At 40.2% G+C, this 144,179-nt stretch overlaps 3 protein-coding genes and 1 long non-coding RNA gene across 24 annotated transcripts; 2 read left to right on the top strand and 2 right to left on the bottom strand.

Moving 5' to 3' along the window:
- Positions 1–23,585: 23,585 nt before the first annotated feature.
- On the bottom strand, positions 23,586–31,387 carry CUNH4orf33 (chromosome unknown C4orf33 homolog). 7 transcript variants are annotated; one of them, XM_039710791.1, is made up of 7 exons: positions 31,320–31,381; positions 31,003–31,085; positions 30,372–30,564; positions 28,979–29,039; positions 28,735–28,786; positions 28,435–28,634; positions 23,586–27,418 (listed from the first exon to the last, which is right to left on the bottom strand). In XM_039710791.1, the coding sequence occupies exons 3-7, from the start codon at positions 30,550–30,552 to the stop codon at positions 27,319–27,321; spliced, it is 594 nt and encodes a 197-aa protein (XP_039566725.1). In that variant the 5' UTR covers positions 30,553–30,564; positions 31,003–31,085; positions 31,320–31,381; the 3' UTR covers positions 23,586–27,318. The 7 variants fall into 7 exon arrangements, with proteins under 7 accessions (XP_039566725.1, XP_039566726.1, XP_039566724.1 ...); XM_039710792.1 differs by having other exon boundaries at positions 31,245–31,375; XM_039710790.1 differs by lacking the exon at positions 31,003–31,085 and having other exon boundaries at positions 30,372–30,561; positions 31,245–31,385.
- Positions 31,388–31,427: 40 nt separating this feature from the next.
- On the top strand, positions 31,428–59,945 carry SCLT1 (sodium channel and clathrin linker 1). 3 transcript variants are annotated; one of them, XM_039710785.1, is made up of 21 exons: positions 31,869–31,992; positions 32,851–32,918; positions 33,562–33,614; positions 34,474–34,543; positions 35,358–35,413; positions 35,759–35,891; positions 36,565–36,687; positions 38,408–38,452; positions 39,883–39,953; positions 42,365–42,455; positions 42,621–42,712; positions 43,313–43,490; positions 44,433–44,531; positions 45,018–45,089; positions 45,841–45,915; positions 46,382–46,527; positions 46,808–47,000; positions 48,336–48,532; positions 56,559–56,637; positions 57,731–57,826; positions 59,705–59,945. In XM_039710785.1, exons 1-21 carry the CDS (start codon positions 31,884–31,886, stop codon positions 59,765–59,767), a joined length of 2,109 nt encoding a protein of 702 aa, XP_039566719.1. In that variant the 5' UTR covers positions 31,869–31,883; the 3' UTR covers positions 59,768–59,945. The 3 variants fall into 3 exon arrangements, with proteins under 3 accessions (XP_039566720.1, XP_039566719.1, XP_039566718.1); XM_039710786.1 differs by lacking the exons at positions 31,869–31,992; positions 59,705–59,945 and adding an exon at positions 31,428–31,735 and having other exon boundaries at positions 57,731–59,693; XM_039710784.1 differs by lacking the exon at positions 59,705–59,945 and having other exon boundaries at positions 57,731–59,693.
- JADE1 (jade family PHD finger 1) lies at positions 59,946–105,744 on the bottom strand. 13 transcript variants are annotated; one of them, XR_005627605.1, is made up of 13 exons: positions 104,925–105,303; positions 96,618–96,695; positions 92,015–92,080; positions 83,367–83,449; positions 79,856–80,013; positions 76,672–76,859; positions 73,365–73,576; positions 72,523–72,690; positions 71,177–71,293; positions 67,965–68,495; positions 66,287–66,404; positions 64,354–65,772; positions 59,946–61,786 (listed from the first exon to the last, which is right to left on the bottom strand). XR_005627605.1 is itself a non-coding variant. In XM_039710772.1 (12 exons), the coding sequence occupies exons 1-12, from the start codon at positions 104,926–104,928 to the stop codon at positions 64,871–64,873; spliced, it is 2,625 nt and encodes an 874-aa protein (XP_039566706.1). In that variant the 5' UTR covers positions 104,929–105,303; the 3' UTR covers positions 62,215–64,870. The 13 variants fall into 13 exon arrangements, 11 of the variants coding, with proteins under 11 accessions (XP_039566706.1, XP_039566716.1, XP_039566707.1 ...); XR_005627606.1 differs by having other exon boundaries at positions 59,946–61,783; XM_039710772.1 differs by lacking the exon at positions 59,946–61,786 and having other exon boundaries at positions 62,215–65,772.
- A 129-nt stretch (positions 105,745–105,873) lies between these two features.
- LOC120502855 lies at positions 105,874–138,700 on the top strand. Its single transcript, XR_005627608.1, has 3 exons — positions 105,874–106,058; positions 134,890–135,016; positions 138,547–138,700. It is a non-coding gene; the product is annotated as an uncharacterized LOC120502855 (long non-coding RNA).
- Positions 138,701–144,179: the final 5,479 nt, after the last annotated feature.

Below are 144,179 nucleotides of genomic sequence, written 5' to 3'. Positions count from 1 at the left end.
TAGATAAAAACAACATTCCTCTCTCAGCATCAAATATATCAGGGGATCAAATATAACAACCTTACCCAGCTAACTGACACCATTTGCACGTAAAAGAGCTATGACCTCTGCAACAGCCAACAACTGTTTATCCTAACCTTGTTTTGAGCTCCCATTCCCTTTGCACACCTGATCATAACAGTTATAAAACTGTTATATTATACAATTGTTCCTAACTTCATTTAAATACCTGCATCTGGATATAAAGGCCCAGCAGTAAAAAGGCCCTCTAGGCTTCCCTTTGCCCATGGTACTTGCATGTAAAAGGAGGAATGACTTTGCCCAGGTGTTTATTCAGGAACACGCTGAAAAAGATGAAATGCAGTTAATTGTAATTAAACCATTACAATCATTAATGCCACTTGATGTTCATAGTAAAGTGGACTCATCAAGAAGAAAAAGTGGTGGTGTGTCCACACCCTTGTAAGGAAATAGTGATTACTCTAAATCCACCAAGCTTTGTTAGCAAAACAGCAGCATTAGTGGCTCAGAGCAGCACACTAGCCTATTTGATCCTGTTTTAAATTCCCTTCCTTTAAAACTTCAACTACTAATTCCAACTATTTAAACTGCTTACTGTAACACAAAATCACCTTCCTCAATGTATAATTGAAGCATTCAATAAATGAGGCAAGTAATGGAAAACCGAGCACTGTATACAACAGTAAATATTTGACTGGTTCTTCAAAAGCAAATTGCAGCATTTCAATATTTACTTGCACTCAGAATTGCTGATGGTTTCCCTGCTGTGCAGTAAAAGAGAAAAATTATAAGTGCATTCATAATCACTTGACCTGCCTTCTAAAAAATTATATTTGCCAAAATATTCTTTATATTCCCATTGTTTGGGAAATAGAAAATGTAAATTGCAAACACATTTGGAAGAGCTACTGGTTTGAAACAGCGTATCAAACTTTGATTTTCCTATCTGCCTTATGCCCTAGAGCCAACAGCAATTTCTCACTGTGACAAGACAGATCTGGAGTACTCAAACTGTAGCAGCATGAACTATCATCAGCACTTGCTGAGCATCCATCTCATGTTAGACACAGTTCCTAGCATGTTTATGCTGCAATGGAATCACAAGAGTAACAGGGGCTGTGCCGATGGCTCTTGGATTTGTAACAAAAATGAGTCCTCTTGTTTCTTACTTTTACTGGGGTAAAATCCATGGAAGACAGATAACAGGTATCTGATCTCTTTAATTATGTGGTCTCTTTGGTGCCTTGTGAAGGCTGACCTAGAACAGAGACTAGAGAGAGTTAAAGAATAAAGTATTTATTAGAAATAAAGAATAAATTAGGTATTTATTAGAAGGCTTCAACAGATCTACCTTGGGCAGCACAAGAGCCCAGTCAGGGCTGCACCCTAGCTGAACCCAAAATGGTCACAAAATGGACAATTGGTCACAGGGTCTCACACTTTTATAAGTTGTGGTCCGTTTGCATATTGGAGTTAATTGTCCAGTTACAGCTTTAGCCCATGAAGTCCCATCCTTCTTGTTTTTCTCTTCAGTTCACATTGTTTATGCTCTTAGGCATGAGATTTGGATCAGCTGTCCTTGGTTCCCAGCTAGAGAAGGAATTGTTTTTTCTACGTGATCTGTGCAGAGAGCTTACTCTCCATTCATCTGAAGCTCAGAACACTAAACTAGTACAGATTCTGAAAAATATAAAAGCTAAAACCTGAGGCATCATCTTGATAGCAACCCCTCATCATACACAGTGATAAAGATACTGCAAAATATCAGTCCATTTTTATCATTTAAAATATTTGGAAGAAATCTCATCTAAAATAGTAATGATAGCCTGCCTGCACAAACCTTTCTACAGAATTAAATATCTACTTAATTCAACCGGGTGATAAAAAAATTCACCTCATTTTCTGCCCCCTACCTCTCACGCATACAACTGGTACCAAATTATGAATCTCATCTTCATCTTAACCAGGGAAATTACTGAACTAGGCAATGCACTGTTCCTATGATTGGTAGTATGTTAGAATTTATTTTCTTTTAAAGGTTCAAGCTGGCTCTTATTCTGAAATACTTACTCTATAAATGAGGGGCCAACTCCTTGGTTATGCCTGAAAGCATCTCTTCATCATTATCTGTATTTTTTCACATCAAACCTTGAGTTTTTCATGGTGAAAAGTGAAAAGCGAGGGCTGATTTTTTTCCTCACTTGGAGTGCCAGAAGTTAGACCAAGTGGCTAAGCAAGACTTCTAGGCTGTCCTTGGAGCCAGTATTGAGAAAAACATCCATCTCCAGAGGGCACTCCATCCCATTCCACAACAAAAGTCACAATACAGAATTGCAGTCACCTGTCTGCACACCACTGAATAAATGAAAGAGATGCTGTTTGTAAGATAACTGAAGATGAGGAAATCATCTCAGAGAGTGCCTCTGACCAAAGCAAACCATGCAATACATCAATAAAAGCAAACCTCGACCTGCATTTGCGGAATGGTGGCCACAGCAATTCCTGGCCTAATTGTATATCAACAGTTAGAGTGCTTTAGAGAAAAATAAAGAATATATTATGATTAAGCAGAAGTATGTTAGAGATATTGACCTTCTGCTAAAGATAAAATGCTATACAAATGTAACAGTATTTTTTCTCTATGATCAGAGTACTCTTTCAAAAGCTTTATGAAGGAAAATGTGTTCTTTTTCAAAAGCTTGGCTGAAACCCTTGGCTGAAAAGCATTAGCCCATCACTTACCTGAGAGACTGGGTTTTATGGATGACTATAAAAAGAAAAAAAATTTGTCAAGCCTAATTTTATATTTTCTACCTTTGTCAGCTTGCATGAGTAACTTCCATCCCCTTTTGCACAGCTTTCAATATATTAAAAATAATGAATAAAGGAGGCTCTAATGGGAGAAGTCAAATATGACAAAATAATTAAATTACTAAACATCCAGAAATCTCTTGCTTTCCAGATCTATGAGTTAAATATATGGCAATTCAATTTCCTTAAACACTTGACAGGACCTATTTTGTACGAGATTTATTTGCTAACAGGCTTTCAGTCACATTAAGTGCTCACCAAGTGCATAGAAGCTGTATTTTACTGCACAGCCCTAATTGAGCTGTCTGGGCTAAAGTAGCTGAATGTTACAGAAATGTTTATTATACAAATCCATTTACTCTCAAACTAGAAAAGGACATTCCTGTACATTTGAGTGCAATTTATCCTAGTAAAAAGAAAGCAGAAGACCTTTTATCACTCTCTCAGATCAGTGAATTATGCTTATGGACTTCTTTTACAACTCAAAATCTGATTTCACTTCAAACTGCAAAAGAGCAAAGTCTCAAATGCCTCTCCGTTATTTTTCAATTATATTTAATATATCTTTCTCAACAAGAAGTATAACTTAGTGAATTGCAGCAATCCATAGCTACCTCAGCAGCACTCCCTGAATGAAGAAATAATATATTTTTGTTTTCAGTAAACATCTTGTTGTCCATTTTTGCTGCTTTCTTATAATTCCATTTAGTATTTGTTTTTCCAATTCAGTTGAGCATCTAACCATCCCATTTAAGTTAAATATTCAGACACCCAAAAGTTACACAGAAAACAAAAATCCTAAAACCTGCATGTGAAACACAACTGTGGCTGAAATGCCACACATCCCCAGAATCCACATCTATGTATCCCATAGGTTTTCCTCAAGGCAGCAAAGGAGGTAGATGATGGAAATCAACTTCTCTCAAACAGGACATTAAAATCCAACTCTGTTACAGAGTAGGGATGTCTTGCAGGACCCAGTTCAAGGGGTAAAAGCTGTAGCAAAGGTATTTTAGATGCAAGAAACTGAAATAAAAACTTGACCTGTTGTCCTCATTTCCAAAAACTTCTCTAATTCCTTATTAAATAAATGAAGGGGCTGAAAAAGAAAAACAACACAAAGCAAAACAAAACCACAACACAAAAAAATTATATTTTTGTTGAAACTCAGCTTTTGCCTCAGTGTGGTCCTACTTAGGCAACCCATGGTACTTCAACCTGAAAAGACAAGAGGGCAAAAAACACTAATGGAAAGCAGAGTCTGAGAACTGTGTTCATTTGTAACTAAAAGGATCCAAAAAAAAGTAACCTAAAATACATTTTTTTCGTAGGTCTCCTTCCCAACACACCAACACTGTAATTACAGGCATGGATATTAGACCAGAAGGTGGAAAGGAGCTTGCTTGCACACAGGACCATAAAGTAGTCTCTGCTCTCCTCTCAAATCCTCTTTCCCACCTTTGCTTTTCTAACTAAATGATTTTATTTTATGTCCTGTAATCTTCTCAAATGTCCTTTGATTACAGTTCAGTGTCTACACCAGAACTTGACTGATTTTTCTCTCTGTCCATGCTTAGCAAGCATTTAACACTAATTAAAAATTCCTCTATTCAGATATTCCTCTACACAGATAATCAAGAGGCAGTGACTTTGATTGATAGTCACTGTCACAGAAACTGGAGGATGAAATTTTTTGAGTTTCCTTGAAGCTGGATAGATAATATGTTCCAAACTATCACTGAGACATATTTTTGCCACATGCCACGCTGCTTAGAAAGATGGTACAAACACCAGTGATTGGCACAAGGAAAGAGGTTTGCTGCAGCCATCTGAATTCCTTATGCATCTCATTTACTCTGGGACATATCATCTCCTCCATATTCCTTGACCGTCCTAGGTGCATGATGTATCAACAGAATGAGCAATAAAACTACAGTGAAGCAACTTGCATTGCTGAGAAATTAAGAGAGGAACTGAATCTGATGGAATTCAAGATAATGATGAGATGTGTCAGCAAGGAACAGTGTCACAGGATCTTCACAGGATGCAGACGTATGTGAAACAGAAAAAAATCATGGGCTGCATCTCAAATCCCAGCATGGAAATCATTAAGATAATTCTGACACATACTGGTGCCAGCAAAAGTTTCAAAAGGGAGAAAACATGAAAGCTGTCTTCCTCAAATATTAAGGAAGAAGAACTCAGTGGATTTGAAAGCATTTGAAGCTGAAATCTACCATTAAGTTCCCTTTTTAAACAAATGGGGGAAAAAAACTGAATACAAGATTAGTCTCTAGTAAAAAAGATAAATCCTGCACAAAAAAATTCTACTTTGTTGAACACATTTCTCAGTTCTGTTTATTAATAATGTTAAACAGCATGACTTTCCATCTGAGACAAATTTGGTAATTTTGTCCTTCTCTCTTTTCAAGGCTGGACAGGAAATACCTCTTAATCTTCAGTAAAATATTGTTTGGCATTAATTTAAATCTTACTTCCAAGTGGGTTTAGCAAAAGTGATGTGAACCACTTAATAGAAAAGCTCTAGGTGATCTTAAACATCACATAAGCTAAACTACATGGTAGTTATAAATAACACTTTTAAGGACTTCAGATCTCCCTGAGATGAACAATTTAGTTGAAGTACATATTTCAGGAAAAATTGTAGTGTTGGTTTGTTTTTTTTTAAACACAGATTAACAGTTTATTATGAAGAAAATAGCATAATCAAGATGTATTCCACGAAACAGAGTGTGGCGAGATACAGCAAAACCTCTACTTAGTGTTTCTTTTGCTAACTTTATAATATTCTTACTTTAAGTTTATTGCTTTCATAAAGTGTCCTCTGCCATTTTATGTTATAGTGGCTTTAGCTTTTATGCTGTGTAGCAAGTAATTCTGATTAAGATCTTCTGTCTGCTCACTTACCATGAGAAGTAATTCATCTTTTATAAATACATCTGACTTGTCACCACTAAAACTTGAGAGACAAAGCTGCAAACTTAAACCTTAGGCAACCTTAAACCCCTTAAGCAGGGGGGACTTCTCAGCACTTCATGACTCAGCAGCAGGACTTCTTTATAAAATCTGTCTGAAGCTGCCACTCCACCCATGACATCACCTAAACAATAAAAATTAAAATCTTCTAAGGAGATCTAGAATACTTTCCAAATGGCTTTACCTTGGTATTTTAAAATACAGGGATTTCTTTCTGCTCATGAATACTAGCTACAATGTTTTCACATGTTATATTATGGTAGTTATTCTATTATTATTATTCCATTCTATGTAAAAACAGTATTAATAATGTTTGTGATTCCTCTATTTCACAAAAAGCTTTTTTGCACGAAACACTGGGTGGATAAAATAGGAAATAGTGCAAGAAGCTGTTTGTGGGGAAAGAGTAGCAGAGAGATGCCACTTCAGTGACACCTGCCACAAAAGGGACAGTTTAGAATCCCACTGTCATTGCTGCTGCCACACACGCTGGGCAAGAAAGAAAGAGTAGAGATAAAATTCAACTTTGTTGCACTTTCTTTAACTCAGCTGGAAAGAAACACTGCCTGGCAAAAAACCTCCAGAACTGCTCAGCTTTTCCATTACACATGCCTACTAACAAAACAAAGCAAAAAAAACCAAAACAAACAAAAAAAAAAAAAAAAAGAAAAAAAAAAAAGAAAAGAAAAAAAATGCTGCCAGGCTTCCTGCTTCCTTCCTCTTCAAACAAGTGTTAGGAATACCTTTGAATACCCAGGAATGTCTAAAGGTATTCCTTTAGGACATTTCCCAATGCCCTAAAATGGACATTGGGAAAGGCCAGTGAACTCCTACATTGCAGGGAATAGACTCTGCATACTGATTTTCATGGAAGCTCCAGCACAGAGGTCACAGTTGTAGGGCACATCCCCTTTCCATGCCACACACACCTGTGCTGGCTCTGCTCCCATGAAGTTGTTATTCCAGCATTCCCATCACTGAAATGAAAGGAGGGAAGCAAAACCTCAAAGCTTTTTTTTTTCTTGTTAGGCAGATCCCTCTTTCCTCTCCCAGTAAGCACTTAATATGACATTTTAGTGTGCTTACTGTTTCACAGAGACCAAACATCAAATTTCTCCTGAATGTGACATCTTCTGATCCCCTGAAGCATTTCACACAAGCTGGAATTTACACACACAGGTGAGGTGGGAACTGAGAAGTTGCTCCAGCTCTGCCTATACTGTGTCTATGAATAAAATTAATAAATGGCTCCATACTGCCAGGCCTTTTCTTTAAACCCACACCCCCACCCCCCCCCAAAAAAAAAAAAAAACAAAAAAAAAAAAAAAAACACCAAACAAAAAAACCCCAGAACATTTGCAAAAAATTGCACCATTTTCTTTCATAAAAAAAAAAAAACCTAAACATTTAGACAGATCTAAAATGAACTTTCCTGCTTTGGGCTGCTACCCTGTAGAACATTCTGTCCACGCCTTTTATCAATTCCACAAACCAGTATTTTGACAAACAAGCTGGACATTGAAACCAACAGCTGCAATTTGGCAGCCACGGGTTTTCTGCCTTTCATTTTAATAATGTTTCTGCCCAGCACTCCCAGCTCTTGTTATTCCAGCTGCAGCAGCCATAACTCATGTCTCTGGGGCGTTTTTGTGTGTATGCTTCGGAGTAAAGAGACCTCTCAGGACGTCTAATATGATGTCCTTTGCAATCCATTATTAGAGTATGAATCACCTTGCCAGTTAATCACACCTTTATGAATGCTGAAGGCATAAAAAAACCAAGAGGGATTGAAATACCTATATTTCCAGATTAAGGAAAGCTCTTTAAAAAAAAATGCAGGCAGACTAGTGAATATAGGTTTTTGAACGGTGCCAGATTGGCACACAAAAGTGAAAAATTTTAATCAAAAGGGCTTTTTGTCTTAGTTGCTTGAAATTATACTGGAAAAGGGGAAAATATGCAAACTTCCATCTTCTGCTAAAAATGGATGTGCTGAAGTGGAATTTCAGTGCACTTGGAGTAAACCCAAGATAATTTCAGACAATAATAGATAAATACATCAACCCCCTATTTACCTGCACTGTCATTTGAAGCTAGCAGAGGCTGCTGCAGTTAGTCAAAGCCATCAGCAGCACTGCAGAGCAGCATTAATCTCGCACTTGTTTCTGCATTAGTGGCCTCCTCCCTTCCCTTGCATGTACTTTGCTGCCACCTCCAGGATACACCGGATTTAACCTCGAAGTTTGAAAAACCTTCTCACCAGCCAGAAGTTATTTTGCTCTGAGGTGCAGTATTTCAAATTGTAAGCATGGTTTTGGTTTCATTTAAAATGGAAAGCCCCAAAACTCCGTTTGCAGACACCATTCACAAGCACGGGTGCTCAGGAGAGCTTACAGGTGCTTCTTCCTTAGAAAAGTAAGATGGTGCTTTAAAATAATAGCCTCTTGAGCATCATGCTAAATCACAAACCAAACCCTATAAGAAAGAAATTTATGGCATACACTCATTGCGGAATCTTTTGTCACTATTATTGCCCCTAATTCCAGGAGAAGAAAAAGTAAACAGACAATTCCTAGCTGGAAGTATTTTATAAAGTTAGGATTTTTTTTCTTTTTTAAAGCTGTGTTAGGTCATTCAAGGCACACTCCTACACCCTCACAAGCAGGCAATAATTGTAATTTTAAGAAGTTCCAAATCCTCTACAATGAGAAGGAAGTAGCCTTATCTTTCTCCTCTTTTATTAACGAGAGGATCAGGTTCAAGTGGATGGAGTATCAGGCATCATTAAAAAATTCATTCTTCCAAAAGCCATAATGAGGTGTCACAGAGCAGGGCTGTACACTATGGACTATGGAAAATTTGTCCTAAAATTAAGACTAATGTTAGACTAGAGGAAATCTTTATAAGATGCTATACAATTAGTAATATCTGCTTAACATAAACAACACAAAAGGATTCAGAAGTTGCTAAGGCAAATGGTATGGACTGGTTCCAGAAATAGTATCTTTATTATTTTATTACTTTATCTTTTGGTCTCTTCAAAAACATAAGATTTTGAAGTAATCATTTACAATCCTGAAGGAAAGCTCACCAAAGTGATTAATTTCTATATAAAAATAAGATTCAGTGAAAGCTAGGTCATATCCTACTAGGGCTTTCAATATTATGAAGAACCTTTCTATCTCAAAACTACAGGATGTATTCCACTGTTTAACACCTATATTCCAGGTTTTTTTGTTCCTGATTAAAGATACAAAGGGGAAATGAACGTATCACACACCTTGGCAGAAAAGGGCTGTGCCACTCACTGGATTCTTTCTCTGCAGACAAATCAGCACAGGTACTGCACATCATAGAAGTTATTAAACAAATTTAGTGACATTTAAGCAGGGTCTGTAATTCATTAGACTTCTGCAGAATTTACCTTTCCAGCTCAAACCACAATTTGCCTGGCTTTTGCCAAAGCCTGTGGAGATGGAAGCTGCAAAACAAACACAAACATCTTTCCGTGGTGTAGCTCTAGCACTTTGCCAAGCATCATTAAAAATTATGTATTTAGGGTAAACTGTCTCCATTTTTACTTTATTCTTACACTTATTAAATAAAGACTTCTATTGCTTAAAATGAGGTGTGTGTTCACTGGGTTCTTCTAAAATTGCATTGCAATAATTCTGCCAGAAAAAAGGTATTTAATATGATTTCCATCGATTTCCTGTACCAATCATTACAAATTTATCAGAGCATAAAAATGTGTAGAATAGACTCTCACTGGCTTTACAACAATGCTGAACTACACTTACCTTTTGGAAGTCAAAAGGCTCAATTACTTTTCCTCTATTTTAGATAGAATTCACTTGCTTTCCAATGTGACCAGAATTTGAAGTAGCTATTAATTTGTACACAATAAATGTAATATTCCTTTATAGCTGAGGAGAGCAGCTTGAGAGGAAGAACAGATAAAAAATTCAGTGGCATATATGTATATAACCTGAGGAAATTAGACCCTCAATCCAGAAAACAGTCCATTATATGTCAGTATTTCAGAATATTTCAGAGCTACTACAGAAATTATCACAAAATAAAAGAACTGCACTCAGAATAAGGACTGCAAAATCAATCCATATGGAAATACTGCTCTGGGAGCTTGGACTAACATGATCATTTCCTGAAAATCCCTTTAAAAAGACTTAACACTTTGAAGATACTAAAATTTAACATTTATTTATTTTACTCAAAAGAAAAACCTGTGCTAATTCACAGCATATCAGCACCTCATCAACATGGCACATTGGGAAAAGGGTGTGTCTGCTAAAAGAAGTTCAAACCATGAAGTAACAAGGATTTTTGGGATCATTTTCCTTTTGGTTGGCTTTTTTGGTTTTTTTTGTTTGCCTTTTACATGCTCTGTAAATAACAGAATTCACTCCCAAAAAAACCCTGTCAATCGAGAAAAGGTATCAATTAAAATGAAAATAGTAAATAAACTGAGACTTCCCAAGAAAAGACAATTTTTTGTTATTGACATCAACTTCTTTTTCCTGTACAGAACAGATAAGGTTATCAAGATGCTTTTGCCATCCTGATTAAAGGCCAAAGGCTTTCTGGAATATATGGCCCTAACAGAATTTATACACTCCATTACCATGTAGTATCATCAATTTAATCTTTTTCAGGTAAGCTTTGTCTCATTTGTCAAAATACAAAAATGCAAGTTTTTTTTAAACTTTATTTTATGGTTTACACTACTGTTGTGACAGGACTGCTAATTACACTGCTAATGTTGATAAGAGTTCCAGTCTCCTGTGTGGAGAATTAATCCCAGTTTCTGACACATTTAAACTTTGTCCTCATCACATGAGGTTGAGTGGAAGCAGTATTGCTTGGTGCTACAAGGAGGAGTTAATCTTTCCTTTGCTTTATAAATAATATTCATAACAGTATAGCAACTCCAAAAAACCCAAGGGGATAGAATTTATTATTTCACACCACTGCAGCAAAAGGTGGTCAGAGTCTCTAAATTCTCTGAACACAGGCATAAAATTCATGATGTCAAAGAACATGCGAAAAAAATCCTCATCAAGATAAACCACAAAGGAAAAAATTAAATTAGTGACCACTGTGGGCATAGTGCAACTCCTATTTCAGGCTAAATCTCATTGAGATGAGAGTCCCAAGACAGTCCTATTTAAACTAATTTAGCATAAAACACCACTCAATACAATGGTGGCAATATCTGGTCTCAACTGTCTCCTGCAATTTACTTTTAATCTGTAATGTTCCCCACCTTCTGTGCAATTTCATGGCAGAAAAAATAATAGTTATAAAGGCTACTTTAAAATAGCATTTCCAGTTACAGACAATTAGTTGTGAAGACATTGAGGTACCCTCGTGCTTCTATTGAAATGTAAATATTTGTGATTTTAACAGCTTACTATTCAAAGCAAGACAAGCTACTCATTTACCACACTTCCTTTATTCAGAACACTTTGAATAATATTTGCAGTAGAACACTTCAAATAACATTTACAGTCAACATTTTATTTTTTTCAAGGAAAGTAATTTTTTCCCATTAGTTCCAAATTCATTGTCTTTCAAATGTTCTTATCATTATTGCTACTAAATACTATGGTATCTTTTTCAGAAATTTTAACAACTGCAGGAAAAGAGAAAATATTTCAACCTCAAAAGAACATTGTGAACAATAAATTGTCCAATTCGGAACTGCTGTGCCTGAAACAACTGGAAGATTTCCTTGCTACATTTTTGCCTCAAGATCTTTATCAGTGACATGTTCTTCCCATTTGCTACCCCTTACTGATGCCCAGCCTACCCAGTATGACTTAGAAAGGCCAGTATAACAAAACCTAAATTTTAAGTGTTATTTCCCATTTCTCCCAACTCACCTCACCCAGAAAAAGCAACAGACACAAGAGACAGCAGGAACAGGCAGCTGAGGAAAAAGAATCACACAGGAGAATGCCCTGAAGATCCCTTACTCCCTGGGATCTGGCCCTCAGCACCCATGGAAGTCGGTGTTGATTATTCCAATAAGATCACACTGTTTGAGAAAGAAGTTTTTGTGGAACCTGTGCTTCAGCTGAGAGAAAATGATGCAATATTCTGTCATTTATAATGGCAAGTAATTTATTGGCATGCTTTTTATTCTCCAGAACTTGTTTGGGTGTTACACTTCTCCACAACTGAACTAAGTTTCTTATTCTGTGCAATTCTGTGTTTGAATACTACCTTTTTTGTTAGTGTTGTATTAGAACAGTCCATTTTCTCCCCAATATGTGCTTCCTTAGGAGTATTTTTACAGCTACTCTCCAAGTCTTGAATTTCATTTTTTATAGCAGGTGTTCTACTTGTGTCTTGTTTCCCCTTCAAGATGGCACACAATCAAATGAGACTGGAATACTTCCCTATCAATATTTTTCAGATTAGCATATAAAACAGGCTAAACCATTTCAGATGGCCTCTAGGACACTTTCTAGCTGAATATAAGTAAACAAGTTTAGAGATTCAAGATTATTCCAACAGATTTCCCAGTCATCTTTGAAGGTATCAACATTTTTTTCAAAAGTTCTTAGCAATTATCATCCCATGGTAGTCCAGAAATTCTAATGATTTGCACAGAAATAATTGGTAGTGGGGCAAATGTTTTACATCCAAATATTGTTAACGCACTAGGCAAGTTACACTGACTGGTATAGCTCTGTTCTCACAGATACTGAAAAGGCATTTTTACTGCCTTAACCACAGTTAAATAATAATCTGATGTGTAATTAAAAAAAAACAAAAAAAAAAACCAACAACAACAAAAAAAAAACCAAAAAAAACCCCTAAAAAAAACAAAACAAAACAAACAAAAAAAACCCACCACCCAACTCTAAATTAATTACAAAATAGAATGCAAGAACCGAACTGCTTTAATGGGAAGGGAGAGGAAGAAAAAGTAAAAATGTTCCCCAGAAGTCCCAGGTTGCATAGTTACTCCTTATGCCTCCGCCTTCTAATTCTTTTCTGCTCTTTTCCTTTCATCTTCGGGGGAAAAAAAACAGACTTTGGACAGCCCCTTTTCCAGTCCAACCTGCTAGGTATCAGCCATTCAAGCCAAGTTGCTCCCAAAAATGGGAATGAACAATAAACAGTATTCTGGTTTCAAGCATGTTTATTATTTAAAGATAAGAAGATGCAAGGTAACACCAAAAAGTTAAATAACCATCAAGCACAATTCTCTTTTAAAAAAAAAAAACAAAACAAACAAAAAAAAAACCAAAACACCAAACCAAAAAATAAAAAAAAATCAAAAAAAAAAAACAAACAGGTAATCTCTGGAAAGCTTCTAAATGCAAGTTTTGATATTTCAAAATATTTCAGCTCTTAAGGGCTGTTATTAAAGGAAACTGCTAAACCTGTCCTCCTGCTGGGTGTGGAAATATGCACATCCAAAAAAAATGTTGCCAGAGAGAGTGAAGAGCTCAGAAAAGTTCTGTTTTCATTTTCTAATGTGTTCTGCCTTTTAAAACTAAAGGGATATTAATGGAATGACAAATTTTCAAAAAAAGCAGCAAGATCAAAATTTGTTAATGGTATGGTCATAGTTATGTATGAACCATATATATAGTTATATATGAACCATTTTTCAGGCCAGAAATCAGTCATGGGTGCATTTATACTTCAAAACAACGGGTTTTGGGTAATCATTCTCACAAGTTTCACAAAACCACATTGTTTCAAACTCAGTGGGAAGGTAATAAGATCTCCCTTCTGTTCTAATTTAACAGAAGGGAAAGAGATGAAATTAAGAGATGCATGATGATACCCAGAGTCTCCCTAAGGAAAAGCAAGTTATTTTGTTGCTGGGGCCACAGCAGCATGCCAAACAGCGTTTGTGAACTTGGATACCCTTCCTAAAATTGCAGCAGTGCACTTAATGAGCCATACTTCAGAGGTGCATAAAATTAGGACTGAGGTAGACTGCAGACCTAATAAATCTTTCATTAGAACTTGTTCAGGTATCACTTTCCCCAATGTCACAATGAAACTATGACCGTGGGAAGGCCATTGATTCCAAGGAAGAATCCCACTCCATTCCACAGTGACCCTACTGCTGGAGAGATGCTACTAAAGGCTTAGTTGAAGTTCTGCTTTTGACAACAACCTGTTTAATTCAGGCTGAACCTGATACACAATCATTGATTCACCCTCCCACGCCTGAGATACAGAATGCTCCTCAGAAACCCACAGGAATTAGCAATAAACATGCTTGGCAGATATTTCCAAGGATATTATGTAAGCATTTTTCACAAGCACCAAATTCAGTGAAATGGAATGGGGTTTACTAAAAAGAACTGGCAATTATGAAATTAGCAGTGTTGATAGTACCTGGGAGTCTTGCCTTCAAGACCCTCTCTAAGCAGCAACAAAGGGTTTAACTAGAATCTAGTTTAGTGTGAGCTTGCAATCAAAATAAATATATTCATAACAGAATAAGCCCCAAGAGCACTCAAGACTCCTTTCACCTGCTGTCCTGTGGACCTTTTTCACCAGTATAGGAACAATTGGTAGATGGCAGAAACCTGCCAAGGAGCTATGGAGCTGGTCTAGGAGTTTAAGACATACCACCATATCTTATTTTCTCACTTGAGAAAGACCAGCCATGAATCAAAGCTCCATAATTTTGAGTCATTAGAAAGACATTTCATTCCATCATCATTATTTACTGTGACTTGACAAATATGGTGAACTGCTAAGAATAATGGCATCTATTTTCTTCTAATTTTTCTGGGAAAGAAGGAAGAAATGTACAGCCCTACTAAAGGGCATGTGTCATATCAAGGTATATGCTACACATGAAAACTCAGAAGAAAACAAATAATTTCAAAGTGAGAGTTTTGGAACACTTTAAAGGTCTTATTGTAGTGTCTTCTATGCCACTCAGGTTGAAGTAATTTAATAAATTCACCAGCTTAAAGCTTAAACTATTTAAGTAAGGACACGTAGTAGGAAAAGACACATTAAAAGTAAAAGCCATATTCAGATGTAGCCATGTTAAAAAATAGAAAAATTGCAATGAGCCCTATGCTTAGGAGAGAGTATTGTGCAGTTAATGTAAGTAATGAACCTTTCATGTGAAATGATGTAGTGTCACAACTCATTTGCATCCCACTTAAAGTGTAATTAAGTTTCCCTGACAGCATGGCTTATGGCTGAAAGAACAGACCTGGCTGCTAAATTAATCCAGAATCCCTCTAGTTAAATAACACTCTGCAAAGAAAACTTAACACACTTTCATTTAAAGTTCCTAAACTTACATTTAAAGTGGCACTACACAGAATTTCAGAGAATGTTTTCAAAGACTTCAAGATGCCCTCAGTCACACAGCTGACTTGAAAACAGGTGTGCTGAACCCACACCAAGGTTTGGGCCAAACCACAGTGCACAAGACAATGCAGTAACCTGCCTAAATGCTACCATTTTGGGGTTTTCTTGGAAGTGACCTACAACATTGCAGGAACTCCATTACCAGGACAGGGTTTTCAAAGGCAGAGAAAGATCAAAAACACAGTGAAAACTAAACTACAGCGAAAGAGATAACCATCAGTTGGGTCATTATCTGTAACGATACCAATGTCTGATTTTCGGATAAGTAACATCCACCAATAATAACTTCAATATCATACAGGTTTTTTTGGTTCTAATTGAAAGAAGCCTCTTAACCACTCTTTTCAGCCACCTACAAAAATCATTCCCTAAAACCAAGTTACTAAAAATATTATAGGAGTGAGGGGCTTGTGGTCTGGAGAGTCTCAGAGGGAGAATTAAATTGTAGACTAGTATTCCTAAACCTCAACAGGGAGTAGCATCTTATGGTTTATGACTTGGTTTATTCTCTACTGATTTTCATCCTAAAGGTTCTATTTAGAGCAAAGAAAGTTGAAACACTCCAGAATATATAATCCTGTGAAGTCCATAAGGATCTAAGAAAAGTTAACTTATTACCATGAACTATAAGTATGGACTGTCCAGAATAAACACTGTCATCCTACTTTCCATTATATTCCTACCTGCGTGTTACAAACAGTGCAGTCTCTCCATGGTTCTGAAAATCATGTCAGAGGGAATTCCATTTTGGCCACTGGAAATAATCCAATTTTAGCATCATCACAAGGTCACTCCCAAGAGCCACCCTGAAACACACTACATGAAAATCTGCAAAGTCAAAATCTGTATCAAAAAGGAACAGGTACATCATGACTATAATTAAACTGTAGCTCTTACACAGCTCTGAGTCCTTTCCTACAAGGGGGGAAGTTGCAGCAGCTTTTTTGACTAGTGAAAAACAAAACTCGTGTTTGGCAAAATGATCTGATGTTCTGGAAAATTATTTTACTCCATAAAATTATTTTACTCCAGTTAAAGGGTAAGCTGGTAGCAGTTATTTTATACATAAAGAAATGTTCAAAATAGACACAAATCATGGTTTTAGAAATGGTAGTAACAGAACATGAACAACCACGTCTCTGAATTTCACAGATTAAGCTACAGCTTTTTAATACAAATACCATCACTACTTAGAAGATTGGGAAAAATAATTTCAAGTATTTTCCATTAAGGGATTGTTTCAGGAAAGTTTCTTGTGCCCAAGAAGAGAAGTTTAAAGCCCTGCTTATCCCTCCACAGCCAGAATTTATAACAATCAACACAAAACTCCAGAAGCATTCAAATGTAGCCCCTTAGAACTTGAACATTTGCCTGACTGTGATTTTCAGCACAAGACAACACAGTTTAACAAGCTGGATCAGATGTTTATTTTCATGTAGTTTCAGTCATTACTTGACAGTAGGAACTGATTTATCTGCATCCACAACAGTAAGGCAGTTGGGTCCCAGATTCCATTTTGCACTTAACATTTTCAAATACACCAAATGGCAACTAGTGGTAAAAACAAGGAACAGGAAAACAGTCTGCAAGTAAATGCTATGAGTTCCACTAACAATTTCTACTTACAAATTAAATTCTCTTAGGTGTAATGAAACCACAATTTAGTCTCTGGCTTTCATATGAAGCCACTTGGAAGCCTACCACAGTACTCCAGGCCTTATATGCATCTTGCCAAATATTGCTGTGTGTTGGACACACATTTCAGGGCAGCAAAATTCAATTTTGCTTCAAATGCAATGAGGTTTTAAGTTAATGTAGCAAGTAATCATAATGAGCTAATTGGCATTAACCAAACCAGAGTTGTAGAATAACAATTGTATAGTAATATTGTATAACATTACAAATGTAAATGCAAATGTGAGTAGCTACACATCAAAATACTAATTTTTTTTAGCAGCATAAATATGGTTTTTTGACTGGGACTGAGCAGGAAATCGTGTTCTAATAGAGTTAACCAGAGACCACCTAGGGTCCTTCAGGGAGCCAGAAAATTCTGAGGTTCTATGGAATCACCAAACCTAAAATTAAGGAAAAGCTCCCACAGTAGTTTGTCTCCAACAGTATTGTGCTCAAGTTCTGAAATCAGGGCCACTGCACACTATAAATCAGTCCTGGACCTTTAAAGTCAATGAGTTACCACATGTAAGGAAAGCAGCTAAATATATTCTCTGCCAGTTGTTCGTATATACATTCTGTATTTCCTCTAAAACATTCATTCCTTGTAACTGTATGCAAATAATAACTTACACAGGATGCTGTATATTCTCATTAGATGAAAGGTCCTATTGCAGATGATATTCCATTTTGAATTTAACCCAAAACACATTCAAGTCAAAAGCAAAAAAAAAAAATTAGGTTGGCCTTAAAGCCCAATCTTGCTTTTTTTGACAAAAAGAAACTGTTCCTACTCAAAAATCAGGTCCCTGAATCAGTTTCACCTCTTCTTTTGGTATTGGATGAAATGGTTATATATTCTTCCACTCACATTAAATAGTGTAGAATTCATTCTTCTTAGGTGGCAAAAGCTTGCAATGAATAAATGAAAAGAGAATCACAGAATAATTTGGGTTGTGAGGGATCTTAAAGACCATCTCATTCCAACACCTCTGGAACAGACAGGTTGCTCAAAGCCCAATCCCACATGGCCTTGAACACTTCTAGGGCTGGGCCACCCAGAACTTCTCTGGGCAACCTATTCCAGTGCCTCACCACTTCTCAGTGAAGAATTTCTTCTTTCCATTTAATCCACATCTGCCCTGTCTATACATAAACTGAGAAGTGCAGGCCTTCTGTCAAAGCACTAAGTGGTACCATCATATTTTCCATTTTAAATTTCCATTTGAACTTTTCGAAGTAAAAACCACTGATTTTTCAATCAAACATTGATGCAAGGGTACAAATTAGTTTCTATGTTTTAAACTTACAAAATTGTGTGTGCGTGGACATTTTGGGTCAAGACCATCATGTCTAAACCACTATCACCCTGAAAGATAACTGCTTTTAAGTGTTTAATTCATTCTTACTGTGGACAGTGCTCATAAAGGTAATGCCTTTTTTCTTCTCCAGCTCTTTCAAAGTCTCATTAAAAACAAAGGACAATAATGAATTTGTCCAACCGTGTTCTCTAACCACAGACAAATATAAAACATTAAGATAATCATGAATATTATTTCCTTCTTTAGCCTTGGTTACTGCATGGTTAGGTGTTACAATACCTCCAACAACATAGGTGCTACCCATTAGGACAGAAAGTGGTGGATGACAAAGAATATTTATGTGCTTATAAGAGCAGTGGGCTTCATTTTTACTCACTTCATGTGCTTGCACAGACACAAAATGCTGCAGACATGCATAAAAGTACCTCCACATAAATCTAGGGTTAAAGGATACTTTAAAATTTTTTTTAAAAATTTTACATGATATTAAGTACTTTGTTGGAAAAGACATCCTATTACTCTAAAAACATTAGCCTAAGTGTGCAGTTAACTGAAAGTCTGAGCTACTGAAAAAAAACATGTTTGCATTCTGCACAGGGTGCCACAGTGGGGTTGGACTTTCTGACAATCAATAGGGGAAAATCAGCTCTGTATTTCACGGAGCTTAAGTGTAAACTTGAATATAAAGAGATACTCAGGATAACCTGAGCCAATTTACAAGGGGTGCAGATGTATCCTGTTATTACTCAAATTGAATTATTTCAGTGCTTAATTTTAGCACAGTAGAACAAATTAAATGAAATTTACAGGTTTTAGAAACCAGAGGGAAATAAAGATCACATAGGAGAAGATGGTGAAAAGAACAATGGTCAATTGGAAAATCTCTCTGTACATGAAAAACTAGGAAAAACATTAAAAGGAGAGGTACTAGAGAAATTAATTTTACCAGTATGGTTCTCACCTATTTTTACATAATTAAAAAATCCACAGTTATTAGAATACCAGATTGCACTCTTACTGATCACAGAATGATCCAGATGATGTCCAGCAAATCTCAGAATTTGGCCCAAATTTGATTCAGTCTATATGCTTGTAGACTAAATCCAACCAATATGCAAATCATTATAGCGAGGTAATTCCAACAGAGTTTTCTGGGAACAGAGCTGATTTAACAAAGCCAGAGTGGACATCTGAAATTACAATCTCATCATCTACCACAGATTCCCTCCCGTGCCCCTTGCAGAATTTGGTGTGACTTTTCTGGTTCCAGTTTTCAAATTCAAACTTGCTTCCAAAGGGGGGCTCCCTGCAACTTAGGGCCTGACATAGCCAATCACAAGCAGCAGCTTTCCAGATTGGGTAACAGGTGGCATCATTTGTTTCCTCAAAATTAGAGCTCTTCCAGTGTGCAATGGCTTTTAACACCCAGCCTTTCAGATCCACACATCACCTGAGACTCTGCCAAACTTTCACCAGGAGATATGGAAACAGCCTTCAATACCAGTGCTAATGGAGCTTAAGCAAATGTGAAAAGCTCCAGACTGCTTCAGAAAACCTGCTAAGATATCAAATGCAAGCATGTAAAGCATACTAAAAGGTGAAAATAGGCACACAAGCAAAGAAAGTTATCCTTAAAAAAAAAAACCTCAATGTACTCCTATTGTCTCCTTTTGTGTGAAGCTGGTGATGGACACTCAGCAAAATCAGTCTGACAGCAGTTACAAACTCTTCTAACGAGACCTGAGAGTCTTAGGTGATTTCTAATGCAGTAGAAGGGCTCAGGGAACATGGAACACAAATCCAATGGAAAGCAGGCTTCACAAAACAGCTTTTAATTAGGATCTTCTAATTAGGTGCTGAAGAGAGACACAATCACCCACAATTAATTCTACTCTTGATATGGCTTAGGGAACATCACAGCTAAGTCAGAAAAGACACAGGCAGTTTAGCACTTTAACTTTCAAACCTGAATTTCCAAGAGGCAACGGGAAAACATTCCTTAGTTTTTACTTGTTCTCTCAACTGTCTCCCACTGTGTGGCCTACTGAAAACAAAAAAACTCATTTTGCATAATACCTGCAATTTATTTTTAAACAATCCAGTCCTTATGACCATAATTAGATTAATCCCATCTGCTGAAAAACTAGGCAATTAGTAGTTCTAATAAACTAGCCATTAACTTGTACTGAGAAATTACTGATTTTAATAGCAGTATATTTAACAGTTTAAAGGAATCATCACATTTGTCAATTAGCACCATTAATTTTTAATTAAATGATCTTTCCACAAGTGGAGGAAAAAAAAACCCCAACCCAGATGTTTAATTAAGTTTATATGGAGTAGAGAATTCTTCTGACTAAAATGCAATTTTTAAGGGCTGTATTGGCTAAACCAACATTTTGAGATGTAAATGTTGATGCACAAGCTAAAGACAGAAAGGAGAAAAGTTGCACAGATCTTCAGACAAAGGGCTTCTCCACTGAGGTTTTTGTGGTCTTGCTAATCAGGAAAAAAACAGATTTCATCAGAAAAAAATCCCAGACATTGTTGAAAACTACAGAGGACTTTCAGAATGAAATGAATCATAGAGGGAGAAGGTGTTAATAACCAAAGAGGTTATTTACTCAGCATATCACATTACAGTGAGCACAAAGCAGTCAGTCAGTGCAGGTGATACAGAATCTGTGCAACAGCCCTCATTTTAACAGATAAATTGCACATCTTATAAGCAAGGCCATCAGGATTTGAAGCACTTCAGGCATTACAGACTCAAGAGGATGAAAGCAAAGACTTGGCACTCTGAAGCTAACACATGCAGAATGTGATTAGTCTTTCCTGTATCATTTACTAAACCTGCTAATTAATCTGGAGGGCCTCACACAAGCATCAAATACACAGACTAACTGATATGGAAAGCAGTCCATTTACTTCTCTATTATACCTAAACAGGTGCAAAAATAAAAAGAAAAAAAATCCACTTCTCATTAGCTCAGACATTCTTTTCCAATCCTATATGTTAAAACTCAATAAGTCTTGACACTTCAAAGGCGTAGCATGTGGAAATGGACTCAAGTCTGAAGGATATTCCAGTATATAAAAAAAATTCCCCTTGCCTGTAACAACTTACTTTGAGACTTTAAAAATTCTGCTGTGAGCACAAAAGGACATGTCAAGCCAAAAGCACTGGCAAGATAAAGATGTCTCCTTTTAGGCAGCAGCCTGCACTTAAAACCCAAAACCATTTTTCATGCCAAAGACTTCTCTAATGACCTTCTCATCAATAATATCTGAACAGATAAAATATAGTCCCCACTTCCTACTCAAAGAACAATATTAACAATAATCTGACAGAGCTTGATGTATGAGATCCCTCCAAGGAAAACTTGACTGTTGGTTTGTACACAGATTTGATCAACAATTTAAAAATACAAATAAGATAGTCAGACCTGTTTAAGAATGTAAGGAAATACGATTGATGTTAGTTTGAACAGTGATTTGTGATATACAGCCTGGTGGCACTTCACCTATTGCCTTCAGCACAAAAGAGCCTGCAGAGGTGATTGAAGGGATCTATCCAAGAATATAAAGGAGCACAGAAAGGCATTGTTGCATCAACTACTCAAGAATTCAGAGGTGATCAAGTGCTCTGCAGCCTTATACATTTTATATTTAATTTCTAGCCTATGACTGTACGATCCTACACTCCACTGAACAACACATATCATGTGAACTTCACTGAGAGGGTGATCAGACAGGAACCAGAACTGTCTGCCCAGTTCAAGAAACTGGAACAGGCTGTCCAGGAAAGTGGTGAAATCACCACAGTCCCTGGAAGTGTTCAAAAAATGTGTGATTATGGCAGCTGGGGACACAGGATAGTGGTGAACACAGCAGTGTTAGGTTAACAGCTGGACTCAATCTCAGAGGTCTTTTCCAACCTTAACAATTCTGATTTATGCTGTACTCTTATTTCACCCTACAGAGAGCATGAAGAGAATGAAACTGTTACCAGCAAGACATGTGGAGATTTCCCATTCCCTCTTCATGTATGGTTGGCATTTAGCCCACAACAGCAAAGTCTGAGCTTCCCAATTCCCTGAATTCTGGCAGCTTTCTTCTTCCACTTCTCACTACCTTCACTCAGCAAGAGAGTTTTGAGAACATCAGCAAGGAGCTCTGCTTTGCCCCCAGCTATTAGCACACAGTTCTAGTATAGCTTGTAAGTAATGAGAAACCACTGCAGGGAATCACAAAACAATTCCTTCAGTTGGGTTTCCAGCTACAAGAATAGCTGCAGTCTTTCCAGCCAACAATCCATCCAGCACAGTGACCTTTTTACATAGGTAGATGCCTAAAAAAAAGTAAGAAAGAGAGCACATGCTTATCCTATCACACTCCCAAACTCAAATTATTTTATGTTGAGAGGATCTCTTTAATCTGATTTTATATACTTTAAACCCACCACTTCATCTTTCTGCCATGTAGCTTTACCAGTCAGCCTCCCACTGAGTCCACAGAACCTTCCCAAGCACACAGTGGCAGCAGAGTGTAAAGGGAAATATCACCTTCCTCTGCTCCCAGCATGGCTGATGACAGCCCCAGCCTGAACAGCAGGTGCTCACAATCAAAGGCATTCCCCATCACATAACCTGCCCCTGCTAGGCAGAAAGAACACTTCCCACTGACAGAGTCAAACCCTGGCAATTCTACCTGCCAGGGGTGGATTCCTGCTCCCAGCAGATTCTGCAGAGAATTCACCTCTCAAGCTGCACTCTTCTGAAGCTTCTGTAAAGCTGTTACACAGAAATCACAAAAATTGACAATATGGACTTCTCACCAAGTCTCAACATTTCGTTCTAGAAGTCACAGGAATTTAAGGAAGTACAAGACCACAGTTCTGTCTTCTGACATCATGAACTACCCTTCCTTTGAAACCATTAAATATTTTGCTGAAATTAAAAAGGTTTAAAGCAGATACTTGGCATAAGAGGTTACAGCCCACTCTGTTAACATTTAGGAAACTAACATGCAATTTTAAAACAAGAACCAGTTCTTTAAAGTGCCAGACATGATCAAATATAAATGCCATGGCTTGTATAAGCTATAAAGCACTGAGAAAGTACCAGTTTCCAAACACTTTCATTTGCAGAAGGAAGCAAACTGAGCAGTAAGAAGTGAACCAATTACATTGCCTAGAATTAGAGAAGAATAATTTTATCACAGCTACTAGTGGCACCAAGATATAAATTTCACTGCCTGCAGAGACTGAGTTCAAGAGAAATAACTCACGAAATGAAAGGCGAGATTAAATTGGCAACAAATGTGCTCTACAGAGGGAATTTCTGTATTATAAAAAGGTAACATCTGAAAACTACTTTCTTTTTCCCTGACAAGAATCTGTACCACAGTCCAAGAAAGCCACTGGACTAGTCTGGCTAGGCTGGTTTTAAAACAACAGTGAGGACACAGTAATTTAGTTTTACTTCAGTAATGTTTACTTCAGCTATTTTAACACGATTTAGTCAGTTCTGGTCTACTACATTTAAAAATACATTTGTATTTGCAAATACACTACATAACTGGCAGACAGTATTTACACACATACTTCATGAGAGTCTACAGAATAATTTCTGAAAATGAAACAGGAAAATATTTTGGTATGTTCATAGCCAGCACAGATACAAACAGTGCCTCCTGATCCATCCCTGGAAAGCCTCCCAAAGACCCCCTGCAGCCAAGGCTTTTACTTGTTTAGAAACAGAATAATGAAAACAAGCTTGGACAGAACAGAATTCTCCTGACAATACCAATTTCAACAGACAGACAAGGAGATGGAAAAAGGCCTAACAGTTTATGATGAGTGTTGTATTGATCTCACTGAGGCTGTTTATATGTTTATACACAGCTGTTTATACAACCTGTGCAAATAAATCAGGCTTAACACACTTCCCTGTACTTTTGCTGAAGCACTGCTCAGAGACACTGCAGCAAACTAAAGCACTCAATAAAAGAAAAAAGAAGGGAATCACCAACTAAATAAATGCAGGTTAACTATCAAATTTCAGCACCATTATTCTAAATGTACCATAATTAAATGCAATGAATTCCACTTTAGAGATTGCCCTAGTACCAGGGAAGAATACTTTTAAATTTTACATGCAGCAAATTATGCACTGTGCCATTCACATTTCGAAAGGATTTTTACATGGTCAGAATTTAAAACACAACAAAACGTTTTGTGTTGTGCCTCTCAGAGGCACAAAACAGCCTTGAAAAAAGGAACTGCAAGCAGTATAGTACTCAACATCACATTCAGCATTAACTTATCATCAATGGTACTGGGCAGTACAAATATTAACTCACTTATGTATCTAGTAACTAGAACAGATAATGCAGTAGCTGTATCAGCCATAACAGTCAAAATGTATATAGTCCTGAATTAAATTTGAGCTTCCTAGCTCTAATATCTGACCTGGCATACCAGAAAAAATATTTAAAAGTATACAAAGACATAAGCAAAATTTTACTCCTGTTAAGAGCTTTTGCATCCAAAAAAAGCCCCAATGCGCAGGACCACTACAAGAAATATGAGGTGTTACCTGAAAGCCTAAGTTGCTCCAGCTTTGTATTTAAGGTACAAATGACTTCTACCAGTAGCACACGCTACCATTCAAGTTTTCTTTACATTTTTTTTTTTCATTTTTGTATTGAGACAAAGAATTTTCTGTCCCCCTCAAACCAGTTTTCACGTTGTTTCACTGCAGGTTGTTCTAACCACCTTGAAGGGGTGAACCACCTCTCACAAATCAGCCTGTATTAAAAGAAATAAATTCCTTCAGAATTCAAAACAGCCTTTTTGGAAAGTCTGCCAGAGACTATCCAAGACATTTGCAAAAAAATTAATCCAGAATAACACTGAAGTAATTTGAACACCACAAAACTACTTTTACACTACAGATTGACTGACACCTCATGGAATTTATCTTCTGTTGGTTTTATTTCAAAAATTATTTCTGAAAATAGCCTTCCAGGAAAGCAAACATTACAACTGTAACTGCCCAGCATGACAGCTGTTTCTTACGACAAAGATGTCTCAAATAAACCAAAATAAGCCACCATCAGCTTGACTGAAATATCCTTTTCTAAAATCAATGATACAGGACGAAGGAATGGATCTGGTTAAGGATAACAGGCTGGCAGCACCAAGGCACAGTTTAGACAACCTTCTTCTCCCACCTAGTGGCAAGAAGCAAAAAGAACAAGGTCTCTGGGAGTGCAAAAATAATTTCAATTTCCTGGAGCACCTAGACAATGTTTTTAATTTAAATTACTTATTTGGGAAAAATAATCTATTTCCCTCCAAGTTCATCATTTACATCCAAAGTCAAATCCAAATCAGTCAGTTTGAAGTAGGAATAAACAAGAGATAAATAAAAATTTTTATTTACTGTCTTTACATACAAAGTATCATTCCTCAGATGAAAACAACCTTTGTGAGAAAAGCAGTACACCTATTTTTAATCTTTGCACATATTTTTTTGACAAACTTTTTAAAATAAAGTCCAAAAGTTTTGCACAATAGCATTTTGGTTTTGACTAAAATTTTTTAAGAAGCTTTGAGATGTCAATGTCTAGATGATACTTTTATCAGCATTTATTGAGGTATTCAGTATTTCAGACTGATGTAATTCTTTAGAAAACTGTACATAGATAGAAGGTAGAAAAGAAGCCAAACAACTGGCGGTACAATACTTACAATTTTCAACAGATGCCACTTTACAGCAAGGAACCTATATTGTCTAATTGAAACAGAGCAAAAGCAGTTGGATAGCTGAGTGCACTGACATGCCAAAGTCTGCCACAGGGGAAAAAAAAACCAGTATCTTCAAATTTGAAAGCACAGTTCTATAAAACTGGAGGTACAAAGAGGGAATCTAAAGCTTAGCAAAAACTGTGAACTAACATGCTATCTCAGATATTAACCAGACTGAGATGCTCTTCACAAAGGTGGGATATTCCCACCCTCTTTGCTTCTCAGGCAGAACTTACAGCTAGAATGAAGCTGAAAGACAGCAAAGAAAATAGGACCATCAGAATGTGTTTGTTACTGCATACTGAGCAAGCTTCACATTTTTTAAGATAACTTATATAAGATTAAATCAGCAGCCACAGTCAAGCAGCAACTGCTATGCTAGACAAAAAAAAGGAACACATGATTTGTAAATCTTGTGAGGGTTTACAGATTAGATGTTGGCACCTAACAACGTTCACTATTGTTAAAATTACTCATGCCCATACACAGAAAATATACACCTGGAGTATCTCCAGCCCTCAGTGGCATGCAAAAAAAATTCTCAGACATCTGAGATGAATTCTTAAAGTGATGTGACAAGTCTTAGGAAAAAAACCCACTTTTGCATACACATAACTATATCAAAAGATTTCACTAAGCATTATTTGTCCCAGAAACTTCATCTGAAATAGAAAAAACCTTTTGTAAATCTATCCTCTGCACCTAAACACCATTAGGAACTCCACAGAGAGGTCTGTGAGATAGATTAAGTTCCCCCTTTGGCATTAAGCAAGGGAAAACTTCAGGCACAGGAACATACAGGAAAGAGCAGCGTTATGCTTCTTGCAGGGCAAGTACTAAGCCTCCAAAATCCATGATAGCTACATTCTTCCTCCTGATTGTAAGCAAAAAATCTAGGCATATAAGGATCTCCTTCAGCAATCAACAAACAAATGAGCAGCAGTGAAAACACAGCAGAAATGCAGCAACTATAGGAAACCAAAAGATTCAATCCAGGTATTGGCCTTGTCACTTCAGAGCTCTCACAAAAGCACAGCTGCAATTTCAGCACATTCTTCCTTCATTGATAGGAGAAAATTCATCTGTTGCACAGATGAAAAACTCCAAGCCATTCATACATTTAGAATCAACAGATCCACGTGCTTTGCAGTTGATTTTCGGACTGATACATAATTTTGGTGCCAAGGAAAGCCTTGCTAATCTGTTATCTACAACCTCTGCTCAGAATGAGGAAGTTGTTTCCACACAGCTCCAGCCAACTTCAACATTATAAAAATTTATGCTTCAATCCATTCACTTGGTGAGACATTTCCATATATCTGATTCAGGCTGCTTCCAGTCTTCTCCTGTTAGTTCTTTCAGGTTCAAGTCTTTGAAAAATTCCAAACGATGACTACAAACAAAAGAGAAATAAGCAAAGTCCTAACTTTTGCAGTAATGTGTAAGAGCAAAGACAAACAGAGTAACGAAATCAGCAAGGAACAGATTCTTCACATAATTTCATCTGCTACCAACATCTGAAAAAGACAAGATTTTTTTTGGAAGGTGTACTATAGAAAGAATTATAAATACCTTCTTGAAAGGTAAGACAGCCATTCTCCAGTGCAATACAATAAATAAGAATAAAATAAAAATTTCCCTTTGTCACAGAATACTGATGTGTTTTATTAGAAATAGCTCTGATTTTTTTTTTAATATACAGTTGCAAAAGCTAAATTTTTCTTAAATAAAGGGTAATTTACCCAAAATTTACCCTACCTCACCATCACTGTATGTTGTGTGACAAGTTTTTTAAGAGCTATAGTATGGCTTCCAGAGCTGGGTCATTTATACAAAATGCCCAAGAGTAACAGGTTTTACCAGATCATCTCAGCCTCACAGGCAAGGAAGAAAATAAACAGGCCCGAAGCACAATTTAAAAATCCAAATTTGCTGGTTTTTCTATGGATACAGGGTATCCTTTAATTTTATTTTTTTAATTTAGTCTGCCTTTTCAATTTTTTCCACAGCATGGAACCATCTGTAGAGGTGAAAGCTTTTAGAACAGTATGGGAGGAGCAGAAGAGATTTACTGGAAACGTACCTGGTGAAATTATCATTAAATGGCACTTCAGGAGGAGCTGAAGTCAAGAAGGAAAAGTAGAACAACCCACCCATGATTTAGATGAGGAAGATGATAAAAGCAGATACCAATGTGTAATACTGTATATGTAATTTTCTATGCACCTAGCATGCACCTAGCACTAATTACAGTGCCACAGTGCTTTACACAAGTACAGCACCAGTGGACCCAGAGCTAAGTCCTGTAACAAAAATACTAGGGGCACTCAATCCAAAAACCATATCAGCTTTTTAAAGTATTCCAACAATAGTGCAACCATTTCACAGAAGAGCTCATTTTATGCTTACAAATCTGGTTCCTGTCCTTCCTGCAGCTGGTGTGGAGGCACAGGATAAAGTGCTTCATATTTTCTCTCGTCTCCCGAGCCATGAATTGCAAAGGCATTGAACTTGCCAGTGCATGGTGGAAAATAACTCCAAGGAAGAAGAGCTTTACCCTCCCATTCGGTTTTCCTTCTGGTCACCTCAAATTCCAAAGGAAGCTCTTCCTGTTAAAGGAGGGGGAAAAATTTTAAATAAGAGGTATTGGCCATCTTTTGATCAGAAAGAGGTACATAAAAATCATTATGAATGTACTTGAGCACTTACTTTCCATGCTCTTCTTCTGCCAGAAAGCAGCAGCAGCAAGTACTGCCCATGGCTGTCAAAGAATCAGAGCACAGTTCTCCTAAAATTATGTCAAGTTATTAGTGCATTATACCACCACAAATATGTACATTCCCCACACTGACCCAGTTTCTGTGTCTAGTCCCCCTCATACATGCGTCCAACATGCAGCATTACAACTGCAAGAATAAATTAACTTTTGGGACTTGTTCAGTGCTGTACTTACGGACAAAGCTCAACTTCCAAATACTGCTCAGTTCTGTCACTCAGAAAGAATGCTTCTACAACTGGAAAAACCAAACCAAACAAAAAAATTAAAACAAAAAAACCCCCACCAAAACAAGCTGTCAGTATTTTATATTAACTATTCTGTAATATCCTGAGATCTTCATATCCCATTAATACAACTCAATTTTCACATGTTTTGACCTGTGCTATGCCAGAGCCTGACTTGCTACTGACATGAACACAGTAACTACAGCCCAAATATTCAAAATGCTGTGCCACAATTCCGACTTCAGGAGCTCTTATTTTAATTGCTGTGATCACAAAAAGCTTTATAAAGTACTGTACTGACTTTATTAGCTTTGCCAATTCCAGTTTTGAAAACACTCACCCTGATGCAGCAGGAAAATAAGGGAAAGAGGATCACACATTTAGATGAGGGGGCACACCCCATAAGTAAAACTGCTAAATCTCAGAAATCATAAAAAGGCACTTAGCTCTTAAATGATTTTTCCCTGCAGAGGGATATTTTGGACAGGGGATTACTGTTCCAGGTCTCTTGAAAGCTGCATATGACATTTGAATCACATTTCAGGAACAGAAAGTTGAACTACAATGGTGTTTCTCATGTAAAATTACAACAGTGCTTCTCACAGCAATGACACTATTAGAAAACTTCAGCTAGAATTATGATGTGATTAATACCTTTATTTACTTTTACTTAAGCATATTTATTATAGTAACACCAAAGAGGTGCTAATACCATTTTAGTAGAACTTGAATCAGAATAGCTCAATAATCAGGAAATAAGGAACTGCTAGAAACATTCAATTCTTGCATTACTCAAAGCAACAGGTAAAAGTGACAGTACGGACAGGAAAGGAGAAAATACCCAGCACTACTAGGAGAGTTTTGCCCATTTAGTTTGGTTACAGTTTTGAACTGCACTTCATGAGGTGTAATTTCTGTGTTTCACACCTTCCTACTCCTCAAAGGAACTTTGGAAAAATGACTAAAACACACAATTTCTTAAAGCAAAACTGAAATGAGTCTTTATGATTTCACTTCTCCTTCCACAAGGGCATTTAAATATATAAAAGCCACAAAATTATTTTGCTACTCAAATATGTAAAGCCTCTGATAGTTCACAAGTTGCACCAGTAACCCAAAACCTAAGTTTGAATGCATATACTATTGACAGGATCAGGAAGTCAACTTCAAAATTATTGAAATCAACACAGACCACTGAACTCCAGTTTTGGGATTTTTTTTGAAAAAAAACCCCAACTATCACAGATTTAAAAGTTTCTTTAAAAAAAGACCAAGCATATCAAATACAGAGGAACATCAGTGTCTACAGAAAACAGATACATCTGCGGAAGAGTTACACTTACCCTCATAGTCCCACAGCCCACCAAAAGGTTTCCCTGGCTCTCCGGGAGGTGCTGGAGGGTCATTGAAGAAAGGAGCTCGAACTTCCATCAGCAGTCCTGCATTATTCGGCCTCAGCCCAATTGCAACGGGCTCGTGGCTTACAGGCAAACCATCCCAGGTGTGTTCAATTCGAAATTCCATCTTCAGGCACTACATAAGAAAAAGGAAAGTTCTATCAAAGAAGATCTCAGATTCCAGCTCTGCATGAATTGTCGTTTGGTTGCGCAGGGGAAAAAAAAATAAACACACACTTTGATACAAAGTCAATTACCAAATCACGTTTATAGACATCAGAACTGAAACAAACTAGGTTTGTAACAAAAACCTAACTAAACAGTTACATAAATGCTGCTTCTCATAGTTTTTATACCCGTAGGGTTACGAATGTCTCTGAAGCCTTAATTAGCTTAAGGCTTTTCACACGTACATCTAAAAAAATACCTTCCCAAACCACCAGAAACATTTATCAAGAGGACAGATAAACAAAACAGTCTCCACTACATGAATTTAGAGGATTTGGTAACATCAGAAAAACAGACTGAGGGGAAACCTTTTAATGCTTGAGACATAAGAAAATGAAGCAACTAGCTAGTTTCGTTTGCAGTCATTGCAGATCAGCCTTTCCTTAAACACCTCCAGGGACGGCGGGCAGCTCGTTCCAAAGCCGAATCACCCTTTGTATAAAGAAATTACTCCTGAAGTCCAAGCTGTCCCTCCCCAGATGCAGTTCCGGGCTGTGTCCTCTCCCGCTGCCGCCGCCTCCCCGGCAGAAGCGCCCGGTCCCCGCCTGCCCACAGCCTCCGACGGGCAGCCCCTCCCGGAGCGCTCCGCACCGGGTTCCTCGCTCCGCTGCTCCGGCCGCAACCCGACTGTTTTCCCGAAGGGAACTTTAAGCGCCTACCCCTAACCCACAACCCGCAGCAAAGTTTAGCGAGGCAATCTCTCCCAGCGCCGCCTCAGCGCCGCGCCATGGCCGCTCCCCACGTGACGGGGGCGGCGCTGGCGGCCGGGCCGGGCCCGCCCGGGCCCTCGGCGGTTGTGAGGCTGCTCAGCGGGGCCCTGCGGCGGCCGTGGCTCCGCGGGCACCGGGGCTGCCTCCTTGCCAAGCGGAGGAGCGGAGCGGAGGGGCGGCTCTCCCCGCTGCCCCCGCCCCGGGGCACCGGCGGCTGAGGGGAGCGCGTCCCGCCCTGGCGGGTCCTGCCGCCCTCCCTGCTCCGGTGCGACTCCGGCTTTCCTTCCCTCCCCTCCGGCCGGACAAGCGGCTTTTCCCCCCGGGGCTTCGTGGTGTTTTGCGTGGGGAAGGCTGGGAGCGAGGCACGGCCAGGTGGGTGTTGGCGGTGGGGGTTTAAATTGGGTGGCGGTGAAGGTTTGTGTTCCGTAGGTTTCCCTGCGAGGAACAGCACGGGTGGCGCTTTCAGCTAGCTAAACACCAGGAATTGAAAGCTGCTAATGAGGGTGATGGCAAAAAACTCATGCGTTTTTGTATGAACGGCTTTTTAGTTATGAAACCACGGCGTTTCCTACGCTTTAGAAAGCTCTCTTTCCAGTCATTAATTAAATTTGCTTTACGGACCAAAACCGGTATTTTTAATTTTGTGTTCCTTGATGGATTTAATATAACTTAACATTACTTAATTGGAGTCTGTCTCAGTTACCAACAACATAACTGGCCGAACAGATTTGCTTCTGCTGAGTTTATGTTCCTGGGAGTTGGAGATGGGGCAGGCGCGTTGTCCCGGGAATGTCGCTGTCCCCGGTTAGCGCTGCAGGAAAACCTGGCAGCAGGAGCAGCTCCATCACTCAGACCTCCGAATTTCACTGGGTACGAAGTTCCGTGTGGTGGCAAAACTGAAAAAAAACTTCTGATTCCAAGGATTTCAGTAGCAGAAAAGCTTCTGTCTGAGATAACACAATCATTCTGGTTCAAAAATCTGTATATTTCTTGCACTTTGCAAGAGTATTTATTATTCCGTGGCTTGAAAATATTGGAATGCTGCCTTCTCGTATGTATTTCTTTTAGCTGTAGCTTATTTTGTAAGTCTTTAGAATCTAAGTAGAACTCAGACTAAATTCACTGTGAAATGGTGATTTCCCTTTCCTATCAAAGAGTTTAATCCTTTTTTTAAAACAAATATTTATACATTTTCACAGGACAAGATTTGCAATTGACTTCTATGCCAGCTGAGCCGCAAGTTGTTTTAGGCCTACTCTGGACCCGATACATGAATTAATGTTTCTCTTCCTTCATAAATGTGAAATCAACATTTCAAGTCCTGAGTTTTTTTTAAACAGTTGTGCTAAATATAAGAATTTCAGAAGCTTTTTTTTTTCTTTTCCCTTGAAGCATTATGTTGTTAAACATATTTCTGACTGCCAGTCCCGTTTACGTAGATAGAGGCCTGTGTTATAGCCATGATTCTCACACATGTTCTTTTTCAGATCAGAGGTTAAAAATGGCACTTGGACACTCTGAAACCAGTGAGGTTCTGAGAATTACTGCTGAGCAGGTATGTGAACTCGGACATGGGAGTAGAAAACTTTTTTTTTTATTATGTTTGTGATAAACAACTTTCCAAACATGGAGCACAGCTCACTTCAGCGTTGTCTGGCCCTTTTTTGAGTCCATCATACAATGCAGCAACAGCAGAAAAAAACTGCCCTAACAGTGAATTATGATATTTTTAGTGAATTTCTGAGAGTTTTATCCCTGAAAGAGCACTTGATTTGTAATTCAAACACTTTTTCACTTTTCTAAAAGATTAGTCTCGTGTTGAGGTAGCTTTCTGTACTGGGTACCATAAGCCTGTCTGAAAGCTTGTGCAGAAGCTAGGGCTTCAGTGTTTTCTTGACGCTGCGATGCATGGAAATGAACCAAGCACTTACACAAACCTGTGATTGTTCTTTTAAGATGGAGTTAAGTTTCCCTCAGATGTATTTATGCTTTAGATCAGAGCATGACTAGGAAAAAAAAAATCATTATTTTTTCATATTGAGCCAGCACTCAAGGGTTTTTGAACATAAATCTGAAAGTGATTCTGTGGCATTTTGTGTACAGATTACAGTACAGACAGTTTTTGGTCTCATGTAAAAGTTTAAAACTACATACATTTATGTGCAATTACTAATGATTAAATTATTATTCCATTACAGGAATATGCCCTTGGTGGTGATGGCACATCAGGATCCAGGATGATGGACCAAAGGTAACTGATCCCAAGTGATAAGTGGGAATGCTACAGTGTATTTGAAGGAAATTGTCATGTGCTCACAGGAGTGTAAATATCCAGGTGAACTGGGTCTTGTATTTGTGTGTCTGTATAGCTGTTAGGTGGTACTGTGTTTATTCAGTAAATTAAATTACTGACTTTGCTGCCACAAGCTATAAAATAAAGGATGAGAGATGAATGAAGGAATTGTCTAGTCTAAGTTCTGAGAGAATAAACAAAAGTTCTGGTAAGATTGCACTGATCTAGGTAACACAGGTACCTGCTGTCTGTTGAGATTGGGAGATGTTTTTAAAAGTGTTTTTTGACACTCTTCAGCTAACAGTTGTCTATCAGTAAATGGCTTCATGATCACTGTAATTTTCTTTTACAAAAATAACCTGGCTTTTCTTGTTAGCTTTTAATATAGAATTTTCAGGGAATTGCTAGCAGTTGTGAAAATATTAGGAGAGAGAATATATAGAAGTAGAACTACAGTGTTCTGCATTGACTTTTAGGCCACTTTACTATTGTATGTGACAGCAGCAATGAAGTCTAGTATTTTAATATTTGGGATTGTGTGTGAATCAATGAAATATTAATATTGTATTTATGGTCATTTATTATTTCCCATTATATGTTCTGTTTCTGTTATGTAGCACCCTTGCTGTTAACGATCATTATTTAAAAGTAGTGATTAAATTTGTTCATTTGATTCTGGGGAATGTTGAGCTTGGAACTCAAGAAAAGTGACTGCTCTGTTCTGGCCTCTAGATTAAGAATTCTTTAAAACTACTTAATTATCAGAGCATTTCAGCATTTATGAAACTCATTCTGATAGTGTTTTTCAACTTCTTAGCTTGTCAGCTCTAGTCACAGAGTATGGAAAACAGGTGGAGAAAATGAGAGAACAGCTGCAGCTTTATCAGGTATGGGCATCCCCTACATTTCAGACTGGATTTTCTTTTAGGGGTGTGAATATGTAGGGCACTAGTTTTTGTCATGCTTCACAAAGCTGCTGGACTGCAGGCTGCCTCAAGGGGATGAATGGAGAGCTTCTGTGAAAAGGTTGGGAGATTGTCCAAATTGCAACAGTGTAATCCTGGGGGTTGAGTTGGAAGGGTTCCATCTTCCTTTCACGACTGGAAACATAAACGATATTAAAACTTATGGCATACAGAAAGCAATTTTTGCTTGTGATCTTCATGTAGAAGTTATACACTGCTTTTGGTTTAATGCACTTAATTGGTTTGATCTGTCCATCATAAAGATTTTGCAAATAGTCTTGCAGCTTGATCAATTTCAAGAGGCAACAGAAGCACTATGGCTTCCTTGCACTAGTGAACAAAAACAGCCAGTTTGGTTCATATAACTGGAGTTTCTCCTCAGTTAATTGCTAAACCTTCATCAAATACGTGCAGTATAAAAGATGAGTTATCCACTCTATCCCTAAAAATGTGAGTTAATTAAAAATCAATCTGTAAGGGCCATAGGAATTTCAAAAGGTTAATTTTAATGTCCATAATAACTTGCAAATGCTGAGGTGTAACAGGACTTGGCAGCTATTAAATTCAAGTGGCATCCTGTGACTTGCCTTAAAAAAGCAATTGACTTTCATTTACTGTATTATGCTGGATACAGTTGTCCATCTTTTGCAGTGTCAGTCAGAAATACAGGATTGACAGTGTTACCAGAGTTTATGTAAATTAAATGAGTGCTGACTCTTGCATGTCTTTCTGTCAGGTACAAATGGGTGAGATGAAGCTAAAATTGGAAGAAGTCACCAAGGAAAATGAAAGGTAAATGATTGCACTGCCATGTTGCTACTACTGTTTCTCATGATTTCTTAAACATTAAAAAGCTTCTTTTTCCTGGACCTTGAAATCTTCTACTAAGTAAACTCAGGATCATAATGTTAGAGTCTTGAAGTGCTTAATACAGATTACAGCACCAGGTAAAGATTTTACCATGTCACTAAAGAACTGGATGTGACACTATCTCAAACTGTAAATTTTGTTTATAGAACATAACTGAATAGATTTAAATTTTACTTGGAGGGAAGTAGTATGTACAGGTGGAAGGCACAGTATATTTCAGTTGTTTAAAAAATCCCTTTTAAAGAAATACCTTGCTTTGAATTTTAGGCTGCATGCAGAGTTGAAAGAGCCTCTTGAGAAGCAACTGGAGGCTCTTCCTTTTGTGCATCCTGAAACTGATATTCCTGCAGATGAAGGCACAGTGAGAGCCCTTCAAGAAGAACTACAGCTGGCAAAGCAAGTGTGTGAGATGAAACAGTTATATTGTTTTATTTCTCTTGTTGTGCCTTGGCAGACTGGGGGAGGCTGTTTTATTTCTTGATGCAGAAATTATTTGGTCAGAATTCCTTAAAGCTGTTTTGAGCCCCTCTTGAACTCAAAGAATGAAGAAACTAGTTTCCTAGATTCATAAAATATTTTTTTAATAATAATTTGTGTCAGTAATTTTACCTAGTTGACTTGATCTGTATGTCAAATTCATGATCAGCAACTCCATGAAATATTTTGAGCTTTTTGTAGTAACTTGTCATTTTAAAAGTATTGTAATGTGATATGATGAGGGAAGTGTGGGATATAGAAAGTAGTATCTGAATCTGAAAATACAAGTGAATTTTGTTCAGTTTCTAACAATGTATCAACTGAATTTTGGTATTTGAATAGTATCTATACTGTAGGCCTACCTTAAAGACCTGTGAAAGTTTGAGCTCTTCAAAAAAAAAAAGGCAAAAAACTGGAAGTGGAATTTGAACTTCCAAGCATCTGTTTTCTACACTTGAATTAAAATTTTTAAAAAATATGTGCAGAGAAAAGTATAGCTAATGGCATTTCTTCAGAATAGAAGTTAAGACCTGTCATTTTAAACAATGATAGATGAAGACAAATGTGCTGTAATTGAATATTGTTCTGTAAATTAGGAGAAAGACCAAGCAGTTGAGCGCTGGCAGACGCTGTCACAGGAGCACGACCGACTTCAGCAGCAGTACCAGGAGCGCCTGACTAGAACACACGTTCTCATAGCTGAAAGGAAAAAACAGAATGTAATTTTCATTTGTTTTTGTTCTTTTTTGTTTTCATACACACATATATATACACATAGACACACAAAATATGCATGTCCATATGTATATAATCCTGTGTTTGAATTGCACGGTCGGAAATCTTCAGGACATTAAAACATCTGGAAAAGTCACTTATGATTTCTGAATTCTGAGGTGGAAGTCTTTCTTTATCTGTTCTCCTGTGTTTGAAATAGTTGGAAAAGTAGTCATCATTTCTTACTGTTATTCAGTAAAGAAGTAAACAGGTGAAAAATCAAGTTCACTAGTCTTTGTCTAATGCTAGCTTGTGTTTAGCAGCCTGTTTCTCTTCTGCTGAGTCTGGGGAACACCTTTCAGGAAATTCTTAGAAAATCTGTTCTGCTCTGATGAGCTATGTAAAGATGCTCAGTGTGTAATAGAAACTTTTATGGACTTTGCTACATGTATTTCTAGGAAACAACCTACAAATTATTTTAATATTTCCTCTCTATTTTCAGACACACTTGCCTTGTGGGCACAGCTACAGCTCACCCCAGAAATATTTTTTTACTGATTTTTAGGGTTTTGTAGTATTAAGTTCACCTTGGCAATGTGATTGTTTCTGACAAACAGGATAATTGTCTGTGCAGCTGTTGTACTGTCAAGTTTCATAATTATTTCAAGGAATAGTTAAGGGGACTCTTAACTTTGTGTAGGTCCAACTTTCTGCTCCTGTTTCTTCTGTTAGATTATTCCTTGTGTTGTATTGTCAGTTTCTAATAACATACTCACACAGCAGAGTATAACGAGTCATTGGTAGCTGTTGTAGGGCTTCCAGATTCCATTTCTTATTAGTACCTCAATTTTTGGTGCATTTCAATGCCACTGTGACAAGAACAATGCTAAACAGCCTTTTATTCTTAAATGCTACTTGTCTCCCAGAGAAAATAGCTCTCCAGTTAAATAAAATTTTATTTCAGGTTTAGCTTTCAATGAAGGAGCAGCAAATAGCTGTCAGAGATAAATAAAAATAGGTCAGATCAAGTAGAATTAGAATTGACAGAAGGCAAGGAGGAGAGGGGCCATCATAAGGACTGGATGTAGGAGGTAAGGGAGTGGCAGGAGCTGGTTCCTAGCATATCCTTGGCCTTGGGACTGTTAGATAACACAATTAGAAGACAATTCAGTCCTCTCTCTGGTCTGAAGGCACCTGGCATGCTGCACATGGTTTTTCTGAGCTATACTAGTTCTCCTATAATGATGGAGTTCACATTCAGAGACTCAAGAACTTAACTGAGTTGGGTTTTTTTGGGAACACAAGACATCCTGTATGGCAAAGAACAAACTAAAATGTCCATAACAGGCGTTTTTAAATTAACAGGTGCATGTCTATTACTTTGCTTAGCAAAAATGCTTGTAGTAGCACCACAGTCTGTGTGACTCTTAAAAAGCACTGTTCATGTCTCTTTTCATGTTTTCATAGTAAGTGCATGTGAGCTTTGGAAGGAGGCATTTTGTGACCCAGGAAAAATAAGATAAATTGTTCAGTAATAAATCTAATCTTATGGGCTACGAGGTCAACAGCTAAAAACAATCTAGCTGAAATCTGTGAAGACACACTGAATTTTCTGCTACGTGTATAGTTGGTTTTTTAAAATGTTTTCAGCTGACTATGAAGATTTCTAATTATTCACTCTTTCTGACTGTAATGATTATAAGAAACTCTGAATTCTCTTTTTAGGATCAACTGAGTAGCATTCAGCAGCTGACTCGCCAACTGCACATGGTGAGTAAAACCTGAACAGTGAATTAGTAATTTCTTTATTTTCCTACTAGACCCTCAAAGTACAAAACCAAGGCAAAAAGGCCTTCACATATACCTGGTGCCACTCAAATTTGAAAATTTCTCCAGCAATCAGGAAGCAGTGATGGCTTTATTCCTGAACTCCAAACACCAGGTCAAGGTGGTTGAGAGGTCAGCTTTTAATTTCATGTGAGCTCTTTCTTTTACACTTCAGGGGTAAGCTTACACTCAGAATTACAGTAGTAATTCTGTACAGTAGCTAGTGTACTTCATGCATGTCTTCAAAAGGGAAACATTTCTTTAAATTATGCCCTCTTTCGTATGCTAGCTCTGGCACATTTTTATCCATTCCTGTTTTGGTACTGCTGTCTTCAGTGTCTTTGTCACCTTTATGCACATTTTGCTGAGCTCTGATAACCTTCCAGTGCTTTATCCACATCCTTAGACTGTGAGACTTCTTGGTTAATAAGCTTTAGCCTAGGCCTTCCAAAATTGACAAGCAGTTTTAATATAATCTCTCAAGTAGTTTTTTGTTGAAAAATTGAGGTGAAAGAGGGGGTGAGGTTTTTGGCTGAGCAGCTTGGTTTTGATTCCTGTATGAATTTTTTGAGTGTTTGTTTTGAATACTGGCAGTGCATAAAGAGTCCTAACCTACTCTAACAGTCTACAATTGTTTTTATCACTAAGATCTTTTTTCCTCACATCAGAGAAAATAATTAAGACAATATTTAAGATAAAGATAATCCATTTGTTTGCATTATCCATAAAACATTTGGTACCATCTGTTACCAAAGGCATAAAGATGTCATGGGATAAAGCATGAAGCCCTTTTTTTGAACTAACAAACTGAAAAATAGGAAGTGAGGAGACATGTTAATTAGTCATATTTTTTATTGTGGTAAAACAGCTGTGCTTCCTAGATGTGCTCAGGTTGGAATTGTTCAGCATATTTATGCATGCTCTGGAAATGAGATTCAGTATTGAGGCAAGAGTGTTCACTGCTGATGTTAAAATACTTATGGTAGTAAAAACTGAAGTAAACTGCAGAAATTTGCAGAAGGATCTCATTGATTATCTGAGTTCATTTCATCTGATATTTTGTTGTTATTAGTGAGACCAAAATAATAGATCTGGACAAGATGGGGTTTTTACTTTGGGTACTCTGTGGAGGTCTTGAAATGAACTGTTAGCACTCAGAATAGATATTTTAGAAGTAGGAAGTGCCTGAAAACAATTCTGAGCAACAGTCCAAAAAGCAAGAAGAACATTAGCAATTAATAGGAGAGAGGGAAGAAAAGGAGAATATTGTGCATTTTGAGTGCTACCTGCTATTGTGGTCCTCTTTACTATCTCAGTGTAAGGCATTTTCAATACTATAATGAACATGTTACAAATATCTCTTTATTTTGCAGACCAATCAGCAGTTTCTGAAAACTGTGACAGAGCAAGATGTGGAACTAGAGCAGCTACGAAAACAACTGAGGTATATACCAGGCAGATTTAAAAAATAATTAACATATTTTCTATAGCTTTTCCTAACCTGCTGCTGTGTCATGGCCCTTGTTTGTACTGCAATATAATTTAATCCTCAGAATTAAAATGGTTTCAATAACTGTCTCTGAAGGTTGTTAGACATCTTTAGTGTTATGGTAACATATTTCCAGTCAGTGTTGTTTGATTCAGCTTTTCCCTGAAATAGTGAACATTTGATCTCTGATTTAAAAGGAAAAAAATTATCAGTATCACATCACAAGTGATTCTGAAGATAGGCTTTCATTAGAATACAGTTTGCTCAAAAGCCAGTTACATGGTTACTCATTACAGTTCTGAAGTGTGAATGTTCAAACAAGCTTCCAAGTTCTAATTTTTTTAAATAAAATTTGCTTTCACCCCTTATCAATAAAGCGCTCTAAACTGTATGTTCTGTGGAAGTTAAGGTAAAAGAAGTGTTAATTACATTTCTGAAGTATATCAAGGGAAAGGAGAAATAATATCTGTGACAAAATTTCATGATTACTTGTGTTTAGAGCTCAGGTCTATTCAATGCCAGTTTATTCTGTCTGTTGTCTCTTTTAACTAGTGATGGTTGATGTCAAATTAAAATTTTATTTCATTCAACAGTGGATATATGAACTGAGTAAAATAAGAAATTCTGTCATTATCCATCTCTAGTTACAGGCACTGATTATGCTCACCTTCCTCTCAGATCAGCCTAAAGTCCTTGCACCCCTCAAAACAGTGTTTTACTCCCAAAGTTAATGGCAGCAGCTCTGTCTGGCCCTAAAAGGTGCTGCAGTGTTTCTTCAAGAAGCCTGGACTATTTTCACCAGTTGCTTCTATAACATGAAGATGTAGTCTGCATGGATTATATAGCATGTGGTGCAGACAATTCTAATCCTTTGGGATGTTTTCCATAGTTTTACATGATTTATGGTAAAAGAGTACTGAGTCAGGAATGCAGAAGTAGATTTGAAAAAAGCAACTTGAGGTTTAAATTAGGTTTGTATGGCCTGGGTGAAACACATAAATTAAGAAACTTGGCATAGCCAGGGCATGGATCTGCATTTTGGAATCTTAAAGCTCTTATGCAGAGATAAATTGCCAAGATTAGGTTAAAGATGTGTTGTACAGTAAAGAATAAAAGCTGTATCTTTAGAATCAGTTTGTTGCCTGTAAAATGCAGACCTCTGAATTTGATCTGAATCTGAACCTGTTTGTTAAAATACATTATTAATACTTAAGGTGTTCTGATTTTTATTACAATTTTTCTTCTTTTTCCCTTTTTATGCTGCCTTTTCAGATTATATTTTGTTTTACAACACTTAATATTTTGCAGGAGGCAATTTTACGTTCTCCTGAATTTACAGTACTTGTTGTAGGAGAAAGATGCAATGTTTCAGATGGACTAAGGTCAAAATTTTGAGCCCACACTGAAGACCATGTGTTTAGTAATAATGTTTTTGTTGTAGTTTTTGCATTTTAAAGAAATTGTAACCAAATTAACTTTTCCAATTAATTGGGCTGAAATGAAGTGTTTGCTGTAAAATTCCTTGGATTATGTATATTTTGTTTAAGATTTTCATGTGGGTACAGTATGCTTGGCTTTTATTCCCTTAATTCAAAATCAGTATTTCTAGAAGAAATATTTACTTAAAGTGGATTGTTAGAAATATGAAATATTTTATAGCTTCTTTCATGACTATTGGTGCTGCAGTTTGCATGAGCTAATCTATTGCATGTTTGCTCTCTTTTATCTTTACGATAGTCAGTCTTTGGTTTTTTAATTTAGCCTAATATGCAGCCTGAATAACTGGGTTACACCCCAGGTGAAGGCTCTCTGTGTCTTTCTGTTCCCAAGTCAGGGGAGTGGGAGGGTTGCATTTTTCAACAGACTTTTCTACCGAGGATGAAGAGCCACTAGTCATTAACATGATTCACTATTCCTTTTTTTTGCCTCTTCTCCTTCAGCCCACAAAAACTATTCAGATTACAAAGCACATCAGCTGAATTCTTTAAAAGTGTATAATGATTGTTTTAATTCCTAGTCCTGTTGCTTTAAAAAGTGAAATCTAATTCTGCAATAGATTTCTCTATTACATATCTGTGACTAATTATACCTGAGTTATTGAATCTCTTGAAGTTTTTGATTTCCTAGTCCTTCTTTAATCAATGCATACACCTTCCTTACAATCTCTGAAGTAATTTCCACAGGGCTTTTGGAATTTGGTATTCCTCTCTCTCTGTGCCACATAGGGAGAAGGGGGAAACCTCTTCTGCCCTGTGAAAACAGTATTGGGGAATTTTTCTGCTCTTCCCAGCTATTGTGACAAAGTTTTAATTGAGCCACTTTTTTCCCCTCTATAATAACTTTTTTTTTTTTTTTTTAATATACAGGCAAGCCAAAATAGATGGGCAGGCAGCAAATGTTAAGCTTGAAGAAATGATGGCATTGAAAGAGAAGCTTCAGAGCCAGTTGGAGAGAAAGGTATTCTAGGGAAGGGAGTAATTTCTGTTGCATCTGAGTGGGCAGTCATATTCTGAATGCTGGCATTAAATGAACTGCAAGTTGTTGTCTAGCTTGTTTTATATGACTGTATCTTTATTTTGTTCAGCTCAGATCAGGTCTGGATAATATTTTCATTCTTTCCAGGAAGAAGACAGGATGTCTGCCCAGGAGAGAGAAACAGCATCTGACAAACGCTTGCAGCAAATGCAGTCTAACATAAAACAGTTAGAAGTAAGGTAAAGAGAGCTCCCTGTGCATTACTAACAGGACACATGCAAAAATTTATACCCTGGCTCTACAAAAATAGAGGGGTTGTCTGTCCTTGCATGTTTTATGGCAAAGAAGTAACAAAGAAATATTTTTGATGATCCCTCTGAGGCTCTCTTGTCATTTCCCATGCCTGCCAATACTGACAATCGTAATTAAACAATAAGAATTCCTGAGCTGTTGTGGATTACCAGTGGTTTTCTTTCTCTAAAACTATAGCTGCAACTTCATTGCCCACATCCAATTATTTAGTTTCCTCCACAGAGGAAAACTTTATTTCTTCTGGGGCTGTTCTGTTCTGGTTTAATATAGAACATTTTCAGTGATGTATCGCAGGATATCACTGGGATTCTTCTAAGGATCTTCTGAGGTTAGATATCTGAGTTAACTCCTAAAATTCTCTTTCTTTCTAGGACTTGATTGATCATCAAACTCAAAACACTCTGTCCAAAAAAAAGCAGAAAACTGCAATTTGGGCAATTTATGAATAGATCCTTACTGATAGCTCAGTTTGAATGGATCAGTGTCCTAATTGACCATCACATTGTCTAATTTCTACTGCCTTGTAGATTGTGTGTGACTATTCAAGATGCTGAACAACTGAGAACAGAAAAAGTAGCCCTGGAGGAACAGATCAGAGAGCTTCAGGCCAAGTCTGCCAATCTGGAAAGTGAGACATACGATGCTGTTGCAAAAGTCCAAGATTGCATACAGCTCTTGGAAGAAGCCAACCTGCAAAAAAGTCAGGTAAGTCATTGGATGAAGGATATTTAGGATACACAAGCTAGCTTCTTTTGTGTCAGTTGTGCTAAAATTAGTCTTGCACAGAGCGCAAACTGGGATGTGACCACTCATCACTCAGATTTGCCATACAGTATAAACTTCAAAGCAAATGTTGAGTACCTGGATCAAGGTCATCTAAGTGATAATACTGTACCTAAGCATGAATCTTCCTGAGTTTTTGACAGGAGTTCAGAGTTTCCTACCAAATGTTGGTGTCTGGGATAAAAAGGTTCTGTTATGAATTTATAAATACAAGACATAGAAAATAAGGAAGGTGCAGAGTCATCAACAAAGGAACCTAGACATGTGGAGGGTTTCTTAAAAGAAATTTTTATATACAGTGTGTGATTGAACTGTCATAGAGTAACATTTATGCCAAAAATATTGATATGAAAACATGGCTCACGGAGCCAAAACAAAGCAGACAATTCTTAATTTACTGCTCTGGCTTCAACATCCTGAGTTTTTCAAACTGGGAAGAAAATTCAATGAACATAAGAAAAAAAAAGTTCAGTTAATCAACAAAATAAAAACAAATATATATATTAATGTGCATATTTAACACTTTATGTTTTTAAATTGTTTTCTCCCTGCTCTGCAGAAGATTGAGGTGGAAATTTTGCTCTGGATTCCTATCCTTTCTTCTTTATAATTCCATGCTCAGCCAAAATCTCCAAGTCCCAATAGAAAAAGGCATCTACTGACACTAACACTTTGTGTGGTTCTTATTTACAAGAATGTGCATTTAGTGCCACATGTTTTCAGTGGCAGTGTTATTACTGAGTCTCAGTGTAAAAAGTAAAAGGGAAAAGAAGGTGTCTTTTGAGCAGTGTGTGTTTTTCTCTTGGTGCTCTTAGTATCATACAGAAATATCAGTCATATTTAGTTTTGTTATTTTTCTTCTAGGCACTCTTTGGGGAGAAACAAAAGGAAGAAGAGATCAAAAAACTGCAGGATGAAATGTCTCAACTTGCAGAAAATACTGCTGCAAGAATTAGAAAGGAAGTAAGTTATGATGTTCAGAAAGAATGGGAAGATTTTCTGGTTTTCCTCAGAGTGAAAAGCTACTGCTGGTGCATGGTCATCACGAGCAGTTTTCTCACAAGAGTTTGGATAAGTGGCAAGGCAGCATGCTGATAGCAACATCCTCTTCAACATTTATTGCCTAGACATGTGTTCTAAACAAGAAGCAAAACTGTTGGTGTCCCTCTGCAGACACTGGCATGGAGAAGGCTGCTCTGTGAAGATGTGATGGCACTTGTCTTGTCTTCATTTGTGCTTTTTTTCTCCTAAACACCCTCAGTTAAAGCAGTATGGGTGGGTAATAATCATTCTTGTAATATTTATGTCATAAGAGCTGTCAGTTATTGCAGTCCCAGCTATTTTCATGCTTTGTATACATGCACCACCTACATACTACATTTCTATGTCAAAAAGCAAGATGGAAAAGTAGTTTGTGGGACTAATTCTGTAGTTTTGTTGTGGTCACAGGTAGACACTGCAAAGAAGCAATGTAACATGCAGCTTTCTCGGCTGACAGAAGAAGTTTCAGCTCTTCAGATGGTATGGAGTTGATTGATAAAAATATTTTCAGTAGCAAAACATTCAAGACTTCTAAGACTTTAACTGAGACTTTTGCTGATCAAATACTTCCACTAGAATTTTAGGTCAATCAATGTAGCAAAACATTCAAGACTTCTAAGACTTTAACTGAGACTTTTGCTGATCAAATCCACTAGAATTTTAGGTCAATCAATATGTGATTAATGAGTAATTGTGTAGGACAGTCCTCTATTGCTGTGTAGCACATCCTGCATGTCTCCAGAGATGAATTCACAGGCATTTTGACAGTGAGATCTGTGCTCTAGAAAATATTTCCCATGTGATGACACTTAAGCATCCCTGTTTCTTTCAGAGACACACTAAACTCAGCCTTCCATGCTTATCTGTAGCTGTGTGTGTAGAAAGGAAAGCTGATATGAAAGCTGAGAAAGTATCCTAAGAGAAAGTCTGAATCACAGACATCCGATTTCTGAATGAACCAGGAACTTGTAGTAAATTATGCAGATGACCATAAGAATTCAATGCTTCTGCACCTATTTATGCATTAAATTTATTTTTAAAATATTTCATTTGATGTGTCTTGGTCTGTAAATTGAATGATCCTATAGAGAAAATAATGAGCAGGTAAAATCAAATGCATTCATGGCAGCAGCAAGAGCTGCATTTACACTGGGTGAGGTTTGGCTTCAGCACTTCTTGAATTTTTATTTTCATTTATTAAATCTTACTTAAAAATTACTTTTATGAAAAGGAATGTGGAGAGAAACAAAGTCAAATTGAACGAGCCATTAGAGAGAAGAGAGCAGTGGAAGAGGAACTTGAAAAGGTAAGGCAATTTGTTTGTATTTTACATCACATTTAAGTTGTTTTTACAGAAGGAAAAATACATCGGGTTTTTTTTCCATTTTTCATGTATTTATCCCTGAATTTCTTATTTTATTTTTGAGCAGATTTTCTTAATTGTAAATTTTCATATATTTACTTCAGGGTTGTTTGCATTCTTTTTTTTTTAAATCCAGAAGGTTTTTAAAGCTGTAACACCAAACTGAAAATAAAAGTTCTTTGAAAAGTGAAAAAAGTAAAAAAGAGGTGTTTAACATAACCAAAAGAATGCTGGTACATATTCTAGTTAAGATCGATAGACAGAAAACAAAATAAATATCTGATCAGATAATTGGAAACTTTTCTCTTTTTCAAGTGGCAGCAACAATGTTAGAAATACAGTTTTATTTTAAATCATGGAAAAATAGGATGCAATGAGGAGTAAACTGACATCTAAATTTACTCTTCAGATTTACAGGGAACACAGAGAGCATGAATTTGACAGTAGGAAGCTTGAGCAGCTGCATCAGAAGTATTTACTTGCAGAAGCTGCCAAGGATGACCTCCAGAGGAGTCTACAGAAGACACAAAATAAACTGAAACAACTGGAAATGAAGTAAGTGATGTTACAGATGTTTACAGAAGAAGAGCAAGCAGTGGAAGTTACTTGGGCTATTTAAACTTTTCAATGTGTGTTGTTAGGGCTTTGTCAAATCTTTTTATTCAGTAGCAGACATAGTATCGAGATACCATAATTGTGAGACTGAGAATGAGGTTATCAATTCCATCATCGTGATAAAGTTCTTTGCTGATTTGCGTATAGCTCCCAGTTTATTTATTTCATTCTCTGGTTCAGGAGTTGTTCAGTTGCAGCCAGGCTTTCTTTCTCTTTTTAGCTCTGAGGAAGAGAAATCTCGTTGCCAGGAAGTTATCTGTAAATTGCAAAGCACTCTGGATTCAGAAAGAGAAAAGAGTGCCTTTGTCAGTGAACAAAGACTAAAACTTCAGCAGGAGAATGAACAATTGCAAAATGAAATGGAGGGTTTGAGAAAACTGGCGGTAGAGGCCCAAAAAAAAGCTAAAGTAAAGGTATGTTTTATTTATTATATTTTTTTGTAATGTAAGACTAATATTTGCTTAGTAAGGCAGCAGTTTTAAGAAAAAAAGCATAAAATGTTTAAACTAAGATTGAGAGTTTCAGTGATGCTTCCTGGTTGCTGCTTAAAAGTAGTTTTATTGTCGCATTGTGTGTCCTCAGAATCCATGGGGGAACTCAATCTCTGCTAATTAAATTGTATTTTAATGTGTATTAAATTCTCCTGGATCAGAAGACACCACATGTTCTTTGCTTTAAATAGGATGAATAGATTAAATAATGCATTTCCCAATCTTTGTTTATTGTCTCTAATGTGTCAGAAATCTTTATCTGTCTGACTTTCTGTCCAGAGTATATACATATAATAATATTAATAAATAAATAAATAATAGTTAAATAGTGTGGCTGTCAGGCACTGGCTCTTATTCTCTGGACAGAGGAAATTGTTCTCTATGCTTGGCTGCAAGCAGGATTATTAGCTGCAAGCTGGTTTGTTCTTTTTGAACATGTTCCATTAAATGCCCCTGAGCAGGCTGCAGGTGGAATAAGGAATCAGAAGTAACCTCAACAGTTTCAGGGTACCTATGGCTCCTGGAGAGAGGAACAGCTTTCATCCTTGATGTGCTTTCTGAGTGTGCAAAGCTGGTCCTTTCCCCTCTGCAGTGTAAAGATACCAAAGAAAGGAATCTGAGGATGTGGAGCAATGAAGACCACCTCAGTAAGCAGTTTTACAAGGTGTGAGTGGGGACCAGCTCAAGTCTGGCTTCCACTTTGCAGTACAGGATAAAGAAAGCTGTGAAATTGAACAGGGACTCTTGTACAAGTCCAGAACCCTTTGCTTAAACAAAGGATGAGAGTCTTGTAACAGAGGTGGTGGATATGAAGCACAGAAAGCATATACTAAATCTTTGTCTGTCTCATTTTTAATCAGGCAGGCTTCCATTACAGTCACAGATAAGATTCACTGCTTGATTTCATTTCCCTGTGATGTACAAAGGACTGCAGATGCAGTTATGAGACTCCTAACAGATCTATCTAGATGAAAAAGAACCAACTTGTTTCTGTGGTGGAAACACAAGGGAGAAGAATAAAGATTACTTACAAAAATAAGCATACACAGCTCATTATCCTTTATTGTCAGTTGTCCTATTTGCTTAAATTGGCTTTGGGAACACATATCTCTGAGCATATAATTAGAAGTTTAATTATTGTATGTTACACACTTGCAACAAATGTTTATAAATTTAACTCAGGCGTTGCAAAACAAATTAAAAAAAAAAGGTATAGAGTGAGAGATTTGATTGCACTGGATTTGTGGGGTTTTTTAGATAAGCACAATGGAGCATGAGCATGCAGTGAAAGAACATGGGTATGAAGCTCGACTCAGGGAGATGGAGGACACCAGTCACAAGTCCACTACTGAGCTCAGGCGGCTCTTAGTTGCTCAGCAAAAAGCAACAAACAGGTGGAAAGAAGAAACAAAAAACCTCACTGAAACTGCAGAAGCCAGGATCAGTAAGCTGAAGTAAGTGCAGTTTTGTTCTCCTTCTGTAAAGTGTGGTTCAGATACTGTGTGGGGTATGGCAGTAGGCCTGTAGTGAAAAAACATGAAGAGCAAACCATCCAGACTCAGAGATGTGCTTGCAGCAAAACAAAGAGTGATCTAAACAAGAACCTGTAATGCTCTCTGTGAAGTTAGCACTGAAGGAAAACTTGCGCTGTTTCATTATCTTATTGATAATGTGTGAGGTTTTGTAATGACAAAAAGTAAATGGAATATATTACTTTTGATTTTTCTCTTTCAAGATACAGCACACTCAATTTAGACAATTTTTATTTTGGATTATGAGAACTTCTGTACCTCTTCAGAAAAGCCATAACATCAGTTATGGAGTGAATCTCCAGACTTCTAAAATGAACTGGACAAAAACCCCTTGGAATGTACATCTGATGTCCTGTTTTGAGCAGTTACTGTTATAAATGAAGATAAAAATGTGTTGTGTGATTCTCCTAAGGAAAAAATACGGTATAAACTTTACTTTTCTTTTATTTCATCCACATTTCTAAGCTGATGCTTATATTTTGCAGTGTAGAATACAAGAATATTTTCAGTTTTGCAAGTTTCCCCTATGCTTCATTTCATTTCTAGGCTCAGGAAACACTGTCAGTTAGCTCAAGTATGATATTAATTTGAGATTAGCCTGGTATTTTTATAGAACTGTAGAGAAGTTTGTCCTCAAGATCTTCTCTTCTTCAAAACTGCTAAAAATTAGTGGAGGTTGACACACTGGTCCACAATAACTGCTAAAAAAACTTATGGAATAAGGCTTCCTAATTTCTTTAAAATTAAAGTAGTTAGAAAGGAATATAACATTGCATTACTTTTCAGTGGGTTTGAGAACAAAAATTCAGGTTATGCAGCTCAGTTAACTTGATAAATTTGAAGCAGCCCTTTAGTCATTGAAAGTGATGCACTCGTGGTTCTGTGCTCAGAGTGATTTTAGAAATTGCTTTACTATCATGTTAACATGGAAGCAAAGCTTTTCCCTATTAAAATTGGGAACCTGTGAATTCTATCTTTCCTTTCCTTTGGGGTAGTATTGGGGTTTTTTCATGTTTTATTATTAATGTAATGCTTTACATATTCTCAGCTTCACTCATATTTCCAGTATCCCATGCAGTTTCTGTAGTTACAGTTTCAGAAGCATAGCTTGGCATTTCTTGGCTGTCAGAATTCCAGTGGTGTGAGTGGAATTAGAACCCAGCTCTCTAAACACAAGCCAGGAAAATCTACCTTGCCACTACTGTTAACCTGGATATCCATCTTTGCAGTGAAGTGTGTGCTCATCTTTACCTTCCCTAAGCAAACAGTTACAGGGGGCTTTTTACCTTACCTGTTCAGATACAGGCTGGCTTTATTTTCCCTTAAAACATCCTGCATTTTGCAAAGGTTATTATTAAACAGTTCTTTAGGAGAGGGAAAATTCTCTTTCAGAAGACAAGAGCATTGAGCCTGTTTGTGAGACACTGGGAGCTGTGCTGGTTCACTGACAGTTTCAGTGGTGTAGCTTCTCTGTGTGTAATTAGCTGGCTCCTACTTTTTTAGCATCTTTTGTAAATGCAGTAACTGGAGAATAAAATTATTTTGCAATCTTTCATGCTAAGGTAAATTTTAGCTCTTAAACTTGTAGTTTATTTTCTGTAAATCAAAATACAAAACTTCACAGCTGAGCATCTATGTTCATCATTAGATCCTGGATGTGGTTCAGCGAGTTCCAGCTAAAAGGGGAAAGTTGCAGGCTTCCAAAATAATTAAAGTTACCTGTGATATAGCTGTTTTCCCTCTAAAACCTTTACTGTTCTGTGCTAAAATGTTGTTGCAGCAGATCAAAAGATTTAGTCCTTATTTATCTGCAGCAAAATGCTGACATAGAAAATACAAGGAAGTCTGCTTTGTGAACCTGGATGAAAAGTGGGTAATAAATCTTGAAAATGTCCCTATTTATGTGACTTCAGTAGATATTTTGGTGCAAGTCTAAAAGCTAATCAGTTACTTTATGATATGGTTTTGTGTGTTATGCCTTTTCATACTGTAGAAGCTAGAAATAGAAGTCTTTATCAGGCATTTGCTCTACCTGGCAAGGAAGCTGGCAGTAGAAACAGGCAAGTTGTCATTTAGACTGACATCAGGAATCTGGTGTTAAATCTGTGCAGTGATGCTCTGATATCATGGTGACAAGTAGTCTAACTGAACCTCATCAGTATTATCTGGAAATTTTAAAGCCAGTTTAGTTTTCACCTTCTATGCATTGCCAGACACTCAGCAATGTAGTGCAGAATGCAGTTGGTATGAAAATTAGCTCCAGAATTTACATTGTAGTAGTTATTCAGCACAAAAGTCCTTGCTTATACTATAAATGTATAATTATCATATTTCTTTTCATCTGTCACAATAATATTTTGAGTGCAAGTATAGAGCAGCAAATAGCTTCTGACTGTGTTGGGAACTAAAATAGAGTTGCTGATTATTTAAAAAGCAGAATAATTTTGCAGCAAATGCATTTATCAGGGAAATTTCATTAAGAACACAAAATATGACTGATACTGGTAATGGATTAATTAATCTATTGTTAATTAAATGCTGTGCTTGAAAGGTCTCTTGAGGCTAATGCAGGAAATGTTCTCACCAAGCCTTGTGGTGGGGTCCAAGGGAACAGAAGATCCATGTAAATACCTGAGCGAATGCAGAGGGTGTGTTGGTGACATGTAGCAGAATTAAATCTTTTAACAAAAATACAGTTTTTAACAAGAATCATTACTCTTGCAGCATGCTAATGTGTTTTATAGCTGAGTGGTTTTTTAGGAAGTTAGAAACTTCCTAACTAAGTCCTCTCCATGTGTGTGGGGGAAGCATTTTAGATTGCATTCCATCAGGAGGCTGCTGTTAGTGCAGCTCCCATAAACACTGACTCAGTGTCCCGTTTGTTAGTGTAGGTGTTTCCCTTTCCTTTGCCTGAAAGTCATGGTGGTTTTCCAGTTCTGTCCTCATTGCTTTCATTTTCCATGTGAAGGTGTCTGAAGCATTTTGGCTTCTTTATTAAACTTACCAGCAGCAGCTGCTAACTTTTCCACATTCTGTGCTGCTCATTTGTCATGTTCTAAGTCTGCAGGGTTTTGTTGGTGAAGGAAGCATTAAATAATTTTAAGGAATGAAGCAGCAGTGAATGTTAGGGGGTTTTTGATCTGAAAAAAATTTAAGAAGTAAAAGTAAATTTTGCAAACTGTAATGGTAGAGCATGTAATGTAAAAAATACATGAGAATCTAGTAGATCAGTGAAAAACCTGTAGAGAGAAGTGTTGATAAGAAAGCTGATACTTCTAGGCCTCACTGAAAATTGTTCTGTGCTTTTCTGGACCTTTGGATCTCGTTCAAGTTAAACATGTAACTGTTGCTGATAAAACTGAACTTGGATTTCAGAACCAGTGCACTGAATACATGTAGATTAAATTACATTTACATTTTCTTCGTACAAATGTATTAGTCTTCATTTATGAGAAAAGCTTTCTTCCCTCTGAGCCTCTTAAGATGCTGCATGCATCTTAAGGAGAATTTATTGGTAACAGACCTCATACTCACCTTGCAGAAGGGCAAGGAGCCAGTTTTGCTTCACTCCTTGTGCCAGTCAACCCTGAAGGTAATTAGGGAGGTCACTGCTCCTTGTGACAGAGGTCATCATTTCAAATACAAACTTTGCTCTTGGCAAACTACTCGCTGCCAAGTTTATTCCCTTTATTCCCACAGGGTCTACTCTGGCAGAGTCAGAAACCAAACTGCTCTGGCCCCTGATTGCATCATGTTAAATGTACTTTGAGTTCTCATGATATGTACTGAAGTCAACTTAGACAGCAAATGTTTACAATTATAAAATAGTAGTAAAATAGTATAAAGTGAGTGATCACTGTAAAAAGTTGTAAGAAAAGAGTCATCTTTCATATTCTTTATAGGGGTTTAATTGGAAAACAGAAGTATAGAAATTTTATAAAACTGTCAAACATATTTCATAACATGAAAAGAGCTTCAAAGTATTGGTGAATAATTGACATATTTTATGTTCATTAGTTTAACTGGTTCTTGAGTTAGTAATTTATTCTTTCCTTCTTCTCCTGCATATTTAGATTACTTGTTGTCCAAGTAATCTAAATGACCAAATCAGACTTAATGTTGAAAAGCTTTTTTGGTCTCCAGTGTCACTTCTCCACAAAGGGGTGTTAAATTGAGAAGAACTAGAAGCAATCCATGTGGCTGTTGTTGCTGATTTACAGGGTGTAGAGCTTCCAATTGTAAAGCTTTGGGCTCTCAGTTTGAATGGTGATTTGCCATGGTTTGATCTGCCATGGTTAAAAAAAAATCAATGTTAAGTGCTTTTTACTTTTCTTCATTTGAAAGAATTTAGGAAAGTTTCCTCACTTTTGAAAGAAATGAGGAAAGCATACACAAGTTTTGAAAGGCTCTTGCTTTGACTGAAGCACTATAATCCAGAATAATGGTTTCTCTGGCCACATTTGGGGGAAGAGACTGGCTGAGACTGCTCTTTTTACCTTACAGCATCCCTGTACAGCTCTGTAGCTCTTCAGATTTCAGCTGAGGAGAATAAATGACAGCACATAGGAAGTGGAATCAGCAATACCAAAGGGATGTTTAGGAAATTTGTAAATTGGAAGGAAATAAACTTCAGTAAAAACAGAACAGAGGGTAGAGTGGGAAGGGTTGAAAGAGACATTTCTGACAGCAGAATTCAGGCAAAACCAGGGTAATTCAGTCTGCCAGCATCTGCTCAAATATAATGAAGTGACAGACAGTATGCAAGTTTTAAAAATAAAGGGCAGATGATTGTTTTGTTCTGTAAAGCCCACCTTTACCGGTCTGTAGATAAATGCACAAATACAAAAGATGGTTAATCATATATGCTGTCTCATTGGCATATATTTTTTGTAGTATCAGTATTTTTTGTAGCTTTTTATGTCCTCACCCTGAGAATGAAAAGTTGGGGTAAATAGAGAGAGGATTTTGCAGGTAAGCAGATAAACCCTTGCTGACTCTGCACCAGTGGCCAACACCGAGAGCTTATTTTTGTTGAACATGATTCTAGCTGGAGCAATTCTAAGATTCACATGGATAAACAAATTTTTATATTGAATCAAATTACTGTATCATCCAGAATGCCCTTCAGTGGACTAGATCTGGACAGCTGCAGACAGGGAAAAAGGTCAATCCTCTAAGTTGAAAACCTGACAGGAAATTGACAGTTCTCTTGACTTTGCCATGGATATGGCTTTGGCCTGTCAGACACATGGATGATTGCTCAGTTTAGGTACAGTTTAGCTTGAATAGGGGTAGAAATAGGTGTACACAGGTCTGTTCTTCTACAAAACAGTGCATGAAACAATTTATAAACATTGACTTAAACTATAAAGGGGGGTATGTTTGCTTCCATGAGACATTGCATTTGAGAAGCTTTAAAGTCTGAACTTTTTAATTACAGAAGTAATAGAGTAACAATACACAGTGTGAACAAACTGAATAATCCTGTTCATCTGCCATTATTGTCTTGTAGCAAGATATAACTTTTTGTGGAGAAAAATAAAAGACACTTGTAGCATAAACCCATTTATTTGATTAACTATGCAGAATGGCTTCATTTCCTTAATAGTCACTTGCATTATAATTGTCAGTACTTAACAAAAGGGAATCCTTGCTATATTGTTTTTATATTTAAAGACTTTGCTTAGCTTAAGCCATCTGACTGTAGCTATTTTGGGTGTCTTTGTTCCAGTTTTTGCCTCTGACACATTTCTTTGTCATAGTTAGAGTCCCTGACTCATTAGTAGGCATGTGTGGGGTTTGGAGTTCTCCGTTTTTATCTTTTCTCTGGTTGAAGAGTCTGTCTCTGAGGAATGACCTTTTTTGGTGGCAATATATGAAGTGTTGGCCATGAATGCTTTTCTCTGCATCCTGTAGAGTACATGGAGTGAATTGCATGGCATCTTGAGATGAAGAAGTTGCCTCTTTTTCTGAAACATTATTCTTGGCTGCACTTGTGCAATGTTTGGCAGCCATAGCTGCTTATTTTAAGATGTTCATTAAAGGGAAAAAAAATTACCAGGATGAGAAACAGCTGCAGGTACTGGCAGTATACAAAATTCATAATTACTAAGAGTAACTGAAGCATATTATAGTATAATTCAACCAAAAAAACAGCTGGCACATGCTATATTTGTCATGAGAGCTTTGCAGAAAGTACTTGCTGCAGCTGGTGGATTTATCACCCGTCTGCTGAAATGCTGGAAGCTCACCTTTTGTTTCCTACTCACTTAGCAAAGACAGTGTGCAGTGGGGGCTGGTGTAATTATCCAGCAGTTGGGGTTATTGCTCAGTTCTAATATTGAGATCTCATAAGTTGTGTTTGGGGGAGGGTTAACACTCAGAATGAATCAACTGTCTAGCTCAATAGCCATCACATTTCCTGATGCTCACAAGGTTAAACTGTTTCCTTTTAAATATGTGCGTGGTGTGATCTCATTATAAAAATAATTTCTTGATCACAGCTGTGTATGAGCCTGTAAACTCTGTTTATGGTCTGTGCTGCTAAGCATGCTAATTCCACACCTCAGCACAAGCACAGGAGACAGGCGCCTTTCAGTAACTCAGAATTTTTAGGGCACCTAAAAATTGGTCTCCTATATTGAAAATGCCTCATTTGATGCTTAGTACTAATTACAGAGGACAAATTACAGAAATGGTGTTTCATGCTAACATACTGTCTTGATCCTGTAATCTTAATTCTTACTTTATATAGAATTGTTCACATGTGATAACAGATATAACCTATATGTGATTTTAACTGTTTAACAACATTGAAATATCTGCCCATGTACTTTAATTTCTATGAAAGTTTAAAGCTGTTGAAGTTTTTGTGATCTCTACCTGGGACTGGTGAAAGAGGTTGAGAAGGTGGGTTGGGAAGGTGGGTGGTTTGAGGTGAGTGCAAACTCCTCACAGGATGTAATGGTGGCCTGATGTTACACATGCATTGCAACCTTGTATTTCAAGTGCCATGTATCAGTTTTCAAACTTTTACCGGTACTAAGTTTAAAAGTTTATAAAAACAGATCATTGTTGAGAACTAAGTGTTATCATTAAAATAGATGAAAATCTGAGGTTAAAGTATCTGCTACCTTACCTCCTTTCCCTCAAAAAGAATAAAGGCTTTAGTTCCCATGCAGTTTCAGCAACAGGGAGAGCATTTAAGGTGAGGTGGTAGAGATTGGTCAGAGGTTAGAGCAGCTCATTTAGGTTTGCATCTTTCCCTGGCCAAAATTACTGGAGCTGTGTCTTTAGGGATTCTTCTTCTTGTGCTGACAGAAGGCAAGAACTGTTTCCTTTAGGCTCTAGTTCAGAGATTGTCTGTCATAACCCAGATGTTTTTTGTCTTCAATACTGTGTAAATTGAGGATCACTAAAACTCATTCAGTACAAAATGAATGCTTTGAAGTAGGTGGTATGTTCCTATTCCTCACTAAGTGTCACATTGTTGTCTGTCTCACAAGTATAGAATGATTTATTTTTAGGTACTTCAAAGCACGTTTAAAAATGCCTACATTGAGGTCTGGTTATGGAACACTAATTAGAATGTTAATCTCAATATTGAACTTACTGTGCAAAATGCAGCTTATATTTATTGCATACTAGATAGCATGCCTCCAAAATAAGATTCAATAAACAGGGAAAAAACCCTGTAAGATGTCAAGTGCTCTTGACAAAGTCTTGCTGATTCCAACAAATACATCTTGTTCCTCTGCCATTACAGTTTTGAATGCACAGCATGAAGAAGTGCTGTGTGGTGCTTTTGAAATGGGTGTTTTAAGAGTAACCCTGTAATTAAAACCCACCATAAGCCTCCACAATTCAGGGAACTATCTATGAAATTACATTCCAATAACTGAAGTGCTACTACTGTTTGCCAATCAGCATCTTTTCTTCTGATTCCCAGAAGTGAGCTGCGTCAACAAAAACTCCGTGGCCAGGAGCTCATTTCCCAGCTGGAAATAGCAAATGAGAAGGTAACTGAGGTAAGATAATGACTGATGTGACAGCTACTTTCAGTTACAACCTGATGTGCATACACTTAAGATCTTAGCAGAAACCTATTTAGGTGAGTTATGTTGCCGGCTTAGAGAAAATTGAGGATTTTTGACAGGGATAGTCAGTAACTGTTGGGAAGCCTCACTGTTTCTTGCTGACTGACATGTTCCAATGGCAGGAAGACTAATGAACTTTACTCTCAAATTACAAAAGTGAAAGGGGAAATCATCTTTCTGTCTAAGTGACTAATCTAGCAATTCTGGACAAGTTTCAGGAATTGTTTCTGAACTTATTTCTGCCTGTGAATCCCTGCAAGCCCCTGAGCAGGAGCAGGCACACTGGGATTATGGATAATGTGGCACATACAGACACCAAGTTCTCCACATGCTGTGTGTATGCAGAATTTACATTCTGTGTCCATATATGAATATAGCTAAAAGCATTATCCATTAAACATGAAGGGCAGGGTTGTTTTGGAATGTGCATTGTTCAATAATTAATGGCCACTTAGGAAAGGGCTTTCCTGTCAGCTATAAACCTGGGATAACATCCAGGATAAATCCTTCTGTCTTGTTTTTTTGTAGTGCTGTGTTATTTAGAGGACAAAAATTATATGAGAAGTGAGTAAAGGTTGTTTAAGAAAGGCTTTTTACAGACCCTTTGAAGGGAACAGAGGAGATCTGTAGCAGATTTATATTTTTACATATTCCCATTTGTATTATCTACTGTATTCCTCTTTCATCTGAGCTAAATTGCTAAATCATTTATGTTGTAAGGTTGCATGGATTAAATAACCTGAATTAAAATGTTAGCCTTAATCCATCTTGCTTCAAGGTGGTGAAATGAGTAAAACTTCCCCTGCAGATTGACTGATTGGAAAAGTCAGATCATGTCACATTTGAGCTGGAAATTCTCTATGATGTGTCAGCAGTTTGTCCTCAGGCTTTTATTGTAAGGGGCAAACAGTTCCACTTCTGACACTCCTCTTGTGCTAAGGCTTTTTTTGCTACTTTATCCACTGAATGAGTGGGTTCAGTGTAAAAGAACTTGGCATTGTGATGAGAGATTCTGTTTCCACAGGATGAGACGCTGATGATGGAATATCGGGAATACATCGACAGGCTTCAGAGGCGGCTGAGCCAGGCAGAACAGAGAGCAGCCACAGCATCCCAGCAGGTACCCAGCTCACAAAAAGTGTTATCCAAGCACATGGAATATGCAAAAGTACTCACTTTACATCATTCCTGAGGCAGAGGTGATCACTGATGAGCATTATTACCAACACAGTTTTAACAACCTTGGATTTTGGACGTGTCACATTCTGACAGGATGTTTGACAGCTTAGGTTTGTTTGTGGAAACCAGTTTCATATGAATGAAACCTGCACAGTTCAAAATATGTGAATGAAGGTGTACAGGCCTTTCCAGCTTTAGAAAAGGCAAATTAACAAAGACAAAAAAACCCTTAAATAATTGTAGCTGCTGTTTGCTGGTGTGCTGGAGTGCACCCACTGCAGTTACCATTGGCTCTGTGTGACAGCTCTGTGCAGCAGCTCCTGCAGTGGTAGAAATTGTGCAGACAGAGTAGGAAATGCTTGTTTCTTTCCAGGCCATTGGAAAGGTAAAGGTGAGAGAGTGTATCCCTCTTGGTATTAAATGTTTTCCATAGTGTTTCAGCTGTAGAACTTGAAGCAAATCCCATGGGAGCTTATATACTGAGTTCATTTTTTTGCCAAGGAAGTTCATTACTCAAGTTGGCCTCCTATTAAGTAAAGATGGTCTTTCTGCCTCCTGCTTTTTTTTTTTTTTTCAGTGATTTAGGAAAACCATTTGCAAATTGCAGCTTGTTAATGTGGGTGACCCCATGTGAGCTGCAGAGAGGAGAGATGTTTGGCTGACCTAAATTGCTCAGTTAGGACAAATGGCATTTTTTTTTTCCCAACAGCAGTGAATAAATGGGCATAGCTGCCAAGCTGTCATAACATAAGCTGTGGTTCCTGGCTCTAAATGCTCTCTGTCATGACAAGGTCTATTCAGCTGCTGAAGATTTGCTCTGAAAGAGGAATTTATTTTTTTTTTAACCTCCTGTTTGTTATGTGGATCTGTTTAGCTCTAATGCTTCTAAGATGCTGTCTTCCCATAAAAACCAAAACATCCTTATGTCACATTTCAAGGGAATAAACTCATGGCCTTGGTGCCCATAGAGGAAGAGGTCTTGCTGTTCCTGAAAACATTGGTAATTAGCTGTTCCTCACCAGGCTTTCTCTGAAAGATAACAAAGAGATTTGATGTTATGCAGCCCAAATGCTGTTACCAGACTTCAAAACTGCCTTGCCCTCATGGCAGAGGTTGCTGCAAAGGCCTGGCTGCTCTGTAGTGATTTCAGAACTGCTGTGCCAAGCCCCTTCCTTTTTCTCTCCACCCCAAAAAAATACATACTGGCACTATCCCTGCTAATGGTCTCCAGTAGTGCTGCAAGACTGTCCCTTCTTCTGAATCTGGGTATTTATTCTCTCATAGGCCCCAGAAGGCCAAATGTTCACATGTGAATTCCATCAGACTCAGAATGCTGATTTTCTCTATTCCTAACCTGTAGGCTGAGGGCTGCTTTCTGACTTGTGTGTTCTCACTACTTTATCCACCTTCACTGTAAAATTGTATCAAATATAGACTAGAGCTGGACTAGTAGGGAGCCTAGAAATTACACTTTTATTGTGGTCAGTTCAATGATTGAAAATCTTAGCTTATTCTGAAAAAATGATTCAGTAAGAAACATAAAAAATACAAGATAATGTTTGCACAAATATAAAATATCTATCCTGTAGATGTTTTTTAAAGTGTATTCCTGCTACCTATCATCTTGTATTCTCTGGGATCTGAATTAACACAAAAGCAGTAGTCACCTACAGTGTATATTGTAAATTCTGCTGTTCACACTGCCTGTGCTTGTTCCCCCTCCTTCATGACACATTCAGTGTGGAAGTTCTACTGTTACTGTTACTTTGATCCTACAGCAGTTATTATGAAGCTATCATCTGCTTGTGTTTCATTACAGCTCAGCCTGATAACTACACAGAATAAAAAAGCTGCTTCCCTGAAGGATCTGGAAAATATTTAAACACGTGTATTTTTCATTCACCGTGTTGGGAGTTTAGGAGGGTTGCTGGAGAAACTTCATGTTGGAGCACTACAGTCAAAAGCACAGCAAGGCTTGTAAGACAAATTCTGGTAAGGAAAGGAGTAGATGAAGATCCTGTCTCTGTATGCACAATAAAGATTGGAGGAAGACTGCAAAATGTTGTCATTCAAGTCCTTTATGTAGCAAATGAAAAAATCTGACAGTGCTGTGGCACATTCAGGGGTTTTTGGTCTAAAATCCACTAGCTCCAGCTGCGATGAGATTGTGTACAGGCAGTAGATAACACTTCTGTTGAAATTCATCTTGGCTTTGCTCATGTGCAGTCAGTATCTTTCATTTTTCCTTATAGTGCAGGTAACTTGGGAACAATTTGAAGCTCCTTTGTGAATTATAATTAGACTCATTACAGCATGAGTGCCAAAGAGTTGCTCTTTTGATGGTCAGTGTTTGAGCTGCATGACACCTCCATTGCCTGCCAGTGCGAAGAATTCAGTTTGATTTGGTTTGATGGCCCTAAAGTGCAGCTATGGCTACTCAGCTCATTTCTAAGCTCTCTAATCTTCCTGCAGTTGTGCTTTTTCTTCTTAATATACTATCAACTTCATAATTATTTTGCAATTCCTTGCTTTTCTGTTGGTCTGCTGCCTTGGTTTGAACGTATCTGCGAACTTCCAGTCTCTTACTTCAATTTGCACAGAGGTGAAGTCATCCAGCCTTTATGCCTTCTAGTGGGTTTCAGCTGTACAGATGCCAAGATGTGGGAATCCTCATGTACATGGAGTTTTTTTGATAGTTGAGACAGGTCATAGCTATCATTGTACAATTACAGCCAAATTCAATTTTCTCTTTTAGCATATATTACAAGCATTTGATAGGTGTTTGAGTGATTTTGAAGTGCTCACATCTTGGCCTTAACTGACATAATTGCTTGTCCTTCCACTTAAATGTGAAGAGTGCAATTCTGGTTTCTAACCTCTCATGCAGCTGCTGGGTAGCGTTGCCCAGTGCTTGATGGAAATGTCTCATTTGGATTAATAAACCTGTGTGTCCATGGCAGTGGATCTTCACCATATTTGCATTTTAGAGGACAGAGCTGGGCTTATCTCCGTCTGGAAACAAGACTTTGTGCTGCCTCCTGAAATCTTGGCTGTTCAGGTACAGCCTGCAAGATGGATACACTCTTGGAAACAATTCCTGCTTCCTGCAGGGAAAGCCACTAGTTCCTACAGTGGTTGCTTTTTCTTCTTGATAGATGCCTGTATCCACCGCAATCTCTAAATCTCAGTTTTAGTTAAAAGATGTCGAAGGTTCTCCAAAACAACACGGATACATTTTTCAGAAGCTCCACTGTCTGTTTGGGTGAGATTTTCATCAATCAGCTGAGTGATAACAGAGGCAGGCAAGTACCAGGCACCTTGTTTCCATTTGCATAATGCACAGCTGAGATGATGACAGGCCACCTGGAAGATTTTGTGTGAGCCATTAATCCCCTTCACTCCTCAAAGGCAGGCTCTGGCTGTGAAGTGAAACCTGGTTGGAAGGGGCAGGCACTTCTCAGGATCTGGGTATTTGTTCCTGGAGGCACAGAACGGCACCTGCATGCTTTCCTGTTCATTATGGGTATATTCATTTCACCTTGGGGTGCAGCTCCTACCTGGTGGCTGTTTGCCAGAACAGGAACTGCAGCGATGACACAAGGGGCAGGAGAGCAATTCCAGCAGATGACACAGGAAAGGAAAAGGTTTCTGTGCTGGTCACAAGGAGGAGTGTGGTGACATGGAGCTCATCATACACCCACCACCTCCTTTCATTTCCCTGAGGTGGCTAGAGGAGGCTGCTCCCATGTTGCTCCCACACTGGGAGATCTGGTTTTTTTCAACATGGATTGCTCAGAGTGTCTTTTCACAGCCTTGCCTTGCCTTTTCTTGCTTGGCACCACGTCCATTCCGTATGTCTGCATCTGGAGTTTAGAGGAATCCTCATCTCCTGGAAATCCTGCTATACAAGAAAATGTTCCCTCAGTAATGCATGACCCCAGCCAGATCAGAGTGTGAATGAACTTTCAGCCTGATTATCCCAAAGAGCCATGGGTTCAAACCTCAGGTTCCTTTTCCAGTGGAACATGTGCAGAGATCATGGACTTAACAAGGACATCCTCTGTCTACAAATGTAAATGTTTTGAGGTAAGCAACACCTCTGTGAGGATGCCAAGGGGAAAACCACACAGTGTTCTGTTGGTGGGATGGGCACAGCTGTCAGTAACAAGCAGTCCTAAAAAAAAAAAAACCCTTAAAAATTTACAAAATCTTGCAGCTGCAGTGTGCATGGTGATACCTGCACTAATCCATGAAAGCTGTCCAGATCATTGCAGTGAAGTGTATTTGTAGAAACCCAAACACAAATTAGGGGGAGGTCTAAACCACTGCTGGCAAGGATACTGCAAAAATGTACAGCATTTATTCACATACAGACAAAAGGCACAATTCTACGGAATATTTTAACAAAAAATACAGCTGTTTCAACTAGGTCTTTAGAAATACTTCAAAAAAGGGAGAAAATAAATACAGGATTGGGCCATGTAATATAAAATAGTCATCTCTACATATACTTTTTATTTCTGTTTCTCTTCATGCACCTTTTTTTAATTAATTTCAGCTGAATGGACACCAAAGCTAGGCACATAGTGAAAAATCTGTACAGATTTTACAAATGTCATCACAATTGTCTCAAACTTCTGAAATCAAGATTTGTACACAACATGAACCCTTCATTTAGATTTGTGTGAGTTTATAACCTAACAAATGACATTCCAGGCAACTCTACAGACGTTCAACTAGCCTACAGTTGGACAGAACACACGGATCATATCAAAGATCTCTTGGTCAGTCAGCAAAAGGAAAGGTCACGCTTGGAAACAGAACTCCAGCAAATCCCAGTGAAACACAGGGTGGGTTTGTCACTGCAGTACCTGCAGCACCTCCTGCTGAGGGCTAAGCACAGGGACAAAACTAACCTACAGAGCTGGTCCTACCACAGCCTTTTTGGTTTGGGGTCAGCTCCGCTGGAAACCTCACAAAGCTTTCTGCCCTCAGTGCCAGGGGACAAAGCAGCTAAGGCATTCACTCTGCACAACGTAAGTGTTCATAATATAGTGCAAATTAACAAGGTACCTCTGTCCAAGGGGTGTGAGGTTAAAGGTTTACTCAGAATCCAAATTTCGGGTATTCCATCTATGGCTTGACAATTCCTGTGTGGTCATGAGCTTCTTTCTTACACGAAATACCAGTGCCTGTCTGGAGAATGTTGCTGAATGTTGAGTAGAACTTACTGGCTTTTACCTTTTCTCTGTTTGCTGTTTATACTTTGAAGACATCCCAAGAGTGGCTATGTAACCTCAGTCACCAGTGCCCTGCTTTACTTTCACCTCTGTAAATCATGTGTTTATTCTTGGGACCAGCAACAGATTTGTGAAAGTATATTATCTTACACAAAATTCCCCTTCCTCAAAAGATTAAGACTTCCAAGTTTTAAAACAGGGATGCATTCTGGTGAAATATTTAATTCATAATGTTAACTTGCATAGCAAGATAGGGTGTTAAGTCTTTTTTTATTTTCTGATTGAATCCTCAGTCCTATGGCAGAGGAATTCAGTGTTGTCAGTGTTCCCTCCTCGGGAGGCAAGGATCAGGCATTCCAAGGTGAGTGGATGCCATAACAGCAGGCTGGGAGTGGGAAAGGGGAGGAGAAGAAGCTTCTTCATGCCCATCTCTCTGTTAACACATTGCTGCTGCTGCTTTTCACCAGTACATACCTCTCCTACATCTACGAAAAATTCCAAAATGGACAGGCTCCTAATGCTCCACTGCAGTGTGTGCACTCAGTACAAAACAGTATCCTCACAACCTGTTCATATTATTGCTCACAGCTTACTCATTATTGCCACTTGCAATTATTAAAAAAGTACACAATCAGAATACAAGTTCCCTTTTCCATCTAATCTAATCCATAATAGAACCAAATAGTTTTTTCTTGGCTTGACTGTAAAGAGCTAATCACAATGTATTGCCTTTGTGTTTTATCCTATTTAAAAATATATATTTGTGTCCATTTAAAGCAACATTTTAGTGTCATAAGCCTGACTCTCCCAGTACATATCATTAGTGCATCTGTGGTGGCCTTTGGGAAATCCTCCTGCCTAGTGCCATAGAAAACTTCTGTCTGGAATTGTCATCACACTCCCGAAGGCAGGTGCCTGACCATGGGTGACAGGTTGGTTATTCCTGGAGTGCTGGTACCTCCAAACCTGCCCCTTGCTCAGAACTGAGCCACTTGGGAACATCCTTTGTGTCAGTCCCAATCTTTCAAGCCCTGCCCTGTCCGTTCCTCCTCCTCCAGTGCAACGTCTTGGCTGTGCCTGGTCATCACTTACATGTAAACTCTGGACCATAGGGAGGGGTTTGAGCTGCCACCTGTGCTCAAACTGAACACAACAGAACACATCCTGCAAAGAGAGGAGAAAGAGCAGCCCCTGCCCAGGGACGGGGAGCATTTGTAATGGGACTTACCAGCGCAGTGCAGTATGGTCTAACAACCATCTTCCATTCAATACACACGAGTTAAATTAAGAGCTTGTGCTTTTCCAGAAATCAGGGGAAGGGAGTAAAATTTTCAGTGCCTTTTAGCTAGAAGGGATGAACGCAGCCTGATTCCTCCTACCCTCCCAGCCCCTTTTAAACGATTTTTGCGAGTTGTGTGCATCCCAACTCCTGTTATAGTAGTGATGTCACTTTTCTGCTCACTCACGAAAGTTGCAAATAAGGGAGATTCAAACTTCTCACAGAAATGAGGAGGGTAAGACAGTGTGGATGGGGCAGAGGAGAGGAAAAAAAAAAAAAAAAAAAAACCAAAACCAATGAGCTTAAAACTGCTTTAAGTGCATGTAAACATACTTATACAACTCAGAAAAAATGGGCTTTCATTTTGTCAGTCTGTAGCTCTAAGAATGCTCCTCTCCCACACTGATGGGTAAGGTAGAGTTGGCTTGTAGGCAGTGTGACTCTAGTGACCCCGTCCCTGTGTCAGTCAGGTGGCCAGGATGCTCCTGTGAATAATGTCCGTCCTCCTGCCGATGCTGCTGCTGGGGCTGAGCCTCTGCTGCCTGCACTTCTTCTCAGCCACTTCTGGCTCCGAGTCGCTCATTTCGGCGTCGGGGACGTAGCCATCGTTCTCACTGTCAGGCTTTAACTTGCTTTTTGTCCTGTCCTTTGCTGCAACTCTGCCCACACCCAGGTAGGGGTAGCCGGAGTTCTGGCAGCAGGCCTCCTCCAGGCTCTCCCCCTGCTGCTGCCTCTCCCCCTTCTTTGGAATTCGGAATCCGCCCCAGTTTTTCCCCGGGCTCGTGGGCGTGGTAGGCACTTTAACTACTGTCTGATTAGAGTTTACTTTGACCAGACCCCCGTTACATTTAGGCACTATATCCCTCCGAGTGCCAGGTGCTGCTGACCTCCCACCGGAGTGGTTCACAGCCCTTTTGTTTTCCAGTTGCCTCTGAGAGAGTTCTGTGGGTCTCAGCGGTTTGTGGTTGTGTTTGGAAGTCTTTTCCTTCAGCTCTGCCTTCGTCACCTCACACTGAGGGCGATTGTCCCTTCTCTTCCTGTGCTCTGGTAGAACGACGCCGTTCTTCTGCTGTGCCGCCACAATCCGTGTCTCGGCAAAGGGCTTGTCCAAATTTAAAAAGCTGCCTGGAGCTGCGCCTCCCTCCCTCGGGCTGGGCTGCCTCAGCAGGGATTTGCTGTTGTTCCCAGACCTGTCTCTTACCCTGTCTCTCTTGTGGGGTTTCTTCAAGGAGCGGGCCAGAGATGTGCCCATCTGCTTCCTGAAGAACGCAGAATGCCACTTCAGGTCCTCGATCTTGGGGGCGTTGGGGCCCAGCGACGGGCTGTTGAACAGCACCGTGCTTTCCACGGAGAATGAGGAAGGCACACCTGCATGGAAGCAAAAGAGTTCAAGTTAAGCAATCCCATAGCTGTGGAGATAAACACCAGTTTGCAATGTACCTGTTTTAACTCTGCTCCTCATGCCTGACGTGTGCACATCAGAAATGGGTATTTGGCTGCCTGTCCTGCACTTTTAGGTCACAGCTCTGTGGCTATGTCAGGGTTTCACAGCATCCTGCTGGTGTGGTTTTATATTCCTGTACCTGCACTTAATTGTAGCAAACATAACTCCTCCTAACACTCCTCTGTCCACTAAGACAAAGACACTCCTCAGAGACAGAGGCAAAAAGCAACAGCAAGTGGATCTCCCTGATGCCATCTAAAATATGGTTTATTAGTTACTCAATAGTTCAAGGATAATCTGGCCACTGCAGTGATTTTGAAGGTATTCATCTTTCTGAGGAATTAAATGAGAACAAATGAGGCCCTGTTTGTCCTTCACAGCCTGTAAGCAAACCTTGTCCCTGTGCTCTAACACGAGGAAGGGAACACTGAGGCATACCTGAAACTCTTTCTTGTTCCAACTGCTTTGCGTAGCTATTGAATATCTGTTCCTGAACTTTGCAAACAGATCTCTTGATTTTTTCTCTCCGTGTCACCATGTAAGTGAGGTTACGCACCTGGAAGACAGCAAGGGCATGGGTTTTACAGGAATTGTATTCCCAGGATATTGCCCTACCTGTGCTTTGAACTCATTCAGCTGGAGTACTGCACACCTTTTAAACAAATGGTGTACAATTAAAATTTAAACCATTTAAATTTAAACAATTGAAATTTAACTACCTTCAACACAATTCTTAGAGAACAGTCTGTTTAACTGACAAATTATCTGTTGAATTGACAGGCAATTTAATTGACAGATTATTCTACCAGATTTGGAGAACCACAGCACAGAAGTAACTTCTACAAACACCTGAGTCACAGACATGCAAAATCTAGGGAACTGTTGGAAATCCTTGAATGTGCTCAGTATTTAATATTTCCCAGATGAGGGAATGACTGAAAAGTACAGGAAAATTATTCTAAGGCTGCTCTCTCAGTGGTGCAAGGTGGTGCCCTGTGAATTACAGCCTTCTGGTCTGATCTGGAGAAATGTAACAAGTGTGTTTGTTTTTGCAAAGGTCCCTTTTTTAAAATCCAACTTATCTTGAATGTACAATCAGTGGGAACAGAGTAGTAAAACATTCAAATATTACTAAAATCACATATCCTGTTTTGACATCGCATTTAGAAATGGAAAGGATACACACAGCATAATTTAAGATCCAGAGAACATAGTTACAAACTCTAATTATTTAGCTGATCAAAGAGAAGATGACAAGTAAGCTTGAGCACATGGAGCAGGAACAAAAGAGCCCAGGTAGCAGCCAGGATCTGGGCCATCTGAACAGCTACAGAAAGGCCATGGGCTGGAGTTGAAACTAGGAGAAAATTCAAAAGAATAACTACAGCAATTCATTGTAAGAGTAATTAGGCATCAGGATCCTTTACAAAGGATGCAGTACATCCATGAGCACCTGCTGTCCAGATTTAAAGATTAGACAGTATTATGAAAGAGAGGCTCTGGTTCACCTACAGGTTACTGAGGTAGGACCTCGTGAGCCGGCTTTCGTCCATGGCCTACATGAGCCACGTGCTGTAGGGACATGAAAAACTAATTTCAGTGTTCTTTCTGGTTCTAAGAGCTCTTAAACTAACCCAAAAAGAAAGAAATTCAGGATCAGATGCACTTATTGAAACACCAAACTGATCTTATTGAACTGTTATTCAAAACCTAAATAAATCAAACATCATTTACCTCCCAAACCTACACTGATCATCCTACTCTGGTGTGCCAATGAAAAACAGATCTGCTGCAAATCAAGGTAAGTTTCATCATCCTTTTCACTGGGTGAAAGGAGCATGGAAAGCCCTTAAAAGCTGAAAAGGCTTTAGCTACAGTACAGTCCACAGCCATCAGAGTTAATCAGTAAAAAGGCCCGAGCAAAAACACGACAGTTGCAGGTGATTGAATGCTACACGCCAAGACCTGCTGGCCCCGTGACTGACCTCTGTGTGCAAAGTGCAATTGCTGTGCTCTGGAGAAATTTAGTGTTAATGGCCTTGCCTGACAGCACAGCTGTGAGCACGGTTTGGGAACTCAGCTAACTGTGGCCAGCACAGGCAGTGCCGGGGCTTACCCGCTCCAGGTCCTGCCGGAGGTGCGTGAAGAGCTGCAGCCTCCTGAACAGAACATCCTGCTCCCGTTTAGCCAGATTGTCCTCCTCATCCTTCTTTGGGGTAATCAAAGGCTTATTGAAATTGGATTTCCTCTTCAGTTTCCAGTACTGGTAAAGGAATTCCACCGGTTCCTCAGGCAGCCGCAGCACTTTGGCCACTTCCAAAGATTCAACAAAGGTGTAGAACTCGTCCTCCAGCTGCTGGAGCTTCTGCTTGCGGAAGCTGACCCTGTGGGCCTCCTCCTGGTTTTGATCCATGCTGTGGAAAGGGTCCATGTGGGCAGGAAGGGAGGTGTCCTGAATCCCATTCCTGTTCTCCTGAGCTGGGCTTTCACTCAAAGTCTCAGCATCCGCTTTCTTGGTGGAGCTGTGCTTGGGACAGTAGGACTTGAACTTCACCTCGTCGTTCTCGGCCAAGATGGTCTTCATCTCCAAGCCACGGTCAAACGCGCAGGTGACGTGAAAGGCTGTTCTGCAGTTCTTCACTGAACACTAGAGAAAATAAATTACAATTAACCAAATAAATACTAAAGTTAAGAATCCACACTGCCTAAAACTGTTGGAGAAGTCGGGGCTGCTTTGGAAGAAGAACTCTGTCACTGCGCTCTGCTTCCAAGCTGCACGTGCTTCCTTGCTCCCTTTAATTAGACTTAGTGCTTTCAGGCCAGGCAAGGATCAAGTGGCCTAGAGGGACAGGAATGTTTAACCCCCCTCCAGCCCCACTACGCCATTCCATGCAGAAAAAGCCACAAGAGGAACGCTCCTACTGACACCAGAGCCACTTGTGTACAGCACCGTTACTGAAGTAAAGTGTTCCCCTTTGGAATGTGCCAGCACCAGGGGGAAGGAAAAACACTGTGGTGGCTCCAGGCCAGTCTGAGACTTTTAATTAAAAAGTCTTTCCCAGCACCTGGACCCATGCTATCCAAAAGGCCTCAACCAAAGGGAATTTTTTCCCCCGTTATCCCAATTTTATTATGTCAAATATTAAATCACTGTCAACCATTACTTCACTTCACAGCTTTCACTTCACCTTGGAGAGGAGGAGAACAGGAAATTCAAATGTTGTCATTCTTCTTCCTACTCAGTGAACTCAGCCATCAGAGAGTGATGGGCACTAGTTCAGCTGATTTAGCACTTCATTTCCACTATATCTAACTTCCTTTTGCAAAATGCTATCATACATACCACCAGCCACCAGCTGAAAGGTTTAAATACATATAAATATGTATATATACACAAACACACATACATATTTGTCTGGACCCACTCACACCTCTGGTGAACAGGATTTAAAGTGGAAATGAGCACTGGTGTTCCTAACTAGGAAACAAAACTATGTTTAACCCAAGCCACCGACCCTGAAAGAGCAACAAAGTGGACTGGGATGTTTATACAATGCTTTGTAAAGAAGCCAAATCTCTCTCTACTCTGGTTTCCCTGCTCAGGTTGACTCAGCAGCCAGATGGCTTATAAGGTATGGCAGGGTTTAAACTGCACAGGTTTCAAATGAGCAGCGTTTAATAAAAGCAGCCTATTAAAGGACTTAAAAAATACCAAAGCATCTTTTGCCCTTTCCTCTCCTACTGACAAACAAGCCAGGAGCATCCCAACTGGAATACTGGGCAGTACAGAGAAGTGCTTTAGCCATAACTAGCTCTTACTGCAGCTCATGTTTTGTTGGGAGAAAAGGGGAAAGCCTGTCTCACCGGGAGGAAATCTGCTGAACCTGGGGGAATAAGCAATCTTGCTTTTCCCAGCTTATTGCAGCTGCTCCCTGACCAGCCTGGCGCACACTTCCAGCTGCCACTTTTCCTAATTGTTGTGCACATAGCAGAAGGTGGCCTGGAGAACAGACGAAAACAGCTTCAGCTACGTAACAGCAGCCAAGAGGAAGGGGATGGCTCTGCAAGGAGGGATTATGGTTGCAAATTTATATGCTGTGGACAGATTTATTTTCTCTAGTTAACACTTACTATTTCATACATTCCTCACACGGAAGTGGCCTGTGATAGGTTTCACTGGAACTACTGCAGTGTTGCTGATTTACAGCTCTTCCTGGCAGCCTCAATCAAACCACTTGGGGCAGAGGAAAAAAGGGAAATAGATATAAACTCATTTCAAAGCAGGGTAGGACTTGAGCCATGTTTGTGCCCTAATGCTGGCTTGACCACCGTGGATCCTGTAACACCAGGCTAGCCCCAGAAGAAAGGGCTCCACCTCAGCCTCCTTATGAGACTGTAGTGTCATCCCTCTCTGTCTCAGAGAGCTTCCTGAGGATTGTTTTGCTGCTGGAAGTGCTCTGAGGATCAGGAGCATCACCACAACGCCGAGCTATGTCTTACTGTCTTCTCCTGCACAAGCACAACATTGCCCCAAATGGGTCACCTGTCCTTACACTCCCTTGTGGCAGTCATATTTTCTGGAAAAATCCCTTTGCCCAGGATTTCTGTCCTGGGAAGCTGACAAGCCTCAGAGAAAAAGGAAAACAATATTATCTCATTTGCTTCTCCTGTGTTTTGCTGCTTTGGAATGTGGTTGGAGATTGTTTCATTGGTTTCATGTGAATTGTTTTGACTCATTGGCCAATCAGGGTCAAGCTGTGTCGGACTGGAGAGAGTCACGAGTTTTCATTACTATCTTTCCAGCTTTCTGTCTGTATCCTTTCTGTATTCTTTAATATAGTATAGTTTAGTATTCTTTAGTATAGTAATCTTTAATACAATATAGATCATAAAATAATAAATTAGCCGTCTAAGAACATGGAGTCAGATTCATCATTGCCGTCTTCGTCTGGGAACCCTGTAAATATAATATTCCCTCATCATTTACTCTCAAGTAAAGGACATCAACATCTTGTCTGCTGTCCCAGAGTCTCCTCTTATAAAACTCTGAGGTTTGGTAATATGTTTTCTCAGTCTTTATAGATTTTTAAATTTTTCTTAAAAGGATTATTTAACATTTCTGAGTGGTTTTCCACTGTAAAGGATCTGCAGGTGCCTTACAGCTAACAACCCAAAATAAATATGCACATGAAACAACACTGCCCAGTGTAAAATGCTGTGGTGCAGATCAGGTCAGTTACATCCATGGTAACAGCCAGCAACACATTCTCCTATCTACTGAAAACTGACAAAAGAAAACAGATGTGGATATTTGTGTGGTTGAATTACCTGTATGGAAGCTCCAACTTTCTCATTACAAAGGCTGCACACCAGTGCCCACCTACTGCTGGGAATGTGGGAAACTTTTGTGATGGGTTCCATTTTTTCAGGGCTGCCAATGCTCACCTAAGAGAAAAATGGTCAAAAAATTGGAGCAACTATGACACTGTTAACTGAAAAGAGAAACAATTTTATTACAGGAGTCAAATTCCTTGTGTGTATACACAACTTAGTTTGTCCCAAATTCCTCAGTTTATCAGAATCTAAAATTCTTTATAAAAAAAAAATCCGTTTCTCACTTTGTGAACAAACCAACCAGTTTAAAGGTGAAGCCCACCAATTTAAGATTATCATACAGGATGAGCACTTTGACTATGAGAACTCACAGGAATTCTGTCAGATTCAAACTTTCCTGATTCACCTTTAATGTTCTGTTTACAAAGTGAAATGGTATCTGGTGTCCTTGTTAAATGAGCTTTGCCAGCAGCAAAGGCCTCATTTTCCAAGGCCTAATTCTGATTGACAAAGGGGATTTAATTTGTTTCTTTACAGGTGAAGCATCATCCCCTGCCAGACTGTTTACCTAACCAAGAAGCTTTTATACTTCATTTTGAAGTTGAACAATGCTTTAAGGAGGTTTTTTCCTCTCCCAAAATCCCAGGACCATCACCTGTGGAGTCCTTGCTGCTTTTTTTGCCAGGGTCAGGATTAAATGTGCAAGATGATATGTCTTGTTCAGACTGAGATTAGTTTTATCTATATTATTTTATCTATATTTAATATAGATATTTATCTATATAAAATATAGATATTTTATCTATATTTATTATTTTACCTATATTTATTAGTTTTTATCTATATTACAGTCTCAAAAACCATGAGTTTTAGAGCACTTCATTCTAACAAACTAAAAATTAAGCACTCTCTCTATACAAGGCCTTTAAGGATAAGCTGTCCAATTAAGAAATGACACCTAAATTATTTTTAACCCAATAACAAGTTACTTTTAACCCAATAACTAATCACTCGTGTCCTGCAATGAGGACTCTTCTGTCCAATTACAAAACACCACCCAAACCCATGAAGAAGAAGGTGAAGAAGGACCAGCCTCCACCCTAAAACTTCCATCCTGCTTTGTATATATTACTATAATCTAAAATCATAACCTCTAAGTTTTCCACCCTGTGATATTACACACTTCTAGTCAAACTACACACCCATAATCCCAGTGCTACAATTTTTACAACTCAATTTTGCAAGCCTTTCTCCGCGGCCTCAGGCCAAACGCAGCCTGCCAGCAGAGAAAGCCTACAGTTCCCAGCAGCCAGGCTTCCAGCAAGCAAAGCAGCACCCACCTCTGGAATCCAGAGAGCACAGCTGACGTGCACCCACTTGGTGCCGCTGCGGGTGGGCTTCATGGCGCCGCCCTTCTTGGGGCACAGCAGGCACTTGGGCCGGACGCCGAGCGCGCAGGTGCGGCACAGCCAGCTGCCCTCGGGCACCTTCAGGATCCCGTAGCACGCCTGTCCCCACAGGTAATGGGGCAAAGAGAGCAGAGCACACAGCACGGTGTTTCGTTGGTTACGCACAGCCTCGCGCAAACCTCACTGTTGTTTTTACTCAGAGGGAAAAGTGGAGATGGCAAATAATTAAGGGCGCGTTTTTCAGAAAATGTCGTCCTTACGGAGCCTTCTGTCCCAATTACCATTGGCTTTAACACATTTAAGTTGCAGGTTTGATGTGGTCAGAGAAACCCTACAGGTCTGAAAATACCAACTTGGAAATACCAATTTGCTTTGCGTATCTTGTGGGGTAGACACTTGTACTTAGAGCTGTCACAGGCCTAGTCCTTTATCATTACTACAAAAGCAGGCAAGTAACACATGCCAGAAAATGTGTTTCCTGCTCACCAGACAAGTTTTTCCAAACACTGAATGACAATAGAAAGTTGTTAAAGCTGGGAAGAAAGGACAGGCTGATGGGAAGGCACCTGCCAGAGTAAGAAGCATCCATGGAAACGGATAGGCTAAAACTGTATCTCTTCTTTTACATTAAGAAAGCTTCTGAACCACCACAGAAAGGTGACACACAGCAGTGCTTCCTTAGCACAGCTCTCTGGAATAAGCCCCACCTGTGTCCCTACTGATTGCCCTTTTAGAAAAGTTTGTTACCGCTTGACACCATGCTGCTGCCATACCTGGTGCACACAAATGTTGCATTTGTCACAGAACACCATTTCATTGCCATCCTCCCCATCTGGAGACTGACAGACGTCACAGACGACATCCTCGTCGTACTCAATGCCCAACCCCTCCTCCGTCTCGATGGCGTGGTTCATGTTATCGTAGCAGCGCTGCTCAAACTCCTCCATCACCCTTTCCATGGTGTACTCATCCAGCTCCAGCATCCCTGCAGAACAGCAGTTGGTCACACAGTTCAGGAAAAGAGTGATAACCATCACCACAACCAGCTCCACCTTCTTTCTGAACAGCTGAGCCAATCCCCCTGCAGACACGTTTCATTACTAGACAATCATGCCTGTTCCAGCATAAACCAGGGAAATTAAAAAAATGGCACAGTTGTCCTATAACTGTATTAAACTAACAAAAGTGGAGTGTCCAAATCTTTCAAATTCTAAGCAAAACTTTCCAAGACTGAATCTGGCTTCCTGGTCTTGTTTTCATTTTTTCCTTCTGGGACAGCACCATCTATGGCTTTTGCTCCAATTTTGCCATCCAGATGTTGACCCTTTGATGAAAGATTTGGAAGTATTTTGAACCAAAAGTGATGGAGTAAGGAGAGAAAAATCAATGACAAAATCTGCTATGATACTTGGAGGGAATCTGCAGTTTCTAACAACAGTTGTTAGTTTATCCGAAAGTTCCAGCCCAACAGGACGCAATCCCAACTGAGGTCTTTATCAGACCCTACAACTATAAATTAATTTGTTTTAAAAAGTGAAAAAATATAATAAATGCAACATCAAATCTGGGACAATAACTAAATGTGATATCTAATCTGAAATTTGCTCTTTTCCAACAGCATCCATCAGAAAATTGTTTATGGCACACAGCTACAGACCCATTATGTTGTGGTATTTTATAATTAAGATTTGTTTAAAAATTGAAAGGCCTTCCTTCTCAGGCAACTCCCCCAGTTTATATCCTGGGCATAACCTTTTGTCATATAGCATATCGCTTTGGTCAGTTTGGGTCACCTGTCCTGGCTATGCTCCCTCCGAGTTTCTTTTGCTCACCTCCTCCCTGACAAAGCAAGAAAGAAAAAAGGAAAGAACAAGGAAAAAAAGCCCCTGACTTAGGATAACAACAGACCCCAAAATATCGGTGTGTTATCAACACCATTCTCATTACAAATCCAAACTACAGCATTGTAACAGCTACTGAGAAGAAATTACTCTATTCTAGCTGAAATCGGGACAGGCAGAAAGGAGATGGCAACCTCAGGATGGGTGTTTTAACAAGAAAACTCTCAGCTCTCCCTGTGAAAAACTGAGCCAAAAAATCCACAAAACAAAGAATAAAAAACTTCTCTAGCTCCTCCAGATCAGAAGACAAGCACTCCACAATAGTACTTCCAGCTTCCCTTGCTGACAGGTAAATCCTTGCAGCAGGGATCAATTCATCCCATGCTACCCAAACTGAGCAGCAGAAAAGTAGCAAGAGGGAACATCCAAAATCCTGCTGATGAAAGGATTTTGCCCTGCAACCCAGAACTGCTGCACCAGCAAAGCAGATGAAGGCAGGTTTTACACCAGCTTGCAACTGAATTCTGTCTGCTCTCACTTGGTAAGTGACCCTTGGAGATGTGAATGACTGCCTGTGCCTTTGCAAGGGTCACAGAAAAGGCAGCAGGGGTTGCAGCTCCTGTTGAGGTGTTCACAGTCATTCTTTTACAGAACCACTGCATGTTCTCAGTACCTGAAGCACTCCTACAGGGATCAAAGAAAACACAGGGAATTCATGGCCCCAGGGACACTATAAGGAAGTGCTGCAGGTGCAGATCAGGAAGTAGCTCACTTTTCAAATGCCTATTTGTAGTACCTGCAGTGTGCAGTGTCTGACCAAGCACCCATGTTTCAAGACCCCCAACACTGCCTGGTACTGACAGAAGCATTTCCTTCCCTCTGCATACAGCAAAACTGAGTGGGTAATGATTTAGAGCACACAAACTCCAAGAAACTACACCAAAACATGAGATCCAACAATTCCAGCTGTTCACTGTGCCATGTGCACCATGTACTTTTAAAGGTTATGCTGGTTTAGCAGAAGGGGGATCCCTGCAGAGATACAGATCTGCCCCTCTTGTGCTGCTCACACATGGCTCCAGTATAGGAGCCATCGTCTGGTTTTGGCAAAAAACAGATAGACTGGATAGAAGGATACCAAACAAACAATAAAAAGTACATTTTTCCCCAGAGAAAAGCCAAGGGAACTTGCTGCTGCTGTTCTCTTGAAGATAAATGGAAAGGTAACCTAAACTCTGGAACTGTAAACTGAAATCCTCTAAGTCCAACACTAAACCTGAGCAGGGCTGATGTGAGACCTGGAAAAAAGGCCTGGATAAGAGACCAGGCCAAGACATCATCTGTTTCTTTCATGTATTGGTTTAAAAAGGAGAAACAGTTATACATGGTCATTTTGTGGTTTACCAGTTCTTCAGCCATGCCACCTATGGGCTACAGCCAGGTAAAACATGTTTGACTAAACTGCAGCCCAAAGGAGGAACTGCCACAGTGCCAAAACAAAAACCAAAGGTGTTCACCAACATATCCAAACCTCTTCCATCTGGCACAGCATTTCCCTCAGCCAAACAATGTAGCAGAAGTTCTGAGCTGACTTACATCCTATTCAGTTCCACTGAAATGCTCTCCTGAAGCACTCACCTTACCAAGGTAACATTCCAGTTTGCCCCTATCCCCTGTCCTCTCCCTCACACAACTCATTCTGCAGAAAAGCTCCCCTTGTGACAGCTCTTCCTCCTGCTTTGGAGCTACAGCTCCAGTGAGGCTTGGGAGCTCACTGGAATAAATCAGTGCAGGAATTCCTTCCTGTCCCATTCCCTGAGCCACTCAGCTGGCACAGTTTATCTAAACCTGCCAAACAACTTGTCTTGCCTTCTCTGCACTGAACACCACCAGCTAGAATGATGAAATAGGACTACCAGGAAAAACTACCGGAGTGGTCTGTCTCTCTGACGTTCCCTTTGAGAACCAAGATGGCAAACTGGGAACTTTGTGAGATGGAAAGCACCAGAGAAAGAAACAAAACATGTGGCCAGATTCTGACCAGGTCTAAGCAGATACAACAAAGGAGTTATAAAGGCATCTATCTTAAGGTTTAATCACAGCAGCTCTGCTCACATGGTTACTCACATGATCTCCTCATACTCAACTGCTTCTTCCCACTGCCGCCTTCCCTGAAATTATTCTTAAGACTGCCAGCTTTCAAAAGAAACAAAAACGCAACAAATCCCTCACTGCTCACCCATTTCTTTGAATTCCTCATTGGCCAGCTGCAGCCATGCCACGTCCACGTCGTTGAGGTCGTAGCGGCACACACTGTCTGCCAGGGTCCGGATGTCCACGTAGCCCAGCTCCGGCGGCTCCGCGCCCGACGACACGATGAACTTCCTGGGCCGCGTGAAGGTGACGGCTTTCGTCTCAGACACCACTCTGGAACAGACGAGGCAGGCAGGCATGAGGAGTGCTGAGAGGTTCAGCTCTGGAGGGTTCAGAATGCGTTGCTCTAAGAGACTAACAAGCAGCAGCCACCTAACCATCCCAGCAATCACCTGGCACCTCTGAGGTGGGAAAACAGCTCCATGCACTTCCAGAACTGATTGGGGGTATTGTAAGAACTTAACTGGAGTTAAGAATTTAACTGGAGTTGTCTAGAAGTCCAATTCATTGCCAGAATTCTAAATAAAGTTAAATATTAGAGGACAGAGCTGTGCTTTCTCTTACCTGAAATTCACACTTGTTTAAAGCCAAAGCAGGGATGCTGTATTTTTACACAGTGGCTGCCATATGTACACACGTTAAACTCTGGTCTAAGACTTTTTTTTAAAATCAATCTGTTTAACTAAAATACTGACCACAAGAACATTCATGGAAAAAAGAAGCATTCCTGGCTGTCTCAGTAGAGGACATTGCCCTTTCTCTTAGACAGCAGCACACACTGAAATTGAGCTTGGATGAAACCCGCTTCACAACACAGCCCCTGTCCCCCCAGGAGCAACAGGCCACACTGCCAAATGCCTGTCTCCTGCACTACCACTGCAGGTGATTTTTTGGGGTGCTGGTGCCACAAGGGAGGAGACTGCATCAGCCTGTGTCCCTACAAGGAGCAGGACAGCCTCCATACCCCACTCTATTCTGCCCCCACCTGAGGTCCAACATGTAAGCTCCTAGCAGAAACCCTGATCTGCTGCTGCTGTATTTGCACTAACAGATCTCTGTAAATCCTCTACCTGTTTCAGTGTTACACATCCCTCAAGCTTCCCCTCCTTCTAGCTTATTTCAGACAATGAGAAATGGTGAGCAAGAGCCAAATGCCAAATTTGGAGCTTCTGAGGTGCTGTGAAAAACACAAACGTGAATGACCTTGCCAGCCTATGTGCACTGCCCAAACTGTTTCTCGTCATACTGCACAGTGTTCAAATGTTACAGACTACTGTGTCTTCAAAGAGAATGTAATTTAAACTGAGCACTTCACTCCAAATCTACTTTATCATAAATTCCTCCCGGAGTATCTCTCTGTGGAAACCATAACCTCTGGGCAGCACCCTGCCACAGTAGTGGCACAGAAGAAACAAGCACAGTGACTCTGACCTCAAAACCACTCCCTTTCCTGGCTTTATTTCTGGGCTACGAATAAGTATTAAAAAAAAAAAAAAAAAGGCAACCCTTACTACACACTGAAAGCCATTGAGCTGAATTGTCATTCTGAGCACATGTTTACAGTGAATCTCCACACAGCCTGGCTCCTGGCTCCTGCTCCTCTGCCCTCACCAGTCACTACCTTTTATTCACTGCTATGCTCCTTACCAGCACCAGCTCCCTGTACAGCCTTGGCTCCCATCCTACACCAGCCAGGATCTGTCTATTGCTTATTCCATGTACAGAACTACCCCCTCCCTCCCAAAGTCAGGCTCGGAGCAGTTCCTGCACTCCAGCAGCACCAGGGCAGGGCTCTCTGAGTGTTTTGTGAGGGAGCAAAGAGGCAATTAGCAGGCACCAGTGGGCCCCTCTGACCAGCACGTGCTCAGCACTAGGACTACACAAGATAGCTCAGCAGAAAACAAGGAGTGGTGCCTGCTGTGCCAATACCTACAACTGTGATGCCTTCTTTCCCTGTCTCCTACCATCTTAAATTTGGAGCAACATCTCTATTGGCCTTTGGCAGAGAACAGCTCTCTCCTAAGTCAGTACCTGGACCTGCTATAGCCACCAAAGCCCCTCCCTGACAGACAAAGGGCAGTGACCCCCTGGGAGGTTTTTCTTCTGCCCAAGTCCCCAGGTGTGTGGCCCTCCCACAGCCTTGGGAGATGCTGAACAGAGGAATCAGAGAGGAGCATGCAGTGTGAGTGCACATGTACTCTGTGTGTGTGTGTACTTCTGCAGGGATTGGGAGAGGTCAGTGTGGAACAGGGACAGGGGTGTTCCCATCTCCTACACTGCAGAGCAGAGAGCAAAATGCCAACTTGTCCTTGGAGCTTCAGGTCCACCCCTTTAGGAGAAGGATGGACAGGGTTTCCCTGATGTGCAGGTTAGCCCCTCCTAGTGGGGCACTCTGCAGGTGGCTGCACAGGACAAAAACAACACTATGCAAACTTTCCTGAGGCCCCCTTAATCCAAGGCTAAAGCTGCAGATACAGACCTTACAAGAAGCAGTCAGTGTTCCATCATCACAAATTTTTGGCTGTGTATCAAGGATTGAGCTGCTGTGGTCCCACCAGCACTGGTGGGTGATTAAATGGCAAAAATCCTTGTTCTTATTTTCTCCAACCCCTACTAAGCATAAAATGGGCTGCAGCACACTCCTGCCCTTAGAATTGCAGTGTTTAATTTGAAACAGGAAATAGTATCTATGTGTAACAAACACGGCAAGGAAAATAAGGGGCTTTTGGATAAGAGCTAGAAAATCTCACATTATTTAGTTACATGAACATCTGGAGGGTTCTTAAAACAGTTGAAATGTTGTACAATCATTTTCTTAGGTTAAGAAAAAGAAATCACCAAAAAAACCCTATTAAAACAAAATAAATGCTGTGTTTTTTTCTAGCCCTTAAGCCTAGTTTGTCCAACTGTTCCTTGAAAACAACCTATGGCTTGGAAATAAGCAGAGGGAACACCAGTCAAGGGCCCTTCCAGCAATGATAAGTGAGCTCAAGTCTGGCTCAAAAATAGAAGCAATTTTACGGTTCTGTCATCATACCCCATTGCCAAAACCAGTTCTCTGACATTTGTGTTTCATATGGGCAGAACAGGCCTAACTCTTGACCTCTCTGACCATTCCAAAAGGTGATGCCAGGTTGCTCTTCATCTCTGAGAGTAGCACACCTTCCTGGCTGGGCACTGTGCAACAAAGCTCAGGAAGCCAAGGCAACGTAGACATAAGCTGCCAGCACAAACATGTGTGTATTTGTTCCCACTCCTCCAAATGATACCTGGCTACTGGTTCTGGGATGGTCCCTGGACTAACTGGCACCTGAACTCCCTTTTCCCACTCCTGCCTCCAGGGATCTGCCAGCACATAGTATTCCTCAGGGTTCAGCTGGAAGGAGTCATGCAACTTCATGGCAGTGATCAGGTCCGTTCTGAACACCTGCAAAGAGAGTGACCAAGAGAGAAAAACAGAGACACTGACATTTGATATCCACACTCCACCATTCACAGCTTCAGGGAAACCACGGAGCACGCTGGGGAACAAGGTCACTGTACCAGCAGTTCACCAGCCCAGCCCACTGCAGGCCAGGGATTGGCTTCATGGCAGGGAAAGGGTTGGGAAGGCACAAATACTGACAGGATGACTTCCACCTAACTGCACTACAGCTCCTGGAGCTCCTCCTGCACTGGAAACTTCCTCTAGAAGGCGTTACCCATTTTCACCTCCATACTGGCTGCAATAAAAGCTGCAGGAACTCCGAGTTGTAAAACAGCAGCACAAGGAAGATTCATTTTTGCTCCCAGGCTTTTTTGGAATTTTTTTTTAAAAATTATTGGAGGTCTGACTCATACCAAGACATTCTAGAAATTCCCTGTGGTAGAAATCAAGGCGTGACTCCACCATGAACAGCCACAAGAGGAAATTCTAAGAAGATGACTCTTTGTGCAAGTACTTATAAAAATAAGAAAGAGAAAAAATAAGGCCCAAACTGGAATTCTGGTGGCAGCTCCCCATTCAGCACAGGTATTTATTCAATCAGCTACAGACACCTCTGTGTCACAGCTGTAATTTTCCTTTGCCTTTGCAAAGGCATCCAGCTCTAAAGCCAGCAGGATGTTTGGCAACCTGTGGGCTAGCAGTCACGAACAAGCAGCCATGCTGTCTTCAACAAGCCACAGAATGAAATAAAAAAGGGATTCACTACTGTGGCAGGCCTGCTGTGGCAGCTTCAGCCTGTTGGCATTGCAGAAAGCCAAGTGCTGCTATCACAGGCCTCCCAACTACAAGCCTGCACTTGCTGGCACGAGTTCCAGCCCTTCCCACCCCCTGCTCCCTGCAAAAGGCAAGGCCCTCCTCACCTCCACAACACTAACTACTCCATGCCTCATTCAAACGAAAGGGTTAAAAAGCAGCCAGGTGACAGAAGATTAGCACCACCAAGACAAGAAGACACAGGTAGAGCTCTCTGCAGACTTCTCAGTCAGTGATGGTCAGAACCAACATCCACAGAGCCCCACACTGCAGCTGCAGCAGAAAAATCTCTGGATTTTCCGGGCAGTGCTCCTAGACTCCTTTATAAGGCTGCTAAGGGGGCAAAGTGACCCATCCTCCCGGCCCCAAAGCAATGGCCATGCTGTCACCTCAGCCCCAGCCTGCTGCTGCAAGTAGCTGAGGCAGAACCAGATGTGCACAGAAGCATCCCAGGCAGCCACTTCCATCATCCACTACACACACACCTGAAAACCCCAGGATTTTTGGGAAGTATTTTAGTGTATCTGATGGCTAATTACACTTCTGAGAATGTTTTCAAGTGTGATTTCCCTTGCCACACTGTGCATCTTGAAACCTCTCCTCCCTCCCCACACACACATACTGTCCTGCTTCTGTCTATGTATGTTTCTGTTTCTACTCTGGTTTTGTCATTAAAATAGCATAAAATCATGACAGTTTTCTTAACACTTGTCTTGACATGTTCAGAAAAAACTGCCAATATTAAAAAGTAAAGAAAAAGATTGCCATATGAAGAAGGGGGTGAATGCTGGTAATGAAATATAATGAAATGTTTAAAACAATTAAATTACAAGTCCTGTGAGGCTTCAATCAAGAAATGAAAAGTAAGCCACAAAGTAAATGGGCTTACAAAACAAACAAGCACAGCTGGTCAGGGGATTCTGCACTTTTAAGTGATTTGTCTTAGAGCAATCAAAAGTCAAATTAAAAGAAGACTAAAAATATAAAATGGGACACAAACCTTGCTCAATCTCAGAGCCAAAATAACTCAGGCTCTTGGATAAATTTGTCACAAAACTCCCTCAGAAGCAAAGCTAATGCAGCACCTGACAGCCAAGAAACTCCTTCCCAGGCCAGTGGCCCCATGACACCATTCTTTCTGCTCTAGCTGCTGATGCAATCAGAGTGCCTGGAGGAAAGCAGAGCTTACAGAACTGCTGGCTCTCAGAAGCACTGAACACTTCAAAGCTAAAGGGTGAAATCCTGGCCACGCTGAAGTCAGTGGGAATTTTGCCACCAAGCTCAATGAGCCCAGGATTTCACCCAGGGGAGTTCCTGAGTGTCACTCTCCTGCCAGGAGCGAGCAGGGACAACACAGGGTAGAAAGGCTGGGGAGCAGAGCTAAAGGAAAGCACAAGAGAAGCTCATCCAGACTGAGAAAACAGGAGAGAACAGCACAAAATTGCAAAGATTCTGACAGCAAAAGCAAGGTAAGGGAGAGAAGAAAACAGAAGCAAACAGAAAACCAACAGCAAGACTCCTAATTATCTCAGATGATTTCTTGATAGCCTTTCATGAGGTGGTTCTCAAAAGCAGGTTGAGGGGCTACTTCTAAGGGATGCACAAAAGCCTATAGCTAACAAGAATAAATTCACCAGGGATCTCCACACTGGCAAAAAAAAAAAAAGGTCTTTAACAGCCAACAATCAAAGGAGTTTGGAAACCACCAGTACTAGGCATAGTTTACACTGAACAACTAATGGGATTCTCCTTGTGAAAACTCTTCTCTGAAACTTAGGTACACTGTCATTAGGAGATTAATACAGCAGTGTTTCCTCCACACCACTCACTAATGTGTAAGGAATACATGTCCTGGGCAAGCACAATAAATGAGAAATTCCATCTCCCAGAGCTAATCCTTTCTTTGCAGCTTCTACAAAGTCTTCAGTATAGTATTTTGCCTGAAGACAGGAAGATTCAGCAAGAACATTTCCAAATAAATGGATCACATTTTGTGTGTTACTAACAGCTGATCCAACCTGGAAAGTTCAAAGATTTTTATCTCCCCTGATAGCATTTCTTCAAAGCACTAGACAAGACAGAACTGTCAGGAAGCAGATTTCTAGTTTGACAAGCACTTTAGCGAAGATCACACACACCAAGCCCCAGTACAAACTATGAAATAAATGCACCTAATGTAAATTTCCACTGTTCACAAATCAAGCTGCAAATAAACCCCGATGCCTAAAATAGCACAAGAAAGACTCTGAAGCTATTCTGAAGGGGTGTCAGACTACAACAAAATTCACAGATAGAAACTGGTGCTGGCAGTAGCTGTGCCAACAGCTGAACTCTCTAATCTTCAGGGGAATGGGGAGAGGGGAAGAAGGGGTGAGGGAGGGGAGGTGTGTGCCAGCCAAAATGTAGGGGAAAAAATTAAAAAATAAAAAAATAGTAAATCAGAAAAAAATGGATCCATTAGCAGAAAACATGTATGGATATATTGTGTGTACAGGGACTTTGAGAGATGTAACCAAATGCAAGTCAAATTCCAGAAATACCTCGGAAGGCTTCCGGTCTTCATCTCTGGAACATGAAGTCCTGCGACGTTGAGATCTGGAATGCTGGGACCAGGTAGACAGACCTAGGATACAGAAATGATAATTTGCAGGCTTCTGTGACAAACCCCCAGAAAACTCTTTCAAAATGAACCAGAAAATAAAAGCCACTCAATCCTAAATTTCTGTGACCACTCTCCTGGCTGTGTTTTGTTTCTCATTTCCCAGCTGAGGTGTGCCTGTACTGCACTTACCTGCCTTCCACCCAGCATTCCAAAAAAGCCACTTCATACCATCCTTCCCCCTGAGCATCAATAAGTGACTTCCTGCAGATTAATAACTGACCAGGAGCTCTGCCAGCAGCCTGGGATGTACTCTTTGAAGCTAATGTCCTAGATACCTACACTGGTTACCTGATTTCTGCTGTCACAAGCCTCTGCAAAAAGAAGCACACTGCCACACACACACACACAGCAGAGCCCACAGAACAAGCTGTAGCTTCTTCTCCCAAGCAAATTTCCCAGTGTGGCTGTATGATTTTTGCCTGCATAATTATTCACTACATTCCAAACAAATTATACCTTTTTGCGTTGAAACTGTTTGACAGAGTCTCTGTCAGCTTTCAGAAATATTGTAACAGGAGGAAAGGAAAGAGACAAAGAATCTGCACTCCTTTGACAAGATAGTGCTTTGACACCAGAATGTATTATACCTGTGCAAATCAACTAATTTCAACACAGTGAGATTTACAGGTACAGCAGGTATTTTCCACTGCCAACTACCCAGCAGCAATGGGAAAAAAAAAAGCCAATAAATCTTTCTGGGTTGCAGAGACAAAGGACTTGTACTAGGTCTACCTGGTAGGGAAGCTAAGACCTATGTCACTAAATCAGAATTTGCAGATCTGGACATTAATTGTAGACAAATTGCAGCAAACTGATGCAAAAGCCTTCCCACACTGCTCATTCCTTCACTGTCTGTGCATAAACATGGTAGGAGTAAAAAGGGTAAAACTACAGTCTGTAAGAGCAGCACAACCTCACAGAAACCTCTCAAGGATCAGAAAGCCTTGTTCAAACTTACACAGGATGGTGTAAGTTCTCTATTAAAAATGTTAAAAAATAATTTTAGAAGTGAAGTAGCTGTTCAACATTTTCATTGGAAAGATATGACTGAATACATTATGTTTTAGTTATCTGTTTGTCTTCTCTTTTCAGTCAGTGATACATTAAGAAATCTGCCCCAATAAAACCTCTCTGGAACACAGCAATGAGTAACAGACATTACACAGCAGATGCATAATGGTCAAAATTGAAGCAATGTTCCCAGGAAATAGCTAAAAATCTTATCTCCTGAGGTAAGAATACAGAGAGGATCCTTTTAAGCAAATATTCGTGTTTTAATATGAGAGAAGGTGAAGTTAATGGCACTCTTCCTTTTTTCAATGAAGGGAAATAAAAGAAGGAAAGAAAGAAAAATAGTGACTGTTATTTATTAACCTGTAAGAAAAGCCTGACTTCCACGATCATTTAACTACCATTCCATTTAATTGTTCCCTTGAAAACTGAAGAAGAAACACAAGCAGGAGTACAAACTTCTTGTGAGGATCCTATCAGACCATCCTCAAGCCTTATTTAAGGTCAGAAGGGAATAAGTAAAATCCCTCACAAAAACTGTGAGATGTACAGCTAAAACACATGACAAAAATCCAGATTTATTTCCTGTAATACAGCAATGTAAATATTAACATTTTAACACTCAGACAGATGTGATTTCTTTAATCAACAGCCTCCCTAGAAGACATACGCCACATACACACCCACACAGATTGCTATTCAGTTCTCATGGGTTCTGATATTTTCCATTGGCAAGACATTAATATCTGACCAACTTGCTGCCACTGAGGTGTTCAGTGAGTTAAACCACTGCACCTGGAAATTTCCAATTCTTTTGTAGATCTGAGTGGTTTTGGACACTGTTGGACCTGGGAGAGAGAGCCTGCCCACAAGAGAAAGAATTAGAAACAACGAGCTGTATTGGCAAGGTGTGTGTGATTCAAGTTTCTGTGAGAGATGAGCTGGTGAGTCTGGAAGCTTTAACACAGCTGTTCCCACGTAAGGAAAGTATCTGGCAAAATTAGTGTAGTGGCACTGTGATATATTTCTGGGTCTTTACCAGTATCCTTCAGTTCAGCTCTGATGACAACTTATCATAAACTGAATTTAAAAAGAAGCATGGACAGCTTTTTCCAGGTGCCTCTCATGCCACAAAGAAGCTACAAAGGTGAGGAGTAAGACAATCCCTGCCATATTACCCATCTCCATTTCCTCACTGTGTCATCTTACACATCAGAACAAGTGTCTTAAATGCACACTTCTATGTCCATGTACACAAGGGTTTGGTCACTGGATTAATTAACTGTTCCACGTTTCACAAAAGGGCAATTAATTCTTATCATCAAAACCACAGGAGCTTCATTTTAAATTATTTTTTAAGTGCTGTATGAAAGCACACTACATAAAAATTCTATGCGTAAGAGACAAGGCAAACACAGCCAGCCTTCCTCGGGATCTATTACAATGAGGTTTGGTGGTTTGTTTTTGGTTTTTTTTCCCACTGAAAAAGGAAAGAAAGTTTCTCAGATAGTTCTGTAACAGCCTCTTCCTTGCACACAACACTGGCGAACTCACAGTGGAATCACTATTACTGAAGGGGCTGCTGGATTTTTCTGAGCAGTGTAAACTGCATAATACTAGGAGAAAATGGTGGAAGAATTCCTCATGGGACTGAGGTTTTACTACACGCTGCAGCTAGCAGATGACCTTTGGCAAGGGCTTCACGTCAATAGGGAAAACATTTACTCACTGAATAAACAAAGCCAGACTCTAAGCCTTGAATTCAGATTCAAACCAGCACCACTGCTTAGATAAGAAAGGAAGAAATTGAAAGAGCCAGCGAAATGACAGCAAAATATCCAGCCCGTAACAGTACTGAATCTACTTACTTTTGAAATTCCAGGGTTTCAATTCTGCTCCTATCAAAGCTAATGGGAAAATGTCACTGTCTTCACCAGCGCCAAGCCCCTGAATTTCCCAAAGCCCTCATTAATAAGCCATCCACCCACTCTGCCTACACCAAGAGAAGTGCAGGAGGAAAATTAAGGATGTTATTTGTCTATTAAGCATCCTTTCCATATTTTCACTCTTAATCCAGAAAAGGGACCTCAATGAAAGCAGAAATTCACAGTCCATTACACCTGCTTCAGTGGTTAATGATCTGATTTGTACATCTGAGTGCATGAAGAACCATCCCAGGATTACACAGAAGGCAGAATCTACTCTGGTCAAAACAAAACACAGGATGCAAAACAGCTCTTCTGTACCATAACAAGCACATGAACCTAGTTCTGTTATTTCAGAAACGTTCCAGACACTTCACCAATATCATTCTCTTTCATTAAGTACCCAAAATCACTGTGTTCATCAAGTTTTATGAGTACTAGCCCTAGTCCCAAACTGGATTAGGATCACCAAGACTAGAAAAACAACTAAAGATCAAGATAAGAGTTAAACTCTTATTATGGTAAAATAGAATTAATTTTTTTTCTCAAAAATCGTAAGGCAAGTCTGAATCACTGGAATTTGGAAGATATAAAAGTTCTGTAAGATACTATTATATACCTCATGGGAAGAATGAGTTTCACAGCAGATGGAAAAAGTGAGATGTTAAGAGAGCCCATGCTACCACAAGCCATGTGAGAAACAGTAAATAAGAAAAATACACAACTCCAAGGCATGAAGCCAAATACAGGCATCCAAAACATGCATTTCCATCATTGTTAAGACATCAGAGATAAAAGGTATCTTATTCAGAGATACATGATCACAGCAAGTCTAGGATGAACACAGTAGCCTACCAAGCATCATCACTCTGGGAGAAAGACCAAGATCATTTGGATTCTTCTACAGTTCAGGTTCTTTCAGATGACCAAGGTGTTTGTGGGTTTTAAAAGGATTTCATCACTGAGAACAACAAGAGAGGGATCCTACTCCTATCACTTGCTCTTAGTCTTCCTTTGGCATTTATCTACTTAAAGACAAAAAGCAAGAAGGAATCCCAAACCATGAAAAAGGTGTAATCCTCAGCAAGGGAGGCAGAGCTCTAACACACCACTGGTGTTGCAAAAGACTTCTCAGACTCAAACAGGATTTTTTTTCTGTTCCCCAAGGCTGCTGTGAACACTTCACACTGTAAATACAGTGTTCTTATAATACTGCCACAGGGTGTATGTAACACACACGCCTCCTGATAATAAAAGAAAGCAATCAAGGAGTGTGCATTCTTTTTCCCCACTTGTGAAGAACACAGGCTTCCCAAAAGGAAAAACTTAATCAATTTTAACTGCATCATTTTATTAAATGATCTGTCAAGAATACGTTTTCATCCCAAGGAAAAAAATCCAATCAAAACAGAAAATTGCTTGGAACCAATAAAACAATTCAAACCCTCAGGGAATTCTACCCCACAACTAATACACTGCTCAGCATGAGCAGAGAAGTCTCAGCTATTAGGTATCATGCACAAGGCTGTTGTAAAGCCACCTGTAAGGCACCCAGCTGTGTCCCTGGAGAGCTACCTGCTGCTCCAGCCTCTGAACACTTCAAAGCCTCGGATCCCACGGTAAATACATTGCTGCTACCCTGCTACACAGCACAGCAAAGCAGCCCTGACACAGATCCATGTCTGCCTGTCACTTCTGCTTAGCACCAGCTTTTCCAGATGCCTGTGCTGCTCTGCAGCTCACTCTGAGACCAGCGAGATGCCGCTGCCAACGCTGTCACTAAGATCTACAGCCCGAGGAGAAAACAGAGGTGCTCAATCTCTCCATTTAGTGCCTGGCTCACAACTCCTTACAGCAGGATCGCCGTGCCACTTAGAAATATCTCCATGCTTGGACCAAATTCCAGCACAAAACAAACAGAAGCAAACTATTCTGTGGCCAGTTTCCACAACATCAGGTACAGAAAAGCTGGCTGGGCAGAAGTCTTCAGGCTTTTTCACAGAGAAAGCAGCATGCAAGCAAACACCACCTAAGACACCATTTTACAAAGCCAAATTTCCTTTCTCACTTTCCTGTTGCTGGAGGGCTTGCCCATCTATCTTTCTTATCTTTATAGCATATTATAATACAATAATCTCATCCAAGATCAAAACACAAGAAGCAATAGCCTTTTATCTCTTGTCAACAGCAATGCTCCTTGAAATTTACTATCGGTTGACAACTCCCCAGTTGCAGCTGCTGAACAATGCGTGGATCCATACGATCTCTGCAGTGCTTTACAACACCACAGCACAAGTGCTCAGTCTCTGACACACATAATGAACCATCCCTGCAGCTCCCTGCCACAGCACTTTAACACAAGTTGCCACCTGTCATCCCTTTCCTCAGTAGCACTTGAGTTTTATCATCTCACAGAACACACACATAACCACGCACAGGCACATGTCATTCTTATAACAGGAATTCCTAGACATCATCTTGTTTATCAGCACAAGACCCAAATGCCACTCGAGCCCCAGACCAATTCCCATGGTAGCCATGTTTTACCACAACAGTTTTAACTCAAGTTTATTGCAGGTTATCAAAGTCAATTTGAGCACCTCCCATTCATAGGCTGGTAACATGATGCTGTCAAGGCCTTGAAAGTCCAGTGCACTTAGGTGTACTCAATCTAGCAGTCTTGTAGAGAAAAATGAATGTGCATCCCCAAAAATGAATCATGGTATCACAGAATGTGCTGAGCTGGAGGGGACCCATCAGGATCATGGAGTCCAACTCCTGGCCCTGCACAGGATGAGTCCCAAGAGTCACACCATGAGCCTGAGAGCATTGTTCAAATGCTTCATGAACTCTGTCCGGTTGGTGCCGTGACCACTTCCCCGGGGAGCCTCTTCCAGTGCCCAGCCACCCTCTGGGTGAAGAGCCTTTTCCTGATGTCCAGCCTAATCCTCCCTGGCTCCCTTCATGCCATTTCCCTGAGTCCTGTCCCTGGTCAGGAGAGGGAAGAGATCTGTGCCTGGCCCTCCGCTTCTCCTCACAAGGATGTTGAAGACCACAACATCTCTCCTCACTCTCCTCCAGGCTGAACAGATCAAGCGCCCTCAGCCACTCCTCATACAGCTTCCCCTCCAGACCCTCCACCATCCTTGTGGCCCTTCTTTGGATTGCTTCTAATAGCTTAATGCCTTTTATATATTGTGGCACACTCATACGCCCCCAGCACTGGAGGTGAGGCCGCCCCAGTGCAGAGCAGAGCAGAGCAGAGCAGGACAATCCCCTCCCTTGCCCAGCTGGCCATGCTGTGCCTGATGCAGGACACAGTTGTTCTCCTGGCTGCCAGGGCACTGCTAACTCACATTCAGCTTCCCCCAGGTCCCTTTTTATGGCACTGCTTTCCAGCCTCTTATTCCCCAGTCTGTCCATACACCCAGGGTTGCCCCATCTGAGGTGTAGAATCCTGCACTTGTCCTTATTGTCCGTCATATGGTTGAGCATTGCTCATCTCTCTTATTTGCTGAGGTCTCTGCAGAGCCTCTTTGTCCTGAAGGGAATTGACAGCACCTCCCAATGAAGTGCCTTCAGCACATTTACTTAGCATTCCTTCCAGCTCCGTGTCCAGGCCATTTAGGAAAACACTGAAGAGCACAGGGCAAGGATGGAGCCCAGACACCAGCTGATGTCACCCCATTCCCTATAAACCTCTGTGCCCGACCCAAGAGCCAGTGGTTCACCCATCATGTAACAAGGTTATGCAGCTGTGTGTTGGACATCTTGTCCAGAAGGATCTTGTGAGAGATAACAACCAAAGCATTGCTCAAGTCCAAAAAGATTGTATTTACTGGCTTTCCTAGATCAACCAAGTAGGTCACCCAGTTGCAGAAGGATTCAGCAAGCAGGACTTTCCCCACACAAAGTTGTGCTGGTTGTGACCAATGCTGGTTGTGTTATCCTACAACTGTTTTTCAATACCTCCCCAAATAATCTTTTCCATGATTTTACCATGATTAAATTAGTCTTTTCCATGATTAGGCACTGAAGTGACACTGACAAACTGTAGTTTCTGGGATCTTCCTTCTCATACTTCTCGAAAATTGTGACAGCATTTGCCAGCTTCCAGTCAGCTGGGATGTCTCAGGATTCCTGAAACAGTTAAAAATCATCAAGAAATGTTTTTCAGTGACATCAGCTAGCTCCTTGAGGATTCTGTCATGAATCCCATCGGGCCCTATGGATTTGTAGGGATCCAGCTGCAGCAACAGATCCTGCACAAGTTCAGGGTCAGCTGGGAGTTGATGATTTTCACCATCATGATCCTCCAGCTCAGGGCACTGAGAGCCCCTTGGTCCATTCATCAGCATTGAAGACAGGGGCAAAGAATGCATTAAACCCCTCTGCCTTGTCCATGTCCATGTTCCTGTCCCTGTCTGTGAGGTGACCATCCTCATCCTGTAACAGGCTGATGCTATTTCAATATAGTGCCTTTTGTCATTAATGTATTTAACAAAACTCCTTATTGTCCTCCCACATTTCTGGCCACCTTCACCTCCACGTGAGCTTTGGCCACGTGAATTTCTCCCTACAGTGGCAAGCACCATCTCTGTGCTCTTCCCATGTCACCTGATCTTGTTGTACTGGGAACGCACCTTCCTTTGGCTTACATCCAAGAGGACATCCCTGTTCAGCCCAGCCAGTCTTCTGCCTTGCCTGCTTGACTGCCAACAGTTCAGAACTGCCTGCTCCTATGCCCTTAGGAGGCAGTGTTTAAAAATTGACAAGCACTGATGGACCCCAGCACCTGCAAAAAACATTTTCTCAGGGGACTTTATTTACTAATTCCTTGAGCAGCTATGTGGCCTGCTCTCCTCGTGTCCAGAGCTGTGGTTTTCCTGGTACTTTTCCTCCTGTCAATTCTTTTTTGCTGTCAAACGATGGTGATCATTATGGGAAGTCCCCTTCCTCAGATGTGATACCCAACCAGGCAAGATAAGCCTTTCAAATCACTCTTCCAGATTGCTCTAGCAACTTCACCACAAGCCACTCTGCCCCACTCAGAGTAACCTTTGCAGGTAAGGCAAGATGCTTGTTCTTACCATCTGCCATCACTCACCAACCCTTTTTCAAGGGCACATAGTGACCACTACTCTTGCTGCTTTGCCCAAATTCTGAGCACAGCAGCTACATTACATTCTGTTGTTCAGTCACCATCCTTTACCTCCTGGCAGGTTCAAACAAAAAACAAAAACCTTCCTCGCTTCCTTTTCACAAAGCTCTGCACATGCAATCACCACGTTTCAGGCCAGCAGCGGCTGCAATTCTACAGTAAATGACACACACCCCCAAGGTTATGTACTCAGTAACCTTTGTGAAGGCACCCTGGGATCCATCTCAAACACTACAGGAATCCACTGGGAGTCAAAGCCCTTTCTAAATCTAAGATCCTCGTCATTCAGTCAGTGCAATGGATATTGGTAAAATTCGTTTAACTTTAAAATAACATTTGTTTAGCAATGATAGAATAAGGGTCTGCCTAAATTACAGAACTCTATTCCATAATCCACAGGTATTAAATCTTTCATTTCTCAGAACTCACGTGAAACTCTGTAAATCTTGGAAGTATTTTTCATCTGCAGCGTCTTCAGTTCTTCTCTCGGACACTCTGCATGTAGGACTATGATTGATATTGAAATTGATAACCCCTCCAAGAAAAAATGAAAAAGCAAGCAAAGTCTGAATAAAATCATGCTTTGAATTCCTCACTCATGGAAAACAGCACACAAACTCTCTTGGACACCAAGGAGTGCCTGGATTTCACACAATATCCCTTATACAAATGTCCATGAGTTTCAGACCTTTCTCAAAAACAAGCTGTCCACATGCCAAACCAATTTATGCAAAAAGGAATGCCTTGAAGCTATAAATGGGAACTCCTCCACTGCACAACCTGATCTCACCAGGAAACAGCATATGGAATATTCAGCACAAACCACCTTTGCAGATTTACAGATGAACGAGGCTAAAAAGCCAGGTATCAAACACTGAGCAGAAAAGCTAAAACAGCTTCACTATCTAACATTTAATTAGAGCAAGACCCCAAACCATAAAGAGAAGGTTTAGCAACAGAGGAGCAAGCTGGGATACAGTGTAACAAAATTTGCTTAAAAACTATCAAAGCCAGCCACCATAAAACAGGATCGTAATGGATTTGAGGTGAACATCACTGATTTCCTTTCTGCAGGCTTTGAAGAATGCAGCATGTACATCACAAGGCTTTTATGATGGGCCTGGCTAATGTGACTGCCCATTATAGTTGCTCTGCTACACTATCTGGAAGGCCACAGAAACAAACAAGCTCTGCCAGGTGACCAAAGAAGAAAAGCTTTCAGGAGCAAAAACTCTAAGGCACTTCCCCAAGCCTCCTCTCCCACCACCATTCCTCTGCATTTAGACAGAAGTTCAAAATCCAGAGCAATGCCTGCAGTCATTTTTCATTCAATTATATTTCACGGGTAAGAAGTTCAAAAGTGACCTCTAATTTAGAAAATGAAATCCCTGAGAACACACTCAGATATCCAGGGACTCACTTCAGAACTGCCAGGCAAAACTGGCACTGACACCTCCTGCCCAGTGCTTCAAATATGCTATTTTGGCTTTGTGTTGAAATGAGGATTTAGAATTTTGATTCTAAGGGGACACAGCTTAACAAGTTCTAGTAGTTAGGTTGAAGTACATGAAATAAATACTTTTGGGAGCTTAGCTTTATGAAAAGAATCAAGTGTGAGGGCAAAGAGGAAGCAATGAGGAAAGCAAGGGTGCTGACTTTAAGCTGCAAGTCTTTAAAATTCTGCAAAAAACACATAAACACCCACACTAAAATATCTTACATGAGTCAGTAAATACCTGGATGTACTCCAGGACTGCAGCCCTGTTGTTAAGCTTTCTTCTCTGCTGTATTTCACCCCTAAATGAAAGCCATTCTCCCTTCTTTCATCTCACAAAATGAGAGCACCCTTTTCCTCCCTCTGAAGAACTACTGTATCTCCAGAATAATATATTTTTAGCACTTGGGTATCAGCTTTGTTTCCTTGTGACTACCAAGGAAACTGATTCAGTTCAGTGATCCAATGAAAAACAACTTTTTTCTTTTTTAATAAATTCCATTATTAGTGGCATCATTACTATTACATTCCAATAACGTAAAGAATTATTCAAGATCCTGACCTCAAGAGAATAAAATGTAAATTTTTTTCATGCCAAAATATTTTCCAGATTGCACAAGCCTACATGCTGGAGCCTAGCCCAATAAACCACCATCATTCAGGTTAGCCCAAACACATTTCCTCAGTGACCCTCATGATGAACCCGAGATGCCTGATCACAGCCTAGTAAAGCATGGTATGCAAAATCAGCTGCAGAACTGCAGCAGCTGGAGGCACAATCCTCACTTAGGATGAGGGAGAGCAAGGCTGAGCCCTAAGCAACACAATGAAGCAACAAGTCCACTGGAGGTTCAAGAGGCACCACTGACTGAAAGGGAAGCAGGTGTTTGCCAACAGGATTCCAACCAGGAATTGATTAAAATTGCAGTTTTTCAATTAGATGATGTCTGTTTGAAACACTCAGAATAGTCAAATGTAATTGTTGTCAGCCTCTGGAAACTGTGAGAAGGAAAAACAGCTAGTGAAAAGCTTGAAGCCTTCAATACAGACCACAAAAAATCAACAAAAATGTTTATATTTTTGCGGGGGGAAAACTTGCTTACCCTTCTAAGACTATTGTAAGCACAGTGGATCAGGGATACTACTGGCAAAGTAAGAATACAGAAACAAACATAGCCAAGAGTAATCAGTAATTCTACCAAAGGCAAGAGAGATCCTGTGAAGGTGAAACCTGTAAGGGGACACCCTTGACATTCAAACATAGTTGCAAGGAACCACTGGTATCTCCTGTAACAGGAAAAGAGGAAAGGACCTAAGCTAAGTCAGTCATTCTTTTCAGGGAAATCTGAATGACAAAAAGCCTTGGAAGTGCTGACCCCACATTAAACATTATCTGGGCTTCTGATTAATAACCCTTGATCTTTCTGAACATGTATATAGTAATAGAATGAATATGCAGGAAGCTATATCTTAACTCACCCAGTAAAAAGAGGCAAAAAAAAAAAAAAAGAACAAGTGCAATGCAAAGGAAATGGGATATATTTCAAATAATACTTGAAAACACTTTTAAAGTCTCACTACCTTTGCCATGCAATTTATTCAGCGAAGTTATTTGCAATAACCAGGCTTTAAAACAGACAGATCATAAAAGGGCAAGAGGTTTCCTTTTCTTTTCCAAACTCATTTTCTTATATCATGATCTATAGAACAGATACTGTGGAAAATACAATCCACTAAATTGATAACTCTAGTCCAAATAGCCATATATCAAATGGCATTACAAAAAAGCACTGTAATCAGCAACAGGTCAGTCAATTGCATCTATTTCAGAACTTCAATTCCAAGATTAACTGCTTTATATTTTATTTGGTACAAGCTGTTACACAAGGCACATGAAGAGATCAAAGGCTTAAAAAAACCAGCTAAGATAGTGAAAATAAAGATTAATAATATGAAACACTATTTTATAAAGTTGCTAGGGAATGAAAAAAGGGTGAAGCTAAATTCTAATGGAAGACATGTTTGCTGCTACTTGTTTATCTTACAAATAAAAACACAGCTTTGTTTCTGGGAAACACACATTTACCTTTAAGGAAGTACACAGACTTCAATTTTAATAATCTCAACTAAACTCCTAAGCAATAAAAACATGTCTGATTTGTTTTGGGTTTCTTCTTCCAAAATCCCCCAACTGCAGGTAGCTCTCCAAAACCAAGCCAAATTCCTCACCTCTAACAGATTTTGCACAATGCTTATTTGGATTAACTCCTAATCAGCCTGCTAGTTCTTATCATCTCTAATCCTTTCACCTTTACTGCTTCATTTCAGCAACAGTTTGTCTAGGGTCGTTTAAAAAGGCAGCTTTGGCCATACCTGAGCAGGTCCCAGGCAGCACAGGCACACCTAAGAAATGCATGCAGGTCCCCTTCATGGGGTCACAGAGTACCACAGGGATAAGTTCTCAGAGTGAAGCTTTCAAAAGCACCTAGGAAACCACCCCCATCATTTTCAGACTGAAATTTTACAGAAAAACCCCAGGTTTGAAGATGTGCATCCAGATAGATCAAACCAAAACCACAAAAACCTCCCTGACAACTGGCTAAGCTGCAGTATTGTCAAGTGCAATCTACTTGCTCATTTGGGCAAATGAGACACCTTGGCACATTCCCCAAACTGGTATTTTGTCTCTCCCCACCACCCCTTGTTTTTTCTGCTTAAATGAAAGATTATCAGTCACTGGAATCCAAACACAAGACAAAGAGAGATGCCACAGTGTGTGCTAGTTACAGCAGTACAGGGACAGTTAAAAACCATAAATAAGTTATGTATCCAAACTAGTGATTTGCTGAATTCAAATTCTTGTAAGCAATTCCTCAAAGAAAATCTTCAAATGCAGTGAGGAACAACTTTTATGCTCTGTTATTCTTTTCTGCTTGAGCACTACACTTGCCCACTGTGTAAGAGGGTGTGAGAAGACTGAAGCAAATTTAAAATCCTTATGCAAACTCCTATGGGCAATATCAGCAGATGTCTCCATGCTCACTCTGTCCTTATAATGATTAAATTATGCTGCTTGCCAAGATTTCAAAGATGACCACTGACTTTTTGTGGGACATGAACTTGCAGAGAATTTTTAAAGTTTGATAGAAGGTTTCGACAGTAGGTATTTGTATAGCAAATTACAATTACAAACAAGCACTGTAATCAGCAACAGGTCAATCAATCAATTGTATCTATTTCAGAACTTCAATTCCAAGATTAACTGCTTCATATTTTAATTGGTAAAATTAAAATATCTTGTTTTAGTTTAGCTCTTGTTTTATCTCATTCTCCAAAACCACATGTCAGTTCAACGGGGGGATCCTGGATCTACCATCCACCTGTGCCCAGAATGACTGAGCTCAAACCCAGATCCTCACAACACACATTGCTACCAGTCCAACCAACATGCAGAACGCCTCTGGCACGTGAAGCACCGCATTAGGACACGTTTTCCAACTCGTAACCTCCTGCACTCTACACCAAAGGAGCACTTACTGCCATTGTCGTCAGAGTCCTCACTGCTGCTAGGAAGCCGATGTCGTTTCATGATCTCCCCGGGAAACAGCAGGCAGCCTGGGAAGCAATGAGACAGCACTTAACCCCAGGTAATGACACACACACTCGGCAGCTTGTGCTTCTGATGGCATGCGAGCATTTACAGCACACAAAGGAAAACAAACAACTCCAACAGCAGCTGAAAGACGAACAGAGAACCTCTCAAGGGTGCTTAATTAGGCTGTTATCCTATGAGCAGGTGAACAGCACTGGTGAGTGGCGATGACAGTCCCACCAATGCTTTCCCCCACCAAAAAGCTGTGTTTTGTCCTGAGAGGCGTTAAAATCACTAAATATCCGCAGCCAATGTGCTTAACTTCCCCTGCCTATTCTGCCACTAGATTCGCAATACAATAACGTTTTTACTGCTTGTGTAAATATTTACTTTGGCTAATATATTTTTGGAGCAATTTTGTTCCTGTTTAAAGCGCCAGATTTACGAAATCGGAGATTAAAGTCATCCACTTACACATAAAAAGCAAAACATCAGCAGTAGCAAGCCCAGTTTTCCCAGATTAACTAAACATGCATCATCTATGCCCTGGAATGCACCACCCTCTAAAATGAGAGAGTTACTTCCTCCTGCAGGCACATTTCTAGAGCCATGCCTAACACTAACTGTTCTTTGGGAGTAAGATTATTCAGATGATTATTCAGAGGCTCCTCCAAACAAGCCAGATTTCTACCAATACAAATTCATGGGCACGTGGGGCTGAGATAAAAAGGCCAAAAGTTCCAAATCTTTTAAAGTTATGTTCTCAGGGCACTGATATTTTCATGTGTATTCCCTGTGGAATGAAGCCAGATTCATCAAAAACAAGGAAGCTGTAAAAAGCTAGTCAGTATTTACATGTAAAAAGCTATTAAAAAGTGCAAGTGAAGAGCAGACAAAAACATGACAAGGCAAGTCCAGAAAGGCATATCCATCATAAATTAAACTGACAAGGACTCTAGGTGCACATCAAAACCCCTGAGTCTTTGCTTACCACATATCAATCGTGGTATCAACAAGGTCTGAGCACTCTGATGGCAGCAAATCCCTCATACCTACCTCTGCACACAGATTTGGAGATCAGATGCCTTTGCTTCTAGCTAAGTGCAGAAAATCTAACCTCATTTCCATGTGAGTTCAGACTTCCTCAAACCCTCTCAAGAAAACTCTTTGCATTGGTCCTTCAGTGTAAGAATTAATGGCTTCAACTGTTTTCTCTTCACTGAGAACACAGCTCATTTTAAGAACTTCAACAATGCCTTCAACTTTTATAAGGCTGATTCCCAAAATAAGAAAACCCAAAAAACCTAACAAAGCATGACACTATTTACAATAGAGCACAAAAATATCTGCTTCCAGAGAGCTTGATACAGTTCTAAGAGCATGAGCATTGCAGGACTGTCTCCTTTTTCATATTACACCTGCAAACAGAGTTGGGGGGAAGCCTCCCTCCCACAGACTGACTTTTCAGAGTGGGATTTAATACACCTGTCATCAAAACATGTAACAGTTTTGAACTGCAAACTTTGCTCACTAAAGAGAAACTGAATGGTTCACATCGCCAAGACCTTTTGTCACCACTTCATAGAGTAAAAGTTCACATACAGTGTCTGATGCCAGAGAATAAAGAACCGTAATGGCAGCCTCTTACAGGGCTAGAAGAATTCTCTCCAAAAATTGCTTTGAAGCAGGCCAGAACTTTGTGTGTATGGGAGATGGAAATGCTGCCAGTGGATAAATACCCAGACCAGGCAGAACCATCAAAACCCACTGAATACAGATTTGGTATGAATTTAAGAGATCCAGAGCCAAGTTCCTAGACAGTCACTTAGAAAGACAGAAAGCCAATATTCAGATCCAAAACAGGCTAAGACAGAACTGAAAAATCAATTAGTTCTTACAAGGCCAAAACTAGGGGGATTAATATCTATCTGTAAGGTACTTTTTCTATTAGATCACATATTAATAACAGCAATGTAAAAGAAGATATTCACTTAGCAAAAAACTCCCATAAACACAGTAAAGAAAACCTGGAAGAAAATACAGGAAAATTGTCCTATCTCAGAAGTGTAATTTGTATATTTCTGGTTCATTTTTTGGTTTATTTCCTGCAGTCTGAAATCCACAATACACTGTTAAGCAAAACAACAGAGTGTGTGTACACTAAGACACACCTGTGAAATTGCAACAAACAAGAAAATTTGTAATTCTGCTCCTTCACATCTTTCTGGACATGTGCATTTTGAGCTGATCTTCTCCTAACATACTTTCTGCAAATTCAAAAAAAAATGAGGAAAGAGATGGAATATTCTTCCTCCTATCACATGTCTTTAAAAAGCAAACCAAACATCTCCTTTTTGGTTGCTGTTTACAGGAAAGAGTGGTAATCACACCTCCCAGAGTTTAAGCACTCTCCAGAGGTTTTCAGGAAATAAGCCAGAGCAGAAACTACTTTCCTGAGCACAGAGTATTAGATAAGGCAGCTAATTTCCTTGTCCACTCTAGTCAGGCATCTGAAGTTGGCCACACTGAAAAGCCTGTGTTCTCAATTGTAACATTAAAATAAATAGCCCATTTGATGAAGCTCCTGGGAGATTGTTTTATAGATCCATGTGGGAAAAAAAAAAAACTCAGAGATCTCATCTTCCCATTTTGGGGAAATTTCCCATCTTTGAATCTAGCCTCAGTTTACAAGGAGCTAAATCACAGATGAGAAACCAGCATTTGGCTTCTTAGAGAAACACTCAAACCTTGTAAGATTAGCCCCCTGGAACTTTAGTCATTAGAAGAACTGCTTTTTTCAACCTCTAAAATAATTTTAAGCTGCTGCCACCAGATGTTCATACCCACAGATCAGAACACACGTTCTAGAGATACCACTGGAACAACTAGTGAGGCTTACCACCATGCAGACTGAAACCCTACCGCCTTCTGTCAGGTGGTGGGTGACTCAAAGTCACACAAGAAACATGTTAACAAGTGCACATTAAAAACAAACATGGGTTAGGGATGGTGAGGGTTAAATGCAGTCTGATACTGCAAGTTTTTGCCCTGTTCCAGCAGGCACACACTATGATCACTATGCCTGTAAGCAAAGAGAATTCCCATGTAAGCACAAAAACAGCAAACATTTGAGACCAGCTTTAATACGAGGAGTAAAAGCTATGCACCCCAGCCTGCAACACTTGCAGGGCAGGAAGAGACACCCAGATGACTGAGCTCACTTCCTAAGTGCCTGCAATCCCATAATTGCTGTCCAGCCCTGAAGTTCCCACAAAAATCCACTGCCCCCACCCAGGCCACAGAATGAGCTCCCAAACCCCTGTGCAGAACGAACGGCACTCTGAAGAGAGGACAGCCAAGCAGTGCTTGTGGGTGAACCCTGCATCTTCATCAAACATTTCTACACCTGTTTTTCCCAAATTCTTGCACTACCCCAAAAGGGCATTGTCCAACACACTGTTCACCTAAAGGGGAAGCCCAGCACTTCAAAAGCTGCTGCAGTCCAACAGCCCTAAGCTGACAAAGGCTGCCTCACCAAGCCACGCTCTGTCAGTTTGCAGCAATTCCTGTGAATTCTTAATAACTCAGCAACTTTTGTATGTAAACTTTCACTTTCATTTCCTCGAAAGACAATTGTTTCTTTTGGTTAAAACAATCCTTTCAGAAATCAGTCAGACCGACACACAGCATGCTGATCATGTTTTCTCCTGAGTGCTCCAGTATAACATTCACTAATTTATTGGGGAGGAACCAAACTGGGCTCAGGCTAATGCCAGCCTTCAGCCAAACACAGCTTTTGGAAACAGCCACCATTCTGCTGGCAATGTTACTCCAATTCCACGGGCAGCAAAGCATCCAAGAGCACTCCATGCAATCACACCACCACGATGAATGGCACCAATGGGACACAGACCATGCCTTTTTAGTGCCCTGTCGCCCTCACAGGAGCTGGCCACACCAGGGCAGCACAACAAACACATCACCAGTCGCTTGTCCAGCCTTTTAAATCATGCTTGCTCTGGAAGTTAAGCTCTGGGTTTTGCTCAATGATTAGATACAAACTTTAAACATAAGAACGCAACTCTGGACTTCCATGGTGCCTTTTGCTCAAATTATTTTTGAACAAAATTACACCACCTGAAACTGACTTCTGCACTTCAGAGAGCATGGGAAGCCTTTTTCAAAATAGTTGTAAATGCTACGCAAATGAAATGACTAGACAATAATCCAATATAATCAATGTCAGGCCACACAATAGCATTTGAATTTACATATCCTTGTGGAGCTGAGCAACAAACATCTCAATCTATACAAATAACTAGATGCAGGTAAGCATACAGATTTTGCTGTCCACTTCCCAGTATTTAATGACAGATGCAATGCAATGGGTTAGACTCAGCAACCTTACACAGCGCAGCAAATTCACTATTTTTAGCAGTGTTCATTACCATGCCACTCTATCCTTACCTGTCCAAGAGATAAATCACAAACAAAACCCAAAGACCCCACTGGACAGTGATGTCAAGACCTCTCCTTTTTATTCCCACACCAGAATCCCAGGAGTTGCACTGGTAAGAGTGTAAAAACTGCAAAGAGCAGAAATCCAGACACTACCCCAAGAAACTGGGACAACTGCATGCACACACGTACACTCATGTGCCACATGCCACGTGCACAGTTAAGATCCCCACATAGTTCTTCACTCAGTTTGACCTCAAGTAGAGAGGCAATCAAAGAGAAAGATGTAAAGTGTGTCAGTCCTTGTTATGCAAATAGCTAAACAGAACCAGATTGTGAAAAAAAAATTATACGTGGGAAAATCTACATCCTCAGGTCAAAGGTTTTCCACAGCACAATTCTTACTGAAGTATTTTCAAGGGCTGCATAAACCCCTGGGTAAAAGAGTGTATAATTCAAACTCTGACAGACAATTAACTGTAACCATGTTAACGGGTGTCACTGTAACAAACTGCACTGAACAGCTGCAGAGACAGAATGGGAAGAAAGCAGAGTTATGACAGATGTACACCCTGAAGACAAACTGAAAAACTGGCTTTTCCTGAAAGTAACCCACTAATGCAATGAAACAAAGACCTAATTATCTCTAGTACACAAGAAATTGCTTCAGAACACCTATTGTACAAATGGAAGTGAAGTGTGACACAACTTAATAAAATGGATAGAAGATGGAGACAATTTGGCTTCTATTATTGGGCTCTTTTTAAATAGCTTATTTATAACACCACCCCTTCGTCACTGACACCTGACATCACAAGAAGCTTTTTCACTTCTACCCTAGACCTAAATCAAGACAAACAAAAAAAAAAAAGGAAGCGCATCAGAAATAAGCTGTATTATTAAAATCCAGCTAAAACTTTTAAATTCAATTATGGAGCACTGTCCACAGTGCAAAGAGTCACAGACCTTAAATCAGGAGGAAAAATATCCTCCAAGTCTCATGAAACAAAGAAATACTTGGCAAACAAGGCCAACAGTATTCTCCACAGGGAATATTTCTACTGAACTCAGCACACCTATTCAAAATTTAGCAATACATGAGAAAAGCACAATTTGGCCATATCAACCCAACACTTCTCAGGAATCCACGTGCTCATTTATGCACCTGTGCAAGCCAGCTCATAATATTAACTTACTACCTGAGCAGTGGCAGCAAATTATTCCCAAACTGTGGGAGTGAGTGAAACTGACCATCCAAAATCTCAAGCAATGCATAAACTGGGTGCCAAGAATTAATGCAACCCAATCTGCACCCACTGCAGTTCGTCTCTTCCACCTAGGAAATGGTATCAGCTTGGTCATCTCCAGCTGAAAAAAGGACCATGAAGCAGCAGAACTAAACACATGGAGAAATCATTTGAGAAAACACTGGAAGTTTGTTTTGTTTTTTTTTTCACTAGGTTCTGTGAATTGGGAATGAAACCAGAGAAGCTGGAAGGGAAATCTGCAGCTGTGAGAGGAAAGGGGAGTTTATTATTATTATTTTATTTTAAACATATGTATTAAACACAGCTCAAAAGCAGGGAGCAAGTGGTATCTGAAGCCAGAGGGAAAATCCTGCCACTAAAACATACAATCCTTGCTGTTTCAACAATATCCCACTGAGTGTGAGAAACCTCTAGAAATAGAATCATAACAAGCATATTTTGGCATAACTTTAATGAGGGTTTTAGGTTTGCAAGTGTGGGCAGCTTCTGACTTAGTTAAAAGACAGCACCTGCTTAAAAAGAAAATTATTCCAAATAACAGCTAAATCTTTCTCTAAAAAATGGGGCTGGCATAAAAGCATCTTCAGCCTTTGACATTAAAACGTCAACTCAGTTGCGTTGCTAAATCCTGCTGGAATTTCTAATACTTCCACGGCCTGTTTCACTGGCAAGGGGTGGGGGCTGACAGATCTCGGGACGCCCCGGCTCTCACCTGCCGGTGACCCTAATAAACTTTCTCAGAATGAGGCGATCAGCTGAGCAGGAGAAGCGCAGGTGCGCTGAGCCCCGGCCGCCGCGCCCCCGGCTGCGGGCTCGGAGCCGAGAGGAGCCGGGGCTTCGGGAGTCACTTCCAAAGCGGCACTCCAGCCCGGCCGGGTGCCCCTCAGGGCGTCCTCGTCCTCCGCCTCCTCCCGCAGCGATCCCATCCCGGCTCCGAGATGGGAGCTGGCGGCAGGGCACCGAGCCCGGAGCCGCCGGGGCACGGCCGGCTGAGGTCACGGAGCAGCCTCCCGGCCGGGCTACACCTCCCCCGCGGGGGTGGCACCTTCCCGGCCAGCTCCACGAGAAGCAGCCCGGCTCACCCCCTCCTCCTCCTCCCTGCCGGCTCCCGCTCCTCCCCGCCGCCGGCCGCACCAATCCGCTCGGCCACGGCTGCAAATCAAACTTGGTGCCCCCGGCTCCGCCGCCCCTCGCTCCGAGCGCTGCCACTGCCGAAAACGGCCGCGGCACCTTCGCCGCCCGCCCCCGCGGCCACGCTGCCACGGAGGGGGGGGACGGGACGGCGGATCCAGCGGCAGCTCGGAGACGAGCTCATTTTCTCTGTCCGTCTCTCCTCCCACTCCCAGACAGTTCTGGAAACTGTGTTATCACCTCTTGTCACAGGAAACCAACCAGCAGGCGGTGCAAACAAACAAACACCCTCTGCCTCCACCCTTCCCAAAAATCATCCTATCGGGAACCAACGGGCGGGCGCGAACGGGAAGGGAAAAGCAAATAATTTTTAAAAAATTCCACAAATAAAGCCAAAACAACAAAATATGCCCCCCCCGCATTCCCGCGCCCCCCCAAAAAAAAAAAAAAAAAAAAACAAACAAACCGAACAACACCAAAATTCTTCTGGGAGCTGGCGACTACATAAGCCCAGGGCCGGGCAGGGTGGCTTTGTCTAAGAGGAACAAGTGGAATGATGGCTGGAGCCGCACTCACCTCCCCAGGGAGAGCGGCCCGTTACACAGAGACGCCGCAGCCCCGCTCCGTCCCGCTCGCCTGGCACCGGGGCAAGAGCCAAACCGCGGCGCTGCCCCGACCGCCGCCCGAGCAAGTTGGGGCGTTCGCCGCCGCTCCCCGCGCTCCCCCCGTGATGCTGCGTTCGCGCCCCAACACCGCCGGCCGCCTTTCCGCTCCCTCGCCCGCAAACTCCGGCCCGGCCAAGCGGATTCGCCCCTCGGCCTGCGCCGGGAGCCAGCGGCGGGAGGGGGCCGGGCCCCCCCGCGTCCTGCCCAAGTTGTGTGCGCGCCCCCCGGGCCGCCCCGCTGCCGGGGTCGCCGTGCACCTGCCGGCCGCTGCCCCGGTGCGGGGCCGGGCAGCGCCGCACGCATTTCCCCGCCTTTTCCCACTCTCGAACACGTGCACTTCGGGGCTCGGGCAAGTTGCTCTCCAGCAGGAGACACCGCGCACCCGTCTGGGGGGGACAGGGCCAGCTCTGACAGCCCGGCGCACATCGAGCGGGAGGCAGACCGGCTGCGGCTCTCCCGCTCCGAAAGGCAACTTCTGTTTAATTTCACCGATGGGCAGTTGTTGTGCTTTCCGAGCATTTCCCCCCCCCCCCCCCCCCCACAAGCCAAATCCAAGTGCGACTGGGTGGGGGGCAAAGGGGGGAAGCAAAGCTGCTCCCCCGCACCGAACACCTCCTCTCCCACGCACACCGCCGCCCGCCCGCCCGCGGCGAGAGGCGACGGGTCTCGTGGGCATCTGGGTAGCACGGTGACACACAGTGGCCATGGCTCTCCCCCACCCCCTTCCTACACATCAGTATCCGGGCGAGACTTGCGCTCTGCCATTGCCATCTGGCTACCAAGTTGCTCCAATGCTTCCTACTTTCCGCGGCGGGCGATACCCGGCGCTGCCCCCGCGGCGCAGCCTGCAGCGACGCCTGGGGCGCAGGGCCGGCGGCACGGCACGGCACGGCGCGGCACGGCACACCGGGGCTCGCTTGGCCGCCGCACCTGGGCAGCTGCGCGGTGCCCGCTCGCCCGCAGCGCAACAAAAAAGGAGCCGGCAGCGGCCGGGCGGCAGCGCTGCCTCCCCTCCCGCCCCCGCCCGCCACGGCCCCGCACAAGTTGCTTGTGGGATAGCGGAGCCGCAACTCGGCCGCCTCCCCTCGCCCCGCACCGAGCGGCGCGGCTCTTGGCGCCATGTTAATGACGTACTATCTTATTTCCACTAGGCAGCGACCTTCGGCACGAAACTGCTCTCCCGCCGCCTGCGGAGCGACAAAAAAACCCCATCAAATATGGCTGTGCCGGCGGCCCGGCGGCCGGCGCTGCGGCGGGCACGGTTACCTGCTGGCGGGCGGGCGGCGCGGCCGGGCTCCCCCTGCGCGGAGGGCGCGGGGCCGCCGCATGAGTTCGGCGCGGCGCCGGGCAGCGGGCACGGAGAGCGGCGGGCTGCGCCACACACGCACACACACACTCTCTCTCTCTCACACACACACACACAGATTCCCTCTGACTGACGTTTGTACTTGTTATGGAGGAAGGACTCCGTGAATCAAACTCGTTTCTGGGTCACTGCTGCCACAGGGGGGAGCTGCTTTAATCCCCTGCCAAAACTGGAAGGCGAGGGAAGGGGGGAGAAATAATAATAATAATGCAGCGCCGGGGTGGGGAGGCGGCGGCGCGGCCCCGGGGGAGCCGCCGTTAACTCTTGGCGGGCCCGGCTCCCGCCGCCGCCCGCCCGTCTTCCAGCGGGCTGGAAAAATGCGGATGGGAGGCAACGCCGTGCGGCCGGGCAGCTGGGTAATGATACGTGTCTGCGCCCGCATCCCGCCCGCGGCACTGCTGGCCTTAGCCTGCGACCATTAACGCCTCTCTGCGAAAGATTTAAGGCGATTTCGCAAGCAGGAATTCTAGCGCTGCACTGGCTCCCCGCGCAGAACGCGTGAGTCACTATTTGTCAAGCAGAGAAACTGAGGGTACCATGAGTTAAACGCTGTGGCCACATGCGTAGCGCGTAATTGCCGGGGCAAGAATAAAACTGCACGCTCCCTATTCTCAGCTCCCAGCGTTATCCCTCCGGCTCGTTAACTTTGATACTTCTCAAAGACTAGAAAGAGCCAACACAATCTGCGGTTCAGTTCACATCTTTCTAGCAGGAGAGGAAATTATCTTAAATTGGCACCGAATGACATACTAAACTTCCCATTGCCTAAAAAGCGTGTTTGAATGCAGATTTCCTTATTTTTCCACGTAAATCGCTTTACCTCGCGCCATACACCTGCGCTCCCCGAGTGAAAAACTCCTTCTTTTGAGCAGAATTCCTGAGCAGATACAGTCTGAGGTAATAAACACCACGGAGAAGATTCAGCATAAGCTCAGACACAGAATTAAGGCGATCTGTGTAAAGTAATCCCCATAGTATGCAAATACAAATTAATGCAGCCTCCACAGCAACATCAGTCTGCCAAGGAATCACACCTTAGTTCAGCAGAGGAATTGGGTCGTTACTCATCCATGAAAACTGAGGCATTTATTCTGCTGTCTCACCCACCCACCCACCCAATAATGGAACAGTACTTACATTGAATCTGCACATCCTAAAAAGTTGTACTTTACTACAAAAACATCCTACCCCCTGGAGATATTCTTTCGCTGTGAAAATCAGACAGTCGTGGTTTTATTCACAGAACACCCTGAAGCACCTTCAGATTTTAGTCTAAGACTTTGATTCCCTTGTTTTCTACTACATGAAAATACAAAAAGGCATGCATTCCATACTTTTTTTCCTGCACTTGCCTTGGCATCTAGATCTGTAAAGATACCTGTTGGCATAGCTTTCTGTACATCAGCAGCTTAATTAGGAACATCCATGATGATCCATGCAACACACCCCATCACAGTACCTGATAATTATAATAAACTTACTGACACACCCCCGTCACCTTACCCCTGAACTTCCAGGGCTGTTAATTTTTGATACTGACTGGAAACTTAGTGGTTCTGTATTTCCTAAACCTGTTGGTGTGCCATGGTATAAACCCCAGAACAGAATAGGTCAGAGTTTTTCCCCTGAGTGATCTGCAGGCCCCTCAGGAGCTCAGGGACTACTTCTCTAAGTTCATAAAAAAGTAATCACAGTTAGCAAAGCTACTGTCAATTGGCATTTATTATACAAAGGCATGCACTTCCACTGGGCTAATATGATGATGTTTCTTCTAAATAATTTTCAATAATATTGGCCATTGTAAAAGACCGAAGAACCACAATAAATGTTATTTGTTCCACTTTCCTGAATTCTTTCCAAGAAGTTCAGAACAAGCTTCTGAGAAGAGCTTAAATGTGAATGGGCTCTAATTTCTCAAGAGGAATGACAGAAACTTTCCTGTCTCAAGCTCTTTGGATTTGAGGCAGTATTTTTGTTTCCCTGTAATTAGTTTTCCTTTGCATATATAGCCAAGTTTGTATTACTCATTGTATTTTAGGAAACATTTCTCTTGGAAGCCACGTGAGGCTACGTACATTTAAGATAACATGACTGTTTTCACATTTAAGATAACATGAATGTTTTCACGGTACCATGAATGATGGGCCATGTTTTTAAAAAGTACCAACTATCTCCATTACTGCAGAAATCTCCCCAAATCTGAGTCCTCTATGCTCCACAAGCAGCTAGCCCAGTCTTTACAAGAAGGTTACACTACTGGAACAAAGATGCTATTTTGTCTCTGAGTACAGTGAATCCACAGAAACTCCTCTGGAATAATACACTTCTATGTTTCAAAAGGAAATACTAAAAAAAAAAAAATCAAAGGGCTAGGAGCTGGAGGAATAATTTTGGAAGTGATTGGAAAACAAAAAGAAAAGGCTACTGCTTCAGCACTACAGGTATGAAGTTGTATACCAGTATAGCTATGGTCAAACAAGAGAGAGTAGTCTTCTGCTGCCTGCACTGACTGAACACCAAGGTGATGAGGAAAATTTTGCTGTAAGTAGAGTCAGTAGAAGTTTTGACATCGGCCTTTGTCTCTAATAGGTATTTACCCTCTCAGCAAAGCAGGCACTTTGTTATGATAAATAATGTCATAAGGCTCTGTTCCTCTCTCATCTATCAGTGTTATCATTTATTCCAGGAACACTCAGAGAATATGTATCTAGCTCAGAGTTAGGCTTGTGCTAGCACAGAGAACTTTTGGTTCCTTCTCCAAGTTGTTTCATCAGATACACTCACTTGTATATTAAACTTTATTTTAATTTTTTATTGTTTGATTAGTTTCTTAATGTTTCCCTCTTGGATTGGTAAGTTTTTAGCAGATGCACAAATCCAAGGAAATACTATGTGGCTTTTCAGCACCCTTTTGTGGAAATCTGTTGCTGTAGCAGTGGCTAATAAAATTAATTTTCTTCTTTCCTTCCTTCCTCCCTCCCTTCCCCCTTCTTCCTTTTTTATTTTCTATTTTGATAATACTTCTTTTACAATTGAAATCTTTTCCACTAATTAATACAGTCCTCACACACGAAGGTGGGGTAACAAGGCTGAGTTTCTCCTCACTGTTAAATTTAGTCCAAGAGTATCACTGAAATTTCAAAACTGTTCTTTTGCTCTTTTGGCTCCAGATTTCAGGAACTTCCATTTTCTTTTTTTTTTTTTTAAGATTAGAAACTTGAGGAGAAGAACAGTACAGATCCAAATCAGCACTGTCAACACTAGATTGTACTTAAAGTGTGGGATTTTCCAGAGAACTTTCATATCTCCTGTGAGAGGTATTTTATAGAGCAGAGCCATAAGACAAATGCACAGTTGGGCCAATTCCTTTCGAGGTCCATTCTGTCTCTAGCTGGTCTAATCACACAAGCAAGGGGGGAAAAAAAGATTTTGACTCATGCATATGTAAATCTATACCACTTGCAAGTTGCATAAGTGCAATATTTTTAACTCCTGCAGAAATAATACTTGCTCAACACAGCTCCTGTATGGGCCATAGAGGAACGCAGTTGTCACAGTTTTGTCCAAGCCAAATACATCATTTGTGGCAAGGTGGCACCTGACTGCTTCACAAAATTATGTACAGAGCCCCCACTAATTGGTGCTCTGGCTTTTTTTTGTCCTTCTCATTATCTACAACTACCCAAACTATGTACGTCTGGATTAGGCAGGTCAAAAAGGCTGAGCTCAGGTAGTAAATTATTGCCTTTGACTCTGAAGCTGAGGTTTACAGCTACCAGGATTGCTTGCGAGAATGATTTGTTTATTCATAGGCCATACATCAAAGATGTGATTTCTCCTGTGCTCTCAACCCTCATTCTTCTGGTTTATAGCTCCTTTGGTTTATTGAGATGAAGTCATGGGAGATCTCTAACTGGGTGTGTGGAACAGTATCACAGGAAGGGGAAGCTGTGCCAGTGAAGGGTGAGGATGGAAAGGAATGAAAATGAATCCTCAGAGCTGAACTTTGTATTTAGTGGGCTTGCACAGACAGACCTGTGTACTCTTTTTAATGACAAAACTTGAGAAGTAGAGTTTATAACACTAATTTTATCTGTGGGTAGACAGGGGCCTGCAAAGGTTATATCACTCACACAAGTCACATGTTAAGTCAGCATTTAAACCAAGAATAGAAACCTAAAGTAATGCCTCTCAGTCCAAGGTTTCTAATGATTAAACCATATCCTCCCCTTTGGCCTGGTCCAGCACAGAGCACAGTACAAAGTATACCTCCATGACATTTTGCACATAGATATCTTAAAATGTTTCTGCCAGCCAGACACAATCATTGCATGGACAGGCAACTGCTGACACTGCATTCATATGAAAAGGAAGCAGGGACAGGTACGCCCAATAGGTAAAATTAACTACATTAAAAATCTAAAAGTATAGGTACTGAAATCACATGTTTCCAAATTGTTGTAATTGAAAAGTGGAAGCTGACAGGAAACCAGTCGAACAAGAAGTTCAGTGGAACACTGGAAACAGACTAGCAGGTCTGCAAGTTAAGCTGAATGAAGATGATGCATCACCTTTAAGGGAAATAACACAATTTTGTACATGATGAGAGAAGTAATTAGCAGCCGAGGTAATGCCCTGAGGATTATGAAAAGCTCAGGCAAGTGAGAATTTAGCAGCAACAGATCAAATCTCAGCTGAAGTACCTACACGTGCCTATCTGGCAGCTCATCAGGCAACATTACAACAGCTAATCTAAATGAACTTCAACATTAAATTGTGTTTGTGCAGGCAGAAATCACGTAGTGAAAGAAAGGTGCTGTGACAAGACTTGTGGAAGAGTTCAAAAGAATCTGATTACAGATTTCCTGATTGCAGAGTGCAACCTGATAACTAGTTGCTAGAAGTGGAGCAGTAGCACCAATTCATCACGGAAGTACAGAAAAAATATCAATTTTTCTTTCAGTAACAACTTAGTGCCAAAACTACTTAAAAAAATTTGCAACTCTGAATCTTTAGGAATCAGAGAAATATTAACTCAAAAAAGAAAGATCAGGTGTTCCAATTGCTATGAGCATTTTGTGGTAGCATGTCTACAAAGGGCAGAAATCCTGGAAGTTTTGGGTTGCCTTTGGTACTTGATGGAATCACCACAGAGCAGCTTCTATTTGTGGTGTCTCCTGGGACAACTTCTTCCAAATACAATGACTCACAGTTCATTGAATTTAAAGCTGTTTGCAGGCCATGAAACTGAGGTCTGCCACAGGGGCCAAGAAATGCTACAAACTCCATGGCAAAAAGCAAACCTAGCACAATTAGCCATAGCTTACAGCATAGGAAGTATTCTGTTTGTCCTCAATAGGTATAAATAAGCCCCTCTCCTCAGTTTCCATGCTTGAAAACCCTCTTATGGGGTATGGCAATCATGATTTCAACAAATGGCAAATTTTCTCCTTAAACAGTCAGAGGTTCACTTATTTCAGATGCAGTTGTGCTGAAACCTACTTCAACTGTTAATAATTCAGCTCAGTAGTACACAAAATAAAATGGTGTAAAGGAGTGATCACTACTAGATAAAGAAAATCTAGTCAAATAAACAACTATGGTGGTTTATTTCAGGTATTTTACTTTACCAATTAGATGTTTTAGAAATTAAGTTATTCAGTGTTTAACAAATAGGAAAAAAAAAAACATTGAGAAAACCAAACCAAATATCTTTTTCTTGTGGTAATACTGATTGCTGAGCTTTTCTACTGTGTAAATAAGCACAAAAACCAGTTTGTGATGTTTTAATCAACATCAGTGTTATAAGAGCTACCTCACGGACTTAGATTTCACTACTGTTTATGCTCAGAGATTCGACAGTATCCAACAAGACTCAGAACAAGAGGTTTGGAATATTCAGCACAAAAGAATGTTTACAGAATACGGGAAAGCTGAGCCCTTATTTAACTCTCCTCCATCTCTCACACCCCCCCAAAGAGGTGTAGAGCTATTGGGATAAAGAGGGCGGTTTATGCCATGTATCCATGGGCAGAAATAACCCTGCAGACCCCATAACCTTGAAGAAACTGGCCCGAGCTGACCATTCATTAACCACCCAGTTCTCACTGTTACACTTCCACTTTGCTAAGAGCTTATCAGAAATAACACACCCAATAAAAAGTCCCCCAACATAAGAAAAGTCACACTACCCTTATCAGGGAGAGAATTATTATCTCTTTTGCAAATAGGATACTGTAAAGAGATCCAAATAAAAACTGCCCCTGGCAAAGCAGAGACTCAAATTCATGATTCAGCCTTGACATGTTACAGCAGACTAATCCTTCAGTGCTGTTTAAAACACACACAGCGTGAGGGGGAAGCTACCCTTAACACTGCATCTGCACACTGATTGTGTCTAATCCCAAATTTCTGCTCCAGACTCCATGAGAGTAGTGAGGGTACAGGAGGTAGCACAGTTTTTGAGCATGAGGATGTCCAGAGGCAGAACCCCAAACAGTTGCACAGTAAATTTTCAGGGCTCAGGATGTAAACAGCCCTTGGGTCATTCTGTACCATTTGTACTAGTAATTCTGAGATTACCTTTTTTATTAATGGACAAAGGAGTTTATTGCTTATTTAGAAGTTACAGCATCTTTGCTCCAAGGTGAGACTGCCACAGTTATTTTTAACTAAGTACACCGGGAAGAAGAATTGGAAATCAGATAATTACTCCAATTTCTGTGAATTTGCTTTACTAAGGAAAAAAAAAAAAGGCAAAAAATAGTCTGTGACCTTCCAGAACAACAACAACAACAACAACAAAAAGTCTGATCTGCTTATGTGAGCAGATTTTGGCACAGGGTAAACACCCATGTTTGCTCTTAAAATTGCACAAGTCAAAAAAGATTCTCTGTCTTTCATACAAGATACGCTTTTAAACCATTGCACATTTGTGTCTCTGACAATCTGAGGCAGGTTACTTTCTACACATGGAAGAGTAAGAACTGGGACAAAGTAAATGTGCCAACTGCCTGTAATCTGGTGTCCCTAAAGGGACATCCTATAGTGGGCACACAAATCCTTATGTAGCTGCCAAAACCCCAGTTCCAGCCTGCTCAGCTCCTCAAGGGCTCATCCACAGCAGCATCTCTGCTAAAGGTGAGCCCACAGCACCTCAGATGTCTTCTGGGAAAGGGCTACTTTCCCAGACAGAGCCTCAGGCCACAGGAGTTTACAGAAGACAAGTTCAGGAAAGCCTGAAAGAGTGCCAGCCCCAGTGCCATGGCAGAGTACAAAGTGTGCTGGCACTCTGGTGTGGTGCTTTGGATCGATAACGTGTGTAACAAAGCACATATTGACTGACAGGCTGGGCAGGACAGAGACAGCAAAGAGATTTTTGCTCTTCCAGCATGTTGACAGTGGAGCCTAGAGCCTCAATTTGTCTTTACTTTTCTTTGCACGTTTATCAGCATGTTTATCAGCAGCAAGAGCTGCTCCTCTTGGTTCTTTGGGGTCTCTCTCTTTTTAAAGAAATTAAGCATCCTTACACCTTCCTTAATAAAATGTTGTGAGTATGGGGCACTCAGTAGTGCCTGACACAAGGTTTAGAGATCCTAGATCACTTGTTGGCAGGAGTTTGGTCTCAGTGAAGGAAATCAGGAATAGCAAAAAGGTCCCCCACCTTGGACAAATAAAGAGAGCCCAAGATCACTGATTGTGTGAGCCCTGGCAGTTCAGGTGAAGCAAATTAATAAGTACTGAAAATAGTGAAAATGAGGGAGCCTCATTGACCAACTAAGCTGCTTGTCCTTCAGAATGCAATTAACATCACCTGGTTAAATGTTTTAAAACCCCTTAAGATCACCAAAGATCCTCTAATATCCTGAATTCTCTATTTTTTTCCATGAAAAGAAATATCAGTCCAGAAAATCAAGCTACAACATCCACACAAAATCCTTTGCTACTCCATACACACATGCTTAGTTTTCACAAGTATCTCAAAGCCTGCAGGTCTCCAAGCCCAGCTAAGGAAAGAAGACACTGATACTTTTCTTATTTTAAAAATTATTTCCATGCACTTAGAGTTTGTAAGCAGCCATTGAAACCAAAAGCATAAGTTGAAATTCTCTTTTCTTTGTGAATGGGTGTTTATGCCACTAACATTTGTGGAGTTAGGCTTTTCTCCAGGCCCATGTTTTATAATTACAGAGAAGTCTATATAGCCATTGCCATTTAAACTGTATGATACTTCTCAATAAACTGATGTATCACACACAACACTTTGTGCCCTGATTGAAAACCATCATCTCAACCTCAAAATCCAGTGAGGAATTAGTTGACAAAGGGCTTAAAAACTGCATCTCATTTCCAACACAAGCACCAAATGAAATCCTAACAAGGTGTTTGCTGATCCTAACCCTGTTCACACTTCACAGCAGAAAAACAGACACTTTCAGCCCTGTGAAAAATGCCACTTTTGTTCACATACCACATACCTAGGACACCAGCTAAATATCTTAACTTTTTTTGTACTCTATTAATAATTCCACTCCGTTCATCTTACAGTTCCTATTGAGAAAGCATTTTGTTTCATATACAGGGAAATCTCCTGTATATTTAGACCTTTGCTCACAAAAATAAACAAATAATCCATTTTCTAATAGATTTGGCAGGTGGAGCAAGTTAAAAAAAGGGACAGAGACACTCAAGTCTCTAAGCTCCAAAAGGCTCTCCCAGCACAGCCCCATCTATTTGCCATCCTGATTGGACTTGATGATCTTAAAGGTATTTTCCAACCCTTCTGATTCTATGGTTAAGTTCCTAAAGTTTCTTAAGCTGCTTGACAGTGCTAAAAAAACCACAAGAATTTCCTCAAGGTAAAAAAACACTTTGCAAACAAGTGAAGTTGCATTTTTTGTTTTTCTTTGCACTAAGGTTACGTCACTTATCTCTTGGGTACAGATGACATTCATAACCATGTGTCTGGACCCCAGCTAAATTATCTCTTTCCCCTAAATAGTTTGAAGAAAGCAAAACAAGAGTTCTGTACAGAAAATTAGGAAGGCTTGGTTTTGAGTTTAATTTTGAAAATTCTTTCAGATGAGCCTCCAAATTTTTTTTTTCTATGGCTTTTCATGTATGAAAGATTTATTTGTGCAGGCAGGTTCAGGAGCTGCAAGTGTAGCTGCCCAGCTGCAAAATGTGGGCACAGCACCTGCTGCACTAAAGCTCTCTGCAGACAACTAGACACATTCCAGCTATTCAGTCCAAGCATTTTAAATTATCTCCACCCTTCAGGAGACCTCTTTTTGGCTTTATGGAAAATACTTATTTTAGTGGACAGGTGCCCGCCCACCTGGACTCAGGTGTTATTCATGATCAGAAATTCACAGCCAAATTCTCAGTGGGTAGTACCAAAAGCATTCTAAGATTTCTACAGCAAAAATGTTATGACTTCATTTTAATAGGTAAACATGATGAGCTCCACAAATGATTGCTGAGGCATTAGACATCATTAGTCCCACAGAGAAAGCCCTAACGTCCTGCAGTATCAAATTGTTTACCACCAGTTTACAGAGGCTGAATCCACAAATACATTTCTATCATTTTGCAGTTGCCTAATTAATTACATATATTAAGCAAATTAAACTGAAGGATGCAGCAAGTACTCCCAGGGCAACCAGTGGCTGTGTCACCAGCAATTTGCTGCTTTTACATTCATACACAATTTTCTTTTAGTGGCAAAGACAATCATAAAAGGATGAAAGCAGGAATCTCACTAGGACAGCAGAAATCAAGTGAGATTTCTATTATTAGTGAAATAACTCCAAGAGAAGAAGTTTGTAAACATGTGCAGGAATGAACACATGTTCCTTGAACCTTGTTGCATGTTGCATATTTTGTGTCACACAGACAACAGAAGCAATGAGTGAAGTATCACCACAGTCATTTATTTTAAACGTACACACATTTTTGTTAATTTTAAAAGGTACTGATTTTGCTCAGTGATTCAAAATGATCTTCCAAAAATAATTTGTGATACTTCTGGAGCTCTATTTAGATTTTTAAAAAACCATTGTTGGCGTTCTTTTTTCCTGTGCTACAAGAGCACAGGCAATTGAGGAGCACAGGCCATGCCTTCTATCTTCATATACAGGGAAGAAAAAAAAAAAAAAAAAAAAAAAAAAAAAACCCCAAAACATACCCAAATCAGAAGGAAACATACACAAGGGCAATTCCACAGCTGTGTGGTGGTAAATGATAAACCACAATGTGTCCCTTAGTGGGTGTGCAGAATGTATGATCCAGAGTTTGGAATGTCCTCATTTCCTGATATTTTTTTTCCTTTTCTTTACCTGTGGAAGAACTGCTGACTGCCACATTTGATAGGGAGAAGCGAACTTATTCTTTGATGTTTTAAGTGCCAGACTTAGGAATGACTAATTCTTCTGTTCTAGTATTATAGTAGCAGTTCTGAAAGAAAGCAGAAATAAAATGCCTCTACCCATCTTTTTTTTTTTATGCCAATTTTGAGACATAATTTTTAGAATCTTCTTGGAATACTCTGTGAAATCTTAAATATGCCCCGTGACACAAGGTCAAAGCCCTTCTCCAGTTATTGATACCAGCATTTGTACTTTGAATTAAAGGTCAAATAAATCAAACAAATCCTACACAACTAAAAGAACTCTTTCACTCCATATCCTCCAGACCCTTATAGTGGTTTTACTTCAAGGTCCAAGTCTATGCCATAATTACAGTAAACCTTTGTTGAATGAACAGAAAGTCATCTGATAAACAGCAAAGGCAGTAAACTAAATAATTCCATTGATAGAGACCATAGCAATAACATTTTCAGGAGAAAATTGCTTGTAAGATACACCAAGCTCCAACCATCTAAGAAAACAATCTGCAATTTTTTTTCTTATTTCAAAGCAGGAGATGGCTATAAAGTTTTTCTTTAAACCCAATATCTGATGAACCATCCCTTCCTAAGAACAGGTAATTAAAGCATAAAAATTTCACCAAAATATTTATAATCTACATGGTCAAAGTAGATACCACTTTTCAAAGTATCTTTTCCCCAGAAAGCACAGGCCAGCTCTGTCTGCCAGAACAGCCTTTATATTCCCTTAAAGATGATTCTGCTCCAGTCAATACAAAGTTTCCCCTTCAAAATTCTCCTATGAATTGAGGAGAACCTGTCTTGAGCCTTTCCTTCCATTTTAATATTTATTTCCTCTTCTCCTGTTCTTGGATATCTTTTTTTTTTTTTTCCATTCTTTGCAGTTGTTCCTCCCAGCAACTGCCCTGGCACTTGGACTCTGTTGGGCACTCAAAAGCATCACAATCTAGGCAGTCTGGGCTTGCTTGGATGGAAGAGGCTCAAGAATCCTTTCTCTCTTTGGCATCTTTGGTGCATGTCCAGAGCACTCACTAGTTCCCTATCAGTCACTTTTTCATGCAATTTACCATAGCCCAACTAACTTTCCCCAAAATAGGCTGTCTTCTACATCTGAGCCTCAGGACACTCCAATTTCCAGCTCATTTTTTTCAGGGAGCACATGGTTACTGAAGCAAACTGATTCTTAACTCTGTGTGCAACACATCACTTGTAAATCTCCATTTTAACAACCACATGCAGTTTGCAGATTTAGCTTTTAAAAGTCTCTTAAATTCTAAATACATTCATGTGTGCACCAACCTGATTCTCTGAAGAGTCTGAAAGACTAAGATTAAAGTCCTCTGAGTACACAATTATCCCTATTCCACACAGAGCTTTCTGAAACAGGAGACACATAAAGCATTAGAATTTCCTCACTTGTCAGTGTGCTCATTTTCACCATCCCAAATGCAACCGGCAAAAGACCTAAAAATGCAGATTTCTTCTCATGGTATTACTCATCAAAGCCTTTCAGTTCCTTCACCTGTCAGCTGAGCCATTAGCTGTTTACCTGGCAGAATGGTTAGGGTTTTGGTTTGACCACTACTTCTGCCATAAATCACATTAGATTTGTGGAACTCCTCGTAGAAGTAACACTGAAGCAAATTTATCCTTTGCATCCCAAAGCTGGCATTTCTCAGAGTGCATTTTCTCAGTTATTGTACACTTGGTGAGAATTAAAGAGAATTCACAAAGTAAATCAAGTATGCCAATTTATCTGTAAATACTGATGCTTATTTATACCTTGGAACTACCTCCTTGTAAAAGCCATCTGCAGAAACAGAAAGCAGCAAGAATCAGTTTTGGGTTTTTTGGTTAGTAACAAACATTCAGAGGAAAACCATAATAGTATGTTTTTGAAAGCATCCGTGCCACGGTCTGAGCTGTGGCAGTGTCATGCTATCCATATTCTTGCTGTTTTGAAAGGAAAGAAAAAAACAAACACTATGTATAAACAAACAGCCCAAATAAACAGGAAGGATTTTCTCTGGAAAAACTCTCTGGAGATCTATGATGCCAGTGAATGAAATTCAGGTCTGCAAGTACAGTTCCCTTAAAGTCATCAGCATTAAGAGATAGTCCTCCTGCACTTCACAAATGTGTTCCTTCTATACAGATAAGAGTCCCTTGAGGTTATTTTAGTGGGGAAAATAAGATCTACTGCTCTTCTAATTCACCAAAGAATATCTGTGAAAGAACTGAATTCTATTTCACTCTGGTAGCCATCAACGGAATTTCCTACTAAAATTCTGTCCCATACATTGGAAACACCAGGAATAAAGAGATGCTTTAAAGAGTAAGACAACAAACTACTGTACTGATGACCTGCATTTTTCAGTAGGAAGTGTTATTCTGTTGAAAACAGCACCAAAATGCGTATATTTAAGCCTATTTTTAGGACTCACACCACACTTCTAATATTTTTCTTTTAGGTGGATGGGAATTCAGCATAATTGAGGCCATAGTTTCATTAGCAAGTTGTGCAGCACACTCAGAGCAAGTCTGAATAGCAAAACAGGTGTAGCTGCAAATAAAAACCTCATGCTCACAGGTGTTACTGGAGGGAAGGAGAAATGCTTTATGCTGGCTCTGCCCTGCCCTGAATGACCATTAGCAGTTAAAGCACTATAAATATTTGGTCCTGTAGCCTGCCTTTTGTTTTAGTTTAATCTAAGAGGAGCTCAGTTTGTGCTCTCCAAGACAGTTTGAGAACACAAACCAATAAAAGACAGGGAAGGTGGATAAAGAAGATTCCTGTCACAGGGCATTCCCTCTCAGAACTAGCACATTAACACATATGCACCCTGTGATGATCACCAGAAACACTTGAGCAAGAAACCATTTAAGAAAACTATGGAAAAGTACTAGGGAAGAATAGAGAAACAGTGTGTTTTCCATGAGGGTTCTATCCCTAAAAGCTCTCCTTAATTTAATAGCCTAGTAGCTTTTCAGGAATATTACAAAGCCTGCTAACTGTGGAGTAACCATTTAGGAAGAGAAAAAAAAGGCAAAATGTCCATTCAGTAATAAAGCACTTTAAGGAAATTTAAATGGAACAGAGGTAGGAAAAGTAAAGTTGGAATAAAGTTGTATTTCTCAGACATTTTTCCTTTGAAAGAAAATAAGTTGTTTGTAGCAGTAGCACAGAGATATTCTCAAATACAGAAATAAATACCAATGCTGAACACTAAGTGAATTTCATATCTGTGTACGGGTCTAGATTGTCTCAAGAAGAATGAGAAATAAATTCTGCTTTCCATTTCAGGAGTGCACCATCACTAAAGCACCAAGGAGTTCTCCAAGCTGTAACTAATTCATCACTACATCTAACTACATTACATCTCCCAGTAAGTCTGGGAGACATTCAACACTGCTCTTCCTCAACTTAAGGGATATAAGGAATCAGTGTAATTAAACAGGAATTCTGACATACTGAACTACTGCCATCTTGTCTCTCTAAACGGAACCCCTGTCCCCGGACTTAGGCATATAAAGATATTAATACTGTAAATTTTGATACCTATTTTGATATCAATAGGCATTGCTACTTTTTGATATCAGTATTCATTGGCACTGCTACCCATTGATGCCTATTAATTTCAAAATTGTGATATTGACAGGCACTGATATTTGTACACATCATTACCTTTTTCATATCAATAGGCACCAATACTTATATTTTTAATACCAATTTCAATATGTATCTTGATGCACTGATAGGTAAAGTTATCAGTACCTCCTAATTTTGAAACCAAATTTCAATATTAGAATGCACCAAAACCTATTACAATATGAATTTTGATACCAATAGGCATGCAAAGATTAAGGCACCTATTTAAAGGAATTAAACCTTTAATATCAATGCCTGCCAAAACTAATCTCAATACTGGTAGGCACCCATAGCTATCAATTTCAATGATGATTTTTATATCATTAGACATTGATATTTACTGATCTCAATAGGTATCAAAAGACAGGAATTAATACCTATCAATTTCCGTAGTGGTTTTGAAACCAACAGTCATCAATAGACATTGCTAGGCATGACAATCTATCAATTTCAAGAGCTACTCATTTCAATAGTCATCTATACCTAATGATTTTGATGCTGATTTTGATATCAGTAGGCATCTATAGCTATTGATATTGATACCTTTCAAAAGCAAGAGTAGGTAATATTTATAATTTTTTATACCTACTGATATTGATACAGTGATTTAGATAAGAATTGCTACCTATCAATAAGATACTTTTTGGTAGAGATACTTACTGTTATGGCAGTCATCAATACCAAGTGATAAGTATCAATACACCTATTAATCTGATACTAATTTACTTTCATACCCATCAATATCAATCAATAACTGGGTATATTAAGAGGCATCAATTCCTATGGATGTTTACATACTGGGCAAAGAGCCATGTGAAGCTTTGGTATGTAGGTTATAGGTCGTATTATTTGGTATGGAGCTTGTCCACTTCTGCTGTGCTTCCTGGAGCAAAATGTTGAAGAAAAAGCACATTAGGTGTGTAAAATCCTGCTTTTTAAGGTTGAGTAAATGTGTGCAAAAGTTACAGATGCAGGGGTCATTTGTTAATAACTGATCCTTGATATTTAGACAGAGGAGAAATATGGAACAGTCTTGCTATTTCATCCTATCCAGGAATTCTGTGTATTTGCATATGGCTCAAATTAATTTCATTTTCTTGGAAGTCAGTTCTCTTTAAATCAGGTTAAGTTCCTCTTATGCATCCCTCAAGACAGCTCAGTTTCAGCCCATGGAGATGTACTTCCTTCAGGATTTGGAGAGTTACTAGTTCTACCCAGATTTCTCTGCACAGTTCTGGATCCTCTGCTATGCCCACAGTTTTATTTCTGAAGGCTGACAACATAGCCAGCCTTACCCATTTTTTTCCTTTCAGCTGCAAACATCCTCCCTCTGTCCCACACACACCTCCAAACCCAGCAGGGAGAGACAGACACACTCCCACAGAGCTGTCTAAGAAGCTACAGTGCCACATGGAAAGACAGTTGGATTTACTGGCATTATTTCTAACTTTAAATATTTTGTCAGCTCTGGATTTGGGGTTTAAATTTGCTTATGTGCCTACAGAACCAACGACAGCTATAAAAGCTTGCTCATGTTGTCCTAGCACAGATCAGTGCTGCAAGGGGAGTGGCAGCATGTGTGTTGTCACTGGCACCTCCTGAAGAGGCAAGCTTTCAAAGTTCACCTCCTGCCTGCTGGAGAAGGCGAGGATGGCCAGAGTGACACTCCTTGCTGGTGGTAAATGTCACCATGGTATCACATTACCACATCTAGTTTAAAAAAGTCTGACATTTAAAAGATACGAGCTTGGAAACCTCCTCCCAGCTCCACCGTGGATACCGTACTGAGTGGCAAGGAGAAACCACTGCTTAGACCACCAGACCACCTCCCTTCAGCACTTTTGGTTTTTCCAAGGGCATTTTCCATGCAAATAGTAACTCTGCTCAAATCCTGTTACCTTAAAAACATTGATATGATCACAAGCTTGAGAAGCACAGCTGATGGTCAGCACTGAATCAGGGAATTCACACAATACAGCAACACTTGCCACACAAAACCTGAGAATAGAAACTCAGAGGCCCCCACCCCTCAGTAAAGTCTGTCACTGTAAATGGGATCCCAACATCTGTGCAGCTGCTTCATTAACAGAACCGTCATGATGCATGATGGAGATTTTCAATTAAAACTGGAGTCATTTTTACAAGTCATAACAGATCCATTAGATACAGAAACAGGGTGATGCTCTTTGCAAAAGAAACAAGCTGGAGGAAGAAGATTAAATGGCTCAAAAGACAAGGCCAGAACCTTGGCTTTTATGTTATTTCTCATCATTTTTCTGCCTAAAGTGAGCTGTTCAGAAGCTCTGTGGGGTTGGTGCTGAAACACCTCACATCTCCTTCATACTTGTTGAGGAGAGTCACACTGGATCACAGCCTGGCCTTAGGCCAAAGCATCTTCACAAAACTGCTCAAAACTTTTGAAGGGCAGTCATCTTTCAGGGCTTCACAACATAAACTAAGGCTCTCTCCAAGCATCTCCTGTCTTCTTACTTCTTACAAGTGCTTCAGCACCACTTTAGTGTACTAACTTATGAATGCAGTGAGACACAAGGAAGAGAGAATCATTTGCAACATTTGGGTGCCCATGGGTACCACAGGATGTGCTACAGACCCCTGTTACACTGGACTCTTGTACTGGGCCTGTCTGGGATGGAGTTAACTTATGAGACTGTCTTTAACTTGTTCCTTTTTTTTTTTTTTTTTTTTTGCTATTGGTCTTCCTACTGAGGGAGGAAGCAAGTAAGCTGCTATGTGGTTGCTCAGCTGCTGGCTGAAGTCAACCCACAGCAGTCATAAAACCATATACCCTTTTATCATCAAGCTACAAGAAAGGAGAGGTGAAGGAAAGTTTGACAAGAGCTGTTAAAGCAGCAGCCTTAGCACAGCAGAGGTTACATCAGTAACAGGGCATCATGCAACAGCCATCTTGGGTGGGAAGGATAATACCCTCCCAGAAAAAAATCCCCTCTCTTTACCCCTTTTATTGAGACATGAACTTCTGTGCTCTTTAACATCAGCCCCTCTACACACAAACACTCACACACAAACTTTGTGTAGCCTGTGCTGTAGAGGAAGGAGGTAGAAAATATTTCCCAAGAATATTTGATAAGTGATCTCCCTATTTCCCAATAATAATTGATAAGAGATCTCAGCACAGCAGCAGCCTCTTTGCTGGGAATCTGACAAATCCCTGCAGACTAGAGAGATCCAGAGAATGATATGGGCTGCCCACTGTGGCAGTCCTTCTCATGCACATATCTGCATCCCAAATTGGTAATGCTGTGGTCCTGCATGATCTCAAAACCACATTTGGAGTAATGGCCTGACAGCACACAACAGCCAAAAGCCATTTCTCTCTTTCCCACCCCAAGAGACTTATAATTTATCCTGGCTGTGAGCTTTTGGATAAAACTAGGAACCAACACAGCTCCCAGCCTCCTGAAACAAGGGGGATGACTCTGTCCTGCACAGCATTTCTGCAGAAGGACTGTCACAATTACAGATGGTCACATCCTTGTGGCTCCCCTTCAGGGGCTGACACAGCATGGGTGACACAGCAACTCCTGATGTTGAGACATGCAGAGGAGAGAAGGGTTACTGCAATTCACCAGCACCTCAGCCAATAACTGCTTTGTATGTCAGAAAAGTGGTACTTAATCTTGGGTTTGTGGGTCAGGGACGAGCTCCACAGTCACTGCCCTGTGAGCAGGCAGTGAGTGTGAGAAAGGGGCTGCATGTCAGCACAGGAACCTTGGCGAGCTGTGCTTTTGCAGCATGCATTAAACACAGCTCCCCAACACTGCGGCTGAGTTGGGTACTCACTCAGAGTAAGGACTGGAGAAGGAATTTCTGAGACAGCTGTTCCATGCAGGAATTTTTCCACAGCTGATGGCTCTGAAGGAGATGTTTTAACAGGGATCAGACCAGCAGTGCACAGCTTTTTCATGGCTCTGAGCTTCTCAGAAAGGTCAGGCACTGACTTCCTGCTGTTCCCAGAACAACATAGAGCAGCTCACTTTGTGGGGTTGGGATCCAGGGCACTGGCACAAGGGGCCACTGACTCCAGGACTGTCTGGAAACATGGAAAGAGGTATTTCATGGCCTGTCCTAGCAGAAGCCTACTATGTGGAACTGGGACCCTGGAGCAAACTCCAGAATAGTCACTCTCTGACTCTTCTACATGGTACCACTATCAGATGTTGTTCTGGAGCTCTTTGAGGGCTCTACCTTCAATTTTTAGCTGGTTGAATTCCTCATTGCTTGCCAGTGTCCTCTTTCAACAGCCATTATGAGATTAGTGACTTCCAGGTCAACAGCAGATATATTTGATGGCACTAAAATCCCAATTGTTAAACAGTTCAAAGACTGTCAGATCTTTGGGGGCCCCAAAGCTGCAGGTTTCTGAATTTCGTGAGGTAAAACAGGCAATTATAGACTTGGAAGGCTATATAGTCCATAGGCAGAAGGTGGTGAACAAAGCAGAGAAAGCATTTTACAAAATGGAAACAAAGAGGGATAAGAATTCAGGAAAGGAAGACAGAAAGAGAAAGATGGGCAGTTACAGAAGGAAAAGGATTTCATTTCCAAATAGATACAGATGAATGAGGGAGGTTTCTTCAGGATGTTGTGAGAGCCATCAGCACTTGAGATTCTCATCCTGACCCTTCTGTATTCAGTCTTCCAAGATAACCTCCTGGTGGCAAACTGAAGGATAGAGCCTAACTCCAACACTGGAGCATATTTGGACCTGAACTTCCAGGTCAGATCCCTCCTATAGGAATCTAGTTGTTTCTAGATCCTTTTAAGCACTGAATACTTATGCAGTAAATTGGAACAATCAAAGGCTTCACTTTAAAACCACTCTTATTTAAAATCCAGCCGCTAATATAGACACAGTTGTAGTCTTCCCATTACTGTTCTAAACCTTGGCCAAGTATTTTCTCTCTTCTGGTTTTACTTACAAAATTATTGGTAATTATTTTCTTGTACTTAGATCTGGAGAACCCAGTATTTGACATTTACAAATGTTTTTATCCACCACTAAATAAACTATACCCATTGCCTAGCCAGGAAACTTCCCCTCTGCCCATCACTACAGATGTCTAAATGCTTGCTTAACCTCACAGTCTAAGGATTAAATAGACACAGAATCTGATGTAAAAATCATAGTTTCTATCGAAAACAGCTAAAGCCTAAAATTAAGCATTACACTCCCTTTGAACTAGTCATTGGATAAATAGGGTATCCATTTCTTGGAGCTCCCATAATTTCAGAATCAAAAAAAAATGTTTGGGAGAGGGGGGTGGAACAAGTTCATTTTTCACTTAGTTCTTGGAGTCAGGGTTGAAGAGAATGTATTAGGCAGTATAAGTAAACCTGTAAAATCATTGCCCATGTGATACATATTTTAGATACATATTAATATTATTTCACCTTCTGTGGGGAAAAAAATCTTGACGTTTCATTATAAGAAAACCTAAAATCAATCCCTGTAAATCCTAAGGACTGTGAAGTCTAAGGTTCATTCTCAGTTTTGTGGGGTTGAACTAGGAAGGGTCACGTGCAATGTTTGACCTACATAGTCACACCACGTACACATACAGAAATACTCCAAAGCTTTTCAAGGGCACAGGGTTCTGGAAAAAGAGCAAAGAAGGACCATCCCCATAGAATTTACCTGCAGAGTATAAATCTTCCCAAAACTGCATTATTGGCTGTAGCTCTTGTGCACAGCACACCTGAGAAAACCTTTAATTGCAAAGCACCACTGATCTTTCTGTGGATTTAGGAGCCTCTGGAAAAGAAAAACAGCGTGTTGCAATTCAGCAGCTAATAAGAACACACACACACAAAAATAATTCTCTTAATAAAGCTGAAAAGTTCACATAAATTTCAGTGTCCTTGAGATACTGTAACTGCACCCGAGGTCAGTTCCAGCTGATGTTGGTCCCACAGGGAGTTTTTAACTTCTGTTCACTAAGCTGTAGTCATTCCTGCTTTTCATGTCAATAAATCAGGGGATTCATGCAATCAGCAGCTCCCTGTGGCTTGGTATCCCCATCTCATCATCATGTTGGGGGTGTAATGCAAATTACATAACCAGCACAGTACAGACCAAAATATAAACTAAGTCAGTCTTGCCTAATTATTTTGTCCAGAATTTAGACTCATGTACACTCAAATTTAGTAAATTAATTTTTGATAGAACCTACTTGTAGATTCAAACCAATATTTTTCAAGCTCTATTGCAAGGGAAGGAGATATTGACCATAGTACTAACACCTTTTCCCAACAGCTCCCTTTAAATAATACACCTTCCCCATTGACCTAAGCCAGGAATCTGAAGGAAAATTAAAGAATCAATCAAATTAACCTTTTGGCCCTCCTGCACTCTCCATTTGCTTACTCACTCTTCATTTGGGATCTGTATATTTATTTGCAAATACATTGCTTCCAGCACTGCTTGGGACTTTATTACTATTATTGTAACTTGCCCAGTCATCTGCATCATGTTCCTAATTGTTTGTATTTCTTGTTGACTAGCTGTTAAAAGGAAAATTCAGATTTGCAGTTCAACCTTAGGAAGATTCTATCTGGCAAAATGCAGGTTTTTTTGTCTTAAGATGCTGCATTTCTACTAAGCTCCCTTTGAAAAAACATTCAGAACACCACACAGGAGAAGGTATGGGGCTGTAAGAGAAGCACTCACACACAAAGACAAGCCTGTATCATTTAGAAACATCAGAATTGTGTCATTTCTTCCAGTGATAAAACTACCACAAAGTCAGGTTTATTCTTCAGCCTCCTGAACTTTGGGTGTCAAATGCCTCATATTTTTTCTTTTTTTTTTTTTTTCCCTAGCAATGGTCTCTGTCAAATAATCCTGAAATTAAAATATTAAAAAAATAAGATATTAGGGAATAAAAAGCCCTACAAGGCACTTGTAGTTTTTGAAACACTATATCTATTTAATATTAGAGTTATTTCAAATCCTGTCAGCCATCTGGAACATTATGGCTCTGTCTTGACTGCCAGAAATGGGTTTCTTTTGTTTATTCACTAGTAGAGACAGTTTCTAGTCTACAGAGAGTCTTAGTCTTATCACTAAACAAACTAGATAGTCAGCCATGAACAAATGAGTACAGTGAATCCTGTCCTTAAATGCCCCACAGCCACAGCCACAGCCTGCCTGCCTCCCTTGGGATTTCACAGTAGGTGGTTCATCTATGACAGGTAGGCAGTGCCTGAAAACACATTTTTGCTGCTGGGTTTTCCTCTATAGAAATCCTTTCTTTCTGCAAATGCAAACCCCAGTACTCAAGAACTTGCAATTTCTAAATAATTTTCTGCAGGAAATAGAGACCCTATTTAGAAGAAAAAGGATATATCAGTGTAGATGTCCTTCAATACAGAAATGATTGATGCAACCAAGGCCTTTTGTCTTTGCTCTCAAGAGACATCTAAAACTTTATGTTAACATAATATGATGCAAATACATTTTGTGTATATGGAATGGGTGTAACATCTGTTACTCACACTTAAAGGAAATGAAAGAGTTCTTCAACCCCTGAACTTGTAAACTTATCACTTCTGGCATTATTAGGAAGCAAGAATAGAAGGAAAATTCTTTCAAAAGGAAAACAAAGCCCAAATCACACCTCACCTCAAAACTATTCACCCCAGAAGTTTGTCAGAACCCTTGTGGTACCATTGGCCAGACACAGAATGGAGCAGCCTTGTTTTACAGAGCCAATTGACATCTGCTTGCCTAAGACAAACCTGTCCTGTCCTGTTCTTGTGCTCTCAGCAGCCTCCTCGAGGCCTGATCTGATAACTCCTGGGGCTCAGAGGAAATGTGTCTCACACCACAGCTGCAATCCTGCCCTTCTGAAGCAGATGTGTGTTCTTATCGCTGTTTGCTTGTAAAGCAACAAAGTAATTTACTCTTGCCTAATCAATCTCAATTGTTAAGAGCAAACACATTTGTTTTAGACATGGTTTTCATTGTTAAGCTACTTTACTGCTTTTCTTTCTCTTTCACCTCCTTTAAGGATATAGGAATATTGCTCTTCTTTCACATTCAAAAGTCAGAACAATTCCCTTTTCTTTTTTCTTCCAGTAACATCCATGCAATAAATTTTTGCACATTTTTTTTCCTTTTCTCTTTAACCCTCACAACTTTGTACGCAAAAACCTAATAAATTACAAAATGGGAAAAGACTGTGATATTGTATTGAATTTTAAACTTGCATCTACAAGATAGAAAAGAAGGAGCCAATGGATTTCTGCCCCAAACCAGAAATATGTTAACAGCTACAACCTAATCAGTGCTTTTCTCTGCCATTGCACTGGCAGAGGTTACATCCTGCAGCTCTCAGCTACAATTTTTCCCTTGCAGATGAACTATATGCCCAATTCAAAAACCACCCACAAAGTGAGATAGCATCAGCATCCCTTTTTTTTTTTCTTTCAAATACATTTTTGATCCTTTTTTCAACCTCTCCTGGCTATGACATTTAAGACATTTATTTTTGCCAGTTAAATTAAGAAAGCATTTCAGAAATTTGCCTTAAAAATATTTGGGAAAAGCATGCATCTACCAAAAACTCAAACCAAACAAAAACTTCTTGGTACCAAACTGTGAGCAGCTGAGCACTAGGGCACTAAGAGGCAGATGTGCCCTCTCTGTTGTCATCCTCTGCCCACCTCAGTTTGGGGACTTGCCCCCCACCCCCCACAAACTAGTTTTTTGACTTTTAGGGCACACTAAAAGGCCCATTTGTTCTCCCTAGCTGGGAGAAGACTAGGAGGACCCTGGTGAGAGATCATAAAATTGGCTCCATTCTCACTTCCAAGAGGAGTAATTTGGATGTTAATAAGAGGAAAACTGAGGGAGAAGACGCTCCAGAGAAGCCTGTGTGTAAAACTATTCCCAAAGTGTTTCAGAAACGGAGCTGGACACTTAATTTCTAAACATTTATTTAGAAAGAAAGAAATCCATTCTGATGCCTAAAAAACCGAAAAAAAGCCCCTTTTTTCCAGAGGTGTATAGCACATACATATCACACTCACTCAGCAGTTACTTATACAGATTTTGACCAAACAGGCAGGAAGATAAAACAGGCAGTCTAACACACAACTTGGAACCACAGGCAAATTAACACATAGGACCATGACACCTTCATGAAATAAATAAAAAAAAATTTTTAAAAAGCATAAAATAATTTTTTTAAGCAACAGCATTAAGAACCTATCTGAAGTGAAAGTGCAGTGAAAGAAAGGAATATGATTAACAGTGAAATAAATTTTGAGTTTGAAAACAGAGATTTTTGGAAGCTGAATTGCATACATTGAATTTTTTTCTAGTCCTTGGGATTAACCATTTTAAATACGCTTATTTGCTGGTATGTACTTGAAAAAAATCCTGCACATACTATGCTCTAAAGAAAGAAGAGGATAAAAGATAATTGCTGCAAACTTTCATGCCAGATGAAGGTACAGCAAAGACCTTCCCCTCAAGGTGGCACATCAATGAGAGCCTGGTATAAAAGGTGTGGTACTACAACAGCAAGAACACTTGTTCTGCCTGAACAAATGTCTACCACAATTTTCAAAGCTAGCTGTGCAGCCTTATTTAAATTAAAAATTGCAGTGGAAATTCTTTTTTCAGTTAAATCTGAATATAAAAGTATTCAATTGAGCAATAATTGTGATAGTTTTGCTTTAGATATAAATGCAGATTCTGTCTCCTGGGTCATCACCAAATGGAAAGGAATTGTGTCACTGGAGAAGACCATGATGAATCCACAATGAGGTACTGAATAATTAGAATGCTCAGTTGACAGCACTAAACTACAAGTATAGGAGGTTTATAATGATTAAAGTAAACCAGCAAAATATATTTCCATTATAAACTAAACCTTTCCAAAGAGACAAAACCATGATGATAAAGAGGCCAATGTGGAATTAATCAGAGTTACAATGGCAATACCAACATTTATCTTCAAGAGATGATGGCTGAACTTGTCAAATAACCAGCAGAGAGTTCCTTACTGAGGGTAGATAAGTTCCACCTCTACAAACTGAATATTTTAAAATCTGCTTATACAGCAGCTCATCCCTACAGCTGTCCCTTCATTTTAAATCCACCTGCTCTTTTAGCTGTGCAATAAAGTGCTGAATTCCATCTTCAGCGTCAAGAAGGGTGAAAAATACACAAGCCCCTGCTCTTCTGAAACTAAAGAAAACTTTGCTTTCCTTTTAGCTAAATGTTCTTCCTTTGTAGCCCACTTCAGATACCTTGTGGCAGAAAAAGAGAGAGGCGAATTATTTGTGGTAGACACATGATGCAATGCACCTCATGATGTAACTATCACAGATATGGTGCTGAAACCCTTCCCTCAAGCTGGCAAACATCTCCATGCTGACAGAGCCCACTGGTATCCAGCTGGGCAGGAAGGTCAGGCTAAGAACATCCCATTGTAGCATCTATTGTTTGCTTGTGAACTGGGCCTTGTCGATCAAATTAGTCACTTAAAGAAATGAAACAGTTACTTGGTTAAATGACTGTTTCCCCTGGCTATTAGACAAACTGTATTACATCTCCAGGCATATGATCAAATGGCTGAGAGTCTGACCTAAATTTACTTACTGCGCTAAACAGCCATAGGAAAAAAAAAATAATTACGCCTCACTGCCTACTGTCAGCCACAAAGAATATCTATCAGTCTGTAACTGCAGATGAAATGCAGTTTTGTAGTTTTCTGTGCCAGCTTTTTGGAGCAATTGCAGGTCAGGTGACAAAAGACATTTCAGAGATGTTTAGGGCTTTTTCTTGTTGTTTGGTATTTTTCTTCCTGGAAGCTTTATGCGAACTGTTTTTGCACTTTGGGGACCCTAAAATGATATGTTTTAGATGTCCTTTGACTAAGCTTTTGTGGAATTTCCACTTGAGACAAATGCAAGATGGATCCTTACAAAAATACCAATCTCAAATACAGCAGAAGTACAAACAGATCATAGTCTCACACATTTGCTACAGTGGAATAAAGACATGTGCACTTTTTAGAAATAAGCTTTCAATGAGAGGAGGGGGCATTCTGAAATTTCACAGACTCTCTTGAATTCCAGAGCACCTGCTCAAAGCTATTAATATGCAGCCATTTGAAAACAGGTTGAGTTCTTTTATCATTATGTCACTTAAAAGAAATCTGGCAAAACATTACATTCAGTTAACAAGACTGTATATTTCCAATTGAAATTCAAATGTTTTGGGCATCCAACTGGCTTTAATTATTTTATAAATAGATATTCGTCTTCTGGTAACAGTAGTTTTTCAGTCCATAGCACCCCTGAACATGTGGTTCATGGCCATTTTGAGAAGCAGCAGGTGATGAGGAAGAGGGCTAAGGGAGTGGTCTGCACCAACAAAATTAGGATTTGTGTGCAAAGCAGAATGTGTAGGTGAGTGTCTATGCAGTCTTCTTCAGGTTATGGAATAACCTGCAGTTTTGTAAGGAAAAAGAAGGAGAACTAGGGGGTAAACCCCAGTGTATTGCAAACCTGGATGCCACAGCAAAGAGGAGCCCAACATGAGCAGGGACAGCCTCCACCAAAAGCAGCAGGACCCGAGTCCTGTGTGTGAGATCAGAGGGTCAGGCTCAGTTTAAGGGAAGCACTTGTACCATGCCACGGCCAAAGGCTGCCCAGAGAAGACACTGCAGGACCAGAGGCTTTCTCAGGTGCCACCACCGGCAGAACAGGGAATAAAAGAATGTGAAAAGCAACTTCCTGGTTGCTCATGAGTAAGAAGCCACAGTCACACGCTTGGATAGTTGTGTGCATGCGTGGAAAAGTTGTGAGCTTAAGGGACTGTCCTTGCAAATGCCATTTAGAATATTGTCTCTCCCAAGTGTAGCTTTGCTGTTTGGTGTGCTACAGCATACAAAATGACAAGTTGCATTCAGTGTCATAGGTGGTTTAACTTGACAGAAATGTAACATAAAATAAATTTTATTCATATTCCTCTCTTCATCTCCAGCTTCCTTTTGGCACCTCTCACCAGGCTCAACAAAAAGAGTTTGTTCTTAGTTATTCCTTTAACCACTTTCATTCACAAAAGCTGCTATTATGGACTTTTAAATTTTTTAGGTTTTCTTCTTTGTTCTCATGTGAATACACCTTTTTACAAAAACAAATGTCTTTTATCCCAGAAGAACCAACTTTTTTCCCAGTCCTAGGCACAGCCCAGCTTTATTTCACAAAATCAAGCAACAGGACATTCAACAAGAGGCAGGGTGAGGGGAAGAGACACATATCCTGACACATTGAGAGCATGTTGACAAACTCCTTTAAACATCAAAAGGCTTCCTTCTTTTTGCAATTCATGTAAAGCTTTTGCTCCAAGGCTTTTGAACAAATTCTCCACTGGCAGTCCCTCAAGGATTAGTTTTTGAATATTATAGCTCACCAAAAAGAAACACTGCTTACAGATAAACCTTTGCTTCTGTGAGTCAAACCAGTGCCCCCATCCACCCCCAATCCACATTTTAAAGTCTGGAGAAAATGAGCATTGGAGTCAATGTTTTAAAGGCAGTTTGAATATATGTCTGGTGGCTCAAAAATGTCCCAAGCCAACCCTTTTTTCCTTCCTCTGGAACCTGATGCAGTGACCATTTCTCTAATACTTCAGATTATTAAAACTGGATAATAATTCCTTGTTGCCAGCACAGTGAAGTTCTCTCCACCTGCCCCAGACCCCACATCCCTCCCCCCCCCGCCCCCAGTAATTCAGATCTCTGCTGTTCATATACCAAATAAAGAACTGCAGCCAGAGACAAAGGAGTTGCAGCTGAGCTGACAAACTTCAGGTTGTGCAAAAGATCTCCTTACAAGCTATGCCAAGCTGTATTACAAGCAGAGCCAGCAACCTGAACTAGCAGCCCTCTAATTCTCACTGCCTGCACTGTATTCCTACCTTCAGCAAAAAATCCTTCAGGGCAGCAAGAGCAGCAGCAAACCTGCCATGAACAGCCACGGTGCTGTCACATCAGAGACTCTCCCACGTCAGCTACAGCCTTTAGCTCAGCTGTTTGCCTCTTTGGGGACAACTTACCCTGGCTCTCAGGAAATAGAGTGCGTACATTGGTTCTCTCCTAAGCTTATACAGAGCACAAATAAACAAATCAGCCCTATTCTTTGGGAAATCAAAAACTTTGGGATTTAAAAAAAAGAAGCCAAAAGCTGCCTCTGTGAACATATGAAGCAGCACAGAAGAACTTACATGTAAATAGATCATGTAGAATCACTATGGCTTGTTTCCTTTCCCTGCACCAGCAGTGGGAAAGAGATTGTTTTTAGCACATGCCTGCTATAGAAATGTGTTTCCAAAACATATCCCTGAAGTCCTTGAATCACAGCCAAACAATTGGCTGAACCTCTAGAAACCTACCAATCATTACCTTGGGCACTGGCATCCAAATGCACAAAAAAAGACCTCATTTTTAGTGTCTCATCAGCCTCTGTGCTGTGTCAGCACCAACAACAACCACCACAAATTGGGGAGCATATCTGTTCAACAGCAGATTGTCCTAGGTGCTACATTAGCTAACAGCATCTGAAGAGAGAGAAACTTTATAGGAGCAACTTTTTGGTGCAGTCAGAGCATTTACACCCCAGCTGAGTTGTTGCAGGGGCAGACTTAGGGCATTCTGATAAAGTAACACAACTTCAGAGAAATTTGCAGCATGAAGACGAGTTTTGAATTGTTGGAGCTTATTAATATCTCCTAAAATACAGTAGCTAAGAGGTAGCAGTTGAGAAGTAATAAGAAGTATCAAAATTTACTTGGTAGTGTGGTTAAGAGACAAAAGAAATAAAAAGTATAAACATCTTCAAGTTACAAAGCCACACAGTACTGAAATTGGCAGGAAATTATTCCATAGCATATGTCGGAAAGCTCAATTACCTAAGTACACTCAGAAATCCAAATTAATCTAATAAAATACTTAAACCAGTAAATCCTCATGTAGGTACTCTCATTCAGAATTATGCTGGATTTTGTGTTGCTCATCCTGAATTTTTTTTAACAATTAACCTGGAAGAATACACTTCACATCAACTGTAAGCCCCATTCTTACAATGATTTGCACAGTAAGCCCAAAAGGAGCAAAAGTGTGACTGAGACAACAGCAGCACTGTGTACCTGAATATAAACCCCTGAAAAAGAATAGATACAGACAAAGGCATGCTGGCTTTCATAGCATTACAAACCAAAGAGATAACTAAGCCATATAAAAGTTGAATTTCTACAATCCAACAAAGATACTTTTACATATTCAGTGCTGACAAAACACAGATTTATTTTTTTTTTTATTATGGAGTAAGCATGAGGATCTCTAAAACAAAGCAGCAACACCAGCCACTGGATTTAAATGTGCAATGATGTACATCTTCACTGGTGATGAATTCACACAAACTTTGTATGCCACATACAAAAATAAATTACAAGTCATAATCCACAAATAAGATATACATTCAACATGGCTTGTGAAATATTAAACATTTTTAAAAGGGTCTGAGCTTTGTTCATACCTGAAATCAGCAGTAATTTCAAATAACTCCTTTAATAAAGCTTTAGTAGCGATGACTTGCACAGAAGACAGAGGAAGCCAGAAAAAGGTCTAGAATGATCTAAGAGCCTTCCTGTTAGCACCATTCCAAGAAATATAAAATTTCTACAAGTCTTCTCACAAGTTCTCTTCATTAGAATTACTCAGCTTTACTGCAATTTGGTCAAATTTCTGAAAAGGAGCCTTCTCTGTTTTACATCCCGCTTCTGTGCCAACACTGTTTGCAGCAACCTCGTCTCTGGTGGTAGCACAAAACCAGAACTGCAAGTCTATATATAAATATGCCATAAGATCCCCATATCTGTTGGGAAATATGAGACGCAACTCAAACATATTTGAAAGAAACTTTAAAAATCACACATCATTTTTAAACAAGTATTTCAACTCTCATTTTCTTCCTATTTGGTATTGCAAACTCCTCCAAACTCACAGCATAGTTCCTACATATTCCAACCACTTTATTCTTGAGCCATCTCACCTATATCCAGATTATTTTTATTGCCAAGACAGCCTGAGCTCCTGGGATCCTGCTAAAAACAGGCAAAAGAGTGCCTCCTCCACAACAATTTACTCTGGAATGAACTTGATGGTGTTAGTAGCAGGTGGTGTGGGAGAAATAAAAAGCCTCAGAGGAAATTCCCTGCTGTTCTTTGTGTTCTTAAGGTCTCACTCAAGGATACACCTGTGGCAGCTTCAAACTCTACAAGCTGAACAACATTCCAAGTCATTGGTTTGCTTTACACATATTCCAAGACTGAGGAAAAACAGTTGTCACAATGGGCAGCTTCAGGTAAGTGAGTTTGACAAATTTTCTCGTTTCCTCCCATGATTATACTGGAGGTTATGAGTTTTGCTTAAAACCTCTGTTTTGAATTCCCTATGGAATAATTCTCCATTTTTCAGTCCTTTAAGAAAAAGTCATTTCAGTGGAGAATTTACTCAGCACTTCTTACTTGTGGCAAGTAGTCAATGCATGTTTGAAAAACAATTATATGAGGATCTGCAAGAAGGACTTGTCTGTTTTGGTAGGTGGAAGTAAAGAACCAAACCCTGAACTGAGAGACCTTCTTTGTTTAAAGACATTCACCATGTCAAAGCTCTGCATCTGGAATTCCTCAGCAACTAAATGAGAATCAGCTTTTTTAAATGCAAAGAGTACAGTAAAGATAATATAGGTCAAATACTCAATTACCTACTTCCAGAAACAGTCAGCTGCTTTTCTACAGTAATAAAAGGTTTTGAAAGTTGACAAGACAGAAAGGTCTACCAATTACATTAGAAACATGACTAGCAACCAAGACAAAATTATCTAGGGATGGAAGTAAATTATTTTCTTTTAATTGTGAGGCACGAGTCTGTAATCTTTTAGAGCAAGATCTTTCTTTAGTGAGGAAAAATTTCAGATGATTGCTTGTAAACGCGCCCTGAGATTTGGCCTCTTTTGGTACAACCTGGAGGATCACCTAAAAATGCTTTCTTTTATTTGTCTGTCAACAACTCTCCACTGCTTTTATTTTTAGTCTCATGATTTTCATTTTGCATAGCTTTATATGAAAAAAGTTTAAAAATGCAGTTTATATTGATCCAAGATGCTCACATCTGTATCATGGGATTAATAGGATTATGCCAATGTGGAAAACATGTAGAAAACATGGCAACAGAAGAAATACTTTCTGATACCAAGCAAAAAATATGAAAGCTGACACATAAGGTTTTGTGATGCAAAACTATTTTACAATGTCATTTGCAGACTATTTGTGATGATAAGCAATGGCAGGGACATCAACTTTGTTTCAATATATGAATCTTGGATAAAAAGAAACCTAAAAAGCCATCTGTATTCATCTGTAATGTGTAATTTCACAGACTTGCATATTTGCTAACTGTCTATCAAAAAATTCAGAGCCAATTGTATGAAAAGAAACAAACTGATAGATCTGGAGGCCAAGGAATGGAGAGCACTTTGACACAGAATAGACACACAACCTGAATTAGTAGGTTCTCATGTTTTTTACTGGGCCTGAAGAAAACCCTCATGTATATAATTATAATTTTGATTCTCCTACACGTTTATTGATTACTGATTCTTCTACACATTTATCTATGTGATGGAAACATGTTACACCTTATGTAATGATATTAATGTGCACTAAACAGTACATGGCTTAGGTCTGCATAAGGTACTCATCCAGTGCACACCATCCTTAAAATTCCCCTGCTAATATCTGAGACTGTGAAGAAAATGGTACTACTGTTATTTCCCTCAACTCCTTTCAGTCAAGACAAGTCACTGCAAATTATCACTGGAATTCACACTGAGAAAAGCTGTTTCTTGGAGGCACTGACCACTTAAGAGAAGCTGGGAACATTTGGGTTTCGAGATGAAAGGAATGGAGAGCTGACAGCCAGGAGATGGGATTGGCTGGAAGCAGCAGCTCTTGCTACTCTCCAGCAATTGTAAAGAGGATTTCACAGGAGTGCTCCCTATAAGTCACATGCTATCAAGAAACCAGAATGGATATAATCCTGTGACTCATGAATGGATGACATACCCTGGAGCCTGTTGCCTCTCCATCTAATCAATCACTGCATCCAGCTGTTGAAGTAAACTTAGTACAGGCCCACAGCACGGCACCCCTTTCTACAAATGAAGGGGGAACAAAGGGAAATGGATTTCAAATAAGGTTCTGCACTATCATTTTTTGCTCATATTTAGTCTTCAGAAACAGAAACATTAGCAGTGACTGACATAATCAACTTCTAGTCAGGTTTTCCTACTGCAAGATAAATTAGGCTTTCTATATTCTCTTCCCACACAAAGCTGCATATATCCTTTTTGCTGGATGAAGAAATTGGAACTGGCTAACATTAGGCTCTTACATGACAATTAAGTTCAGCAGTGTTAAGAATGCCTTCGTTCAGTTTTTCATATTACTGAGATTGGGTTTTCTGTAGCATAATTGTTGCTATTTCAGATACACTATAACTAAAAAAAAAAGGAAATGTTTTTATTCCCTCTTTATTCTTAAAAATTGTATTGAAGCAAAATTTCAGTGAAAGATTAATTCAAGACAGGGGGAGTGAAGTTTCTAAAAAAAAAGCAAAATGTGAGCATTAATTATCAGCATGAATTGAGACAAAGTTCCTCCTCAGGATGTTTCTATCCCGAGGTTCCAGTGTCAAAGGGAAGAACTTGCCTTTCCCTCTTATCTTACATATTACACTAATTAATTTACTTTAGTCAAATTGAGAGATGTTATTTCCCTGGCTCTCCCTTTCCCTATTGTACATTTCCTTACACTGATTTTAATTCAGAGCTACATGCTTTGGGAAGCATTTAGAAGGGCTTAGAGTTAAAGAGGGGGAATTTTTGTGATTTGGGACTGACTCAGTAGCACAGTTCAATTAAAATTATTTGAGTATTTACTAAAAAAAATGGAAAATGCTCAAGACAAGTAAGGAAGAAGCTCTCCAAAGCAACATGCAAGGAGAAATGCCTGTGTCACACTCAGAAAAATAAAAGCCATTTTCCTTCACCTTATGAAGAGAATGAAAGCACACAATTTTCACATCACAAGCATATCTTGATGGATATTATAGCTTCCAGTGTATGCAAAGCAATGTATTTTGAAGGCGATTTACAATTTTAAAAAAGACCAGAACCAAAACCTAGAACAAAACAAAGCAAAACAAAAAAAAAACCACCCCAAAACAACAAACAAAAAACCAAGCCCAAAACAGGCTTAAACATTTTAAACTTCCCTATATTATAAAGCAATGAAGAAAAACAGAATTCACTTTGTAAGACTGTACTAAAATTAGTTATCTCTGGTCTTCACTACCTTATAACTTTTTATACCAAGGCTTCCCAAAGAAATGATCCTTATCTCTCTCTCACCAGTAATTTCTGAATCAATAAACTAATTTCCTCAAAGACAGTGATTTTCATCAAGCATTATGATATCAGGTAGTTAAGCTGAGAAGAGAGAGTCTCAACACTTGAACAGACAGAATGGCTGTAACTTTTGTTCCAGTCTTACCACACAGGCAAAAGTGCCCACACAGCAGCAGGGTTGAAATAATCCTGTCTGCAAAAAAAGCATCAGCTGGATCTCACATCTTCCCAGACACCAAAAAGTCCAGCTACTCAGGCATATCTGTAAGAAAGCAGGGTCTGTTTGTCCTGCTGCTGGTGGAGTGATTTGATTGAGAACTGCTTTCACAGTTTTTAGAAAGGCAGTTCAATTGACTTCCATAGCTGAGTCGTTGATCCAATCATCTGATTTAGTTAATCTAACTTCCTTTTATTCCTCTTTGAAGACAGGCAGCATTCAACACATCTGCAAGACAACTTGAGATGAACAAACTCCTCCTATGGAAAACATTCTCAAAACCATCCATGAATCACAACATAAAAGTTTATGAAAAAAAAAATCGTGTAATTTAAGCACATGACAAGTATGATAGAGTGCATAAGGTGACATAGATGTCCCCTTCAGGTTATCTTCAACCAGATATCTCAGATCTGAGGAGATCTGAGTGGGAAAATGTATGCAAAACCCTTACAATTACATCACAGTCATTTCTTCCTTGGTTTGTTATTGCAATACTATTGTTGGTAAAACTAAACTAATGGAAAATATTTTTAAAATGGAAATAAAAATCTACAGTAGCCAAAGTATCTTCTTGTGAACCGAAGTGTTCTACTTTTGGCAACCAGAGAAGCTGTGCTGAGCACTCACATGTGAATTGTTCGCCCATTGTACACTTTGTTATTACAATTGCTGCTGTTACTGCTAGTTTCTTATTTCACTGCTGCTTTCAGTACATTGTTCTTATCTCAACCAGCAGTCTTTGCTTTTCCTGCCTCCAATTCTCCTCTCCATTCCACCTCAGGGGGAGAAAGACAGGGAATGAGTGAGGGGCATGTGGTTAGGAATGTTTCACTGGGAGCAATGAATTGGAGAATACCATTCCTAAACCACAACAGCCTTATTTGATGTCCAATGCAGGGCTCAAAGGTCTGACCAGAGCAGGTTGGAAACAAATTTGGTCTAAATATTTGCTGTATTAACTGTGGACCTTCTGGTCACAGAGTTGCTTGGTCTGTTCATCTGGTTGTGGAATTGTTTTGTTTGATAACAAAGTTTAACAGTAGAGCTGGAGAAAAATACTGCAAAAGGCAATGTGATTCCACAAGCAGCAATACCCAGCACTGGTTTTGTCAGTGTGCAGAGTGTAGAAACAGAGTTATTCTTTAGGTCAATAATTCATGCTACATACTGCTTTAGGGAACTGCCTGCAACTTGCTTTCCCCCCATAAATGAGAGGACAGTTTAGGAAATTAATTAAAGCTTTCTGTCCTGATGTGCAGGTGTGCAATAGGACAACAATGAATTCATAATTAGGTGGATAGGTTTTCTCTCACTCCTCCCTGCTCCACATACAAGCAAGACTAAGCCATTTGTTGAGCTTCATTTGGTTTTAGAACAGCTTTGATGATTCAAGTAATACTCAACTCAAATTAGCACCACAGTCTCTTATCCAGCTTTTTTTGTTGAACTAAAATTTGAACATAGTATTATTAGCAAACAGCAGTAAAAATCTGTCTGCTAAACATAACTTACTTTATCAAACACCAGAAAGATTTACTGTGATTTACTACTTAATGACAGCCATAGAAGAAGTCGACTCGTTGTGGTTTTTCCTTATATTTATTTCTGTAGGGTTTTGGGAAAATTTATCCCAGAATTAGGCCATGGATGAAAGCCACCCTAGCAGATTTTACAAGGAGGAAGCATTCCTCTATAGTAAACCTGAAGCGTGCAACACTTGTAGGCAAAGTTCAGAAGTACAATTTATCAAAACCTGTGAAAAGAACACAAATGCTGATGACAGGTTAAGGTCATCTGGTCACTTTTTAACTTTCAAGCACTTAATTTTGCAAGCCTGTCTGTGCTAGCAGACATATTGAATAGTATCAAAGGTTTTGTGAAGACTTTGGGAAAAAAAGTTACCTCAATAAGCCACGTGAATGCCATGGAATATGCAGAACTCTTATGGATTTTTCATGCCTTTCTTTCATTTTATTAACATACTAAAGTGTTTGTTCTCCAGTCATGAATGTGCACCTGTAGCTTCATGTTCCCTTTGGGAGACCATTTGGAACAAGAGAATTAACAATGTATAGCTATGAGACATTCTGTCTTGAAATAACAATTGTAATTGCCACGTTCACTAGAAAGATATTAATTGACAAAGCCCATCATAAATTTTGGAATCCCAAAGGGAAGAACTGGAAAGACAGACAAGACTCTACGCTGGCCATGGACATGTGGGCATTTAATTGGTCTCTAGAAATTTTTTTCAACTAATGGAAGACAGCATTTACCCAGTAAATTGATTAAATCTTTTCTTCTCTTTTTCTGCATACTACTATTGCATTTCCTTTATGCCAGGCAAAGCAATTGCAGGTAGAAGGGACCTCAGCATTACCCTGACTATATGCAATGAGGAAGAAAATGTAAAAAACTTTAATTGAATTGCAGGAAACACCTACAATCTCTACTGACTCTAAAAAGCATCTGGAAAACATAAGGAAGGAAGAAGTCTAAGTTTATCTGCCACAAGCCCTGATGACATTCTTGTATCAAATCCTATTAAAATGAAGCTGTGCCTACAGCACCTTGATACTGTGATATGTGTGTATAATGACACACATTTCACAGAGATTCTCTCTTTGCTTTTTCACTTTTTCCCACTCTCCTGCTCCCCAAAAAACCCAACTCTCACAGATGTACTGGATTTTACACTCCATTCCTCAGATCACTGGTGGTCACCCTCAAAACACACATGGATCCCACGACTTGTCCTATGTAACAGATTTATGTGTTCCTGATTTTGGAATCCTTCATGCTCTTCAATTTTGCCATTTAAATGCAGACAAACAACTAAAAAACATTTGTTACTCTGGAGTATCTACCTGAAATTCCCATTGCTGCTAATTGCTTGAGCATTAAGATAATAGATGTAAATATTTAACACAGCACACGTTTTGATAACCCTGGGTTTCCAGGGATTCATTCTGTATCTTTTTTTCTTACTTTACAGCAATGAACCACCAAGCAAGTGTTGCTTGTTTTGTTTAAAAACACAAAACTATAGGAGCTACTTGTTTTGAATTCTCTCTCACACAGAAAGGAGCAGAGTGCAGACTAAACACTAGCCTGGATTATCATGACACCATGATTTCACAGCACTGTATCACAGAACAGAATGTCCTATTCCAAAATACAATTGAAATATCTTTTTTTTCTCTACTGATACCAAGATTTCCTCAGGGAGGTGGTTAACCACATGCCTTCTGAAGCTACATTTCTCTTAATTGTTCTCTTTAGTCAAGGCATTCTCTGCAGTTCCAGGAATAGAAACAAATCTGCAAAGATGTTTACATCACAGACATCCATTTTTCACTATTCTGATTTCCTAGTGCTTCAGGTTTTGTTCTGTGTATTTCATAATCTCTCTTCCTTGTGAGATTTTGGGATCCCTTGTGGGATCTCCCTTCCATGTGGGATTTTGTCATGGTTTAGGAATGGTATTCTCCAATTTAGCATTCCCTGGACAGAACCAGGACAGATTCTAATTTTGGATTCAGATTATTTAAGATTACTGCACTTGATAAGAAATATTTTAGGATGCTTGCCTGCTCTCTTCCCATTAAGAAAAAACAAGAAACTCTTACCTTACACACATTTCCAATTCTGTGCACTTCATGCAAATGTTAGCTGAACTATGGTGCAGAACTGCAATCTGCTACAATGGTGCACAATTTAGTTATACAGTACTGAGATTTTCACTAAAAGCCTCCAATTACTACCTAGTTTCCTACTCAGTGGGACTTTGAATTTTAGTTTGAAAAGGAAAGAAGGATTTTGTGATATTCCTGCAGAAGTGCTTATATACACATAGTAAGAGGAGACATTTCTGAGAGGATAGTTCCATTCCCAGTTCCTCTCAGAGATGGTCCACAGGATTCCTGCAGGAACCTTTCTCTCCACTAGCCTAAAGGAAAAGGGAAGTCCTGAAATGAAGTGATTAAAGTTATGTGGTGTGACCATCATGATTTACATTTGCAGATGTCATATTTCTCTGAGCCCTATCTTAAAATATCAACATGGGCACAGTCAAGTACTTCAGTGTATAGTACACTGGCTATGTCAACACAAAAATCAGATCCAGAGGTGAACATACTCAATGGCCCTATTTTATGCTCAAAGCTTATAAATCTAGAGCCAAAGAAAAGATTTTAAAAAGAAATTTAGCTTTAGACCAGAACCTTCACAGAACCTTCACTGTTTTCTGGAACAACAAAAAAACAGAAGGAGAAAAAAAAACACTACAGCTTTCTCTGAAACTACAGTTAGGGCAACACAGCTTGCCACTGTTAGAACTAAACATAAATTAGGCAAAATACATATCCAGTGTGTTGAAGCAACAGCTGAAGTTTGATATTAGCCTGGTTGAATCTCTGCCAGCATCTTAACATTTGGATACATATTTGAAACTTAGACATCAAATCAAACATGTGTACCATGCAGATTTGCATGCATAACCTTCTTTTCAGTAATGAAATTTTGCCTGAATAGCTTTAGATTTTAGCAATTACTCTCTTTCAGCTTAAAAGAAGGAAAGCTCTAAAAGGCAAAACCACTTTGCTATTCAACTATATTCAAATAACATCCAAAGTATTTACACCCTGTTAAGAGAACCCAAAAGCAAATCTGTACTGTCCCAAAGTGATTATTTTGTATTATATTTCCTGCCTATGACCTGCTGTTCCATGTGAATGAGCCAGAGCCAGAGTCTCTGTGGCAGCAGCCAGTGGCAAATATGTGGATAAAAGGCACAAGAGGAGAGATACTGCACCAACACATCCCTTGGTTCTTCAGGCACCTTCTGCAGCAGAGAGGACATTTTTGCCTTCAAAACACCCTCATGAGATTTCATTTGCCTCGTCACTTCTGAGCCCAAGCCCACCTAAAAAAAATATGTACAAACACACAGCAACAAGTGCCCCAGGATCATCATCCTGGAAATTTTCCAGCCTGCCACTGCCTCAGTATAGCATTCACATTCTCTGAAAAAATCCCTTCGCCCAGGATTTTTCTCCTGGGAAGCTGAGAAGCCTCAGAGAAAAGGAAAACAATTATTTTCTCTTATCAATTTGCTTCTCCTGTGTTGTACTCACATGTGGAATGTGTTTAGAGATTGTTTACCCACAGGTGATTGTTTCATTGGATTCTGGTATGAGTTATTTTAACTCTTTGGCCAGTCAGGGCCAAGCTATGTCAAGACTCTGGAAAGAGTCACGAGTTTTCATTATCAGCTTTTTAGCATTCAGTAAGTATCCTTTCTGTATTCTTTAGTATAGTTTATATAGTATTCTTTAATATAGTAATAGATAATAAAGTAATAAATTAGCCTTCTGAGAACATGGAGTCAGACTCATCATTCCTCCCTGCCACAAGGGTCCCTGCAAGTACAACACCTCAGTATCACTTGAGGTGCCTCCAATCCTTGGGCTATGAGAAAATGTGGTTCTTTGCTCCTCAGTCACCTTTTCCATGCCACCCAAGATTTTACAGCCTTCTGTCCTATCCTCTTCCCAGCCTGGTTTTCCCGAGCCCTAAGGAGGCCTTATTAAACAGCTGGGGTTTGCGTGGGAGCCATTCCCCATCTCTCTCCCTGCCCCTGTGCCTGCTGCAGTGGGAAATGAGGAAGGGAATATCAGAAGTGCCCTGAGTTTCAAAAGGGAGGCACAGAGGTGTTTTAGATGGGTATGAGCCCATTAACTCAGGTTTTGGGGTTTTTTCAGTCAGGGCTAGAAACTTGGCAATCTCAGCCTGGACCTGGCTAATTCTAAATGAACTAGCCCAAAGACAGGAAGCAAT

Source organism: Passer montanus, unplaced genomic scaffold, assembly GCF_014805655.1.
Source record: "Passer montanus isolate IOZ18808 unplaced genomic scaffold, ASM1480565v1 scaffold230, whole genome shotgun sequence".
In the NCBI taxonomy this organism is placed as follows: domain Eukaryota; kingdom Metazoa; phylum Chordata; class Aves; order Passeriformes; family Passeridae; genus Passer; species Passer montanus.
Note: the sequence above shows the minus strand (reverse complement) of the source record. Positions and strands in the feature narration are given on the sequence as shown.

Excerpts from the sequence above, each read along its gene's own strand:
- CUNH4orf33 (XM_039710789.1), bottom strand. The coding sequence starts at position 30,552 with ATGGAATTTCGAATTGAACACACCTGGGATGGTTTGCCTGTAAGCCAC. Across the intron at positions 29,040-30,371 it reads TGGGCTGTGGGACTATGAGG|TTGTAGAAGCATTCTTTCTG; the intron begins GTAAGTGTAACT and ends TGGTTTTTCCAG. Across the intron at positions 27,419-28,434 it reads GAAGGACAGGAACCAGATTT|TCATCGTTTGGAATTTTTCA; the intron begins GTAAGCATAAAA and ends TTTTGTTTGTAG.
- SCLT1 (XM_039710784.1), top strand. The coding sequence starts at position 31,884 with ATGCGTTTTTGTATGAACGGCTTTTTAGTTATGAAACCACGGCGTTTC. Across the intron at positions 33,615-34,473 it reads TCCAGGATGATGGACCAAAG|CTTGTCAGCTCTAGTCACAG; the intron begins GTAACTGATCCC and ends TCAACTTCTTAG. Across the intron at positions 45,090-45,840 it reads AAGTTTCAGCTCTTCAGATG|GAATGTGGAGAGAAACAAAG; the intron begins GTATGGAGTTGA and ends TTTTATGAAAAG.
- JADE1 (XM_039710772.1), bottom strand. Across the intron at positions 80,014-83,366 it reads AAGACCGGAAGCCTTCCGAG|GTGTTCAGAACGGACCTGAT; the intron begins GTATTTCTGGAA and ends CTCTCTTTGCAG. Across the intron at positions 76,860-79,855 it reads ATCCCAGAACCAGTAGCCAG|AGTGGTGTCTGAGACGAAAG; the intron begins GTATCATTTGGA and ends CGTCTGTTCCAG.